At 48.1% G+C, this 144179-nt stretch overlaps 2 protein-coding genes across 3 annotated transcripts; both read right to left on the bottom strand.

The window, feature by feature from the left end:
* Positions 1-5584: 5584 nt before the first annotated feature.
* Positions 5585-38757, bottom strand: LOC140132378 (cytochrome P450 2C20-like). The gene is made up of 10 exons (XM_072151068.1): positions 38641-38757; positions 34091-34274; positions 31277-31439; positions 30697-30846; positions 28093-28253; positions 21522-21695; positions 13693-13834; positions 10641-10828; positions 6721-6862; positions 5585-6629 (listed from the first exon to the last, which is right to left on the bottom strand). The coding sequence occupies exons 2-10, from the start codon at positions 34271-34273 to the stop codon at positions 6430-6432; spliced, it is 1503 nt and encodes a 500-aa protein (XP_072007169.1). The 5' UTR covers position 34274; positions 38641-38757; the 3' UTR covers positions 5585-6429.
* A 32929-nt stretch (positions 38758-71686) lies between these two features.
* LOC140132377 (cytochrome P450 2C8-like) lies at positions 71687-138367 on the bottom strand. 2 transcript variants are annotated; one of them, XM_072151067.1, is made up of 10 exons: positions 138273-138367; positions 126440-126623; positions 110543-110705; positions 108187-108336; positions 93957-94117; positions 88857-88985; positions 86987-87128; positions 74092-74279; positions 73406-73547; positions 71687-73313 (listed from the first exon to the last, which is right to left on the bottom strand). In XM_072151067.1, exons 2-10 carry the CDS (start codon positions 126620-126622, stop codon positions 73114-73116), a joined length of 1458 nt encoding a protein of 485 aa, XP_072007168.1. In that variant the 5' UTR covers position 126623; positions 138273-138367; the 3' UTR covers positions 71687-73113. The 2 variants fall into 2 exon arrangements, with proteins under 2 accessions (XP_072007168.1, XP_072007167.1); XM_072151066.1 differs by having other exon boundaries at positions 88857-89030; positions 138273-138366.
* Positions 138368-144179: the final 5812 nt, after the last annotated feature.

Below are 144179 nucleotides of genomic sequence, written 5' to 3'. Positions count from 1 at the left end.
ATTTCTCAAATTGTACTTTTTGCTTCAATTTTCTGTCCATTAAGGGGGAGGGGGGGGGGGTGTCTTGCCTAAACTTCTCTGTTCTGATTCTCATGGCCACAGCCAACAACAGACCGTACATCCTCTGTGCCATAATGATGGGTCTATACAGTCCCCTCAAACCTCCTTTGTCCCCTCCTTCAGACCTTTATGGCTCTTCCAAGCTTCTGTGTCATCTCCATTAGACAATGTCCCCTCCGGGCCCCTCCATCCTCCTCTGGACCCCTCCTGTCCTCCTCCGGACCTCTCCATCCTCCTCCCGTCCTCCTCCGGACCTCTCCATCCTCCTCCCGTCCTCCTCCGGACCCCTCCATCCTCCTCCCGGCCTCCTCCGGACCCCTCCATCCTCCTCCCAGCCTCCTCCGGACCCCTCCTGTCTTCCTCCGGACCCCTCCTGTCCTACTCCGGACCCCTCCATCCTCCTCCGGACGCCTCCTGTCCTCTCCTGGACCCCTCCATCCTCCTCCCGTCCTCCTCCGGACCCCTCCATCCTCCTCCGGACCCCTCCATCCTCCTCCCGACCCCTCCCCCGGACCCCTCCATCCTCCTCCCGACCCCTCCCCCCGACCCCTCCATCCTCCTCCCGTCCTCCTCCGGACCCCTCCTGTCTTCCTCCGGACCCCTCCTGTCCTACTCCGGACCCCTCCATCCTCCTCCGGACGCCTCCTGTCCTCTCCTGGACCCCTCCATCCTCCTCCCGTCCTCCTCCGGACCCCTCCATCCTCCTCCGGACCCCTCCATCCTCCTCCCGACCCCTCCCCCGGACCCCTCCATCCTCCTCCCGACCCCTTCCCCCGACCCCTCCATCCTCCTCCCGTCCTCCTCCGGACCCCTCCCGTCCTCCTCTGGACCCATCCTGTCCTCCTCTGGATCCCTCCTGTCCTCCTCCGGACCCCTCCTGTCCTCCTCCGGACCCCTCCTGTCCTCCTCCGGACCCCTCCTGTCCTCCTCTGGACCCCTCCTGTCCTCCTCTGGACCCCTCCTGTCCTCCTCTGGACCCCTCCATCCTCCTCCGGACCCCTCCATCCTCCTCCGGACCCCTCCTGTCCTCCTCCGGACCCCTCCATCCTCCTCCGGACCCCTCCTGTCCTCCTCCGGACCCCTCCTGTCCTCCTCCGGAACCCTCCGTCCTCCTCCGGACCCCTCCTGTCCTCCTCCGGACCCCTCCTGTCCTCCTCTGGACCCCTCCTGTCCTCCTCTGGACCCCTCCTGTCCTTTTCCGGACCCCTCCTGTCCTCCTCCGGACTCCTCCTGTCCTCCTCCGGACCCCTCCATCCTCCTCCGGACCCCTCCTGTCCTCCTCCGGAACCCTCCGTCCTCCTCCGGACCCCTCCTGTCTTCCTCCGGACCCCTCCGTCCTCCTCCGGACCCCTCCTGTCCTCCTCCGGACCCCTCCTGTCCTCCTCTGGACCCCTCCATCCTCCTCCGGACCCCTCCTGTCCTCCTCCGGATCCCCCCTGTCCTCCTCCGGATCCCTCCTGTCCTCCTCTGGACCCCTCCATTCTCCTCCGGACCCCTCCATCCTTCTTCGGACCCCTGTACAGTTATAATGGTGCAATCATCCTGTTGTTTGTGCTTGTAGACGATATTTCCATAATTTACAACAAAATAATCACAATCCATTTTTTTTGGTAAAAAAAATATATAATTGTTTTATTTTTACTGATTATTTTCTTTTACCATTTATTTCTTGATTTATTATTTATGTAGTTACAACATCATCCACAGCACAGCGTACAGATCGTAAAAACCCCAGGAGCTCACAATCTAAAATTTCTATTATTCACCATCTATCACTTCCAAAATCCCTGAGCCCTAGACAAAGCGGGGACCCCAAAAAAACAATTTTATGAAAAGTCACAGTCAGTAAGAGGCTCCTTTAGTCCTGCACAATGATAACACGTTATAGTTACACCCAGTAGTAGGTAAGTATCTGTAATATGGGACTGTGGGATAATCTTATAGGAGAGAGACAGATGATTGGGAGATGGGATAGAAGATTGGGATAGAAGATAAATATGAAAGATGATAGAGATTTATAGATGCAGAAATATAAAGTAGATTATATATAGATAGATAAGAGGGATGACATTCGACCAAAGAGCAATACATACTTTGCCTACTAAAGTCCACATGCAGGGGGCCCCCTTTAACACAGGGGGCCCTGGGCAAATGCCCAGTTTGGTGCCAGCTACCACTGGATCTGCCCCTAGAGCTCACAATCTAATCTACCTAATGCAAACATTGGGCCAGATGTGTCCATGTTCTGCGCTCAAGTCTCTTTGTTGCACCAGAATTATCACAAGTTACATCCATCTGTGATGAGTTGAGTTTCTGTCTCTTATTAATCACTTTACTTTAGATGCAGTTTCGGCACAATGTTAGATTCGGGCTCTTACATGTGCTCCTCCTACAAGCTCCTCTCTGCTTCTCTCCCGCACCCAGCATGAGAATGACCCCCACAGCAGCACCCAGGTGTGTGACACCCTGCACCCAGTTACCTCCTCCGCAGTGGCTTCTCCTGGAGGGGATCCCCCAGTGCTGATCTCCTGCTGCCCCCTGTAATTCTAGCCAGTATCCTCCTCAGACACCAGTGTGGTCATCCTGCTACACAGGGCACTTCTCTGTCCTCTCTGCAGCTCCCACTAACTTCTCTTCTATCCTGCTACACGGGGACACTTCTCTGTCCTGTCTGCAGCTCCCACACACTTCTCTTCTATCCTGCTACACGGGGACACTTCTTTGTCCTGTCTGCAGCTCCCACTAACTGCTCTTCTATCCTGCTACACGGGGACACTTCTCTGTCCTGTCTGCAGCTCCACTCACTTCTCTTCTATCCTGCTACACGGGGACACTTCTCTGTACTGTCTGCAGCTCCACTCACTTCTCTTCTATCCTGCTACACGGGGACACTTCTTTGTCCTGTCTGCAGCTCCCACACACTTCTCTTCTATCCTGCTACAGGGGGACACTTCTCTGTCCTGTCTGCAGCTCCCACTAACTTCTCTTCTATCCTGCTACACGGGGACACTTCTCTATCCTGTCTGCAGCTCCCACTCACTTCTCTTCTATCCTGCTACATGGGACACTTCTCTGTCCTGTCTGCAGCTCCACTCACTTCTCTTCTATCCTGCTACACGGGGACACTTCTCTGTACTGCCTGCAGCTCTACTCACTTCTCTTCTATCCTGCTACACGGGGACACTTCTCTGTCCTGTCTGCAGCTCCCACACACTTCACTTCTATCCTGCTACACGGGGACACATCTCCGTCCTGTCTGCAGCTCCTCCATACACTTCTCTTCTATCCTGATACACAGGGCACTTCTCTGTCCTGTCTGCAGCTCCACTCACTTCTCTTCTATCCTGCTACAAGGGGCACTTCTCTGTCCTGTCTGCAGCTCCCACTAACTTTTCTTCTGTCCTTCTACACAAGACACTTCTCTGTACTATCTGCAGCTCCACTCACTTCTCTTCTATCCTGCTACACAGGGACACTTCTCTGTCCTTTCTGCAGCTCCACTCACTTCTTTTCTATCCTGCTACATGGGGACACTTCTCTGTCCTGTCTGAAGCTCCGCTCACTTCTCTTCTATCCTGCTACACGGGGACACTTCTCTGTCCTGTCTGCAGCTTCACTCACTTCTTTTCTATCCTGCTACACGGGGACACTTCTCTGTACTGTCTGCAGCTCCACTCACTTCTCTTCTCTCCTGCTACACAGGGCACTTCTCTGTCCTGTCTGCGGCTCCACTCACTTCTCTTCTATCCCGCTACACGGGACACTTCTCTGTCCTGTCTGCAGCTCCACTCACTTCTCTTCTATCCTGCTACACGGGACACTTCTCTATACTGTCTGCAGCTCCCACTCACTTCTCTTCTATCCTGCTACATGGGACACTTCTCTGTACTGTCTGCAGCTTCCACACACTTCTCTTCTATCCTGCTACAAGGGACACTTCTCTGTCCTGTCTGCGGCTCCACTCACTTCTCTTCTATCCTGCTACACGGGACACTTCTCTGTCCTGTCTGTGGCTCCACTCACTTCTCTTCTATCCTGCTACACGGGACACTTCTCAGTCCTGTCTGCGACTCCACTCACTTCTCTTCTATCCTGCTACACGGGACACTTCTCTGTCCTGTCTGCAGCTCCACTCACTTCTCTTCTATCCTGCTACACGGGACACTTCTCTGTCCTGTCTGTGGCTCCACTCACTTCTCTTATTTCCTACTACACAAGACACTTCTCTGTACTTTCTGCAGCTCCATTCACTTCTCTTCTATCCTGCTACACGGGGACACTTCTCTGTACTGTCTGCAGCTCCACTCACTTCTATCCTACTACATGGGACACTTCTCTATACTGTCTGCAGCTCCACTCACTTCTCTTCTATCCTGCTACACGGGGACACTTCTCTATACTGTCTGCAGCTCCACTCACTTCTCTTCTATCCTGCTACACGGGGACACTTCTCTATACTGTCTGCAGCTCCACTCACTTCTCTTCTATCCTGCTACACGGGGACACTTCTCTGTACTGTCTGCAGCTCCACTCACTTCACTTCTCTCCTGCTCTGAGCTGAGGCTTTTGCAGATTGTTTGTAAATAGAAGGTCATGACCTGTAAACAAAGGCTGCAAGTTATGTTTGAAGTTACTGCTGAGCTCTGCTGTTGGGGATAAGCTGCTCTGCAGTAGAGATCAGTTCTTTGCTTCTCAGTTTATGCCACCTTCGGAATGGAGTGTTTTGGTGCCTAAATTACCCCTAAATGAACAAGTTGCTAATGATGAATAATTATTAGGTGCAGCAAAACTTGGGTATTTTTGCTGTGTGGCTAGTTTGGTGTTTGGTCGCAAAATTGATGCAAAAACAGTGATACATCTGGCCCAATGTATTACTCCCATCTTCCCTGACCAAAAAAGCTCACAATCTAATCTTTCTTCTATCACTTTCTGTACACCTTCTATCACTGCCAACATCTCTGACAAGAGAAATTACAATAGTAAGGGTTTGCGGCCTCACTTTCGTCAGACTTCCCGACGTTTTAATGTCGTGATATTTAACAGGCGATTGTGTTGCACGCGATCGGATTGTGGCGCAGCTGCACTGCTTTCATGCAATAGAAATGGGGAGGGCGGGGCGTGCCATTGGACAATGCACTTACATGCACCAGGAAGAAGAAGGTGTACTCCGGGGACCTGAGCGGGGAAGTGACACATGCAGGATATCGGGCGCAGGATCTTAGTGACTCCCCGCACAGCACATTATACACGGACAATGCACTTACATGCACCAGGAAGAAGAAGGTGAACTCCAGGGACCTGAGCGGGGAAGAGACACATGCAGGATATCGGGCGCAGGATCTCAGTGACTCCCCGCACAGCGCATTATACACGGACAATGCACTTACATGCACCAGGAAGAAGAAGGTGAACTCCGGGGACCTGAGCGGGGAAGCGACACATGCAGGATATCGGGCGCAGGATCTTAGTGACTCCCCGCACAGCGCATTATACATGGACAATGCACTTACATGCACCAGGAAGAAGAAGGTGAACTCCGGGGACCTGAGCGGGGAAGCGACACATGCAGGATATTGGGCATACGCTCTTAGTGACTCCACGAACAGCGCATTATACCAGGACAATGCACTTACATGCACCAGGAAGAAGAAAGTGAACTCTCGGGACCTGAGCGGGGAAGTGACACATGCAGGATATCAGGCGCAGGATCTTAGTGACTCCCCGCACAGCGCATTATACACGGACAATGCACTTATTTGCACCAGGAAGAAGAAGGTGAACTCCGGGGACCTGAGCGGGGAAGCGACACATGCAGGATATCGGGCGTAGGATCTTAGTGACTCCCCGCACAGCGCATTATACACAGGACAATGCACTTACATGCACCAGGAAGAAGAAGGTGAACTCCGGGGACCTGAGCGGGGAAGCGACACATGCAGGATATCGGGCGCATGATCTTAATGAATCGTGGCACAGTGCATTGTCGTCGGATGGGTAAGTAGCTGTGCCCCAATGTATCAACATCCCTGACTCCTATGAGCTCACAATTAGAGATGAGGGGACCTGATGTTTCCGTTCGGTTTTGGTCCGTGTAACCTGGACCTATTTTCAGATTGGTGGCCGAACAGCCAATCCATAAAATTAAACCCCTTGGTCAATCGTAGCCATAACTACTGGCTAGTGACGTCAATTTGCTGGATTGTCTGTCTGGCCGGCAATATGACACAGTTGCGTGGGCTGAGCCCAAGAGAGAAACATCGGGGCCACTCATCTCTACTCCCAGTTTAATTTCCCTATCACATGCAATGTATCACTCCCATCATCCCTGACCCCAGAATCTCTAAAACAGAGTCCTCACTCCTCCTCCGGTCAGGCTGTAGAGGACCCGGGCCGAGGTTTGGCACAGATTTGGGAGAAAAACAAAGCTTTGAACTTGTTCTGCTTCAGCTTCCTGCAGTCCTGGCGTTCGGTCCCCGAGGGGAGGGTGAAGGTGAATTTTTGGAGCAGAGCGCAGAAGAGCAGGAAGAGCTCCATACGGGCCAGGTTCTCTCCAGCACAGATCCGCTTCCCTGGTAGAGAAGGTATAAAGCTGGTTATTACTGTAGTGTAATATGTTATTACAGCCCGGTACCCGCCCCACCCCCAGAGTGAGCGACTCACCTGCAGAAAACGCCATGAATGCCGGACGCAGCCGGAACTGACCCTTGTCATCCAGGAAGTGTCCAGGGTTGAAATCTTCTGGGGTCTCCCATTGGGTGGGATCCGACAGTACAGAGGAGATAAACGGGATCACTGTTGTCCCCTATAAACAGAAAAGATTCCTATAGAAGGAAGTGGCCACCATCTCTAAATGACTTTAAGGGGAGGAGACAAAGTGTGGAAGTCTAACCACGTTCTATCAATGAGTTTAGGAGGAGACACTAACAGGGTTGTGTCCATCTACTGATAAGCCTAAGAAGAGGAGACACAATATGAAAGTCTAACAAGACATTATATGGGGTTGTGTACATCTATGATTGAGTCTAGGAGAAGACATGTGGGAACAATTATAACAAGTTTATATCAAAAGATGAGTACTATATGGTCCATAAAGTCTAAGGGTAGTTTCACATTGGTGTTGGTGCTCAGCTTCCGCTGTTGTGTCTCCGTTTTGCCTCTGCAAAACAAACCTGAAGGTTTAACATTGCTTTAAAAACATCCCACCTGGTTTCTCAGCCCCATCAGTGAAAAAAAACAGACGTTTCATCACTCAGACATCTTTTTTGAGCACCCATAGACTTCTACGGGCTTCCGTGATCCACATCCGTGAAAAAATAGGACATGTTTCATCTTTTTTATTCCACGGTCAACAGTTCGATTAAAAAAATAAGCCAATGTGAAAACACCCATAGAAAACATTGGCTTTGTGGTGTCTATCTAAGCATCTAAGTGGGTTATGTGGCAATGAGTCTACCAAGGTTCTGTCTATGAATGGTAGTGTCTTGGAGGAGGCCCTATATGGACATGTGTCTGAAGGGTTACTTCTAACTATGCATTCAAGAAGAGGAGGAGACAGTAATTAGGTCTAATTGAGGCCCCTTCCACACTCACGTTGCATTTCACGTCAGAGTTTGATCAGGGTGCGATCAGGGTTTGGTCAGTGAAAAACGCGCATTTTGCATCAGAGTGCAATCAGTTTTCAGTCAGAGTTTGTTCAGTGTCTCAGTTTTTCACGCGCGTTTTTGATGCAATTGCAATGCAATTTCAATGCGTTTTTCACGCGCAGAAAATGCGCGTGAAATGGACATAGGACTGAGCTCTATCTTTTCTATGGCAATTGATGCGTGAAAAACGCATTGCACTTGCATTTCACTTGCAAGTGTCTCAGAGTGCAATGCGTTTTTGATGCATCTCCATAGACTTGTATGGTGCGTTTTTGATGCATCTCCATAGACTTGTATGGTGCGTTTTTCACGCACCATACAAAAAACGCACGTGTGTGCGTGACAAAAAATGCAAGTCTGAAAAGACCCATTGGTTACAATGGGTCAGAGTGAAATGCAAGTTCTGCGCGTCAAAAGCACGCGCAGAAAACGCGCGTGAAAAACGCAAGTGTGAAAGGGGCCTAAGTCTTACATGATCATGCCTATGAATGAGTCAAGAAGGAGGAGGCCATATATGGAGATGAGTATTACAGAGTTCTGTAGAGTCTGATGTGTTTTTTATTTGGACATGAGTCTAACAGCATTATGTCCATCAATGACCTATCAGAATCTAGCAGGGGACACTATATGGAAACAAATCAAATGGTGACATCTTCATCCATTTAGAGGGACGGCTTGGCAGCTGGACTAATTATCTCTGTGTAAATGAAGGATTAATACTAATGCAACACCCCTGCCGGTGCAAAGGGTTAGGTAGTTGTTGCAAAACTTATCCCTCTCTGTGTCCGAAAATGCTTGGTGAGCCTGATCACTTAATCAGTTTCCATGCTGCGGTATCCATCATGGAAATCTAGTATGCAGCTGTAAGTCTCCGACTGGGAGGCAAGGGTTAATCTCATTGTCCAATTGTATGCTCTGTGTTACTGGGATGGTAGGAGCAAGCTGGTTAGACAAGAGAGCTGCCAGCTCACAAGGGGAGGTTATAAAGCCCCCGGTGGCTGGAAAGTTCCAAGTCTTTTTTTGGTCTTTGACCAGGAGGTCAGTCCAGAAAGTCATCACAGTAAACAGAGGTGCCTGAGACGAGCTGCCCTGACACATTGCCCTGTGAGAAGACTAGATCCAACGCAGAGCTCCACTACAAGGACTCCAACACTCCTAGCCCAGCCTGAAGCTATTCACCAGGCTGTGTGCACACCTTCCTGAGGACCTAAGCTCCAACCAGCTACCTCCATCCAGCTACCTCCATCCAGCTACCTCCATCCAGCTACCTCCATCCAGCTACCTCCATCCAGCTACCTCCATTCAGCTACCTCCATCCAGCTACCTCCTGTTCAGCTACCTCCATCCAGCTACCTCCATTCAGCTACCTCCATCCAGCTACCTCCATCCAGCTACCTCCATCCAGCTACCTCCATCCAGCTACCTCCATCCAGCTACCTCCATTCAGCTACCTCCATCCAGCTACCTCCATTCAGCTACCTCCATCCAGCTACCTCCATTCAGCTACCTCCATCCAGCTACCTCCATCCAGCTACCTCCATTCAGCTACCTCCATCCAGCTACCTCCATTCAGCTACCTCCATCCAGCTACCTCCATTCAGCTACCTCCATTCAGCTACCTCCATTCAGCTACCTCCATTCAGCTACCTCCATCCAGCTACCTCCATTCAGCTACCTCCATCCAGCTACCTCCATCCAGCTACCTCCATTCAGCTACCTCCATTCAGCTACCTCCATTCAGCTACCTCCATTCAGCTACCTCCATCCAGCTACCTCCATTCAGCTATCTCCATTCAGCTACCTCCATCCAGCTACCTCCATTCAGCTACCTCCATTCAGCTACCTCCATCCAGCTACCTCCATTCAGCTACCTCCATCCAGCTACCTCCATCCAGCTACCTCCATTCAGCTACCTCCATCCAGCTACCTCCATTCAGCTACCTCCATCCAGCTACCTCCATCCAGCTACCTCCATTCAGCTACCGCCATCCAGCTACCTCCATTCAGCTACCTCCATCCAGCTACCTCCATCCAGCTACCTCCATTCAGCTACCTCCATCCAGCTACCTCCATTCAGCTACCTCCATCCAGCTACCTCCATTCAGCTACCTCCATCCAGCTACCTCCATCCAGCTACCTCCATTCAGCTACCTCCATCCAGCTACCTCCATTCAGCTACCTCCATCCAGCTACCTCCATTCAGCTACCTCCATCCAGCTACCTCTATTCAGCTACCTCCATTCAGCTACCTCCATTCAGCTACCTCCATCCAGCTACCTCCATTCAGCTACTTCCATTCAGCTACCTCCATCCAGCTACCTCTATTCAGCTACCTCCATTCAGCTACCTCCATTCAGCTACCTCCATCCAGCTACCTCCATTCAGCTACCTCCATTCAGCTACCTCCATCCAGCTACTTCCATTCAGCTACCTCCATCCAGCTACCTCCATTCAGCTACCTCCATCCAGCTACCTCCATTCAGCTACCTCCATTCAGCTACCTCCATCCAGCTACCTCCATTCAGCTACCTCCATTCAGCTACCTCCATCCAGCTACCTCCATTCAGCTACCTCCATTTAGCTGAAGTTTTGCTTCTGTTATGGCCGTTGCCTGTTGCCAATAAAGAACTGTAAGTTATTCTTCATCAACGTGCCTCTGAGTGATCCCAGGATCAGGCTGTTCACCACCAAGGGTGCCCCATTCTTCATCACCAGGGACCCCAATCTACCTACCGGCGTTGCCGAGGGAGACTCTTTCTCTGTCAGCTTCACCCTCTATTTTCTTGCACACACCACCTGCTCAAGACCAGCCAGGCTGTGGACGAGGCCCCACTCCTGATACCAAGCACCATGATCATCAACCCCAATGATGAGTGAAGGTGTTATGGGCTCCCCAATTGATTCAACAAACTGGTCAGTGCCAGACAGGTTCTATACCTTGGGGATGGTGTATCCTCGAAACTGCGTATCCTTGGTCACTGCATGGTAGTGAGCCACCGGTGCCAGGTCCAGGACCCTCTGCACCTCATGAACAACGGCATTGGTGTAAGGCATCTGTGCTCTGTCCATAATCCCAGGAGGCCGCTGCGACCCCGTCACCTCATCAATCTCCTGCTGGACTTTCACTGTAATAATGAGAGGAGGTCAATATACATCAACCAGGTGACATCATAGAGAAGAAGGTCTACACAGTCCTGCTCAAATGATGGAATAGGGGTATACAAGGGGCTGCTCACATCAGGGAGAAGGGGTCTACAAGGGCCTACTCATATCATGGAGAGGGGATCTACAAGGGGCTGCTCACATCTTGGAGAGGGGTATACAAAGCCAATCACCGATACATCCTCTACATCTAGAGGAGAGGGGGTTCTACCATCACCATAGACAGGGACATCCTCTACACCTAGAGGAGAGGAGGTTCTACCATCACCATAGACAGGAGGCATCCTCTACATCTAGAAGAGAGGAGGTTCTACCATCACCATAGACAGGGGGGGGATTCTCTACACCTAGAGGAGAGGAGGTTCTACCATCACCATAGACAGGGGACATCCTCTACACCTAGAGGAGAGGCGATTCTGCCATCACCATAGACAAGGGACATCCTCTACACCTAGAGGAGAGGAGGTTCTACCATCACCATAGACATGCGGCATCCTCCACATCTATTGGAGAGGAGGTTCTAAAATTACCACAGGCAGGGACATCCTTTACACCTAGAGGAGAGGAGGTTCTATCATCACCATAGACAAGGGGCATCCTCTACACCTAGAGGAAAGGAGGTTCTATCATCACCATAGACATGGGACATCCTCTACACCTAGAGGAAAGGAGGTTCTATCATCACCATAGACAGGGAGCATCCTGTACACCTAGAGGAGAGGAGGTTCTACCATCATCATAGACAGGGGCATCCTCTACACCTAGAGGAGAGGAGGTTCTACCATCACCATAGACAGGGGGCATCCTCTACACCTAGAGGAGAGGAGGATCTACCATCACCATAGACAGGGAGCATCCTGTACACCTAGAGGAGAGGAGGTTCTACCATCACCATAGACAGGAGACATCCTCTACACCAAGAGGAGAGGTGGTTCTACCATCACCATAGACAGGGGGCATCCTCTACACCTAGAGGAGAGGAGGTACTACCATCACCATAGACAGTGGGTATCCTCTACACCTAGAGGCGAGGAGGTTCTACCATCACCATAGACAGGGGGCATCCTCTATACCTAGAGGAGAGTAGGTTCTACCATCACCATAGACAGGGGACATCCTCTACACCTAGAGGAGTGGAGGTTCTACCATCACCATAGACAGGGGGCATCCTCTATACCTAGAGGAGAGTAGGTTCTACCATCACCATAGACAGGGGGCATCCTATACACCTAGAGGAGAGGAAGTTCTACCATCACCATAGACAGGGGACATCCTCTACACCTAGAGGAGAGGAGGATCTACCATCACCATAGACAGGGAGCATCCTGTACACCTAGAGGAGAGGAGGTTCTACCATCACCATAGACAGGGGACATCCTCTACACCAAGAGGAGAGGTGGTTCTACCATCACCATAGACAGGGGGCATCCTCTACACCTAGAGGCGAGGAGGTTCTACCATCACCATAGACAGGGGGCATCCTCTATACCTAGAGGAGAGTAGGTTCTACCATCACCATAGACAGGGGACATCCTCTACACCTAGAGGAGTGGAGGTTCTACCATCACCATAGACAGGGGGCATCCTCTATACCTAGAGGAGAGGGAGTTCTACCATCTCCATAGACAGGGGGCATCCTCTACACCTAGAGGAGAGGAGGTTCTACCATCACCATAGACAGGGGGCATCCTATACACCTAGAGGAGAGGAAGTTCTACCATCACCATCGACAGGGGACATCCTCTACACCTAGAGGAGAGGAGGATCTACCATCACCATAGACAGGGGGCATCCTCTACACCTAGAGGAGAGGAGGATCTACCATCAACATAGACAGGGAGTATCCTCTATACCTAGAGAGGAGAGGAGGTTCTACCATCACCATAGACAGGGGACATCCTATACACCTAGAGGAGAGGAGGTTCTATCATCAGCATAGACAGGGGGCATCCTCTACACCTAGAGGAGAGGAGGTTCTACCATCACCATAGACAGGGGGCATCGTCTACACCTAGAGGAGAGGTGATTCTACCATCACCATAGACATGGGGTATCCTCTGAACCTAAAGGAGAGGAGATTCTACCATCACCATAGACAGAGGGTATCCTTTACACCTAGAGGAGAGGTGGTTCTACCACCAAATTCTGCACATAAAGGGGGTCCGGTGCTGATTCGGACTGTGCAACACATTTATAACTGCAACTCCGCAGAATTGTGTCACACACTCTGTGTTAAAGGTGCGCCAGAAAAAAATTGTGCCCACTTCTTGAAAAGTGCAGGGGGCACCAGATTCATAAAGACCCCATGCCAGTTTTGAAGAATCTGGAGTCCCCTGAACACTACACAGGAACCTGCACGTAGTACAGACTGCACTGGTACTGATAAATGGATGACAGAACTGGTTACATCAAGAGGAGGGAAAGAATATTTTAGGATGGGGTGGTGCTAACAATGTGACAGGCGAGACGCTGAGGTAATTATGATATAGTATGTAGTACGGTGATTTCTTAGTGAGGTCAAGATTACCTTGTCTGGTGATGTCATAGTGAGGTCAGGATTGTCTTGTCTGGTGATGTCATAGTGAGGTCAGGATTGTCTTGTCTGGTGATGTCATAGTGAGGTCAGGATTGTCTTGTCTGGTGATGTCATAGTGAGGTCAGGATTGTCTTGTCTGGTGATGTCATAGTGAGGTCAGGATTATCTTGTCTGGTGATGTCATAGTGAGGTCAGGATTATCTTGTCTGGTGATGTCATAGTGAGGTCAGGCTTGTCTTGTCTGATGATGTCACACGTACACATATGTTCATATATTACACACTTCCTTACCCTGCACATCGGGGTAGTTGCTTATTAAATTCAGTGCGAAATTCAGAGTGGAGGTTGTGGTCTCAGTCCCAGCAGCGAGGAGGGCGATGAGGGTCATCAGGAGACTGGTTTCACTGAAATTATTGCCCGTCGGCGATTTTTCCTGGGAAAGGAGATTTGTATTATTAGACCCAGTATGAAAAAAGTAACTAAAACCCCCAATATCCACCAATCTACAGTATGAGTGCAACATCCCACCCAGATGGGTTATGTTACAAAAGTGTGAACCTTTAATATCTTCTGGATAAAGGAGAAGTCGGGCCCACTAATCCTGCAATCTGGTTCTATAGGACAGTGCCGTTAAGAAGGAAAGTTCTAGATCCGTCTTTTGACTACAGACTCTAAGGGTTGCCCCAGGGAGAACCAGTACATCAGCCTCTCCCTCATCTAATTTCTTGCACACACCACCCGCTGGAGACCTGCCAGGCTATGTGACAGCCCTCCATTCCCCATACCAAGCACCGTGACACTAGCGTACCTAGGCCGCAACCGCGAGCCACTCCGGTATTCTGGGCCCCAGCTGCCTCCAGGCCCCAAGAAAAGGCTTGGCCCCGGTGGGGGATGTTGCAAGTGGCGTCACGAACAGGATCTCTACTTCTGTGCCTTATACTGGCACTATAGACTGTCCTTTATTGAAAAACTACTGTGCTGCCTAACCCTGCTGCCATCTGGGTTTAGGCCCAAGTGATTTTGTGCTTTTCAACATTGACTTTGTTATACTGCTGCTACGTGCTGTCAAGGGAAGGTTAACCAGGGAGGTTAACCGCTGCAACAGAACTTTACCAGCTCTGCTACATCCTGAAGCATTTAGCTCAAGAGGTTGTGGCGCAGCAAGTAGCTCCAGCCTGCCAAAACCTTCACTGGCGGGAACTCCAGGAGACCCGCTGAACTCCGCCCCCTGCGCGTGTGGCACGAAGTCCCGTAGAGAAGGAGCCGGAGCGATCACAGCCCGGTAACGAAGAGGGTTAATCAGCCATTTTGTATTTCGGCGCAGGCGGTGCCTGAATCTGCCAGCAGACTTCACCAACCTAGCCTAATCATGTCAACCCAAGATGAAGACACTGAACTTGAGCAACTCCTGTCACCCGGACCCTCCTCAGGGTATCGGAGCATGCTAAATCCGCCAGAGCGTCCATTTGGTCCTATTGCAGCTAATGCCACCACCATTATGCCCCTGAGCAGAAAGTAGGCATCCTAACCGCGCAGTTAAAGGGACGCGCTCTCCGGGAAGTCAAGTCCTGGCCCCGAGCGGAACGCCAGAATGTAGCCCAAATCCTCAGTAGGCTGCGCACTACCTTTGAAAAATGTACTGCCTCTGAGCTGAAACAGAAGTTCTTTGGAAAAAGACAGAAGCCCCAAGAATCCCTCAGAGACTTTGCCCTCTCCCTACAGGAGACATGGAAGGCTATCACCCACCTTGACCCTCAAGAGGCTTAAAATTCCAACCAAACCCTTTGGGAACAATTCATTAATGGGCTTCTGGATAAAAATCACAAATGTCAGTTAAAAATACTGTCTCTTCAACATGCCCAAGCTTCTTTTCTTGAGTTCAAGGAGATTGCCATTGATATCCTGGGAGAAGGCCAAGCTGCCGAACCACAGGAGGAGTCAGAACCTCTGTATCTGGAAGATACTGCTCTGGCCTTTCCTCTAGCGCAACCAGCAACTCCGCCTCCCGTGTCTGAAGAAGTCGCTATCCTAGCAGAGCAGGTCACCACCCTGGCAGACACAATGAGCAAACTGCTCGAGCGGATGGCTCAGCTGGAAGTGGCTGCTCCCTCCAAGAAGGAGAAGCTGCCTGATAGCTCCTTACAGCCAGCTACTCCCCGAGACTCCCGGGCCAATCAATGCCCAGCCATGGCGAAATCTCTGGACACCTGGAGCCAAAGAGAACCAAGACTGCGGTGCAATTACTGCCATAGATATGGGCATGAAGAGAATGAGTGTCGTCAGTTAAACGACAAACCCTTGAAGCTACGGGACGACCTCCAAGGGAAGAATTTTTAAGTCCTAGAGACTCTAACTGGATGCCAAGGTTCGTGGGGACTTGCCCCATGGTTCATGTGACCATAAATGGAGTAACCCTACCGGCCTTAATAGACACCGGCTCTGAAGTGACCACCATCCGCAGTGCCATCTTTGAGAAGTGCCGAAAAGGAGCATCCCTGTCGCAGCCTCCCAAGGCTTATCTGAATATAAATGCTACTAATGGGAAGACTGTACCCATCTGCGGCTACTGGGAACCCACACTCACCATCGGACACACCGAGTTAACCAGACAGGGCGTAGTGGTTACACAAGTGCCTGAAGACGGTAACTTCTCCCTGATACTGGGTACCAATGTCCTCCGCAACTGCTACCCTGAAGTGCTGAAGGCATTCCACAACTCCGGATCAAGGATCCACAACCTGTCTGCATTCAACCTGGGACTGAGATGTTGGTATGGTGCCGAGCCTGTATGGGCGTTCAAGGTTAAGACTACCAGGCTATGGTAGACCCAGAGAAGGTTGCAGCTGTCCATGACTGGCCTACCCGTCCACCATCCGGGACATCAAAAGCTTCCTGGGATTTGCCAGCTATTACAGGCGATTCATCCCAAAGTTTGCCCAGTTGGCTGCTCCCCTACAAGAACTTCTAAGGGGACTGCCTAAGGACGGCCAACGGTCTTGAGCACCCATCGAATGGACAGCAGAACGAGAAGCGGCCTTGCAAAGGCTGACTGAGCCTCCGGTGTTAGGATACCAAGATTACAATCTATCCTTCATACTCTACACCGATGCCAGCAAGCAGGGACTGGGAGCTGTGCTATCCCAGCTTCCGAATGGTACTGAAAGGGTCATAGGCTCCGCCAGCCGTTCCCTCCGAGAACCGGAACAGAACGGAATTACAGCTTGTTCAAGTTGGAGTTTCTGGTGTTAGTCTAGGCTGTGACGAATAAGTTCATGGACTACCTGGCTGCCTCCTCCTTCACAGACAACAACCCCTTAGCGCATCTGAACACCGCCCGGCTTGGAGCGCTGGAACAGCGGTGGGCCTACAGACTAGCGAACTTCAATTTTACCATCAAGTACCCGGCTGGCAAAACCAATGACAACGCCAATGCTTTGTCCCGACTCCCTGACCAGTGGGAAGGACTCTCCACGGATGCTCAGTGAGAAGATGTGGAGATGCCAGCGTTCTATGCCCGGTTTATGCGACAAGATGCCCAGAGAGTTTACTCTTTACCCTCGGAAGCAGTGCCTGCTACCCCACAGGAAGAGTCTGCGCCACCGGCAGAGAAATACCTCTGGATAAGTCTTCAGGCTGATAGCAGCGCCATAGGAGAAGTGATGGACAATCTCTCTAGTGGGCGAGTGCCTGAAAGAATCCGTCGGAGAATAGCTGACAGAGAACTGTCTCAATTGTGGAGCCAGAGGAAGACTCTGAGTATGCATCAGGGCCTGCTGAAAAGGAGAACTCTAAATCCTATCACCTATGACCGGCTGTACCAGATTGTGATTCCCCGGAGGGATGCCAAGATAGTGCTAGATATGTATCACGACCAGTCTGGACACTTTGGCACTCTGAAGACTGAAGCTACCCTCCGGAAGCGCTTCTACTGGGTGAACATGAAGCCCGACATCGAGGCCTGGTGCTGGGAATATCCAGCCTGCGCCATCGCTCGAGGAGAGCGACACAATCAAAGGGCCCCTCTACATCCCATTGTGAGCCAGCGCCCTCTGGAGATCCTGGCTCTGAATCATGTGAAGTTGGAGCCCTGCAGATCTGGTCACACATATGCCCTGACAATAATCGACCACTACACCAAGTTTGTGGTCGCAGTACCGCAGCGGCCCTGTGGAAGAGCTTCATCCTCCCTTATGGTTGTCCGGATAAAATCCTTACGGTTCAGGGAACTGCATTTGAGTCACAAGTGTTCCAGGAGCTGTGTACCCTCTATGGCTGCAAGAAGCTGAGGACCACAGCCTACCATCCTCAGGGAAATGGACTCTGTGAGAAAATGAACCAGACTCTCATCAACATGCTGAGGACCCTGACCCCTGCAAAAAGGGCTGAGTGGCCGAAATTACTACTGGAGTTAGTATACCTGTACAATAATACCACCCATTGTTCCACAGGATACACTCCGTACTACCTGATGTTTGGAAGACATGGACATCTCCTTGCCGATATGGCCTTGGACATGGAATCCCCTGACTCCCAATCTCTACTCCCTCAGACTGGGAGATTGGGTCCAGGAACACCAGAGGCATCTGGTGGATGCCAGAGAAATTGTGGACCTTCGGGTGGAGGAAGCCCAAGACAAACAAAAAAGAGACTTTGACCGCAATGCCTGCGCTGAACCTCTTGTCCCCAGAGAACGAGTGTGGCTGCGAAACAACCATCCAACCAGTAAGTTAGATGGGCGTTGGGAGCGTGAGCCATACCTAGTTAGGGACAGTCTCTCCCCTGAAGTCTACGAGATTTCAAGAGGTGACCGTCCACCACTCTGGGTACACAGGAACCGGCTTAAGAGATGTCTTCGTCCCTTTGCCCCTGTGTCAAGTCCGCTGGCACTTACTTCCAGTCCAACATCCTCTTTGTGTTCACCTACCGTCAGTTTCTTAGAACTTGTGACTGTGCCTCAATTTTGTGTAGTTGTTTCCACCCCAGTGAGAGATACTCCGGAGAGGCCATCATTCCCATCGCAGTCTCCCATACTGCTGCCTGTGGAGGATGACCCAGCTCCAGAACCTGTGGCCACTGTTGCATCTGAGGCACCTGCGACCCCAGCTCCAGTGCCCGAGTCAGTGGATGATGACGAGGAGGTTGTACTTTTCTCCCAACAGGGACTCCGGAGGTCCCAGCTGGAAACAAAGGGGAAAGCTCCTGCATACCTGCAGGAGTACCACCTGCCTCGCCGCAGAGGTCAGAGGGCCAAGATGGTGCGCTTCTCTGAACGTGAGGTACTCACAGCTACTTCAGATAACTCAGATACAGAGTAACCCCTGATGGGCTCCCCTTAACAGGTACTGAACTGTGTATATATTGTATATTTTTTCTGTTACTCCCAGTTGGGCTGAGCGCCCACATCTACCTCATAGAGCCAGAGACTTTCCTGAGACTCTTTCCCCTATTTAGTTACTACAGTCAAGAGACTTTCCTTGAACTGCTCATCATTGCTATATGCTATGTTAGCATCAACCTCTGCTGACACAGAGATCTCTACAAAGGATTCTGTCCCTCCATCTCTGGAGGAGACCCTTCATCTGCACTTTTCCCACATCAAGGGCTGTGCCCAGAAGATGGACTTTGTTTCAAAAGCCTTCTGAGAGACTTTTGCTAGTTACTACAGAGGAAAATATGCTCTTGTGATATTTTGCACTTAATGCCTTCTCTTTTCAGGTTTGGACATTTTGCCTGCATGATTTATGCCTTTTTCTCTACAGAAAAATGGACATTCTTGCTATTGCTACTGTGATACCAGTAAAGTTTCATGTAACGTTTGTAACGTTAAAGGTTCAAGTAATTTACCCATTGGGCTGTTTAAAGCCAATGTGTGTTTGAAACATGTTTGCACAACTGTCAATGCCATTTTGTCAGTAAGTTTGCACTTAACCATTTTATAGGCTTTGCAGGATTGTAGTGAGACTGTGTAGGACCGTCTTTGTATTCAAATCCTGATCGCAGGCTTACGTCTAGAACCCAAGCTCGGTACTTGTGTGGCTTCTGTAAACTGCGGGTCCTTAGCGGACTGGTGGTGTTCATCCAGAAACACCTAGATGTCATACACTCAGGGTAAGACCGTCAGACAGCAGGTAAAGTGTACTGTATGTATAGCATGTACTTAAATGTATTACTATTTGTCGCCAAGGAAGAAGAGTTTTCGAACAAATAATCAGGCCTTGGTGCAAGTAGTGGATTACAGGACATGACACCACACCTTTCCCACATACAGTTGGTTTAAGGGCGTTAACTACCAACTCACGTTCATTGCATTTTTGTACCTAGTCCAACACCAACCCAGGTGCCTGTCTCCAGGACCATGGGCGGTTTGTCCCCTACACTGTACATAGCCAGCACTTCCCTGAAAGTGCAACCTATTCCATCTACACCCCTACCGGCTGTAACACAAATTGACCCTCTGGAGGCCATCTGCTGCTGGACAGCGTTGGTTTTCTTCTCCCCATCTGGTCCATAGCTGAGCCGTGGGCGGCTCTTTCAATTTCCCAGGGGATATGCAACACCCCTGCCAATGCAAGGCAGAGGAGTTGTTGCGAATAAGCCCCTAATATGTGTGTTCCCCTAGTAGAGAGTCTGATCAGCTCCTCTGCAGGACACTATACATATGCTTAGGTAATATTGCAGCGGTAGATACTGCCTGGATAGGCAAAGGGTTAATGTTATTTAATGTTATCATCCAATGATGTTCCCCTATTGTAACTGTAGTGTGATTGGAGAGTGGGATCACCTGACCAGGGATTAACAAACACCCTTAGTCAGTGGAGGAGTCAGAACAGAGTGAATGAGGAGAGGAGAGTCCCAGAACTCCTGAGAGGAGGAGGGCAGAGCTCTGTGTAGAGAGCACACCTGCTACTAGCCAAGAGTGAGAGACCTGGTGTCAGTCCACCTTCAGGTCTGATACTGAACAATACCGAGGATTAAAGCTGCAGCTTCCAGCATTGGACACAGCTACATCCTAGTCTGCCCCTGCATCCAGGCTGGTGACACAACTCCCGAGGTTCCTCTCCACAATCACTCCAGTACTGCACTTGTACAGAATCGTTTGGCGTGTTGTTACCGTTGGTTCGAATAAAGAACTGCAAGTTACTTTAATGCACAACATTGCTTCCATCTGGTCCCTGCTACGGCTGTATCACCATCAAGGCCGCCCCATCCATCCACCAGGGACACATACCACAGATTCCAAGGGATGCCCCAGGGAGAACCAGTACCACAACTTCTCCCTCATCTAATTTCTTGTACACACCACCTGCTGGAGACCTGCCAGGCTGTGGGACAGCCCTTCGGTCCCCATACCAAGCACCGTGACACTGGCGTGCCTAGGCCGCAACGGCCAGCCCTCCGGTATTCTGGGCCCCAGCTGCCTCCGGGCCCCAAGAAAAGGCCCTGGTGAGGGATGTTGCATATTGAAGCCAGAAGAGTATTGAGTTGGATCATTAGGTTCTGCTCAATTAGAAGGGCCAGACTTCCCATCCCTACAAGACAAGCAGGATGTAACACATTATTATATTCTGACCCTACGACCATGCCAGGAAGGGGTTTCCCTCTGAAGAGAGACAGCAGCTGCAGGCTACTCCCTCAAGAAGACAGAAAGACTGACTGGACCAAGAGTCTTCCAAGGAGCTTCCTTTTATAAACTAGATGCTCACTGCGAGGTAGTCCGTATTTACCAACCAATGGGCACCTCAGGCCTTCTAACACTCGGGCACAGAATATGACGGATCTTGTAGCAAATAAAGCAAAGAGAGGGAAGCACAGGACAAGAAATAAAGGAAGACTTCTGGTGGAAATAGATAATTTTCCTAGAATTATTGTACAAAGCTGCACACACTCCATTAGCCAGACAGGAAGCCAACTGGAGTGTTTTTGATTCGTAATGCCCAGTCCAGTGGCCATTACAGGCAGGGGGCGGGGCTGTGACTACCTCTCACACATGATATACAGGCAAGGGGCGGGGCTGTGACTACCTGTCACACAGGATATACAGGCAGGGGGCAGGGCCATATCTTTGTCAAACAGCATATACACAACATTTAGAAAGTCTTTCTGCTCCTCTATGTCTGTACCTCTTTTATCTTTATCAAGAAGTAGTCAATAAAGTCTCGGGGGGCTTTGGGGTTCAGGCTCCTTTTGTGGTTCTCAATGTATATTTTGACAAACTCTTTCAGCTGAGAACTTTCTTTGAAGATTTTCTCCTTGAGGATCGGGACATTCAGGAGAAGTGGGAAAGTATTACCGAGCTGCGGGAAGAGAAACTGGTGAAAGACTCCAAAAATATCAGGGAAGCCAAATATGGGCACTGACCTGTCCCCCAAGTGTCAGCGTGTCCCTGTCCTGTCCTGCCCCCCCAAGTGTCAGCGTGTCCCTGTCCTGTCCCCCCAAGTGTCAGCGTGTCCCTGTCCTGTGCCCCAAGTGTCAGCGTGTCCCTGTCCTGTGCCCCAAGTGTCAGCGTGTCCCTGTCCTGTGCCCCAAGTGTCAGCGTGTCCCTGTCCTGTCCCCCAAGTGTCAGCGTGTCCCTGTCCTGTCCCCCAAGTGTCAGCGTGTCCCTGTCCCCCCAAGTATCAGCGTGTCCCTGTCCCGTCCCCCAAGTGTCAGCGTGTCCCTGTCCTGTCCCCCCAAGTGTCAGCGTTTCCCTGTCCTGTCCCCCAAGTGTCAGCGTGTCCCTGTCCTGTCCCCCAAGTGTCAGCGTGTCTCTGTCCTGTCCCCCAAGTGTCAGCGTGTCCCTGTCCTGTCCCCCCAAGTGTCAGCATGTCCCTGTCCTGTCCCCCAAGTGTCAGCGTGTCCCTGTCCTGTCCCCCAAGTGTCAGCGTGTCCCTGTCCCCCCAAGTGTCAGCGTGTCCCTGTCCTGTCCCCCCAAGTGTCAACGTGTCCCTGTCCTGTCCCCCAAGTGTCAGCGTGTCCCTGTCCTGTCCCCCCCAAGTGTCAGTATGTCCCTGTCCTGTCCCCCAAGTGTCAGCGTGTCCCTGTCCTGTCCCCCCAAGTGTCAGCGTGTCCCTGTCCTGTCCCCCCAAGTGTCAGCGTGTCCCTGTCCTGTCCCCCAAGTGTCAGCGTGTCCCTGTCCTGTACCCCAAGTGTCAGCGTGTCCCTGTCCTGTCCCCCAAGTGTCAGCGTGTCCCTGTCCTGTACCCCAAGTGTCAGCGTGTCCCTGTCCTGTCCCCCAAGTGTTAGCGTGTCCCTGTCCTGTCCCCCAAGTGTCAGCGTGTCCCTGTCCTGTCCCCCAAGTGTCAGCGTGTCCCTGTCCTGTCCCCCCAAGTGTCAGCTTGTCCCTGTCCTGTCCCCTCCAAGTGTCAGCGTGTCCCTGTCCTGTCCCCCCAAGTGTCAGCGTGTCCCTGTCCTGTCCCCCAAGTGTCAGCGTGTCCCTGTCCTGTCCCCCCAAGTGTCGGCGTGTCCCTGTCCTGTCCCCCAAGTGTCAGCGTGTCCCTGTCCTGTCCCCCCAAGTGTCAGCGTGTCCCTGTCCTGTCCCCCAAAGTGTCAGCGTGTCCCTGTCCTGTCCCCCCAAGTGTCAGCGTGTCCCTGTCCTGTCCCCCAAGTGTCAGCGTGTCCCTGTCCTGTCCCCCCAAGTGTCAGCGTGTCCCCGTCCTGTCCCCTCAAGTGTCAGCGTGTCCCTGTCCTGTAACCCCCAAGTGTCAGCGTGTCCCTGTCCTGTCCCCCAAGTGTCAGCGTGTCCCTGTCCTGTCCTCCAAGTGTCAGCGTGTCCCTGTCCTGTCCCCCCAAGTGTCAGCGTGTCCCTGTCCTGTCCCCAAGTGTCAGCGTGTCCCTGCCTGGTCCCCCCAAGTAATAGTTATTTATAGGGTTACACGGCGCTCATTGGAAGTAAAGAAGAATGGTATTAGGAGGGGACTCGGTTGGAAATATTTCTATTTCTACAGAGACGTGTTGTCTGGAGCTGCTGCGTCCTCTGGCTTGCAGGAAGAGATCCTGATGTTACAGAGAGTTGTGAGGTAGATAACCAGTGGTTGGTCGCGCTGCTTTTTACCAGGATTTTGTGTAGTAATGGTTTAGTGCAGGGGTCCCCAAACTTTTTATGTAGGGGGCCGTTCACTGTTCCCCTCAGACCGTTGGAGGGCCGGACTTAAGTTTAAAAATAAATAGCGGTACATGTGACTGTATCCGTAATACACTGGGCCCCCCTCAATTAATTATTTAATATACTGCACTCCCTTATGAACCATTTTATATATTGGCCCCATTAATTAATTAATATACTGGGACCTCTCTCCATTAATTATTGAATATGCCTCCCCCCCCATTAATTACTAGACTGCCCCTCATATTAATTATTTCCTATGCTGCTTCTATCTTCTTGCCGCATCATGACGTCATCGCGCGGCTGTGCAGCCTAGTTCATGGAGCGATGTGCGCCAGGGTTGTATTACTGGCACATCGCTCCAGTAATAGTGCTCGAGCGGCCGTCCGGACGGAGGCTCCTTCCCGACTGCCGAAGGCCGCGAGGTCCCGCTGCTGGCGCTCCAAATGTCGGGGGCAGAATCGAAACGGTCCACAGGCCGCATGTGGCCCGTGGGCCGTAGTTTGGGGAACCCTGGATTAGTGTATACATAACAACAGATGTTACATAATAAAGAACATTTATTGTATATAAAAGCCGTATAGTTTAACACATTTGGCTCGCTGCTGCTGACCGGAGCAGATAAACCTTCCATCACCGCAGGTTCTCCGACAATCAGATACCTGCCAACTGGCCCTCATCTCAGCTTCAGCGTATAAAACAGTCTTTCTTCCCAAAAAGAGATCCATATATGATTTCTGACACACAGAAAGAATCCTGTGGACCTGAAGAAGGGGTAAATCCACCCGAAACGCGTCATCCAACTTTATACTGCTGATCCCTTAAACTGTTCTGCTTTTATATGCAATAAATGTTCTTTATTATGAAACATCTGTTGTTATGTATACACTAATCCATTACTACACAAAATCCTGGTAAAAAGCAGCGCGACCAACCACTGGTTATCTACCTTACAACTCTCTGTATGTATGTATGTGTGTATATATGGTGTGTATAGACTGTATGTATGTGTGTGTATATATGGTGTGTATAGACTGTATGTATGTGTGTATATATGGTGTGTATAGACTGTATGTATGTGTGTGTATATATGGTGTGTATAAACTGTATGTATGTGTGTATATATGGTGTGTATAAACTGTATGTATGTGTGTATATATGGTGTGTATAGACTGTATGTATGTGTGTATGTATGGTGTGTATAGTCTGTATTTATGTGTGTATGGTGCCTCTATTCGGTATGTGTGTATATATGGTGTGTATAACTGTATGTATGTGTGTATATATGGTGTGTATAGACTGTATGTATGTATGTGTGTATATATGGTGCGAATAGACTGTATGTATGTGTGTATATAGGGTGTGTATACACTGTATGTATGTGTGTATGTATGGTGTGTATAGACTGTATGTATGTGTGTATATATGGTGTGTATACACTGTATGTATGTGTGTATGTATGGTGTGTATAGACTGTATGTATGTGTGTATATATGGTGTGTATAGACTGTATGTGTGTATGTATGGTATGTATAGACTGTATGTATGTGTGTATGGTGCCTCTATTCTGTATGTGTGTATATATGGTGTGTACAACTGTATGCATGTGTGTATATATGGTGTGTATAGACTGTATGTATGTGTGTATATATGGTGTGTATAGACTGTATGTATGTGTGTATGTATGGTGTGTATAGTCTGTATTTATGTGTGTATGGTGCCTCTATTCGGTATGTGTGTATATATGGTGTGTATAACTGTATGTATGTGTGTATATATGGTGTGTATAGACTGTATGTATGTATGTGTGTATATATGGTGTGTATAGACTGTATGTATGTATGTGTGTATATATGGTGTGTATAGACTGTATGTATGTGTGTATGTATGGTGTGTATAGTCTGTATTTATGTGTGTATGGTGCCTCTATTCGGTATGTGTGTATATATGGTGTGTACAACTGTATGCATGTGTGTATATATGGTGTGTATAGACTGTATGTATGTGTGTATATATGGTGTGTATAAACTGTATGTATGTGTGTGTATATATGGTGTGTATAAACTGTATGTATGTGTGTATATATGGTGTGTATAAACTGTATGTATGTGTGTATATATGGTGTGTATAGACTGTATGTATGTGTGTATGTATGGTGTGTATAGTCTGTATTTATGTGTGTATGGTGCCTCTATTCGGTATGTGTGTATATATGGTGTGTACAACTGTATGCATGTGTGTTTATATGGTGTGTATAGACTGTATGTATGTGTGTATATATGGTGTGTATAGACTGTATGTATGTGTGTATGTATGGTGTGTATAGTCTGTATTTATGTGTGTATGGTGCCTCTATTCGGTATGTGTGTATATATGGTGTGTATAACTGTATGTATGTGTGTATATATGGTGTGTATAGACTGTATGTATGTATGTGTGTATATATGGTGCGAATAGACTGTATGTATGTGTGTATATAGGGTGTGTATACACTGTATGTATGTGTGTATGTATGGTGTGTATAGACTGTATGTATGTGTGTATATATGGTGTGTATACACTGTATGTATGTGTGTATGTATGGTGTGTATAGACTGTATGTATGTGTGTATATATGGTGTGTATAGACTGTATGTGTGTATGTATGGTATGTATAGACTGTATGTATGTGTGTATGGTGCCTCTATTCTGTATGTGTGTATATATGGTGTGTACAACTGTATGCATGTGTGTATATATGGTGTGTATAGACTGTATGTATGTGTGTATATATGGTGTGTATAGACTGTATGTATGTGTGTATGTATGGTGTGTATAGTCTGTATTTATGTGTGTATGGTGCCTCTATTCGGTATGTGTGTATATATGGTGTGTATAACTGTATGTATGTGTGTATATATGGTGTGTATAGACTGTATGTATGTATGTGTGTATATATGGTGTGTATAGACTGTATGTATGTATGTGTGTATATATGGTGTGTATAGACTGTATGTATGTGTGTATGTATGGTGTGTATAGTCTGTATTTATGTGTGTATGGTGCCTCTATTCGGTATGTGTGTATATATGGTGTGTACAACTGTATGCATGTGTGTATATATGGTGTGTATAGACTGTATGTATGTGTGTATATATGGTGTGTATAAACTGTATGTATGTGTGTGTATATATGGTGTGTATAAACTGTATGTATGTGTGTATATATGGTGTGTATAAACTGTATGTATGTGTGTATATATGGTGTGTATAGACTGTATGTATGTGTGTATGTATGGTGTGTATAGTCTGTATTTATGTGTGTATGGTGCCTCTATTCGGTATGTGTGTATATATGGTGTGTACAACTGTATGCATGTGTGTTTATATGGTGTGTATAGACTGTATGTATGTGTGTATATATGGTGTGTATAGACTGTATGTATGTGTGTGTATATATGGTGTGTATAAACTGTATGTATGTGTGTATATATGGTGTGTATAAACTGTATGTATGTGTGTATATATGGTGTGTATAGACTGTATGTATGTGTGTATGTATGGTGTGTATAGTCTGTATTTATGTGTGTATGGTGCCTCTATTCGGTATGTGTGTATATATGGTGTGTATAACTGTATGTATGTGTGTATATATGGTGTGTATAGACTGTATGTATGTATGTGTGTATATATGGTGCGAATAGACTGTATGTATGTGTGTATATAGGGTGTGTATACACTGTATGTATGTGTGTATGTATGGTGTGTATAGACTGTATGTATGTGTGTATATATGGTGTGTATACACTGTATGTATGTGTGTATGTATGGTGTGTATAGACTGTATGTATGTGTGTATATATGGTGTGTATAGACTGTATGTGTGTATGTATGGTATGTATAGACTGTATGTATGTGTGTATGGTGCCTCTATTCTGTATGTGTGTATATATGGTGTGTACAACTGTATGCATGTGTGTATATATGGTGTGTATAGACTGTATGTATGTATGTGTGTATATATGGTGCGTATAGACTGTATGTATGTGTGTATATATGGTGTGTATACACTGTATGTATGTGTGTATGTATGGTGTGTATAGACTGTATGTATGTATGTGTGTATATATGGTGTGTATAGACTGTATGAATGTGTGTATATATGGTGTGTATAGACTGTATGTATGTGTGTATGTATGGTGTGTATAGACTGTATGTATGTGTGTGTATGGTGCCTCTATTCTGTATGTGTGTATATATGGTGTGTATAACTGTATGTATGTGTATATATGGTGTGCATAGACTGCATGTATGTATGTGTGTATATATGGTGTGTATAGACTGTATGTAGGTGTGTCTATGGTGCCTATATACTGTATGTGTTTCTATGTATTTATACTGTATATATGTGTATGATGCCTATGATATTTTGTATGAGTGGATAATTATATGCATGTATGTATTAGTGTATGAATGTATGTATGAGTGTACTCATGTGTAAGGCCATAAATATGTGCGTATGAGTGTGGGTATATAAATATATAAATGTGTGTGGTGCAGCCTCTCTTAGTTACCCCCGTGGCCCTGGATGTTATTTGAGGTGGGATCTGCCATTAGGGGGGAGTCCTGTACCTCATGTAGGGGGGAGTGCGTGTTGAAGATAAACCTCCTTGTGGTAATGATCAGCTCCTGTAACTTTGGGTCATTGTATTCAAAGTGCTCCCCCAGAAGAGCGCAGCTGGTGATGTTCCCCACCGCGCAGCCCAGGACGTTCAGGGGGTTGAATGGTTTTCCTAAGACGAGAAAGTAATTGTTACTTAGATGTAATGCCTAAGGACGGCGAGTGTGGTCAATTGTGGTGTGAGGGGTATATATGATATATGTGTGGTTACAGTATGGTCACGTGTGGTGTGAGGGGTATATATGATATATGTGGAGGCACAGTGTGGTCAGTTGCGGTGTGAGGGATATATATGATATATGTGGAGGCACAGTGTGGTCAATTGTGGCGTGAGGGGTATAAATGATATGTGGGGGCGCAGTGTGGTCAGTTGTGGTATGAGGGGTATATATGATATATGTGGGGGCACAGTGTTGTCACTTGTGGTGTGAGGGGTATATATGATATATGTGGGGGCACAGTGTGGTCAGTTGTGGTGTGAGGGGTATATATGATATATGTGGGGTACAGTGTGGTCAGTTGTGGTGTGAGGGGTATATATATATGATACATGTGGGGGCACAGTGTGGTCAGTTGTGGTGTGAGGGGTATATATGATATATCTGGGGGCACAGTGTGGTCAGTTGTGGTGTGAGGGTTATATGATATATGTGGGGCACAGTGTGGTCAATTGTGGTGTGAGGGCTATATATGATATATTTGGGGGCACAGTGTGGTCATTTGTGCTGTGAGGGGTATATATGATATATGTGGGGGTACAGTGTGGTCAGTTGTGGTGTGAGGGTTATATGATATATGTGGGGCACAGTGTGGTTATTTTTGTGGTGTGAGGGGTATATATGATATATGTTGGGGCACAGTGTGGTCAGTTGTGGTGTGAGGGGTATATATGATATATGTAGGGTACAGTGTGGTTAGTTGTGGTGTGAGGGGTATATATGATATATGTGAGGGCACAGTGTGGTCAGTTGTGGTGTGAGGGGTATATATGATATATGTGGCGGCACAGTGTGGTCAGTTGTGGTGTGAGGGGTATATATGATATATGTGAGGGCACGGTTTGGTCAGTTGTGGTGTGAGGGGTATATATGATATATGTGTGGGCACAGTGTGGTCAGTTGTGGTGTGAGGGGTGTATATGATATATGTGAGGGGCACAGTGTGGTCAGTTGTGGTGTGAGGGGTATATATGATATATGTGGGGGTACAGTGTGGTCAGTTGTGGTGTGAGGGGTATATATGATATATGTGGGGGCACAGTGTGGTCAGTTGTGGTGTGAGGGATATATATGATATATGTGGGGGCACAGTGTGGTTAGTTGTGGTGTGAGGGGTATATATGATATATGTGAGGGCACGGTTTGGTCAGTTGTGGTGTGAGGGGTATATATGATATATGTGTGGGCACAGTGTGGTCAGTTGTGGTGTGAGGGGTGTATATGATATATGTGGGGGTACAGAGTGGTCAGTTTTAGTTTGAGGGGCATATATATGTTTTATGAGGGGAGCAGAGTGTGGTCAGTTGTGGGGTGTAAAGTATATATTTTTTAGAAGCACAGTGTTGTTATCCAGGACATAATATACTGTAAGTGGTGCAGAAGCTGAAGATATCTGGGTAATTAATGAGACATTACAAGTCTTTTTCCTGATGGTCACCTGTAAGATGCTTGACTTTCATCCTGTGTCTGCTCAGTCCATCTATTACAACAAAGTTTCCCCTTCCAGGAAGGAGGGGGAAAAAATATTTGTGGGCCCCGTTAATGTATATTCTGATGGTGGCTGGGTAATTAAATACCTAATTCAAACTTCAAAAAGTCGCACGGCCAGCGACCACTAATACCCTTTAGCCACCAGGATTGGGTAATAAAACTCAACTTTTATTGGATATTAAATTAAGACTTCATAGATAACGAAAACTCATTTAAAATTTGCAGACAGGCAATAGAGGGAAGGGTTAATGGGGTGGAATACTACTCAGGCGCTTCATTAAGCTGTGATAGAAGGTATCTCATCTTTCTAGAGGGAGATTGATCAGCTTCTCATTTAAAGATGTGCCGCTCAACCAAGCCCACCCTTGGTTGAGCGGAGCGGTGGGCTTGGTTGAGCGCCACGTTTAAGTTTTAACTAAGCAGCAGTCAATATATAGGATAGGGCAATTCATAAATATACAGTCTAGTGAGGGTTAACTAGAGGAATTGAGGTGCCTGGAATGGGACAACCGGTTATACAGGAATCGACTAGGTGGCCTAGTTTTCGTTATCTATGAAGTCTTAATTTAATATCCAATAAAAGTTGAGTTTTATTACCCAATCCTGGTGGCTAAAGGGTATTAGTGGTCGCTGGCCGTGCGACTTTTTGAAGTTTGCTCAGTCCATCTCTCCCAGGCGTCGGCTTACGTCATAGTCCACTACCCCTGGAGTCTGATACTGATATTTATTTTCTGCAGTCTCTGGGTCCTCCCTGGACCCTTCTCCTGTGTCTGAGCTCCTGTGAGGCTGTGACTGCCCATAATCTGTATAGACTATAACCTGGGCTGCCCAGCGGGGGGCGCTCACCTCCCATCTGTGTCACCGCTTTGATCAGGTGCTTTGATTCCTCCAGGACTTGTCTCTCCATGGACGACTTCCCCATCCCAAAATTCCTCAGAGAGGACATGGTGAACCTGCGGAGCTGACGCCATCGCTCTCCATCGATGCTGGGGAAACCTGCAGATTAGACGACACCATAATCATCACAAGGGGGAGACAGTCTACGAGAGTACACATCACTGCAGTCTATGAGAGTGCAGATCACTACAGTCTATGAGAGTGCACATCACCACAGTCTATGAGAGTGCAGATCACTACAGTCTATGAGAGTGCACATCACTACAGTCTACAAGAGTGCACATCACTACAGTCTATGAGAGTGCACATCACTACAGTCTATGAGAGTGCACATCACTACTGTCTATGAGAGTGCACATCACTACAGTCTATGAGAGTGCACATCACTACAGTCTATGAGAGTGTCCCAACCACTGCAGTCTATGAGAGTGCATCTATACAGGGAGGGACAAGGATGTAAGTGTCTGTGCTGCTCCTCAGGGGCGGGGCAATGTAATGTCAAGGCTCTTAAAGTGACAGTCCTCCTTACTGTATCCTTCAGAGTAGAAATCAATGACCGGAGAGAAGGGGCGGCCACTAAACTCCTCAGCATGTTGGAGCAGAGCGTCCTTCACTGCCTCGTAACCACAGACGACCACAATGGGATCGGTCAGCTTCCAGACGGTGAACACCGGGCCGTACCTCCTGCTGAGCTACAGGGGAACACAAGGAGAGGTCAAAGCCACGCTCCGAGAGAGACCCCAGCCCACACAGTATTAGCACTCTCCATACACTCTATCTGCTGGTTGGCAGTTTATCACCACTAGAAGGCGCTATTATAGTATATTATATTGGATCACTCATCATTATTTCGGCACCGTGGCATCACTTTCTCAGGTCCGGTCTTTGCACTGTACTTGGCTCCATGTAGTAGTGTCATTAGAGCAGCAGCAGTATTACCTGAGCATTATGATGTTATAGAATGTTCTATGGAAATGTAGCACTATGTGGCAGTATTATGGGCGGCAGATTTTTGGGGCACTTATATGGCACTTTGTTATCTTATGGGCACTGTCACGCAGTCCGCACACCGGAGTCCAAACCCGGGGTGCACCTACTCTATGGAATCCCACAATGTAGCTATTAAGCTGCGTCCACCCGTTCTGCACCCAGCCAATCCAGTCACTGCCACCACCCACCACCCACCACCCACGTGCTACTTATACTAAGGCCGTAGGCACCTCCTCCACACAGACAATGCACTGGTGATAATTCTCACAGAGCATGCAATCGATTACTACATTTACTATGTGAAATGACCTGGTAACACATTGGGGCAGATTTACTTACCCGGTCCAGTCGCGATCCAGCGGCACGTTCTCCTGCGAGGATTCGGGTTGTGCCTGGATTCACTAAGGTTGTGCGCCCGATGTCGCTGCTGTGCCGAGGTCCGCCTATCCTATTCCGGGTGCATGTAAGTGCGTGTCAAGCGACCCTTTTTTTTAAAATACAACAGTTTTTCCGAATCCGTTGGGTTTTCCGACTGACATGCCCCCTGATTTCCGTCACGTGCATGCCGGTACCGATGTGCCACAATCCGATTGTGTGCGCCAAAAACCTGGGGCAATTCAGGGAAAAACGGCACAAATCGGTAATATTTGGGAAACCCGACAAAAAATAGCGATTCGGGCCCTTAGTAAATGACCCCCATTCTCTTCGGAAACTCAGATTCTTTAAGGCTACGAGCAGAGGCTTATTAAAGGTAACACTTTAATAGACATAAAATATAGAGTACGTTAAAAATCGAACTTGTCAGATTACAATAAAAGAAAATGGAGTCATAGGAACAGATATGGGAAAAAGGAAACAATATTCCCCTTACTATCAGATAGCGAGTAGATAATTAGCCGTAGGACACAGCACGGAGACATCCAGTCTCCTAATGTATAGAGTCCTCAGATCTGAACAAGACCATGTGGCCGTTTCACTAATTTAAAGGGAACCTGTCACCAGGGACCTCATTTTCACCTAAGACAGGTTACAGAAGCCCATTACAGCTGCAGTGCATATCTGCCTCTCTGCCTTCTCTAAGCATTTGCATTACCGAATAATTGTGTGTAATAACTTACCTTGTACCCTGCCAGAATCCTCTGTGTAGTCCCAGGGGTTGGGCTTTGGTTTGGATGCATTTCAAAAAACAACATGTGGCTTGTCTGTGCTGCAGACTCCTCAGCTCTCAGCCCCCACCTTTGAGCTCCTGCACAGCTCCTGCTCCTTCACAGAGGTCACAGCCTGGTGAGATGACATCAGTGGGAGAGGAGCTGTACAGGAGCACAAAGGTGGGGGCTAAAATCCGAGGTGTAACACAGGACAAGTCACATGTTTTTTGAAATGCATCCAAGCCAAAATCCAGCCCCTGGGACTACACAGAGGATTCTGTCAGGATGCAAGGTAAGTTATAACACACAATTATACAGTAAGACAAATGCTTAGAGAAAGCAGAGAAGCAGATGTGCACTGCGGCTGTAATGAGCTTCTGCAACCTGTCTTAGGTGAAAATGAGGTCCCTGGTGACAGGTTCCCTTTAAAGCCAGTGGGTTTTGACCCCCAACCCTGGCTGATGTCACTGTGAGGGGGAGTTTTTCTATCCCCCTCCCATCAGAGAGGTACTGCCAGAGTTTCGGGTTCTATTAAAACTCCATAACTTTTGATTGGAAGAGCCAATCACAATGGTACCGCGCTACCTTTCACCCCACACCAAACTTGGGGTGTCTAGGCCTAACCTTAGGGATGTTCTGCCATTGGCTGGGTTCCCCTGCAGCTAAGCTTTTGATACTCGGGCCATGAGGGTATCTAGATCCTATAACTCTCCCCTGTAACTGGGGACCCATAATTATGAATTATGCCCTATTGGTCATCAAGGAACCCCTGAGGTGTTGGCTCCAGTTCCAGCCATCCCATTCCTTCCTGCCAGTTCTATACGGAATTAACATTTTGCTCGTCTAATAATACATTTAATAAGATGCAATGAAAAGAGAAAAAAACACAAATGTACAGGCACAGTATGGCGGTATGTATAGATCAGGCACAGTATGGCGGTATGTATAGATCAGGCACAGTATGGCGGTATATATAGATCAGGCACTGTATGGCGGTATGTATAGATCGGGCACAGTATGGCGGTATGTATAGATCGGGCAGAGTATGGTGGTATGTATAGATCAGGCACAGTATGGCGGTATGTATAGATCAGGCACAGTATGGCGGTATGTATAGATCAGGCACAGTATGGCGGTATGTATAGATCAGGCACAGTATGGCGGTATGCAACAACATATATTAATTCAGAGGATGAGTCACTTACCTCCGGGAAGTATGTACAGGCAGCGCGGTCTCCTATATATTTGGGGGTCCCCAGGAGGGGCAGTGGGGCAGGACCCGGGGGCAGAAACTTATATTTCTTCTGCTTCCTCCAGAAAGTGAGAAGGAAGAGGAGGGAGAGGAGGAAGGAGACGACCACCGAGAAGACGGGGAGGACACTCATCATCCTGGAGAGAGGAGGAGGCAACATTGTATCAGCTCTGCAGAACATCGCACCCTCTACATACTGATACATAGTAATAATATCCTGCAGAACATCGCTCCCTCTACATACTGATACATAGTAATAATATCCTGCAGAACATCGCTCCCTCTACATACTGATACATAGTAATCATATCCTGCAGAACATCGCTCCCTCTACATCAGGGGTCTCAAACTCAATTTACCTGGGGGCCGCTGGAGGTAGATTCTGGGTAAGGCTGGGCCGCATCAAGTTTTACACACAAAATGCACTTACAAAATATCATTATTCAGATTCAAATGTCATGGCGTCTCCCAGCGCAAGGAAAGCCCCGAGCTGGGAGACGTGTTTTTTCTCTATGAACGTGTCCTGTGCACCGAGGGGTCCCAAGCTCCTACCGCACTGAGCCCAGTCAGGGACACTCCATCCCCCCCTCCCCCCCGGTACTTGCCTCCCATCAAAGAAGATGAAGTCGCCGCTCTGACCTGCACCAAGGGCGTTCAGAGCGGCGACTTCATCTTCTTCAAGTACCGGAGGGAAGGGGATTAACCGGTTACGGGCCCTTTCCTGTTTTTTCATGTCCATTTTTCACTCCCCACCTTCAAAAATCTATAACTTTTTTATTTTTACACGTAAAGAGCTGTGTGAGGGCTTGTTTTCTGCGTAATAAATTGCACTTCATAGTGATGGTATTAAATATTCCATGCCATGTACTCGGAAGCGGGAAAAAAATTCCAAATGCAATGAAAATGCATTTGCGCCATTTTCTTGTGGGCTTGGATATTACGTCTTTCACTGAGCGCCCCAAATGACATGTCTACTTTATTCTTTGGGTCGGTACGATTAAGGGGATACCAAATTTGTATAGGTTTTATAATGTTTTCATACATTTACAAAAATTAAAACCTGTACAAAAATAATTTTTTTGATTTTGCCAACTTCTGGCGCTAATAACTTTTTTATACTTTGGTGTACGGAGCTGTGGGTGGTGTCATTTTTTGCGAAATATGACAATATTTTCAATTATATCATTTTTAGGACTGTACGACCTTTTGATCACTTTTTATAGATTTTTTTATATTTTTCAAAATGGCAAAAAAGTGCCATTTTCGACTTTGGGCGCTATTTTCCGTAACGGGGTTAAACACATTGTAAAAAACGTTATCATATTTTGATAGATCAGGCATTTTCGGACGCGTCGATACCTGATGTGTTTATGATTTTTACTGTTTATTTATATTTATGTCAGTTCTAGGGAAAGGGGGGTGATTTGAAATTTAATGTTTTTTTATTATAATTTTTTTTTAAAAAACTTTTTTTTATTTTTATTTATACTATTTTTCAGACTCCCTAGGGTACTTTAACCCTAGGTTGTCTGATCGATCCTATCATATATTGCCATACTACAGTATGGCAATATATGGGGATTTTCCTCCTCATTCATTACAATGTGCTATCAGCACATTGTAATGAAGGGGTTAAAACGAAATAGCCTCGGGTCTACGGAAGACCGGGGGAGCGGCGATCCCAGGTAAGATGGCGGCGCCCATGCGCCGCTATCTTTTTGAGGCTGCAGGCAGCTTTGCCGGCAGCCATCGCTGTGAAAGCACCCGCGATCGGTGCTAGCAATATGCAGCAAAGACTTACCGGCTATGGAGAGAGCTCAGCCCGTGAGCCCTCTCCATGCAGCGCGACCCGACCGCCGCCGTGAATACACGGCGGGCGGTGCTTTTCCAGGTGGGGGCCGCAAAATGTTGTCCCGCGGGCCGCAGTTGGCCCGCGGGCCGCGAGTTTGAGACCCCTGCTCTACATAGTGATACATAGTAATAATATCCTGCAGAACATCACTCCCTCTATATACTGATACATTGTAATAATATCCTGCAGAATATCACTCCCTCTACATACTGATACATAGTAATAATATCCTGCAGAACATCAATCCCTCTACATACTGATACATAGTAATAATATCCTGCAGAACATCGCTCCCTCTACATACTGATACATAGTAATAATATCCTGCAGAACATCGCTCCCTCTACATACTGATACATAGTAATCATATCCTGCAGAACATCGCTCCCTCTACATACTGATACTGATGTGTCACTTCCCCGTTCAGGTCCCTGGAGTTCACCTTCTTCTTTCTGGTGCATGTAAGTGCTTGGTCTTGCAACACAATTTGAAAGTTAAATCCTGCACTCAGCACAAATTAGTCGGATTGTCCGACGTCCCGTCCTCCGCAGTGTCTGCGCCAGTTTGGTGTTGCAGCTGCTCTGTGCCCAACATTTATTACTGACTGCGCCACAATTCCGCAGCATCAACAAAGTGCAACAAAAATACAATGGTGCCACTTCCCGAGCAGCAGGGGGCGCCAGATTCATGATAATAAATGTGGCCACTGACTAGTTTCCATATGTATCAAGGTACAAGAGGCCCCAGACTGCTGACTGTTTCCTGGAAAGTAGAACCTGGATCTCTGGTCTTAGAATATTTCTATCACTTAATGTAACATCGGGGGTTAAACAATGTCCGTCCGTTCCGCACATGCAGGAGCAGCTCGCACACGTCTTTGTCTGATGTTGGATATTTCATAGACATTTCCCCTTCTCATTAGTTACCGGAATATCTTGGATCCAGCAACAATCCGAAGTGTCCAGCAATTTCTACACCTCCTCTCTGGGCGCAGAGGGTGCGTGTGCGCCAGCGTCCGGGGTGCGAGGACAACAGCTCATGGATATTAGAGGTGATACAATGTATAGTTGAGAGTTTTGGGAGGTTATAACTACAGAGAAGGGGAACGTATATGAAATATCCACGGGTGACGTCTCCAGCTGCACTGAGTGATAGAGAAGACGGAATATTCCGACACCAGAGATCCGGGAAACAGTCAGCAGTCTGGAGCTTCTTGTACCTTGATACATATGAAAACTATAAACTCGATGACATTGGGACACGACATCTACACGTCACCCGCTGAATACAGGGTTAGCTTGACCCCCGAGTCAGCGGTGCAGTCCTGGGGGTCCCGGCACCCACTACTATCCAATCACATCCATTAGATTGTTCCGGAGTCGCTCCCACTCACTTCTCTTGAGGCTTTAGAGAGCTGCAGACTATTGCTCCCTCTGCCTCCTGACAGATACATAATGAGGTTGTCTTGCAGGTTATTGCACCACTGTCATGTCTGGAGATCTGCAGAAGATTCCCCCTGCCTGATACATTGGGGGTCATTTACTAAGGGCCGGATTCGTGGTTTCCCGACGTGTTGCCCGAATATTTCCGATTTGCACTGATTTTCCCTGTATTGCCGCAGGATTTTGGCACGCGCGATCGGATTGTGAACTCCGGCGGACCTCATCGCAGCAGCGCCACCTGGTGGACGTCAGAGAAACTGGCTTAGTGAATCCCAGGAGGACCCGAATCCACCACAGAGAACGCGCCCTTGGATCGCGAATGGACCGGGTAAGTAAATCTGCCCCAATGTATTGTGCCCTGCAGATTATTACACCACTTACAGCGCAGACAACAGCTGTAAAAATCTCCTCTGTTGTGGATTGTAGGCTGATGGATATTACCTACAGCGACACATTGTAACAAACATTCAGCTGTAAATCAAACCAGTGAGCAATGACCCTGTAGAACGTCCATACAGGGAGTCTGCAGAACATCGCATCAGATTGTGTCACACTCTGTCTCCGCCCGTGATTCTGTATGAGACATTGCACTGACTCATTGGGGCACATTTACTAAGGGTCCGAATTCCGCCGGGTTTCCCGAATTTTTCCGATTTGCACAGAATTGCCCCGGGATTTTGGCGCACGCAATCGGCTTTCATGCGACAAAAATCGGGGAGTGTGGACGTTGGAAAACCCGACGGATTCGGAAAAACTGTGGACTTAAAAAGAAAATTGTGTCGCAAAAATAGCACTCACATACACCGAGACGGAGGAGGTGAACTCCAGCGGACTTCAGTGCAGCAGCGACACCTGGTGGACATCGGGTGCACGACCTTAGTGAATCCCGGCAGAACCCGAATCCTCCTCGGAGAATGCGCCACTGGATCGCAACTGGACCGGGTAAGTAAATGACCCCCATTGTAACGACTGTGCTGTCTGCTACCCAGAAACAACTGCTGAGGAGCCGGACCTAATGACAAACCGGACAGAGGATGAAAGGGCAGAGACCCCCGTCCTCCCATGTATCAGCCCCGGCTGTGATAACCCCCCATCATTATCTGCCCCCCCATCATTATCTGCCCCCCCATCATTATCTGCCCCCCCATCATTATCTGCCCCCCCATCATTACCTGCCCCCCATCATTACCTGCCCCTCGTACTTCTCACCTGTGACTGCGCTGTGATGTCTCCGCACTCAGGATCCTCTGTTTATACACAAAAGACTTTACTGGATCCAGGTGAAAGTTTCCGCATTTTTATATCCTGAGTCGGGCAAAGCTCAAACATTTACAGCCAACACCGAGACACCACCTCCAACCTACTGCTCTCTGTTATCAGCCATTACATCCCGGGGAGAGGAGACTGTAAAGGGGAGGGGGGACAATCTATTACTCTCTGTTATCAGCCATTACATCCCGGGGAGAGGAGACTGTACAGGGGGGGGGGGATACAATCTATTACTCTCTGTTATCAGCCATTACATCCCGGGGAGAGGAGACTGTACAGGGGGATACAATCTATTACTCTCTGTTATCAGCCATTACACCCCGGGGAGAGGAGACTGTACAGGGGGGATACAATCTATTACTCTCTGTTATCAGCCATTACATCCCGGGGAGAGGAGACTGTACAGGGGGGGATACAATCTATTACTCTCTGTTATCAGCCATTACATCCCGGGGAGAGGAGACTGTACAGGGGGGGATACAATCTATTACTCTCTGTTATCAGCCATTACACCCCGGGGAGAGGAGACTGTACAGGGGGATACAATCTATTACTCTCTGTTATCAGCCATTACATCCCGGGGAGAGGAGACTGTACAGGGGGGATACAATCTATTACTCTCTGTTATCAGCCATTACATCCCGGGGAGAGGAGACTGTAAAGGGGAGGGGGGACAATCTATTACTCTCTGTTATCAGCCATTACATCCCGGGGAGAGGAGACTGTACAGGGGGGGGTACAATCTATTACTCTCTGTTATCAGCCATTTCAAGCCACTCAGAGACTGCACTCAGTACTATGTGCAGTGTGCGAACTATGTGCAGGGGGTGTACTATGTGCAGGGTGTGTACTATGTGCAGGTGTGTACTATGTGCAGGGTGTGTGTACTATGTGCAGGGTGTGTACTATGTGCAGGGTGTGTACTATGTGCAGGGTGTGTACTATGTGCAGGGGGTGTACTATGTGCAGGGTGTACTATGTGCAGGGTGTGTGTACTATGTGCAGGGTGTGTACTATGTGCAGGGTGTGTACTATGTGCAGGGGGTGTACTATGTGCAGGGTGTACTATGTGCAGGGGGTGTACTATGTGCAGGGGGTGTACTATGTGCAGGGTGTACTATGTGCAGGGTGTGTACTATGTGCAGGGGGTGTGTACTATGTGCAGGGTGTGTACTATGTGCAGGGTGTACTATGTGCAGTTTGTGTACTAAGTGCAGGGTGTGAACTATGTGCAGGGTATACTATGTGCAGGGTGAACTATGTGCAGGGTGTACTATGTGCAGTGTGTGTACTATGTGCAGTGTGTGTACTATGCATGGGGGGTATACTATGTGAAGGGTGTGTACTATGCAGGGGGGTATACTATGTTCAGGGTGTACTATGTGCAGTGTGTACTATGTGCAGTGTGTACTATGTGCAGGGTGTGTACTATTTGCAGTGTGTACTATATGCAGTGTGTGTACTATGGGCAGTGTGTACTATGTGCAGGGTGTGTACTATGTTCAGGGTGTACTATGTGCAGTGTGTACTATGTGCAGTGTGTACTATGTGCTGGGGGTGTACCATGTGCAGTGTGTACTATGTGCAGTGTGTACTATGTGCAGGGTGTGTACTATGTGCAGTGTGTGTACTATGTGCAGGGTGTGTTCTATGTGCAGGGGGTGTGCTATGTGCAGGGTGTGTGCTATGTGCAGTGTGTGTATTATGTGCAGGGGGTGTACTATGTGCAGGGGTGTACTATGTGCAGGGGGTGTACCATGGGCTGGGGTGTACTATGTGCTGGGTGTACTATGTGCAGGGTGTGTACTATGTGCAGGGTGTAAGATGTGCTGGGGGTGTGCTATGTGCAGGGTGTGTGCTATGTGCAGTGTGTGTGCTATGTGCAGGGTCCTGTGTAGTATGTGCAGGGTGTGTACTATGTGCAGTGTGTACTATGTGCTGGGGGTGTACCATGTGCAGTGTGTACTATGTGCAGTGTGTACTATGTGCAGGGTGTGTACTATGTGCAGTGTGTGTACTATGTGCAGGGTGTGTTCTATGTGCAGGGGGTGTGCTATGTGCAGGGTGTGTGCTATGTGCAGTGTGTGTACTATGTGCAGGGGGTGTACTATGTGCAGGGGTGTACTATGTGCAGGGGGTGTACCATGGGCTGGGGTGTACTATGTGCTGGGTGTACTATGTGCAGGGTGTGTACTATGTGCAGGGTGTAAGATGTGCTGGGGGTGTGCTATGTGCAGGGTGTGTGCTATGTGCAGTGTGTGTGCTATGTGCAGTGTGTGTGCTATGTGCAGGGTCCTGTGTAGTATGTGCAGGGTGTGTACTATGTGCAGTGTGTAAGATGTGCTGGGGGTGTACTATGTGCAGGGTGTGTACTATGTGCAGTATGTACTATGTGCAGTGTGTACTATGTGCAGGGGGTGTACTATGTGCAGGGGGTGCACTATGTGCAGGGTGTACTATGTGCAGGGAGTGTGTGTACCATGTGCAGTGTGTGTACTATGTGCAGGGTGTACTATGTGCAGGGAGTGTACTATGTGCAGGGGGTGTACTATGTGCAGGGTGTACTATGTGCAGGGTGTACTATGTGCAGTCTGTACTATGTGCAGGGTGTGTACTATGTGCAGGGTGTACTATGTGCAGTGTGTACTATGTGCAGTGTGTACTATGTGCAATGTCCTGTGTAACGTGCAGGGGGCCCCAGATACAGGATTTCCTGCACCCGTTCTTCAAGAATCTGGCGTTTCCCTGCACTGTTCCGACAGAGGGCACTAACTTTTTTTTTGGTGCCCCTTTGACATGGTGCGGTGTGACACAATTCTGTCGGGCATTCCATGATAAATCTGGCGCACGGTCCGACAGATCACCAGACGCCCCCATAATCTGTGTCACATGTGCAAGACAAGTGCAGCCGCACCACAAAAGGGTCACGTGGGACACAGATGTGGTGCGGACACGACCTAAATACCTGTGGAAGCAGTTTCAACTAGAAAGGACATGCAAAGTCCGACAGAAAACTGGTGCAGGGCCCTCAGTAAATGAGCCCCAATGGGCCCGATTACTGAATACTGCCGCCCAGTCTCCATGCGTCCGGCGCCCCCTGCCATCTTTTTTTGGTGCATCTTTAATAACCAGAGAACAACACACACTAAGCACTCGCCTCTTTATGTGCACATTTGTTTCTTTCTTGTCGGACACAAAGCGACACAAAACTGGCGCAGACACTTTATAACGACATGTACAGGATGCAAAGACGTTCTGTCCAGCGCACAGACAGAATAATATACTGGGCCACGTGTAACCACACGCAGAGAGCGATGACCCCTAACCCAGCACACAGGCCGTAACCTGCACTGTCACTCCCAAACATAGCAACGGACCCGGCACCCGGCACGTCCCCACCCGCAGCCGCTCCCAGCCTCAGGCTCTTTCTATATATCAAACAGTTTGATGTACGACCCAATAAACTCAGAATTTCTCATAAACTGAATCATGTGACCTTGTTTTCCTTGTTTTTATAGTCTCAGGGACGCAGTTATGAGATGCTGGGAGCCGGGTCACTGACCTGACAGGCACCGGCCTGCGGACCCTGCGCTGGTGGTGCCAATGACCTGCGGATGAAGGCCGGGATATGGCGTAGACATAAGAGTGCAGGTCACCCCCAGCGTCACATCTGCTCCCCCCGTGTCTCACACTGCACATCATGGGGGACATTTATTATCCACCTTCAGATGGCGGAGTTTCTTTTCCCTCGCTGCGCCTGTTGTGCCTTAATTTTTCGCTGCTTCTGAATCGGACACTTTTGCTGCGCATCTTGTTTTCTGACTCATTTATTGGTGCAGAATAAGAGCAGCTAAAAGCTCATCGACAGAGATGTAATTCTCCTCCATGAAGGGGAGACACAGCCCTAAACCTTTCTGTTCATGTCCCAAATCATTCATCCCTTGCGCCACAAACCTAAATCCCACTGAAAATTATATTCCGCCTCTAGCATCACCCTGCACCCAAATTGTATAAATGCCTCCCCGGATCTCTGATTGCTGAATGAACTTTCATCTGTATAAAATCAGGGCAACAATAGGACCTAAAAATAAAGCTGTAGCACCTTCCAAACACAGATTAAGAGCTGCACATAAGAACGGTCCCGGATGGATCCACCAAACATCCAACATTCAGATTTTCAAGGTTTTCTTAATCTGACCGGAGCTCACAGTTGTTGTAATCTTCTATTCCAATGAATATATATATATATACATACGATTTCCTTCAGCCCATGAAGATATTTTCAGACTAAAGATTTCATTGGGAATAAGCCACTGTTCAGACACAAAACCGCTGCAGTTCAGCTTTGCTGTTTAGGGGAAATAAGTATGGACATAGTGTAGACGGTTTCACAAGTAAAAACTCTTTATTCCTGGTTCTACTCACATAAAATCAGATAAAAATGTGCATATAGATAATCCACGAGGACACCAGACAAGGCCCGAACCAGGGTTTCGCCTATCAGCTTCTTCTTCACTGCACAGTGACACAAATCAGGGGACGATCCGACGGATTCGGACAACGGCCTAATTAGTGCAGCACTAATAGCTGATCTCCGCGCCATAATAGTGGAGGTTTAAGGAGTTAGTGGTAGACTTACTATTCAGTGTATGTCTTCTTCTTCTCCTCCATCCATAACCCCTTTTAAATGTGCCCTATGGAATTCCCGCTCTCTGTGGAATAAATAAGAATCGGTTTATGACCTCTTCTAAGGCCTTTGACCTTCTGGCAATCACTGAGACTTGGATCCAGCACTGACACTGCTTCCTCCACCGCTTTGTCCACTGGTGGCTTATACTTCTCACAGCTCCAAACCTGACAATAGGTCTAAAAATCAGATTAATCTTTATTGAATTTTCCATTTTATAACAATACAAATATAAAAACACCAACTAGGGTAGATATCTCCCATCCCATCTTCCCAAAAATTGCCCCCCACTGACCCAGTTCCGGCCCATAGTAGCACACTAAATACATAAAATCCTAGAATGGGCCTTGTCTGTCAAGCTTGGGTCGGCATATCAACTCTTCCTCCATTCTTCACTAATCACTCATACTCCGACACTCATGCCTCCCAGTCTGATCCCATCTCTCCATAGTTTTTGTGATGCCAGACCCCGTGTGTTCATGCACACACCCCACCCCATTCTCAAATTTGCCTTATTTCCTCCTTCTCCTGTCCCAACGCTGACTTTCTTATCTTCAAATTTATGTTCATAACCTATAACTCTGCTCTAATTCCTTCCGTGTCACCCCCTCATCCTCATAGACTGTAAGCTCTTGTGTCACTCCCTCATCCTCATAGACTGTAAGCTCTTGTGTCATCCCCCTCATCCTCATAGACTGTAAGCTCTTGTGTCCCCCCTCATCCTCATAGACTGTAAGCTCTTGTGCCCCCCCCCCTAATCCTCATAGACTGTAAGCTCTTGTGTCATCCCCCTCATCCTCATAGACTGTAAGCTCTTGTGTCCCCCCCCTAATCCTCATAGACTGTAAGCTCTTGTGTCCCCCCTCATCCTCATAGACTGTAAGCTCTTGTGTCCCCCCCCTAATCCTCATAGACTGTAAGCTCTTGTGTCCCCCCCCTAATCCTCATAGACTGTAAGCTCTTGTGTCACCTCCTCATCCTCATAGACTGTAAGCTTTTGTGTCCCCCTCATACTCATAGACTGTACGCTCTTGTGTCACTCCCTCATCCTCATAGACTGTAAGCTCTTGTGTCACTCCCTCATCCTCATAGACTGTAAGCTCTTGTGTCACTCCCTCATCCTCATAGACTGTAAGCTCTTGTGTCACCCCCTCATCCTCATAGACTGTAAGCTCTTGTGCCCTCCTCATCCTCATAGACTGTAAGCTCTTGTGTCACTCCCTCATCCTCATAGACTGTAAGCTCTTGTGTCCCCCTCATCCTCATATACTGTAAGCTCTTGTGTCCCCCCTCATCCTCATAGACTGTAAGCTCTTGTGTCACCTCCTCATCCTCATAGACTGTAAGCTCTTGTGTCCCCCCTCATCCTCATAGACTGTAAGCTCTTGTGCCCCCCCTCATCCTCATAGACTGTAAGCTCTTGTGTCCCCCCTCATCCTCATAGACTGTAAGCTCTTGTGTCACCCCTCATCCTCATAGACTGTAAGCTCTTGTGTCACCCCTCATCCTCATAGACTGTAAGCTCTTGTGTCACCCCTCATCCTCATAGACTGTAAGCTCTTGTGTCCTCCCCCTCATCCTCATAGACTGTAAGCTCTTGTGTCCCCCCCCCCATCCTCATAGACTGTAAGCTCTTGTGTCACCCCCTCATCCTCATAGACTGTAAGCTCTTGTGTCACCCCCTCATCCTCATAGACTGTAAGCTCTTGTGTCACTCCCTCATACTCATAGACTGTAAGCTCTTGTGTCACCCCTCATACTCATAGACTGTAAGCTCTTGTGTCACTCCCTCATACTCATAGACTGTAAGCTCTTGTGTCACCCCTCATCCTCATAGACTGTAAGCTCTTGTGTCCCCCCTCATCCTCATAGACTGTAAGCTCTTGTGTCACCCTCTCATCCTCATAGACTGTAAGCTCTTGTGTCACTCCCTCATACTCATAGACTGTAAGCTCTTGTGTCACCTCCTCATCCTCATAGACTGTAAGCTCTTGTGTCACCCCCTCATCCTCATAGACTGTAAGCTCTTGTGTCCTCCCCTCATCCCCATAGACTGTAAGCTCTTGTGTCACCCCTCATCCTCATAGACTGTAAGCTCTTGTGTCACTCCCTCATACTCATAGACTGTAAGCTCTTGTGATCAGGCCCCTCCCTCCTATGACTGTTTGTACTCTGTATTGTAATATTATATTTGTAAATGTCCCCTATGATTTGTAAAACTACGGAATATGATGGTGATATATAAATAAATATTATTAATATTATCCTCTAGTTGTCAGCGTGGATCCTCTCACTCCTAGTTGTCAGCGTGGATCCTAGTTGTCCGTGTAGATCCTCTCACTGCTAGTTGTCAGTGTGAATCCTCTCACTCCTAGTTGTCAGTGTGGATCCTCTCACTCCTAGTTGTCAGCGTGGATCCTAGTTGTCAGTGTGGATCCTGTCACTCCTAGTTGTCAGTGTGGATCCTCTCCCTCCTAGTTGTCAGTGTGGATCCTCTCCCTCCTAGTTGTCAGTGTGAATCCTCTCACTCCTAGTTGTCAGTGTGGATCCTCTCACTCCTAGTTGTCAGCGTGGATCCTAGTTGTCAGTGTGGATCCTGTCACTCCTAGTTGTCAGTGTGGATCCTCTCACTCCTAGTTGTCAGTGTGGATCCTCTCCCTCCTAGTTGTCAGTGTGGATCCTCTCACTCCTAGTTGTCAGTGTGGATCCTCTCACACCTAGTTGTCAGTGCGGATCCTCTCACTCCTAGTTGTCAGTGCGGATCCTCTCACTCCTAGTTGTCAGTGCGGATCCTCTCACTCCTAGTTGTCAGTGTGGATTCTCTCACTCCTAGTTGTCAGTGTGGATCCTCTCACTCCTAGTTGTCAGTGCGGATCCTCTCACTCCTAGTTGTCAGTGCGGATCCTCTCACTCCTAGTTGTCAGTGCGGATCTTCTCACTCCTAGTTGTCAGTGTGGATCCTCTCACTCCTAGTTGTCAGTGTGGATCCTCTCACTCCTAGTTGTCAGTGTGGATCCTAGTTGTCCGTGTAGATCCTCTCACTGCTAGTTGTCAGTGTGAATCCTCTCACTCCTAGTTGTCAGTGTGGATCCTCTCACTCCTAGTTGTCAGCGTGGATCCTAGTTGTCAGTGTGGATCCTCTCACTCCTAGTTGTCAGTGTGGATCCTCTCACACCTAGTTGTCAGTGCGGATCCTCTCACTCCTAGTTGTCAGTGCGGATCCTCTCACTCCTAGTTGTCAGTGCGGATCCTCTCACTCCTAGTTGTCAGTGTGGATTCTCTCACTCCTAGTTGTCAGTGTGGATCCTCTCACTCCTAGTTGTCAGTGCGGATCCTCTCACTCCTAGTTGTCAGTGCGGATCCTCTCACTCCTAGTTGTCAGTGCGGATCTTCTCACTCCTAGTTGTCAGTGTGGATCCTCTCACTCCTAGTTGTCAGTGTGGATTCTCTCACTCCTAGTTGTCAGTGTGGATCCTCTCACTCCTAGTTGTCAGCGTGGATCCTAGTTGTCCGTGTAGATCCTCTCACTGCTAGTTGTCAGTGTGGATCCTCTCACTCCTAGTTGTCAGCGTGGATCCTAGTTGTCAGTGTGGATCCTCTCACTCCTAGTTGTCAGTGTGGATCCTCTCACACCTAGTTGTCAGTGCGGATCCTCTCACTCCTAGTTGTCAGTGCGGATCCTCTCACTCCTAGTTGTCAGTGCGGATCCTCTCACTCCTAGTTGTCAGTGTGGATTCTCTCACTCCTAGTTGTCAGTGTGGATCCTCTCACTCCTAGTTGTCAGTGCGGATCCTCTCACTCCTAGTTGTCAGTGCGGATCCTCTCACTCCTAGTTGTCAGTGTGGATCCTCTCACACCTAGTTGTCAGCGTGGATCCTAGTTGTCCGTGTAGATCCTCTCACTGCTAGTTGTCAGTGTGAATCCTCTCACTCCTAGTTGTCAGTGTGGATCCTCTCACTCCTAGTTGTCAGCGTGGATCCTAGTTGTCAGTGCGGATCCTCTCACTCCTAGTTGTCAGTGTGGATCCTCTCACTCCTAGTTGTCAGTGTGGATCCTCTCACTCCTAGTTGTCAGTGTGGATCCTCTCACTCCTAGTTGTCAGTGTGGATCCTCTCACTCCTAGATGTCAGTGCGGATCCTCTCACTCCTAGTTGTCAGTGTGGATTCTCTCACTCCTAGTTGTCAGTGTGGATCCTCTCACTCCTAGTTGTCAGTGCGGATCCTCTCACTCCTAGTTGTCAGTGCGGATCCTCTCACTCCTAGTTGTCAGTGCGGATCTTCTCACTCCTAGTTGTCAGTGTGGATCCTCTCACTCCTAGTTGTCAGTGTGGATTCTCTCACTCCTAGTTGTCAGTGTGGATCCTCTCACTCCTAGTTGTCAGCGTGGATCCTAGTTGTCCGTGTAGATCCTCTCACTGCTAGTTGTCAGTGTGAATCCTCTCACTCCTAGTTGTCAGTGTGGATCCTCTCACTCCTAGTTGTCAGCGTGGATCCTAGTTGTCAGTGTGGATCCTCTCACTCCTAGTTGTCAGTGTGGATCCTCTCACTCCTAGTTGTCAGTACGGATCCTCTCACTCCTAGTTGTCAGTGCGGATCCTCTCACTCCTAGTTGTCAGTGCGGATCTTCTCACTCCTAGTTGTCAGTGTGGATTCTCTCACTCCTAGTTGTCAGTGTGGATCCTCTCACTCCTAGTTGTCAGTGTGGATCCTCTCACTCCTAGTTGTCAGTGTGGATCCTCTCACTCCTAGTTGTCAGTGTGGATCCTCTCACTCCTAGTTGTCAGTGTGGATCCTCTCACTCCTAGTTGTCAGTGTGGATCCTCTCACTCCTAGTTGTCAGCGTGGATCCTCTCACTCCTAGTTGTCAGTGTGGATCCTCTCACTCCTAGTTGTCAGTGTGGATCCTCTCACTCCTAGTTGTCAGTGTGGATCCTCTCACTCCTAGTTGTCAGCGCGGATCCTCTCACTCCTAGTTGTCAGTGTGGATCCTCCCACTCCTAGGTGTCAGGGTGGATCCTCTCACTCCTAGTTGTCAGTGTGGATCCTCTCACTCCTAGTTGTCAGCGTAGATCCTCTCACTCCTAGTTGTCAGTGTGGATCCTCTCACTCCTAGTTGTCATTGTGGATCCTCTCACTCCTAGTTGTCAGTGTGGATCCTCTCACTCCTAGTTGTCAGTGTGGATCCTCTCACTCCTAGTTGTCAGTGTGGATCCTCTCACTCCTAGTTGTCAGTGTGGATACTCTCACTCCTAGTTGTCAAAAGATACAAGCCATGCTAGGGGTTATATACAGGGGAGGATACAAGCCATGTGAGTGTTATATACAGGAGAGGATACAAGCCATGTGAGGAGTTATATACAGGAGAGGATACAAGCCATGTGAGGGGTTATATACAGGAGAATACACAAGTCATGTGAGGGGTTATATACAGGAGAATACACAAGTCATGTGAGGGGGTATATACAGGAGAGGATACAAGCCATGTGATGGGGTTATATACAGGAGAGGATACAAGCCATGTGAGGGGGTTATATACAGGAAAGGATACAAGCCATGTGATGGGGTTATATACAGGAGAGGATACAAGCTATGTGAGAGGTTATATACAGGAGAGGACACAAGCCATGTGAGGGGTTGTATACAGGAGAGGATACAAGCCATGTGAGGGGTTGTATACAGGAGAGGATACAAGCCATGTGAGGGGGGTACATACAGGAGAGGATACAAGCCATGTGAGGGGTTATATACAGGAGAGGATACAAGCCATGTGAGGGGTTGTATACAGGAGAGGATACAAGCCATGTGAGGGGGTTATATACAGGAGAGGATACAAGCCATGTGAGGGGTTGTATACAGGAGAGGATACAAGCCATGTGAGGGGTTGTATACAGGAGAGGATACAAGCCATGTGAGGGGGGTACATACAGGAGAGGATACAAGCCATGTGAGGGGTTATATACAGGGGAGGATACAAGCCATGTGAGGGTTATATACAGGAGAGGATATAAGCCATGTGAGGGGTTATATACAGGGGAGGATAGAAGCCATGTGAGTGGTTATATACAAGAGAGGATACAAGCCATGTGAGGGGGTATATACAGGAGAGGATACAAGCCATGTGAGGGTTATATTCAGGAGAGGATACAAGCCATGTGAGGGGTTATATGCAGGAGAGGATACAAGCCATGTGAGGGGGTTATATACAGGAGAGGATACAAGCTATGTGAGGGTTATATACAGGAGAGGATACAAGCCACGTGAGAGGTTATATACAGGAGAGGATACAAGCCTCGTGAGGGGTTATATACAGGAGAGGATACAAGCCATGTGAGGGGTTATATACAGAAGAGGATACAAGCCATGTGAGGGGGTATATACAGGAGAGGATACAAGCCATGTGAGGGTTATATTCAGGAGAGGATACAAGCCATGTGAGGGGTTATATACAAGGGAGGATACAAGACATGTGAGGGGGTATATACAGGAGAGGATACAAGCCATGTGAGGGTTATATTCAGGAGAGGATACAAGCCATGTGAGGGGTTATATACAAGGGAGGATACAAGCCATGTGAGGGGTTATATACAGGAGAGGATACAAGCCATGTGAGGGGTTATATACAGGAGAGGATACAAGCCATGTGAGGGTTATATACAGGAGAGGATACAAGCCACGTGAGAGGTTATATACAGGAGAGGATACAAGCCTCGTGAGGGGTTATATACAGGAGAGGATACAAGCCACGTGAGGGGTTATATACAGGAGAGGATACAAGCCATGTGAGGGGTTATATACAGGAGAGGAAACAAGCCATGTGAGGGTGTTATATACAGGAGAGGATACAAGCCATGTTAGGGGGTTATATACAGGAGAGGACACAAGTCATGTGAGGGTTTTATACAGGAGAGGATACATGCCATGTGAGGGGTTATATACAGGAAAGGACATAAGCCATGTGAGGGGGTTATATGCAGGAGAGGATACAAGCCATGTGAGGGGTTATATACAGAAGAGGACACAAGCCATGTGAGGGGTTATATACAGGAGAGGATACAAGCCATGTGAGGGGGTTATATACAGATGAGGACATAAGCCATGTGAGGGGTTATATACAGGAGAGGATACAGGCCATGCGAGGGGTTATATACAGGAGAGGATACAAGCCATGTGAGGGGTTATATACAGGAGAGGACACAAAGCCATGTGAGGGGGTTATATACAGGAGAGGATACAAGCCATGTGAGGGGTTACATACAGGAGAGGATATAAGCCATGTGAGTGGTTATATACAGGAGAGGATACAAGCCATGTGAGGGTTATATACAGAAGACGACACAATCCATGTGAGGGGTTATATACAGGAGAGTTTACAAGCCATGTGAGGGGGGTATATACAGGAGAGGACACAAGCCATGTGAGGGGGTTATATACAGGAGAGGATACAAGCCATGTGAGGGGTTATATACAGGACAGGACACAAGTCATGTGAGGGGTTATATACAGGAGAGTTTACAAGCCATGTGAGGGGGTTATATACAGGAGAGGATACAAGCCATATGAGGGGTTATATACAGTCTTTGGGGGAGTAATAAATATGGATACAATCCATGTGAGGGGTTATATACAGGAGAGGACACAAGCCATGTGAGGGGTTATATACAGGAGTGGACACAAGCCATGTGAGGGGGTTATATACAGGAGAGGATACAAGCCATGTGAGGGGGTTATATACAGGAGAGGACACAAGCCATGTGAGGGGTTATATACAGGAAAGGGTACAAGACATGTGAGGGTTATATACAGGAGAGGATACAAGCCATGTGAGGGGTTATATACAGGAGAGGACACAAGCCATGTGAGGGGGTTATATATAGGAGAGGACACAAGCCATGTGAGGGGTTATATACAGGAGTGGACACAAGCCATGTGAGGGGGTTATATACAGGAGAGGATACAAGCCAAGTGAGGGGTTATATACAGGAAAGGATACAAGACATGTGAGGGTTATATACAGGAGAGGATACAAGCCATGTGAGGGGTTATATACAGGAGAGGATACAAGCCATGTGAGAGGTTATATACTGGAGAGGACACGAGCCATGTGAGGGGTTATATACAGGAAAGGATACAAGACATGTGAGGGTTATATACAGAAGAGGATACAAGCCATGTGAGAGGTTATATACTGGAGAGGACACTAGCCATGTGAGGGGTTATATACAGGAGAGGACACAAGCCATGTGAGGGGTTATATACAGGAGAGGACACAAGCCATGTGAGGGGTTATATACAGGAGAGGATACAAGCCATGTGAGAGGTTATATACTGGAGAGGACACGAGCCATGTGAGGGGTTATATACAGGAAAGGATACAAGACATGTGAGGGTTATATACAGAAGAGGATACAAGCCATGTGAGAGGTTATATACAGGAGAGGATACAAGCCATGTGAGAGGTTATATACTGGAGAGGACACTAGCCATGTGAGGGGTTATATACAGGAGAGGACACAAGCCATGTGAGGGGTTATATACAGGAGAGGACACAAGCCATGTGAGGGGTTATATACAGGAGAGGATACAAGGCATGTGAGGGGTAATAAAAAGGAGAGGACACAAGGCATGTGGGGGGTTATATACAGGAGAGGACACAAGCCATGTGAGGGGTTATATACAGGAGAGGACACAAGCCATGTGAGGGTTTATATACAGGAGAGGATCCAAACCATGTGAGGGGTTATACACAGGAGAGGATACAAGCCATGTGAGGGGTTATATACAGGAGAGTATACAAGCTATGTGAGAGGTTATATACTGGAGAGGACACAAGCCATGTGAGGGGTTATATACAGGAGAGGACACAAGCCATGTGAGGGGGTTATATACAGGAGAGGACACAAGCCATGTGAGGGGTTATATACAGGAGAGGATACAAGCCATGTGAGGGGTTATATACAGGAGAGGACACATGCCATGTGAGGGTTTATATACAGGAGAGGATCCAAACCATGTGAGGGGGTTATATACAGGAGAGGATACAAGCCATGTGAGGGGTTATATACAGGAGAGGATACAAGCCATGGGAGGAGTTATATACAGGAGAGGATACAAGCCATGTGAGGGGGTTATATACAGGAGAGGATACAAGCCATGTGAGGGGTTATATACAGGAGAGGATACAAGCCATGTGAGGGGTTATATACAGGAGAGGATTCAAGCCATGTGAGGGGTTATATACAGGAGAGGATACAAGCCATGTGAGAGGTTATATACTGGAGAGGACACAAGCCATGTGAGGGGTTATATACAGGAAAGGATACTAGACATGTGAGGGTTATATACAGGAGAGGACACATGCCATGTGAGGGTTTATATACAGGAGATGATACAAGCCATGTGAGGAGTTATATATCGGAGAGGATACAAGCCATGTGAGGGGTTATATACAGGAGAGGATACAAGCCATGTGAGGGGGTTATATACAGGAGAGGATACAAGCCATGTGAGGGGGTTATATACAGAAGAGGATACAAGCCATGTGAGGGGGTTATATACAGGAGAGGATACAAGCCATGTGAGGGGGTTATATATGGGAGAGGATACAAGCCATGTGAGGGGTTATATACAGGAGAGGATACAAGCCATGTGAGGGGGTTATATATGGGAGAGGATACAAGCCATGTGAGGGGTTATGTACAGGAGAGTTTACAAGCCATGTGAGGGGTTTAAATTCAGGAGATGATACAAGCCATGTGAGGGGGTTATATACAGGAGAGGACACAAGCCATGTGAGGGGTTATATACAGTCTTTGGGGGAGTAATATATATGGATACAAGCCATGTGAGGGGTTATATACAGGAGAGGACACAAGCCATGTGAGGGGTTATATACAGGAGTAGACACAAGCCATGTGAAGGGGTTATATACAGGAGAGGATACAAGCCATGGGAGGAGTTATATACAGGAGAGGATACAAGCCATGTGAGGGGTTATATACAGGAGAGGATTCAAGCCATGTGAGGGGTTATATATCGGAGAGGATACAAACCATGTGAGGGGTTATATACAGGAGAGGATACAAGCCATGTGAGGGGTTATATATCGGAGAGGATACAAGCCATGTGAGGGGTTATATACAGGAGTGGATACAAGCCATGTGAGGAGTTATATACAGGAGAGGATACAAGCCATGTGAGGGGGTTATATATGGGAGAGGATTAGAGATGAGCGAGCACTAAAATGCTCGGGTACTCGTTATTCGAGACGAACTTTTCCCGATGCTCGAGTGCTCGTTTCGAGTAACGAGCCCCATTGAAGTCAATGGGAGACTCGAGCATTTTTCAAGGCGACCAAGGCTCTGCACAGGGAAGCTTGGCCAAACACCTGGGAACCTCAGAAAAGGATGGAAACACCACGGAAATGGACAGGAAACAGCAGGAGCAGCATGCATGGATGCCTCTGAGGCTGCTTAAATGCACCATTATGCCAAAATTATGGCCAACAGCATGGCCATGACAGAGTGACAGAATGAGGCTAGATAGCATCTAAAACATCCAATAATTGACCCTGACACTATAGGGGACGGCATGCAGAGGCAGCGGCAGCAGCGGAAGGCTAGAGAGTGGCATGGCGACATACCCTAAATGGACTCAGGCTTCAAACCAATGGGTAGCAGAGAGGAACCAAAGGAGGTGAGCAAGAAGCGCTCAAATAATATTGGTACATGATAAAAGTTTGCCAGTATATTTTGTGGATTACACAGCAGGGTGGCGACAAAGTTAACATGGAAGCCATGAAAACAATCCAAAATTCTGCCTGACACAGCTCGTTTGATAAGGGGACGATGTATGGAGGCAGTGAACTAGTAGTAGATTAAAGGTGCTGCAGTTAAAACTATGTTAGTTGGTTCTTGGCATGGAGCTGGCGCTCCGCTGCCAGGCGAGCTTTCGCCAATCCAAGCCCCTGTCTCTAGGCTACTCCCCAAACAGCACTTCTAAGAACCTTTTGTATAAGATCAAGTGTAGCAGCGTTCTTATAAGTTTAGTATATGGCGGGTGAGGGGAATGTAAACAGATGCGCAAGAAGCGCTGAAATAATATCCGTAAATGGTAAAAGTTTGCCAGTGTATTTTGTGGATAACACAGCAGGGTGGCGACAAAGTTAACAACTTTGATGTGGAATCCATGAAAACAACCCAAATTTCGGCCTGACAAACCTCGCTTGATAAAGGGACGATGTATGGAGGCAGCTATATGGACGACTTTTGGAAGTAGCAATGGAGACAACGTGTGGAGGCTGCTATGGAGACAATTCAATTTGGATAGTGCCTGTATGTGGCAGTCCAAAAAATTTTTCAAACCAGAGGAGCAGGTAGGTGGCCCTCCAGAAAAATGGAATAGATTGAGTGCCTGTATGTGGCAGTCCAAAAAAGTTTTTAAACCAGAGGAGCAGTTAGGTGGCCCTCCAGAAAAATGGAATAGATTGAGTGCCTGTATGTGGCAGTCCAAAAAAGTTTTTAAACCAGAGGAGCAGGTAGGTGGCCCTCCAGAAAAATTGAATAGATTGAGTGCCTGTATGTGGCAGTCCCAAAAAATTGTTTAAAACAGAGGACCGGAAAGGTGGCCCTCCAGAAAAATTGAATAGATTGAGTGCCTGTATGTGGCACTCCCAAAAATTGTTTAAAACAGAGGACCGTGTCGGTGGCCCTCCAGAAAAATTAAATGCATAAAGTACTATACCTAGAGCCAGTGGGCCCTGTCAAAAAACAGCCAGTTTCCTCTGCTTTACTGTAGAAAGAGGAGGAGAAGGAGGAAAATGAGGAGGAGGAGGAGTGGATAAATTATTCAGGTTGAGCTTCCTTCACCTGCTGGAGATTTGAAATTAGGAGAAATCCATGCTTTATTCATCTTGATAAGCGTCAGCCTGTCAGCGCTGTCAGTCGACAGGCGTGTACGCTTATCGGTGATGATGCCACCAGCTGCACTGAAAACCCGCTCTGACAAGACGCTAGCGGCAGGGCAGGCAAGAACCTCCAAGGCGTAGAGCGCCAGTTCGTGCCACATGTCCAGCTTTGAAACCCAGTAGTTGTAGGGAGCTGTGTGATCATTTAGGACGATGGTATGGTCAGCTACGTACTCCCTCACCATCTTTCTGTAAAGATCAGCCCTACTCTGCCGAGACTGGGGACAGGTGACAGTGTCTTGCTGGGGTGACATAAAGCTGGCAAAAGCCTTGTAAAGCGTACCCTTGCCAGTGCTGGACAAGCTGCCTGCTCGCCTACTCTCCCTCGCTACTTGTCCCGCAGAACTACGCACTCTGCCGCTAGCGCTGTCAGAAGGGAAATACTGTTTCAGCTTGTGCACCAGGGCCTGCTGGTATTCATGCATTCTCACACTCCTTTCCTCTCCAGGGATGAGAGTGGAAAGATTTTGCTTGTACCGTGGGTCCAGGAGAGTGAACACCCAGTAATCGGTGCTGGAATAAATTCTTTGAACGCGAGGGTCACGGGATAGGCAGCCTAGCATGAAATCTGCCATATGCGCCAGAGTACCAACGCGTAAGAATTCACTCCCCTCACTGGCCTGACTGTCCATTTCCTCCTCCTCCAACTCCTCCAACTCCTCTTCTTCTGCCCATACACGCTCAACAGTGTAGGACTCAACAATGGTCCCCTCTTGTGTCTCGCCAACATTCTCCTCCTCTTCCTCCTCATCCTCCTCCACCTCCACCTCCTCCGATATGCGCTGAGAAACAGACCTAAGGGTGCTTTGGCTATCAACAAGGGAATCTTCTTCCCCCGTCTCTTGTGAGGAGCGCAAAGCTTCCGACTTCATGCTGACCAGAGAGTTTTTCAACAGGCCAAGCAGCGGGATGGTGAGGCTGATGATGGCGGCATCGCCACTGACCATCTGTGTTGACTCCTCAAAGTTACTCAGCACCTGACAGATATCAGACATCCACGTCCACTCCTCATTGTAGACTTGAGGAAGCTGACTGACCTGACTACCAGTTCTGGTGGAAGTTGACATCTGGCAGTCTACAATCGCTCAGCGCTGCTGGTAAACTCTGGATAACATGGTCAGTGTTGAATTCCACCTCGTGGGCACGTCGCACAACAGTCGGTGAGCGGGCAGTTGGAGGCGGCGCTGCGCTGCCCTGAGAGTGGCAGCATCTGTGCTGGACTTCCTGAAATGCGCACAGATGCGGCGCACCTTCGTGAGCAAATCAGACAGATTGGGGTATGTCTTGAGGAAACGCTGAACTATCAGATTTAACACATGGGCCAGGCATGGCACATGTGTCAGTCTGCCGAGTTGCAGAGCCGCCACCAGGTTACGGCCGTTGTCACACACAACCATGCCTGGCTTCAGGTTCAGCGGTGCCAGCCACAGATCAGTCTGCGCCGTGATGCCCTGTAATAGTTCTTGGGCGGTGTGCCTTTTATCGCCTAGGCTCAGCAGTTTGAGCACCGCCTGCTGTCGCTTAGCGACGGCACTGCTGCTGTGCCTAGAGCTACCGACTGATGGCGCCATGCCCACGGATGGTCGTTCGGAGGAGGAGGTGGAGGAGGGGTGGGAGGAGGAGGAGGCATAGTAGGCCTCAAACACCTGGACCGAGGTAGGCCCCGCAATCCTCGGCGTCGGCAGTATATGACCAGCCGCAGGGTCACACTCGGTCCCAGCCTCCACCAAGTTAACCCAATGTGCCGTCAGAGATATATAGTGGCCCTGCCCGGCAGCACTCGTCCACGTGTCCGTGGTCAGGTGGACCTTGTCAGAAACGGCGTTGGTCAGGGCACGGATTATGTTGTCTGACACGTGCTGGTGCAGGGCTGGGACGGCACATCGGGAAAAGTAGTGGCGGCTGGGGACCGAATACCGAGGGGCGGCCGCCGCCATGAGGCTGCGAAAGGCCTCGGTCTCTACTAGCCTATAGGGCAGCATCTCCAGGCTTAGCAATCTGGAAATGTGCACATTAAGGGCTTGGGCGTGCGGGTGGGTTGCACTATATTTGCGTTTCCGCTCCAGCGTCTGGGGTATGGAGAGCTGAACGCTGGTGGATGCTGTGGAGGATCGTGGAGGTGACGATGGGGTTTTTGTGGCAGGGTCCTGGGCAGGGGGCTGACTATCAGCTGACACAGGGGAAGGAGCAGTGGTGTGCACGGCCGGAGGTGAACGCGCTTGTTGCCACTGAGTGGGATGTTTAGCATTCATATGCCTGCGCATACTGGTGGTAGTTAAGCTAGTAGTGGTGGAACCCCTGCTGAGCCTGGTTTGGCAAATGTGGCACACCACAGTCCGTCGGTCATCCGGTGTTTCCTTAAAGAACCTCCAGACTTCTGAAAATCTAGCCCTCGCCGCAGGAGCCCTCGCCACGGGAGCTTCACTAGTTGACACATTTGGCGCTGATGCACCAGCTCTGGCCCTGCCTCTCCGTCTGGCCCCACCACTGCCTCTTCCAACCTGTTCTGGTCGAGGACTCTCCTCCGTCTCAGAAGCACTGTGTTCACCCGGCCTCTCAACCCAGCTTGGGTCTGTCACCTCATCATCCTCCGATCCCTCAGTCTGCTCCCCCCTCGGACTTCCTGCCCTGACAACAACTTCCCCACTGTCTGACAACCGTGTCTCCTCATCGTCGGACACCTCTTTACACACTTCCACTACGTCAAGAAGGTCATCATCACCCACAGACTGTGACTGGTGGAAAACCTGGGCATCGGAAAATTGCTCATCAGCAACCGGACAAGTGGTTTGTGACTGTGGGAAGGGTCCAGAAAACAGTTCCTCAGAGTATGCCGGTTCAAATGGCAAATTTTGCTGGGAGGGGGCAGACTGGGGGGGAGGAGGCTGAGGTGCAGGAGCTGGAGGAGTGCCGATTTCGGTGACATGGGTGGACTGCGTGGAAGACTGACTGGTGGACAAATTGCTCGAAGCATTGTCGGCAATCCACGACATCACCTGTTCGCACTGTTCTGGCCTCAACAGTGCTCTACCACGAGTCCCAGTAACTTCAGACATGAACCTAGGGAGTGTAGCTCTGCGGCGTTCCCCTGCTCCCTCATAAGCAGGTGGTGTCTCACCCCGCCCAGGACCACGGCCTCTGACCCCTGCAGTAGTTGGACGCCCACGTCCCCGCCCTCGTCCTCTACCCCTAGCCCTCGGGTTAAACATTTTGAAAATGAGAGTTATAACTTGTATTTTTTTTTTTACTTTTTTTTTTTTTTTTTTGTGTTTTTTAGTTTTTAAAACCAAACGATGCTATCCTATTGCTATGGCTATTTTCTAGCCAAGTATTACAGCACACTACTATGCCAGATGAGATGACGCTGAGTTATGAAAAAAATAAACGTAAAATAAAAAAGGAAATGGCAGACTGTGCCTAGTTGAAATACAACCCCGGGCCCTAATAAATTTTCCCACTTCGGTCTTTGCGATGGATATGTGCGTCACTAAAACACAGTGGTCGCAAGTCTGACTCCAAATTGCTCCCAATTTGATAGTAGATGCACTGCAGCAAGTACAGCCACCAGCAGATCAACCAGAAATCAAATATATATAACGCTACTGCAGGCGTAATTAAGACGTTTGTATTCTCCTATGGCTATTTTCTAGCCAAGTATTACAGCACACTGCTATGCCAGATGAGATGACGCTGAGTTATGAAAAAAATAAACGTAAAATAAAAAGAAACTGGCAGACTGTGCCTAATTCTACTCAAACCCCTAATAAATTTTCCCACTTTGGTGTTTGAGGTGGATAAGTGTGTCACTAAGAGCTAAACACAACGGTAGCAAGTCCCCCTGCTAATTCCTCACAATATGGTACTAGCTGCAAATAAAAAAAAAAAAAAATTATAACGTTATTGTAGCCCTAAGAAGGGCTGTTGGGTTCTTTAAGAATCACTCCTGCCTAACAGTAAGCTAATAGAACACCCTAACGCTTTCCCTGAGCAGCAGCAGCTCTCTCCCTAGCGGCATCCAGACACAGAATGATCCGAGCAGCGCGGGCAGCGGCTAGTCTATCCCAGGGTCACCTGATCTGGCCAGCCAACCACTGCTATCTACGTGTAAGGGTACCACGTCATGCTGGGTGGAGTGCAGAGTCTCCTGGCTTGTGATTGGCTCTGTTTCTGGCCGCCAAAAAGCAAAATGGCGGGAGCTGCCATTTTCTCGAGCGGGCGAAATACTCGTCCGAGCAACGAGCAGTTACGAGTACGCTAATGCTCGATCGAGCATCAAGCTCGGACGAGTATGTTCGCTCATCTCTAGAGAGGATACAAGCCATGTGAGGGGTTATATACAGGACAGGACACAAGCCATGTGAGGGGTTATATACAGGACAGGACACAAGCCATGTGAGGGGTTATATACAGTCTTTGGGGGAGTAATATATATGGATACAAGCCATGTGAGGGGTTATATACAGGAGAGGACACAAGCCCTGTGAGGGGTTATATACAGGAGTAGACACAAGCCATGTGAGGGGGTTATATACAGGAGAGGATACAAGCCATGTGAGGGGGTTATATACAGGAGAGGACACAAGCCATGTGAGGGGTTATATACAGTCTTTGGGGGAGTAATATATATGGACACAAGCCATGTGAGGGGTTATATACAGGAGAGGACACAAGCCATGTGAGGGGTTATATACAGGAAAGGATACAAGACAAGTGAGGGTTATATACAGGAGAGGACACAAGCCATGTGAGGGGTTATATACAGTAGAGGATCCAAACCATGTGAGAGGTTATATACAGGAGAGGATACAAGCCATGTGAGAGGTTATTTACTGGAGAGGACACAAGCTATGTGAGGGGTTATATACAGGAAAGGATACAAGACATGTGAGGGTTATATACAGGAGAGGATTCAAGCCATGTGAGGGGTTATATACAGGAGAGGATACAAGCCATGTGAGAGGTTATATACTGGAGAGGACACAAGCCATGTGAGGGGTTATATACAGGAGAGGACACAAGCCATGTGAGGGGGTTATATACAGGAGAGGACACAAGCCATGCGAGGGGTTATATACAGGAGAGGACACAAGCCATGTGAGGGGTTATATACAGGAGAGGATACAAGCCATGTGAGGGGTTATATACAGGAGAGGACACAAGCCATGTGAGCGGTTATATACAGGAGAGGATCCAAACCATGTGAGGGGTTATATACAGGAGAGGATACAAGCCATGTGAGGGGTTATATACAGGAGAGGATACAAGCCATGGGAGGAGTTATATACCGGAGAGGATATAAGCCATGTGAGGGGGTTATATACAGGAGAGGATACAAGCCATGTGAGGGGTTATATGCAGGAGAGGATTCAAGCCATGTGAGGGGTTATATACAGGAGAGGATACAAGCCATGTAAGGGGTTATATATCGGAGAGGATACAAGCCATGTGAGGGGTTATATACAGTAGAGGATACAAGCCATGTGAGGGTGTTATATACAGGAGAGAATAGAAGCCATGTGAGGGGGTTATATACGGGAGAGGATACAAGCCATGTGAGGGGTTATATACAGGACAGGACACAAGCCATGTGAGGGGTTATATACGGGAGAGTTTACAAGCCATGTGAGGGGGTTAAATACAGGAGAGGATACAAGCCATGTGAGGGGGTTATATACAGGAGAGGACACAAGCCATGTGAGGGGTTATATACAGTCTTTGGGGGAGTAATATATATGGATACAAGCCATGTGAGGGGTTATATACAGGAGTGGACACAAGCCCTGTGAGGGGTTATATACAGGAGAGGATACAAGCTATGTGAGAGGTTATATACAGGAGAGGATACAAGCCATGTGAGGGGGTTATATACAGGAGAGGACACAAGCCATGTGAGGGGTTATATAAAGTCTTTGGGGGAGTAATATATATGGACACAAGCCATGTGAGGGGTTATATACAGGAGAGGACACAAGCCATGTGAGGGGTTATATATAGGAAAGGATACAAGACATGTGAGGGTAATATACAGGAGAGGATACAAGCCATGTGAGAGGTTATATACTGGAGAGGACACAAGCCATGTGAGGGGTTATATACGGGAGAGGACACAAGCCATGTGAGGGGTTATATACAGGAAAGGATACTAGACATGTGAGGGTTATATACAGGAGAGGATACAAGCCATGTGAGAGGTTATATACAGGAGAGGATACAAGCCATGTGAGAGGTTATATACTGGAGAGGACACAAGCCATGTGAGGGGTTATATACAGGAGAGGACACAAGCCATGTGAGGGGGTTATATATAGGAGAGGACACAAGCCATGTGAGGGGTTATATACAGGAGTGGACACAAGCCCTGTGAGGGGGTTATATACAGGAGAGGACACAAGCCATGTGAGGGGGTTATATATAGGAGAGGACACAAGCCATGTGAGGGGTTATATACAGGAGTGGACACAAGCCATGTGAGGGGGTTATATACAGGAGAGGATACAAGCCATGTGAGGGGGTTATATACAGGAGAGTACACAAGCCATGTTAGGGGTTATATACAGGAAAGGATACAAGACATGTGAGGGTTATATACAGGAGAGGATACAAGCCATGTGAGGGGTTATATACAGGAGAGGATACAAGCCATGTGAGAGGTTATATACTGGAGAGGACACGAGCCATGTGAGGGGTTATATACAGGAAAGGATACAAGACATGTGAGGGTTATATACAGAAGAGGATACAAGCCATGTGAGAGGTTATATACAGGAGAGGATACAAGCCATGTGAGAGGTTATATACTGGAGAGGACACTAGCCATGTGAGGGTTTATATACAGGAGAGGATCCAAACCATGTGAGGGTTTATATACAGGAGAGGATCCAAACCATGTGAGGGGTTATACACAGGAGAGGATACAAGCCATGTGAGGGGTTATATACAGGAGAGGATACAAGCCATGTGAGAGGTTATATACTGGAGAGGACACAAGCCATGTGAGGGGTTATATACAGGAGAGGACACAAGCCATGTGAGGGGGTTATATACAGGAGAGGACACAAGCCATGTGAGGGGTTATATACAGGAGAGGATACAAGCCATGTGAGGGGTTATATACAGGAGAGGACACATGCTATGTGAGGGGTTATATACAGGAAAGGATACAAGACATGTGAGGGTTATATACAGAAGAGGATACAAGCCATGTGAGAGGTTATATACAGGAGAGGATACAAGCCATGTGAGAGGTTATATACTGGAGAGGACACATGCCATGTGAGGGGTTATATACTGGAGAGGACACAAGCCATGTGAGGGGTTATATACAGGAGAGGACACAAGCCATGTGAGGGGGTTATATACAGGAGAGGACACAAGCCATGTGAGGGGTTATATACAGGAGAGGATACAAGCCATGTGAGGGGTTATATACAGGAGAGGACACATGCCATGTGAGGGTTTATATACAGGAGAGGATCCAAACCATGTGAGGGGGTTATATACAGGAGAGGATACAAGCCATGTGAGGGGTTATATACAGGAGAGGATACAAGCCATGGGAGGAGTTATATACAGGAGAGGATACAAGCCATGTGAGGGGTTATATACAGGAGAGGATTCAAGCCATGTGAGGGGTTATATACAGGAGAGGATACAAGCCTTGTGAGGGGTTATATATCGGAGAGGATACAAGCCATGTGAGGGGTTATATACAGGAGAGGATACAAGCCATGTGAGGGGGTTATATATGGGAGAGTATACAAGCCATGTGAGGGGTTATATACAGGACAGGACACAAGCCATGTGAGGGGTTATGTACAGGAGAGTTTACAAGCCATGTGAGGGGTTTAAATACAGGAGATGATACAAGCCATGTGAGGGGGTTATATACAGGAGAGGACACAAGCCATGTGAGGGGTTATATACAGTCTTTGGGGGAGTAATATATATGAATACAAGTGCAACACCCTCGCCGATGCAATGGCGAGGTAGTGTTTGCGAATACGTCCCACCTGCATGTAATCACCTTACACTACATGGTCCTGATAGGACATAGCGGTATTGCAGTGGTGAATCCTGCCTGGCAAGGCAGAGGTTAAGTATTTTGTATGATGCAAGATGCTGTTGTCCAATGATATGTGTTACATCCTGTGCTCTGTAAGCTGAGATGTGATTGGAGGAGCAGCCACCACCTGACCAAAGGGAGGTAATAAAACCCCCTGGCCAGGAATGTTCTGGGTCTTTCCAGAGATCTTTTCAGAGAGATTCTGTTGTAGGAGAATCAGTGAGTGAGTGAGTAATCTCAGTCTAGCCCATACCAGAGCAGGAAGAGCCTAGCCCCTGCCTCTGAAGAGTGGAGCATTAGACTAGAGTTAGTGTAGTGAGGAAAAGGGGTATCATTTTACCTTTGAAGGTGATACCTGAAGCCCTACAGGACAAGCTGAAGCTTCCTACCAGGACACAGCTGCCTCCCAGCCTGCCCTCTACTTCCAGGCTGGTGAACTATCTCCTGAGGCTCCCTCCAACTCACATCTCGGCACCCTACCTACCTGTTAAAGGCACGTTTGCTGCGGTTCCTGCGGTTCAAATAAAGAACTGTAAGTTGTTTTCTTCAACTTCTGTCTCCGTCTGGTCCCTGCTAATACGGCTGCCTTCATCACCGGCACCCTGTCCATCACCCAGAGACTCACACTCGGGACACTAAGGGGTTGCCCCAGGGAGATCCGCTATAGCAGCCGCTCCCTCATCATTTCTTGCCAACACCACCCTGCTGGAGACCTGCCAGGCTGTAGGACAGCCCTCCGGTTCCCCCGTACCAAGCACCGTGACAATAGCGTGCTTAGGCCGCAACCGCCAGCCACTCCGGTACAGCGGGCCCCGGCTGTCTCCAGGCCTCCCCTTTAAGGCTAGGCCCCGGTGGGGGATGTTGCACAAGCCATGTGAGGGGTTATATACAGGAGAGGACACAAGCCATGTGAGGGGTTATATACAGGAGTAGACACAAGCCATGTGAGGGGGTTATATACAGGAGAGGATACAAGCCATGGGAGGAGTTATATACAGGAGAGGATACAAGCCATGTGAGGGGTTATATACAGGAGAGGATTCAAGCCATGTGAGGGGTTATATACAGGAGAGGATACAAGCCATGTGAGGGGTTATATATCGGAGAGGATACAAGCCATGTAAGGGGTTATATACAGGAGTGGATACAAGCCATGTGAGGAGTTATATACAGGAGAGGATACAAGCCATGTGAGGGGGTTATATATGGGAGAGGAAACAAGCCATGTGAGGGGTTATATACAGGACAGGACACAAGCCATGTGAGGGGTTATATACAGGACAGGACACAAGCCATGTGAGGGGTTATGTACAGGAGAGTTTACAAGCCATGTGAGGGGTTTAAATACAGGAGAGGACACAAGCCATGTGAGGGGTTATATACAGTCTTTGGGGGAGTAATATATATGGATACAAGCCATGTGAGGGGTTATATACAGGAGAGGACACAAGCCCTGTGAGGGGTTATATACAGGAGTAGACACAAGCCATGTGAGGGGGTTATATACAGGAGAGGATACAAGCCATGTGAGGTGGTTATATACAGGAGAGGACACAAGCCATGTGAGGTGGTTATATACAGGAGAGGACACAAGCCATGTGAGGGGTTATATACAGTCTTTGGGGGAGTAATATATATGGACACAAGCCATGTGAGGGGTTATATACAGGAGAGGACACAAGCCATGTGAGGGGTTATATACAGGATAGGATACAAGACAAGTGAGGGTTATATACAGGAGAGGACACAAGCCATGTGAGGGGTTATATACAGGAGAGGATACAAGCCATGTGAGAGGTTTTATACTGGAGAGGACACAAGCTATGTGAGGGGTTATATACAGGAAAGGATACAAGACATGTGAGGGTTATATACAGGAGAGGATTCAAGCCATGTGAGGGGTTATATACAGGAGAGGATACAAGCCATGTGAGAGGTTATATACTGGAGAGGACACAAGCCATGTGAGGGGTTATATACAGGAGAGGACACAAGCCATGTGAGGGGGTTTTATACAGGAGAGGACACAAGCCATGCGAGGGGTTATATACAGGAGAGGACACAAGCCATGTGAGGGGTTATATACAGGAGAGGATACAAGCCATGTGAGGGGTTATATACAGGAGAGGACACAAGCCATGTGAGGGGTTATATACAGGAGAGGATCCAAACCATGTGAGGGGTTATATACAGGAGAGGATACAAGCCATGTGAGGGGTTATATACAGGAGAGGATTCAAGCCATGTGAGGGGTTATATACAGGAGAGGATACAAGCCATGTGAGGGGTTATATATCGGAGAGGATACAAGCCATGTGAGGGGTTATATACAGGAGAGGATACAAGCCATGTGAGGGTGTTATATACAGTAGAGGATACAAGCCATGTGAGGGGGTTATATACGGGAGAGGATACAAGCCATGTGAGGGGTTATATACAGGACAGGACACAAGCCATGTGAGGGGTTATATACAGGAGAGTTTACAAGCCATGTGAGGGGGTTAAATACAGGAGAGGATACAAGCCATGTGAGGGGGTTATATACAGGAGAGGACACAAGCCATGTGAGGGGTTATATACAGTCTTTGGGGGAGTAATATATATGGATACAAGCCATGTGAGGGGTTATATACAGGAGAGGACATAAGCCATGTGAGGGGTTATATACAGGAGTGGACACAAGCCATGTGAGGGGGTTATATACAGGAGAGGATACAAGCCATGTGAGGGGGTTATATACAGGAGAGGACACAAGCCATGTGAGGGGTTATATACAGTCTTTGGGGGAGTAATATATATGGACACAAGCCATGTGAGGGGTTATATACAGGAGAGGACACAAGCCATGTGAGGGGTTATATACAGGAAAGGATACAAGACATGTGAGGGTTATATACAGGAGAGGATACAAGCCATGTGAGAGGTTATATACTGGAGAGGACACAAGCCATGTGAGGGGTTATATACAGGAGAGGACACAAGCCATGTGAGGGGGTTATATACAGGAGAGGACACAAGCCATGTGAGGGGTTATATACAGGAGAGGACACAAGCCATGTGAGGGGTTATATACAGGAGAGGATACAAGCCATGTGAGGGGTTATATACAGGAGAGGATACAAGCCATGTGAGGGGTTATATACAGGAGAGGACACAAGCCATGTGAGGGGTTATATACAGGAGAGGATCCAAACCATGTGAGGGGTTATATACAGGAGAGGATACAAGCCATGTGAGGGGTTATATACAGGAAAGGATAGAAGCCATGGGAGGAGTTATATACAGGAGAGGATACAAGCCATGTGAGGGGTTATATACAGGAGAGGATTCAAGCCATGTGAGGGGTTATATACAGGAGAGGATACAAGTAATGTGAGGGGTTATATATCGGAGAGGATACAAGCCATGTGAGGGGTTATATACAGGAGAGGATACAAGCCATGTGAGGGTGTTATATACAGGAGAGGATACAAGCCATGTGAGGGGGTTATATACAGGAGAGGACACAAGCCATGTGAGGGGTTATATACAGGAGTGGATATAAGCCATGTGAGAGGATAAATACAGGAGAGGACACAAGCCATGTGAGGGGTTATATACAGGAGAGGACACAAGCCATTTGAGGGGATTATATATGCAGGAGAGGATACAGGCCATGTGAGGGGTTATATACAGGAGAGGACACTAGCCATGTGAGGGGGTTATATACAGGAGAGGACACAAGCCATGTGAGGGGTTATATACAGGAGAGGATACAAGCCATGTGAGTGGTTATATACAGGAGAGGATACAGGTCATGTGAGGGGTTATATACAGGAGAGGACATAAGCCATGTGAGGTGTTATATACAGGAGAGGACACAAGCCATGTGAGGGGGTTATATACAGGAGAGGATACAGGCCATGTGAGGGGTTATATACAGGAGAGGACATAAGCCATGTGAGGGGGTTATATACATGAGAGGATACAAGCCATGAGAGGGGTTATATACAGGAGAGGATACAAGCCATGTGAGGGGGTTATATACAGAAGAGGATACAAGCCATGTGAGGGGGTTATATACAGGAGAGTTTACAAGCCATGTGAGGGGGTTAAATACAGGAGTGGACACAAGCCATGTGAGGGGGTTATATACAGGAGAGGATACAAGCCATGTGAGGGGGTTATATACAGGAGAGGACACAAGCCATGTGAGGGGTTATATATAGGAGAGGACACAAGCCATGTGAGGGGTTATATACAGGAGAGGACACAAGCCATGTGAGCGGTTATATACAGAAAAGGATACAAGACATGTGAGGGGTTATATACAGGAGAGGATACAAGCCATGTGAGGAGTTATATAATGGAGAGGATACAAGCGATGTGAGTGGTTATATACAGGAGAGGACACAAGCCATGTGAGGGGTTATATACAGGAGAGGATACAAGCCATGTGAGGGGGTTATATACAGGAGAGGATACAAGCCATGTTATGTGTTATATATAGAGGAGAGGATACAAGCCATGTGAGGGGTTATATACAGGAGAGGATACAAGCGATGTGAGGGGTTATATACAGGAGAGGACACAAGCCATGTGAGGGGGTTATATACAGGAGAGAATACAAGCCATGTGTGGGGTTATATGCAGGAGAGGACACAAGCCATGTGAGGGGTTATATAATGGAGAGGATACAAGCGATGTGAGGGGTTATATACAGGAGAGGACACAAGCCATGTGAGGGGTTATATACAGGAAAGGATACAAGACATGTGAGGGGTTATATACAGGAAAGGATACAAGACATGTGAGGGGTTATATACAGGAGAGGATACAAGCCATGTGAGGAGTTATATAATGGAGAGGATACAAGCGATGTGAGGGGGTTATATACAGGAGAGGACACAAGCCATGTGAGGGGTTATATACAGGAGAGGATACAAGCCATGTGAGGGGGTTATATACAGGAGAGGATACAAGCCATGTTATGTGTTATATATAGAGGAGAGGATACAAGCCATGTGAGGGGTTATATACAGGAGAGGATACAAGCGATGTGAGGGGTTATATACAGGAGAGGACACAAGCCATGTGAGGGGGTTATATACAGGAGAGAATACAAGCCATGTGTGGGGTTATATGCAGGAGAGGACACAAGCCATGTGAGGGGTTATATAATGGAGAGGATACAAGCGATGTGAGGGGTTATATACAGGAGAGGACACAAGCCATGTGAGGGGTTATATACAGGAGAGGACACAAGCGATGTGAGGGGTTATATACAGGAGAGGACACAAGCCATGTGAGGGGTTATATACAGGAGAGGACACAAGCCATGTGAGGGGGTTATATACAGGAGAGGACACAAGCCTCGTGAGGGGTTATATACAGGAGAGGATACAAGCCATGTGAAAGGGTTATATACAGGAGAGGATACAAGCCATGTGAGGGGGTTATATACAAGAGAGGACACAAGCCACATGAGGGGGTTATATACAGGAGAGGATACAGGCCATGTGAAAGGGTTATATACAGGAGAGGATACAAGCCATGTCAGGGGGTTATATACAGGAGAGGATACAAGCCATGTGAGGGGTTATATACAGGAGAGGACACAAGCCATGTGAGGGGTTATATACAGGAGTGGATACAAGCCATGTGAGAGGTTATATACAGGAGAGGACACAAGCCATGTGAGGGGTTATATAATGGAGAGGATACAAGCGATGTGAGGGGTTATATACAGGAGAGGACACAAGCCATGTGAGGGATTATATACATGAGAGGACACAAGCCATGTGAGGGGGTTATATACAGGAGAGGACACAAGCCTCGTGAGGGGTTATATACAGGAGAGGATACAAGCCATGTGAAAGGGTTATATACAGGAGAGGATACAAGCCATGTGAGGGGGTTATATACAGGAGAGGATACAAGCCATGTGAGGGGTTATATACAGGAGAGGACACAAGCCATGTGAGGGGTTATATACAGGAGTGGATACAAGCCATGTGAGAGGTTATATACAGGAGAGGACACAAGCCATGTGAGGGGTTATATACAGGAGAGGATACAAGCCGTGTGAGGGGTTATATACAGGAGAGGATACAAGCCATGTTAGCGGTTATATACAGGTGAGGATACAGGCCATGTGAGGGGTTATATACAGGAGAGGACATAAGCCATGTGAGTGGTTATATACAGGAGAGGATACAGGCCATGTGAGGGGTTATATACAGGAGAGGATACAAGGCAAATGAGGGGTTATATACAGGAGAGGACACAAGCCATGTGAGGGGTTATATACAGGAGAGGATAAAAGCCATGTGAGGGGGTTATATACAGGAGTGGACATAAGCCATGTGAGTGGTTATATACAGGAGAGGATACAAGGCAAATGAGGGGTTATATACAGGAGAGGACACAAGACATGTGAGGGTTATATACAGGACAGGACACAAGCCATGTGAGGGGTTATATACAGGAGAGGATAAAAGCCATGTGAGGGGGTTATATACAGGAGTGGACACTACTTTTAATGTGGGATTTAACATGTTTCATTTTTAATGCATTTTGAAACTAATTACAACAGCTGAGGAGGTGATTTGTCTTATTTCATTACTGTTAACATTTGAATTTACACATGCGTTAATGCTGCGTTAATATTGCGTTTTGTAAACACAAATGTTAACAGTAATGAAATAAGGCAAATCACCTCCTCAGCTGTTGTAATTAGTTTCAAAATGCATTAAAAACGCAATTAAACCGCTATGTGTGACCTCATCCTTAGAAGTAACCAATTAAAAAAAAAATGCAAAAATTTAAGAGGTTACTGTGCAAAATGTTAAACATTTAAAGCATGTGAAATAATTCCAATTTACATGTTAAGATCGGGTCCATGCAAAAAAAACTTCCTTTGCACCTGCCCTCGACCAGGTGCAGATTTGCACCAAAAATAAGCAAAAAAAAGTGATACATAGTTTCCCAGATCTTCCGTGCGATTTTTCAATTAAGATGCACAAGGTGCAGACCAAGGCGTACTTGAAAAACGACAGGTGAAAAAAAGTCGCAAATATGTCACAAATATGACAAAAGTCGCAAAAATGTGACAATTTGACTAGGAGAAATAATGATAAATGTTCCCCTAAGTCTCTTCTTTTTAACTGTGTTGACACATTGGGGCAGATTTACTTACCCGGTCCATTCACGATCCAGCGGCGCGTTCTCTGTGGTGGATTCGGGTCCGGCCGGGATTCACTAAGGTAGTTCCTCTGACGTTCACCAGGTGGCGCTGCTGCGCTGAAGTTCCCCGGAATGCACTGAAGTTCACCGGCCTATTCCTAGTGAAGGTAAGTGCGAGTCCCGCGACACTTTTTCTTTTTTAAATGCTGGGTTTTTCCGAATCCGTCGGGTTTTCGTTCGGCCACGCCCCCCCGATTTCCGTCGCGTGCATGCCAGCGCCGATGCGCCACAATCCGATCGCGTGCACCAAAATCCCGGGGCAATACAGGGAAAATCGGCGCAAATCGGAAATATTCGGGTAACACGTCGGGAAAACGCGAATCGGGCCCTTAGATGAGCCCCCATTGGGGCTCATTTACTAAGGGCTCCGCGGCCACACTTTTTGTGACGAACTCCGCAGGGATTTTGGCACACGCAATCTGATTTGGGCGCCGGCTTTCATGCGACAGAAATCCGGGGGCGGGGCTGTCAGAATACCCGATGGTTTCGGAAAAACCACGGAATTTAAAAAAACGAATTGTGTCGCAAAATCTATCACTCACATGCACCAGGAATAGGTTGGTGAACTCCAGCGAACATCGGGCGCACGACCTTAGTGAATTGCCAGAAGACCCGAATCCTTGTGGGAGAACGCGCCGCTGGATCGCGACAGGACCGGGTAAGTAAATGACCCCCATTGTTTAAAATGTCAGAAAGTTTATGGTTATGGAGTGAACAATGAACCTGTGATTTGCTCGGCTACTCCTGTAACAATGAATACAGCTAAAGTACAACCTGTAATAATTATTATTTTTGGTGATTTCTCTGGGTTGATCCCTTGAAAGTTCTGGTTTTGTTAATGTAAGTTAGAAAACTTGAAATGGATTTTATAATCAATGCTGATTGGAGAAACGTGAACAAAATTCGGATTATTTCTAGATTTGTTTCAGGTTGGCGAGTTTTTCATATATTGAATATGTTCGAAAAAAACCCAACATATCTTTCCAGAAGTTGAAAACTAGTTGAATATGACACTTCCTGTCCAAGTAAGTTTTGATGAATTACATATAAGTGAAGACACTTTTACATTTTTAATAAATCTTATAGCGTTCTATAATTACAAATAGTTATACAGCTTTATGCAAGATTAGCCACTGTCATTTTTGTGCTTTAGGTTCTTCCTAGATGTTTTAACGTTAAAATTTATTTATTCAAGCAAAAAGTGATGGAAACTCGGTGCTTTGGGTTTCAGGTAAGTTATGACTATGACCTTGGGTAAATACGTGCTAAAATATGTTAGACTATAAATGGCTTACGTGTTATTCCTGTGTTAGTAACTTACAATATAAAAAACCCTTGTATATGGTCAAAATGGGCAGGGAATGGGAAAAGGTGCCGTGGTCATCGGCGAGGGGAGGGGGGCCCAGCCGGTCGCTGATTGGCTCACAGGTCTGCACAAGTGATCGGGGGTGTTCCCTTCTTCCCAGAGTTCTCTGCCTCATGTAACACGTTGTACTTGCACCCATTTTGCTAAAAAAGGGGGAAAAAAATTGTTCCCACGAATCACCGTAAACTTCGGATTTGTGCCAAATCAAAGTTTTCCTGAAATTCTAAACGAATTCCACTGGGTTAGAATCGATTCGCCCATCTCAAATTATAAACCACCACACGATTTGCTACAAAGCACGACATTTTGTCACACAGAATGGCACATTTTGTACTAGTTGTAGTTTTGTTGCACAGAATATTATTTTGTTATACAAATTTACAGTTTGAAGGAATAAGTGGAATATTGTAAAGACACGAACGCAAAAAAATCATTGTAAAAATAAAATTCTGTGTCACAGCATAAAAGTTAATTCTGTATCACAAAAAATGATTGTGTAAAAAAACTCGTGTTTTGTCCACATGACCTATTCTGTAAGCGCCAAATAAATTATGTTCACTAAAAGTATGTGAGAACTTCTGTGAAAATGTATTTTGTGTTCTGTAGGATGATTTGTGAACCCAAAATGATTCTGTGCTTACAAAATGGACTGTGCGCAAACATCGCCCCATAATACATCCCCAGCAAAGCGCACGGATCATAAAAACCCCAAGAGCTCACAATCTAAACATCTATCACCTCCAACATCCGTGACCCCAAGAGCTCACAATCTAGTTTCCCTATCACACACAATGTTCCACACTTACTAAATGTTCTGCTCCAGTATTGGGGTCTGTGCACATAGATACAAATTGCTCGCACGTGGATTTATGATGTTTGCACCAGTTTTGTGTTGCGGCTGCTCTGTGTTCGCTGTGACACAAAATTGTGCACCTAAATGTGCGTTCCGGTGAGGATTCGGCCACCACATTTATGTCGGACATTTCGCTATATCTGTGTCACACACCCATTAAACTGATAAGCGCTATCTGTACGTGCAGTTTGCTAATGTATCACTCCCATCACCCCTGAGTCCTCCGCTCCCTCATCTTGGGGCCTCGCTCCTCCTCCGGTCAGGCTGTGGAGGACCCGGGCCGAGGTTTGGCACAGATCTGGGAGAAAAACATGGCTTGGACCTTGTTCTGCTTCAGCTTCCTGCAGTCCTGACGTTCGGTCCCCGGGGGGAGGGTGAAGGAGAACTTCTGGAGCAGAGCACAGAGGAGCAGGAAGATCTGCATGCGGGCCATGGTCTCTCCAGCACAGACCCTCTTCCCTGGTAGAGAAGGTATAAAGCTGGTTATTACTGTAGTGTAATATGTTATTACAGCCCGGTACCCGACCCCTCCCCCATAGTGAGCGACTCACCTGCAGAAAACGCCATGAATGCCGGACGCGGCCGGAACTGACCCTTGTCATCCAGGAAGTGTCCAGGGTTGAAATCTTCTGGGGTCTCCCATTGGGTGGGATCAGACAGTACAGAGGACAGGAACGGGATCACTGTTATCCCCTACAATGATAAAAGAATTATATAGAAGGATCCTAAGTGGCCATCATCTCTGAATGAAGGGGAGGAGACATGGGGGGGGGGTCTAACCATGTTCTATCATTGAGTTTAGGAGGAGAAGGCACTAACAGGGTTGTGTCCGTCTATCGATGCGTCTAAGAAGAGGAGACACAATATGGAAGTCTAACAAGACACTATATGGGAAGAGTCTAAGAGGAGCCACTATATGTATATGAGTCTAACAGAATTGTGACCATCAATGACCTATCAGAGTCTAGGAGGAGACACTACATGGGAACAAGTCAATTGGTGAAATCTTTATCCATTTGGTGACAACTCGGGCTGCTGCAACAGGTTATCTCCTCTGTGTAAATGAAGGATTTAGACTAAAGATCAGAAAGATTTCCAAACAGCCATTATTCAATTTTTCATAGCTTAGGACCCCCAACCCCACAGTGTGTGTCCATCCACAATTATGAGTGAAGGTCTCATGGACTCCCCAAAACATTGATTAAACAGGCTGGTTGTTGCCAGGCAGGTTCTGTACCTTGGGGAGGGTGTATCCTCGAAACTGAGTGTCCTTGGTCACTGCATGGTAGTGAGCCACCGGTGCCAGGTCCAGGACCCTCTGCATCTCATGGATAACGGCATTGGTGTAAGGCATCTGTGCTCTGTCCATATACTCAGGAGGCCGCTGCGACCCCGTCACCTCATCAATCTCCTGCTGGACTTTCACTGTAATAATGAGAGGAGGTCAACATACATCAACCAGAGAAGGGTATCATAGAGAAGGGGTCTACAAGAGGTCTACACAGTCCTGCTCAAATCATGGAGAAGGGATCTACAGGGGCTACACTCATCATGAAGAAGGGGTCTACAAGGAGCTGCTCACATCATGGAGAAGGGGTCTACAAGGGGATGCTCACATCATGGAGAAGGGGTCTACAAGGGGATGCTCACATCATGGAGAAGGGGTCTACAAGGGGATGCTCACATCATGGAGAAGGGGTCTACAAGGAGCTGCTCACATCATGGAGAAGGGGTCTACAAGGGGATGCTCACATCATGGAGAAGGGGTCTACAAGGAGCTACTCACATCATGGAGAAGGGGTCTACAAGGGGCTGCTCACATCATGGAGAAGGGATCTACAAAGAGCTACTCAAAACATGGAGAAGGAGTCTACAAGGAGCTACTCACATCATGGAGAAGAGGTCTACAAGGGGCTTCTCACATCATGGAGAAGGGGTCTACAAGGGGATGCTCACATCATGGAGAAGGGGTCTACAAGGGGCTGCTCACATCATGGAGAAGAGGTCTACAAGGGGCTTCTCACATCATGGAGAAGGGGTCTACAAGGGGCTGCTCACATCCAGGAGAAGGGATCTACAAGGAGCTGCTCACATCATGGAGAAGGGGTCTGCAAGGAGCTGCTCACATCATGGAGAAGAGGTCTACAAGGAGCTACTCACATCATGGAGAAGGGATCTACAAGGTGCTGCTCACATCATGGATAAGGGGTCTACAAGGAGCTGCTCACATCATGGAGAAGAGGTCTACAAGGAGCTACTCATTTCATGGAGAAGGGGTCTACAGGGGGCTGCTCACATCATGGAGAAGAGGTCTACAAGGAGCTACTCATTTCATGGAGAAGGGGTCTACAGGGGGCTGCTCACATCATGGAGAAGAGGTCTACAAGGAGCTACTCACATCATGGAGAAGAGGTCTACAAGGAGCTACTCACATCATGGAGAAGGGGTCTACAAGGGGCTGCTCACATCATGGAGAAGGGGTCTACAAGGAGCTGCTCACATCATGGAGAAGGGGTCTACAAGGAGCTGCTCACATCATGGAGAAGAGGTCTACAAGGAGCTGCTCACATCATAGAGAAGGGGTCTACAAGGAGCTACTCACATCATGGAGAAGGGGTTTACAGGGAGCTGCTCACATCATGGAGAAGAGGTCTACAAGGAGCTGCTCACATCATAGAGAAGGGGTCTACAAGGAGCTACTCACATCATGGAGAAGGGGTCTACAAGGAGCTGCTCACATCATGGAGAAGGGGTCTACAAGGAGCTGCTCACATCATGGAGAAGGGGTCTACAAGGAGCTGCTCACATCATGGAGAAGGGGTCTACAAGGAGCTGCTCACATCATGGAGAAGGGTAGACATAATTAGTCTTTATTAATCATATACATTGACTAGAAAAAGATAAAAACGACTCATTAAAAGAGTGGTGGGCCACCACCTCTACCATGATCTTCGTAAAAAGATTCTTGGGGCAGAGGAGATTCCAAAGGGAAGGGCACAAAATTGGAAGTGGAGTGTTAGACCAGCTGAAGAAAGAAACAAGAACCTGAGGAATTTTTGAGAGGAAGGGTGAATGGGGACATAGTAGTAGGCGTCCTGAAGGTCTGTAGTGCACATAACAGACCTTACCGACTCCATCTGAAACTTCCTGTACATTATGAAGTTCTTGAGTAGCTTCAGGTTTATGATGTTACACTTGGAGATGTTTGGTTTCTTCACTTTGAATAAAGGAGAATAGAAGCTGCATCCTTCTTGGTCCTGAGGGACTGGAATTACCACACCAGAATGGACAAGAAAAGAAACCTTGTGCCAAATTAGCAGACGAGTTGAAAAAGAAGAAGAAAAAGTAGTAGGAGAAATATATCTTGTAACTTTGGCTTATGAAATCCAAGACCCAGGGATTTGATGTTATCGATGACCATGATCCTAGAATCTGAGGAGTCTTCTCCCCTGTCACGGGTGTCCCTGCGATCCAACTCTCTGATCATAGGCACACCCGTGCCCCTCTCTGTGGCGGTGCCCGTCCTGCCACTCACCTCTCCACTCTCCTGCTTCTGGGTCTGCTGGTCCGTGCACGTGTCCCCATTCCCCAGGGCGCGAACGCCGGCTCTTCAAGATTTAAAGGGCCAGCGCACCACTGATTGGCTCTGGTCACTTTCAGGTTTGCATTAAAACCAGCGGCTCCCATCTACCCCCGCCGGATTTTTTAGCTATACGACATAGAGAAAGCTTCCTTGCTTTTGCCGTACCTGTTCCCACTTCTGCGTTGATCTCCTGTTGTGACCCTGGACCCAGGGGTGCCGCTATGGGTAGGCAATGTGGGCATTGAAGAGAATAATTTTTTTCTAATGAATTTAGAATTGTGTTTCTAGGTGCCAGGGATCCAGAGATATTCAGGTTTAAAGTGAGAATTTCAGGTGCCATTGTTATCTATAGAAATCACCCCCAACAGCATTTTAACAGTTAATATCTCCATTTTCCTGACACTTAGAAACACAACAATTGACTCTCCTCTTTCATTGGAAAATAGAAGTGAGGTTCTATGTGTCACAGAGATACAGCCCCCTGAATTGTGCCCCCCCCCCCAGATTCTTAGCCATCAGGCTGCAGGGAGAATTTGCTGCACACAGGAGCTGCTGCACCTCACAGATAATGGAAATAGTCACTTTATATGTTACTACATTCTGATAAGGATAATATCAACTAATATTCATGTTTTTAACCCTCTCCTATCCAGAACTATCTAGGTTTTTTTTTAGAAAATTGACTGATATGATGAACATTCAATCCTATTTGCCTAATGTCGCTTTTATATATTAACCCCGCGACCCAGAACATGTCCATAAAGTTATATGTAACACTAACAACACGCACATGTTCTGGAATACAGTTTTTATTTCCCCCCATCCTCCATTACTTACACCAGGGGTCTCAAACTCAATTTACCTGGGGGCCGCTGGAGGTAGATTCTGGGTAAGGCTGGGCCGCATCAAGTTTTCCACACAAAATGCACTTACAAAAAAGCATTATTCAGATTCAAATGTCATGGCGTCTCCCAGCGCAAGGAAAGCCCCGAGCTGGGAGACGTGTTTTTTCTCTATGAACGTGTCCTGTGCACCGAGGGGTCCCAAGCTCCTACCGCACTGAGCCCAGTCAGGGACACTCCATCCCCACCTCCCCCCCGGTACTTGCCTCCCCGTGTCCCTCCCATCGAAGAAGATGAAGTCGCCGCTCTGACCTTCACCAAGTGCGTTCAGAGCGGCGACTTCATCTTCTTCAAGTACCGGAGGGAAGGGGATTAACCGGTTACTGGCCCTTTCCTGTTTTTTCATGTCCATTTTTCACTCCCCACCTTCAAAAATCTATAACTTTTTTATTTTTACACGTAAAGAGCTGTGTGACGGCTTGTTTTCTGCGTAACAAATTGCACTTCATAGTGATGGTATTTAATATTCCATGCCATGTACTTGGAAGCGGGAAAAAAATTCCAAATTCAATGAAAATGGTGAAAAAATGCATTTGCGCCATTTTCTTGTGGGCTTGGATATTACGTCTTTCACCAAGTGCCCCAAATGACATGTCTGCGTTATTCTTTGGGTCGGTGCGATTAAGGGGATACCAAATTTGTATAGGTTTTATAAGGTTTTTTACAAAAATTAAACCCTCCTGTACAAAACTTATTTTTTTGATTTTGCCAAATTCTGGCGCTAATAATTTTTTCATACTTTAGTGTACGGAGCTGTGGGTGGTGTATTTTTTTGCGAAATTTGATAATATTTTCAATGATATCATTTTTAGGACTGTACGACCTTTTGTACTGATCACTTTTTATAGATTTTTTATATTTTTCAAAATGGCGCTATTTTCCGTTACGGGGTTAAAAGCAGTGAAAAACCGTTATCATATTTTGATCGGGCATTTTCGGACGCGTCGATACCTGATGTGTTTATGATTTTTACTGTTTATTTATATTTATGTCAGTTCTAGGGAAAGGGGGGTGATTTGAAATTTTAGGTTTTTTTATTATCATTTTTTTTTTTTTTACTTTTTTGTATTTTTATTTATACTATTTTTCAGACTCCCTAGGGTACTTTAACCCTAGGTTGTCTGATCGATCCTATCATATATTGCCATACTACAGTATGGCAGTATATGGGGATTTTCCTACTCATTCATTACAATGTGCTATCAGCACATTGTAATGAAGGGGTTAAAACGAAATAGCCTCGGGTCTTCCGAAGACCCGAGGCTATGGAGACGGATCGCCGCCCCCCGATGACGTCAGGGGGAGCGTCGATCCCAGGTAAGATGGCGGCGCCCATGCGCCGCTATCTTTTTGAGGCTGCTGGCAGCTTTGCCGGCAGCTATCGCTGTGCAAACACCCGCGATCGGTGCTAGCACCGATCGCGGGTGTTACCGGTAAGCCTTTGCTGCAATATGCAGCAAAGACTTACCGGCTATAGAGAGGGCTCAGCCCGTGAGCCCTCTCCATGCAGCGTGACCCAACCGCCGCCGTGAATACACGGCGGGCGGTGCTTTTCCAGGTGGGGGCCGCAAAATATTGTCCCGCGGGCCACAGTTGGCCCGCGGGCCGCGAGTTTGAGACCCCTGACTTACACCGATGTTATGACGTTCTCCCTCTCATTTTTATGAAGCGCGGAGGGTTCTGTTATTGTGCGGATAATACAATGGTGACATCTAAACGTGACTTTTATTATCTCATTAGCTTGGGTTATGGATATATAGTTATTATTTGTGTTACAGGAGCAGACAATGATACATCTGTGTGACGCTCAGTGCAATTTTCCTGCAATAATAGTTTGGCGCCCCCTGTGGGTGTAACGTTCCCTTTGCTGCATATTTTGGTGAATATCCACATGTGGGGTCGGTATCATCTCCTCACATCTTACTGGTTTAGGAAAGTCTGTTTTCTTTATATAAGTATCTGGATATTTTAGAGGAAATTTAGAATTTCCATGCAATTTTTGCATTTTATTGCTGTTTGCTGCAAAGTTGCATGAAGGTGCTAGTGGGTATGAATAAAAAAAAGTTATTTTTGTTTACATGGTGATTTCTGGAAAAATTAGAATTTGACAGTGTAGGAGCTTTTTATTTTGTGTGTGATATATTTTTAAGCACATTTGTGGATAGCAACCAAATATGTCATGGTTTTTGTTTTAGCATTTTTGGGAGTGTAAATTCTTGATGTTGTGTATTGTGGTAGATATAAATCTACTCACTTTGTGTTATTATTTTAAAATCCCTATTTGTGCGTAAACCTCCACTTCGATGTGAGCTTTGTGTAAAAACGTACGTTATCAAGGCATTTTCAATGCACTTTTGTTACTTTTTGTAATTGTTGTGAATAATTTGTGTTTGTCACAAAGTTACATGAGGGTGGTCAAATGTTAATTGCCAAATGCATTGCCTGGTTGTCTGCTTTCAAAATTCTATCGGTTTTACGAGTGCCTTTACTTTTGATTCTGTTTTATTGCTATATTTTGCAGGTCTTGACTGTCTTAAAATTGGTAGCTGAAAAGCAGATATCGAGTTATTACAGTTTTAGTGATATTATGATGATTTATTTATGTGAACACATCACTATGGGACATTTATGAACTCTACACATGTCCATCTATTACATTTTGGAGATGTGAAGGTAAATATTTTCTGTTTGAAGAACATTTTTTTGCCATCAAAGTCAAATTTTAAGTATTTTTTATAAAATGTTTCAGTTTGAATCACAATTGCATGAAGGCGCCTCTGTCTATAAACTCTTTAATGCAATTTAGAAAGTGAGACAAGTGTCTGCTTTCAGAAAATATGCGGTTTGCTGAGGTTTACTTTAATTCTTTTTGCTTTAATTTTGATTTTATTTGTAAACGTCAAAATTCTAAAAATTGCTCTGGCCAATAACGCGTCAAAATATTCAGAAATACCTGGCGGTGAAAGGGTTCATACCCCTTGGCTGAATTCCTGCACAGAGCTTGCCAGATCAGTCCCTGTCCCCAATGGGGCTCACACCGTCCCTATGATTGTCCTGTGGATAATCCCTTTCGGTTCCAGAGACTGCTGCAGAGAGGCTTCTTAAGCAAATCCTCCTCTCCTGCTGGAGCAGGCTTCTTTTCTGTAACCAAGTAGGACGGCTCCCTCTGTCCTTGTATAGGCTATCGCGGCCTTAAGAACCGCTACCCCCTGCTGTTGATCACAGAGCTCTTTGACCATCTGCGCAGTTTTCCAAGGTGTTCTCCAAGTTGGATCTTCGCGGGGCCTACAATCCGCAATAGTGGCGAATGGAAGACAGCGTTTAACACTCGTGATGGACATTTCAAGGACCTTGTGATGCCATTTGGACTGTGCAATATCCCCGCTGTCTTCCAGGAGTTTGTTAATGACATCTTCAGGCATCTGCTGTATATGTGTGTCATGGTTTACCTAGACAACATCTTGGTGTTCTCTCCTGACCTCGAGACCCACCAGTCCCACGTACGGCAAGTTCTTGGTTGCCTCCGGGCCAACCGTGTCTACGCCAAGATGGATAAATGTCAGTATCACCATAGGAGCCTCCCTTTCCTCAGCTATATAATCTCCGACAAAGGTCTCCAGGTGGATCCTGCTAAACTGTCTGCAGTTCTACAGTGGCCATGCACAGAAGGTCTACGAGCCATACAAAGGTTCCTGGGTTTTGCGAACTATTATCGGCAGTTTATGTCGCATTTTTCTACTCTGGTGTCTCCCATCACCAAAAAGGGTGTCAATCCCCGTGCCTGGCCCTTGGCGGCTGAAGACGCCTTCTCAAGGTTGAAGTCTGCCTTTGCCTCAGCTCCAGTTCCCTCCAGGCCTAACACAGAGAAGCCCTTTTATCTTGAGGTGGATGCATCCTCTGTAGGTGCTAGGGCGGTGCTCACTCAGAAAGGGCCTAATGGCCGAACTCCAAGACTTTTTCTTCCGTATTCTATTGGAGATAGAGAACTGTTGGCCATCAAACTTGTTCTGGAGGAATGGCGATATCTACTGTAGGGATCTCTCCATCCGGTTTGTGTGCATACCGACCACAAGAACCTTCTGCATCTCCAGACTGCTCAGTGCCTTAATCCCAGGCAAGCGCGCTGGTTGCTGTTCTTCTCCCGCTTCAACCTGTTGATCCATTTCCGTCCAAGGCTGATGCTCGTGCCTCTGATGTAATTGGAGAAGAGTCGCTCCCGCAGCATATCATTTCTCCTTAACAACTAGTAGTCGCGTCTGGCTGGGCATCCCGGGGTGCAACGTTCTATGGCCCTCATCTCCCGCTACTACTGGTGGCCAGATCTGGTCAAAGACGTTCGGGAGTTTGTGGGATCCTGTTCCTCCTGTGCCCATAACAAGCCTTTATGCCAAAAAAACGTCTGGACTGTTACTTACGTTGCCGATACCCAATCGTCGGTGGTCTCACGTGGCTATGGACTTTGTCACTGATCTTCCTCTCGTCATCTGGGTGGTGACTGACCGGTTTTCCAAGATGTCCCATTTTGTTCCCCTTCCAGGTCTTCCATCTGCTCCACTGCTTTCCAGTTTCTTCTTTCAGCATATCTTCCGGTTGCATGGACTTCGGCAACACAACGTGTCCGACCGAGGGGTTCTGGCGTTCCTTGGCGTTCTGGCGTTCCTTGTGTAACAGCTGCAAGTTAATCTAGACTCTTCTTCTGCCTACCACCCACAGTCGAATGAACAGGTAGAAAGGGTGAATCAGACTTTGGGCTGTTACCTCCAACACTTTGTCTCTGCCCGTCAAGATAACTGGTCTGATCTGCTACCATGGACTGAGTTGTCCTATAATTCCCTGGACTCTGGGTCTGCTAGGGCAGCTCCTTTTTTTGTGGTTTACGGACGTATCCCTTATCCTCTGCTTCCTCTGTCCACTCCTTCGGATGCCTCTGTGGTAGAGAAACAGACCCGTCAGTCTCTCCTCCAGGCCACTGACCGCACCAAGACCCAGGCAGATAAGAAGCGTAGGTCTCCTCCTGTCTTCTCTCCGGGTGACAAGGTGTGGTTATACTCCAGATACGTCTGGCTGAAAATCCCCAGTTACAAGTTTGGTCCTCGCTTTCTTGGTCCGTTCGCATCCCGAACTCCTTCCATGTCTCCCTCTTGAAACCTGTTATTTTGAATCGCTTCTCTCAGAAATCTCTTCCTCCTGCTCCTGAGGCTGACTCCACTGATATCTACGAGGTTAAGGAGGTACTGGACATGAAGATATGAGACGTAGAGGTAAGCGGTTCTTCCTTGTAGACTGAGGGGGCCTGAGGAGAGATCCTGGGAGCCTGAAGAAAATATTCTGGCCTGAAATCTCCTCCAAAGATTTCATCAAAACAAGAAGAGGGGCTGGCCAAAGGGGGGGCTTCCGGGTCAGCTGTTCCATGCGTCCCCGCTCCCTAGGGCGGGCTCCCAAAGATTTAAAGGGCCAACGCACCACTGATTGGCGCTGGTCACTTTCGGGTTTGCATTTAAATCGGTGGCTCCCATCTACCCCCGCTGGATTCTTGAGTTATACGCCATAGAGAAAGCTTGCTTGCTGTAGCCATTCCTGTTTCCTGTTCCCACTACGTTGATCTCCTGTTGTGACCCCGGACCTGACCTTGTTTCTGCGTCTCTTCCACCTGCCCTGACTGTCCCCGACCTTGAGCCTGGGACTGAGTTTGTACCTCGACCTTGGCTGCAACTGTGGGCTAGTCACACCTGTGGAACCACGCCGCAGCAAGACCATCCCTCTTTGCGGCGGGCTCTGGTGAAGACCAGATGCCACTTAGATCCCGGTCCCAGGTGTCATCTCCCATGGTGGTCCAGGGGGTGCGCTGACCACAAGCCCTGACACCCCCACCCTGGCGTTACTGTTTCTTGCCTCTGTTGGATGAGCGTAAGGAGCCTTGGACTAGCTCCAGTGACCCTGTTTACCTTTGTCCTGTCTTGTGAGTATGCCTATTCTCCAGAAAGCCCCTTTTCGTCTCTGAAACTTTTTCTGAGATGGCATCGAGCTCCCGCCCAAACACGAATTTGACTGAGAATGGAACACTGCGTAGCCGGGTCCTTAGGCAGATGTCACCAACTCACTGTTTAAGCCAAAGCGCTCTTCGAGTATCATTGGTCTGCACCCCCTCTTTTGCCGAAAACCGTACTCCCTCTGGAAGGCTGTGGTAGATCTTAGCATGGTGTATCTTCTCAGATGAGGGTTTCCAATTTTTTGGGCTACTGAAGTATTGGTGAGGTTTGATTTTAACATAGATGTTTCCCAGACCCTTTCGAGAAGTGAATCTGACTTCTTGTCCATGGTATTGCAAAGTCTTCAAAGGAGAAGTCCGTCTTCTTCACCACCTTTGTAACCTGGACTTCCACCTTGGGACAGGAGTCCCAGAATTTGAATACCGCCTCATCAAAGATTCAAAAGAAAACGCACAGCAGAATTTCAAAACTATTTTACAGATTTAAAAGCAGAAAATAGTAATTTGTCGAATTTGAAGCATAAGGAGTTCTATAAAAATATTTTCAACTTAGCGAAGCAGGATTGAATTTCGGTGTGTTCGTGTGGTGAAGTGCATGTGATCCAATGCACTGGTCCAGCTACCAGGAAAGTATTCCAAAAATAAAAGAATATATATATGGGGTCCAGCTCTCATGAAAATAAACAAATAAAAAGGGTAACCCAGGAAAAGCACGATATGAGTAAGGACTAGAATTTTGTTAAGTTCGAAACCCGTCACCTTTTCCCCCCTACTTTTGTGTCAAAGATTAACCGGCTCCTGAACTTCTTTGAAATCTGAATCCTCTTCTCCGGCTCCTTCCACTCATAAGGGAATCATTTACATACGCGCTGGCGCTTGACTGTAAGGCCCTCAAAATCTTGTCTTCCCTTGGCATAGGGGGGACAACTCTCTAATTGCTTTTAAGAGGCTCTCTAGATCCTCCATCTGGAAGAGATGTCTGGAGTCAGAAACCGGCCCAGGTCATTGGTGTCTTCCATAGAACATCTTTTGAGAAGGTTGTAGTCTGTAAAAAGCAGCAGCCACTGAAGACATCACCTTTTCTTCTATAAATGATTTAAGTTTACCCATAAACACTGATTTTTCTTCCCTCATAATGTTATCTATATGTAATCTTTTGTTATCTTTATGTAAGATTTGCTTTTCTCATGTTTTTCGCCTTTACTAGCTTTCTCAGATTTATCCTCCTTTCCTTTCCCACTAGACCCTTCTTTTTCCTGGGGAAGAAAATTAGATACTAACTTCAGGTTCTAAAGGAAGATACCTTGAATTTACCACACAGCACCACTTAGATGACCGGACTGGTGGAGGTGGTCCAAGTCTCCCTCATCAGCCATCCTACAGTCTGGGACAGCCAGGAACATGGAATCCACATACAGAGACATCAAGTCAACGTGACTACCCCTCAAGATGGTTTAAATCTCCCTTGCACGTGGCACTAAGCAACGTTTCTACCCGCGGCACCATGACGTCCCTTCCAGGATCTGGCACCTGGAAATGTAGTCAGTTTTGTGCCGCATGACCATGCCGGAGCTGTAAGCCATGGGAAAGGCCGGCATCTGGACCTCTCTAGGAACAGGGAGAGCCTAGGCAGACCGAGGACCCGGTCTAGCAAGGAATCTGTCTCAAGGAGACAACCTGACCCCTGGTGAGTGCAGCTCTCCCCACTCCTGGAAGAGAGTGGAACTTCTCTAAGCCTGACCGCTGTAGGGACATGAAGAACACTGGCGGGAGGGAGCCTTTTAACCTCTCTTCTTCCTGTCCCTTCAGAGGTCAAGGGGCATCCTCCCGGTTGGGCTCTCATGGCGGGATGACATGGAAATGAAGAAATACACATTAACATGAGTGGGATCTGTGTGATGCAGGACAATCTACAGCAGTCGGGAGCTCGTTTATCAGTCACTACATCATTTACAACCAAAAATTATAGAAAGAAGTTTTGAAAGAAGTTATCATTTATCTCTACCCATGTTCTGACACGTAGTGGCCACGTAGAAAGATCTCACTTTACAGCCTACAGTCTAATGGCCCTCATTATACAGCATCTGAAATAACTTTAAGTGTGATGTCACTATAAGGGGGTGGGGTTATGTGGAGCGGGATCATGATGTCAGAATGAGAGCTGGTAACATCACCAGAAGGGTAAGAATATTTTAGGCAGTGGTGGTGCTATCATTGTGACAGACGAGGTGTTGAGGTCATTATGCTCTAAGATGGTCTTGGTGACTTCATAGTGAGGGCAGGATTGGCTCATCTTCTGAAGTCACAGGGAGGGATTTTACTGGTGATATCATAATAAGCATCGTCTTGCCTGGTGATGTCATAGTGAGGTCAGGATTGTCTTGTCTGGTGATGTCATAGTGAGGTCAGGATTGTCTTGTCTGGTGATGTCATAGTGAGGTCAGGATTGCCTTGTCTGGTGATGTCATAGTGAGGTCAGGATTGTCTTGTCTGGTGATGTCATAGTGAGGTCAGGATTGTCTTGTCTGGTGATGTCATAGTGAGGTCAGGATTGTCTTGTCTGGTGATGTCATAGTGAGGGCAGGATTGTCTTGTCTGGTGATGTCATAATGAGGTCATAATGAGGTCAGGATTGTCTTGTCTGGTGATGTCATAGTGAGGTCAGGATTGTCTTGTCTGGTGATGTCATAGTGAGGTCAGGATTGTCTTGTCTGGTGATGTCATAGTGAGGTCAGGATTGTCTTGTCTGGTGATGTCATAATGAGGTCATAGTGAGGTCAGGATTGTCTTGTGTGGTTATGTCATAGTGAGGTCAGGATTGTCTTGTGTGGTGATGTCATAGTGAGGCCAGGATTGTCTTGTGTGGTGATGTCATAGTGAGGTCAGGATTGTCTTGTGTGGTGATGTCATAGTGAGGTCAGAATTGTCTTGTGTGGTAAGGTCATAGTGAGGTCAGGATTGTCTTGTGTGGTAAGGTCATAGTGAGGTCAGGATTGTCTTGTCTGGTGATGTCATAGTGAGGTCAGGATTGTCTTGTGTGGTGATGTCACAGTGAGGTCAGGATTGTCTTGTCTGGTGATGTCATAGTGATGTCATAGTGAGGTCAGGATTGTCTTGTCTGGTGATGTCATAGTGAGGTCAGGATTGTCTTGTCTGGTGATGTCATAGTGAGGTCAGGATTGTCTTGTCTGGTGATGTCATAGTGAGGTCAGGATTGTCTTGTCTGGTGATGTCATAGTGAGGTCAGGATTGTCTTGTCTGGTGATGTCATAGTGAGGTCAGGATTGTCTTGTCTAGTGATGTCATAGTGAGGTCAGGATTGTCTTGTCTAGTGATGTCATAGTGAGGTCAGGATTGTCTTGTCTGGTGATGTCATAGTGAGGTCACGATTGTCTTGTCTGGTGATGTCATAGTGAGGTCAGGATTGTCTTGTCTGGTGATGTCATAGTGAGGTCAGGATTGTCTTGTCTGGTGATGTCATAGTGAGGTCAGGATTGTCTTGTCTGGTGATGTCATAGTGAGGTCAGGATTGCCTTGTCTGGTGATGTCATAGTGAGGTCAGGATTGTGTTGTCTGGTGATGTCATAGTGAGGTCAGGATTGTCTTGTCTGGTGATGTCACAGGTACATATCTTCTCATACACCACACACTTCCTTACCCTGCACATCGGGGTAATTGCTGATTAAATTTAGGGCAAAATTCAGAGTGATGCTTGTGGTCTCGATCCCAGTAGGGAGGAGGGCGATGAGGGACATTATGAGGCTGTTCTCACTGAAATTACTTCCTGAGTGCGATTCCTCCTGGGAAAGGAGATTTATATAATGAGATTCTGCATAACACAAAGTAACTACAAATATTAATATCCTCAAATCTACAGTATGATCCAAGTCACTCCCCTATCTGTGTGTGATAGACACCCCCCCACATCCTCATACATCAAGATCACCAGGATGTGACACATTGGGACTCATTTACTTTGGGTCCGCGGATCGCATTTTCGCAGGGTTTCCCGGGTTTTGCGCCGCATTTAACAAGGGATTTTGTCGTACGAGATCGAATTTTGGCGCATCGGCGCCGGCTTGCACACGACAAAAATCAGGGGCGTGGTCGTCAGACAACCCGACGGATTCGGACAACGCGCAAGACTTAACATTTAGAATTGTGTCACAAGACATGCACTTACAAGCATCGGGAAGAAGCAGGTGAACTCCGGGGGACCTCGGCGCGGAAGCGACGGATGCAGGAACTCGAGCGCACGATCTTCATGAATTGCGCCGGACTTCATCTTTGTCGGACCATCTGAATCGGGGATTGCGACAGGAACAGGTAAGTAAATTTGCCCCATTATTGTATCCTGACCCTGTGTATATCCTGTGACTGATAGACCATAGGTTATATACAATAACAACAGTTATGACTACCTATCACACATAATATACAGGCAGAGGCATAACCCCCAGCAATCCCGGATCTAAGGGGACAGTCCCGATCCTTTGGATGGCGACAGAGATGATTATGCAATGTCCTCCTACCTGGGCCTGACCTTTTGGTTTGGGGGCAGCTGCATTTCCCTGGTATTTGAGTGGCTGTCTTAACGTGGCCAAGTGCTATATGTGTCACAGTTAACTTGGACCAGAAAAACAGGTCTCATCCATGCCAGGCAGAACCAGCAAAGAAAATGAATACAAGAAGAGGGGCTGCAAATAAGATGGATGATTCCCCCCCAGGGCACACGCAATGTACATGTGGTGAAGTGATTCCATGAGGAGATGGTAGAGGGGAGGCCCATGATGTTAGTGGCAGCCAGGGATCACAATGGGGACACAAGTTAGGAACATCCATCTCACAGTCTGATTGTTCCAAGACTTCAACACAGCAACAATAACAGGCTGAGGTAGTAAGTCCCTGCCAGGTCCGAGGTAGCTGGTGGTTGGATGCAGTCTGGTTTAGGTCACAGCCCAGGTCCATTGGTTTAGGACTGGAGAAGGAGTTTGGCTGCTTTGGCAGCAGTTAAGAGTGGAGGCAGAGCTACAGGCCTGATGGAGGGTAAAACCTCGCAGGGGAGAAAGCTGTTCTGTAGCAAGCCCAGGCTTAGACTGACAAAAAAGGATAAGACTCGGAGAAGTCTCTGGAACTTCAGCCAGAGAGAGTATTAATAAACTTCCACTCTGGGAGGAGTTCCAGGCATCCAACTGATAGCAGAGCTCGGCTCCGATCAGGATTAGCATTGAAATACAATTTAATATTTACATTAAAAATATAAGAAATATATTTTGTTGATAAAAGATCACCTAAACTATAGAACAGAGACAGCTGTACTCTACTCAAGTAGTGGGGTCACATAAGGTGTAAAGTTTTGTAATGACTCTGACCAGCGGGCCATTACAATTACAGTGATAAATGCAGAGATGAAATCGTAGACAGAGGAGGGGGCGGGGCTCTGACTACCTGTCATACATGATATACAGGCATTCGTAGCTTTTACTACACAACATTTAGAAAGTCTTTCTACTCCTCTATGTCTGTACCTCTTTTATCTTTATCAAGAAGTAGTCAATGAAGTGTCGGGGTGCATTGGGGTTCAGGCTCCTTTTGTGGTTATCAATGTATATTTTGGTAAACGCTGCAAGTTCACAAACTTCCTTGGAGATTTTCTCCTTGAAAATCGGGACATTCAGGAGAAGTGGGAAAGTATTACCGAGCTGCGGGAAGAGAAACTGGTGAAAGACTCACAAAATATCGGAGACTTAGTGTATGAAGACGCTGCCTTATGCCTCAAGTGTCAGCGTGTCCCTGTCCTGTCCCCCCAAGTGTCAGCGTGTCCCTGTCCTGCACCCCAAGTGTCAGCGTGTCCCTGTCCTGTCACCCCAAGTGTCAGCGTGTCCCTGTCCTGCACCCCCAAGTGTCAGCGCGTCCCTGTCCTGTCCCCCAAGTGTCAGCGTGTCCCTGTCCTGTCACCCCAAGTGTCAGCGTGTCCCTGTCCTGTCCCCCAAGTGTCAGCGTGTCCCTGTCCTGTCCCCCAAGTCTCAGCGTGTCCTGTCCCCCCAAGTGTCAGCGTGTCCCTGTCCTGTCCCTTCAAGTGTCAGCGTGTCCCTGTCCTGTACCCCAAGTGTCAGCGTGTCCCTGTCCTGTCCCCCCAAGTGTCACCGCTGTTCCCCCTGTCCTGTCCCCCAAGTGACAGCGTGTCCCTGTCCTGTCCCCCAAGTGTCAGCGTGTCCCTGTCCTGTCCCCCAAGTGTCAGCGTGTCCCTGTCCTGTCCCCCAAGTGTCAGCGCGTCCCTGTCCTGTCCCCCAAGTGTCAGCGCGTCCCGGTCCTGTCCCCCAAGTGTCAGCGTGTCCCTGTCCTGTCCCCCAAGTGTCAGCGTGTCCCTGTCCTGTCCCCCCAAGTGTTAGCGTGTCCCTGTCCTGTCCCCCAAGTGTCAGCGTGTCCCTGTCCCCCAAGTGTCAGCGTGTCCCTGTCCTGTCCCCCCAAGTATCAGCGTGTCCCTGTCCTGTCCCCCAAGTGTCACCGCATCCCTGTCCTGTCCCCCAAGTGACAGCGTGTCCCTGTGTTGTCCCCCCAAGTGACAGCGTGTCCCTGTCCTGTCCCCCAAGTGTCACCGCATCCCTGTCCTGTCCCCCAAGTGTCAGCGTGTCCCTGTCCTGTCCCCCAAGTGTCAGTGTGTCCCTGTCCTGTCCCCCCAAGTGTCAGCGTGTCCCTGTCCTGTCCCCCAAGTGTCAGCGTGTCCCTGTCCTGCACCCCCAAGTGTCAGCGTGTCCCTGTCCTGTCCCCCAAGTGTCAGCGTGTCCCTGTCCTGTCCCCCAAGTGTCAGCGTGTCCCTGTCCTGTCCCCCAAGTGTCAGCGTGTCCCTGTCCTGTCCCCCAAGTGTCAGCGTGTCCCTGTCCTGTCCCCCCAAGTGTCAGCGTGTCCCTGTCCTGTCCCACCAAGTGTCAGCGTGTCCCTGTCCCCCCAAGTGTCAGCCTGTCCCTGTCCTGTCCCCCCAAGTGTCAGTGTGTCCCTGTCCTGTCCCACCAAGTGTCAGCGTGTCCCTGTCCTGTCCCCCCAAGTGTCAGCGTGTCCCTGTGTTGTCCCCCCTAGTGTCAGCGTGTCCCTCTCCTGTCCCCCCAAGTGTCAGCGTGTCCCTCTCCTGTCCCCCCAAGTGTCAGCGTGTCCCTTTCCTGTCCCCCAAGTGTCAGCGTGTCCCTGTCCTGTCCCCCAAGTGTCAGTGTGTCCCTGTCCTGTCCCCCCAAGTGTCAGCGTGTCCCTGTCCTGTCCCCCCAAGTGTCAACGTGTCCCTGTCCTGTCCCCCCAAGTGTCACCGTGTCCCTGTGTTGTCCCCCCAAGTGTCACTGTGTCCCTGTGTTGTCCCCCCAAGTGTCACTGTGTCCCTGTGTTGTCCCCCCAGGTGTCACCGTGTCCCTGTGTTGTCCCCCCAAGTGTCAGCGTGTCCCTGTGTTGTCCCCCCAAGTGTCAGCGTGTCCCTGTGTTGTCCCCCCAAGTGTCAGTGTGTCCCTGTCCTGTCCCCCAAGTGTAAGCGTGTCCCTGTCCTGTCCCCCCAAGTGTCACCGTGTCCCTGTGTTGTCCCCCCAAGTGTCAGCGTGTCCCTGTCCTGTCCCCCCAAGTGTCAACGTGTCCCTGTCCTGTCCCCCCAAGTGTCAGCGTGTCCCTGTCCTGTCCCCACAAGTGTCAGCGCGTCCCTGTCCTGTCCCCCCAAGTGTCACCGTGTCCCTGTCCTGTCCCCCCAAGTGTCAGCGTGTCCCTGTCCTGTCCCCCAAGTGTCAGCGTGTCCCTGTCCTGTCCCCCAAGTGTCAGCGTGTCCCTGTCCTGTCCCCCCAAGTGTCATTGTGTCCCTGTCCTGTCCCCCCAAGTGTAAGTGTGTCCCTGTCCCCCAAGTGTCATTGTGTCCCTGTCCTGTCCCCCCAAGTGTAAGTGTGTCCCTGTGTTGTCCCCCCAAGTATCAGCGTGTCCCTGTCCTGTCCCCCAAGTGTCAGCGTGTCCCTGTCCTGTCCCCCCAAGTGTCAGTGTGTCCCTGTCCTGTCCCCCCAAGTGTCAGCGTGTCCCTGTCCTGTCCCCCAAGTGTCAGCATGTCCCTGTGTTGTCCCCCCAAGTGTCACCGTGTCCCTGTCCCCCAAGTGTCAGCGTGTCCCTGTCCTGTCCCCCCAAGTGTCACCGTGTCCCTGTCCCCCAAGTGTCAGCGTGTCCCTGTGTTGTCCCCCCAAGTGTCACCGTGTCCCTGTCTTGTCCCCCAAGTGTCAGCGTGTCCCTGTCCTGTCCCCCCAAGTGTCACCATGTCCCTGTCCTGTCCCTCAAGTGTCAGCGTGTCCCTGTCCTGTCCCCCAAGTGTCAGCGTGTCCCTGTCCTGTCCCCCCAAGTGTCAGCGTGTCCCTGTCCTGTCCCCCCAAGTGTCAGCGTGTCCCTGTCCTGTCCCCAAGTATCAGCGTGTCCCTGTCCTGTCCCCCCAAGTGTCAGCGTGTCCCTGTCCTGTCCCCCCAAGTGTCAGCGTGTCCCTGTCCTGTCCCCCAAGTGTCAGCGTGTCCCTGTCCTGTCCCCCCAAGTGTCACCTTGTCCCTGTCCTGTCCCCCCAAGTGTCAGCGTGTCCCTGTCCTGTACCCCAAGTGTCAGCGTGTCCCTGTCCTGTCCCCCCAAGTGTCAGCGTGTCCCTGTCCCGTCCCGCAAGTGTCAGCGTGTCCCTGTCCTGTCCCCCCAAGTGTCAGCGTGTCCCTGTCCTGTCCCCCAAGTGTCAGCGTGTCCCTGTCCTGTCCCCCAAGTGTCAGAGTGTCCCTGTCCTGTCCCCCCAAGTGTCAGCGTGTCCCTGTCCTGTCCCCCCAAGTGTCAGCGTGTCCCTGTCCTGTCCCCAAGTGTCAGCGTGTCTCGGTCCTGTTCCCCCAAGTGTCAGCGTGTCCCTGTCCTGTCCCCCAAGTGTCAGCGTGTCCCTGTCCTGTCCCCAAGTGTCAGCGTGTCCCTGTCCTGTCCCCCCAAGTGTCAGCGTGTCCCAGTCCTGTCCCCCCAAGTGTCAGCGTGTCCCTGTCCCCCAAGTGTCAGAGTGTCCCTGTCCTGTCCCCCCAAGTGTCAGCGCGTCCCTGTCCTGTCCCCCAAGTGTCAGCGTGTCCCTATCCTGTCCCCCAAGTGTCAGCGTGTCCCTGTCCTGTCCCCCCAAGTGTCAGTGTGTCCCTATCCTGTCCCCCAAGTGTCAGCGTGTCCCTGTCCTGTCCCCCCAAGTGTCAGCGTGTCCCTGTGTTGTCTCCCCAAGTGTCAGCGTGTCCTGTCCTGTCCCCCAAGTGTCAGCGTGTCCCTGTGTTGTCTCCCCAAGTGTCAGCGTGTCCCTGTCCTGTCCCCATAGTGTCAGCGTGTCCCTGTCCTGTCCCCCCAAGTGTCAGCGTGTCCCTGTCCTGTCCCCCAAGTGTCAGCGTGTCCCTGTGTTGTCTCCCCAAGTGTCAGCGTGTCCCTGTCCTGTCCCCATAGTGTCAGTGTGTCCCTGTCCTGTCCCCCCAAGTGTCAGCGTGTCCCTGTCCTGTCCCCCAAGTGTCAGCGTGTCCCTGTCCTGTCCCCCAAGTGTCAGCATGTCCCTGTGTTGTCTCCCCAAGTGTCAGCGTGTCCCTGTCATGTCCCCCAAGTGTCAGCGTGTCCCTGTCCTGTCCCCCCAAGTGTCAGCGTGTTCCTGCCCTGTCCCCCAAGTGTCAGCGTGGCCCTGTCCTGTCCCCCAAGTGTCAGCGTGTCCCTGCCCTGTCCCCCAAGTGTCAGCGTGGCCCTGTCCTGTCCCCCAAGTGTCAGCGTGGCCCTGTCCTGTCCCCCAAGTGTCAGCGTGTCCCTGTCCCCCAAGTGTCAGAGTGTCCCTGTCCTGTCCCCCAAGTGTCAGCATGTCCCGGTCCCCCAAGTGTCAGCATGTCCCTGTCCTGTCCCCCCAAGTGTCAGCGTGTCCCTGTCCTGTCCCCCCAAGTGTCAGCGTGGGAATCTCTAAGGTCCTCCCGTCTGCTGCTTCTATGTTTATGGTATCCGCTACTGGGCTCCGTGGTGTGTATATGGTGTATAGACTATATGTATGTGTATATATGGTGTGTATATGGTGTATAGACTATATGTATGTGTATATATGGTGTGTATATGGTGTATAGACTATATGTTTGTATATATATGGTGTGTATATGGTGTATAGACTATATGTATGTATATATATGGTGTGTATATGGTGTATAGACTATATGTATGTGTATATATGGTGTGTATATGGTGTATAGACTATATGTATGTATATATATGGTGTACAGACTATATGTATGTATATATGGTGTGTATATGGTGTATAGACTATATGTATGTGTATATATGGTGTGTATATGGTGTATAGACTATATGTATGTATATATATGGTGTGTATATGGTGTATAGACTATATGTATGTGTATATATGGTGCGTATATTATGTATGGGTTTATATGATGCATATGATACACTGTATGTATAATTATATGTATATCAGTGTATGAGTGTAGATCTGTATATAGATGTCCGTTTATATCAGTGTATGGATGTATATTTTGTATGATTTGTGTTAGGGTGTAATGGGGCGCAGCCGCTCCTAGTTACCCCCCTGCCCTGGATAATGAGGCGTGGTCCCAGGTGGGACCTTCCATTATTGGGGGGTCCTGTACCTCGTATAGGTAGGAGTGTGTTTTCATGCTGAACCTCCTTGAAGTTTCGAACAGCTCCTGTAACTTTGGGTCGTTGTAGTTGAAACGCTCCCCTAGGAGAGCGCAGCTCATGATGTTCCCCACCGCGTAGCCCAGGACCTCCATGGGGTTAAATGGTTTTCCTACAATAACAAAAGTAATTGTTATTTTATCCATTTCATGGAGATACAAGGGGAGGTGGAGGAGGCTGGAGGTGCAGGGTCCTGGTAACTGGAGACCAGATAAGAGGCAGTTGTGGTGTGGGGGGTATATATGATATATGGGGGCACAGTGTGGTCAGTTGTGGTGTGAGGGGTATATATGATATATGGGGGCACAGTGTGGTCAGTTGTGGTGTGAGGGGTATATATGATATATGTGGGGGTACAGTGTGGTCAGTTGTGGTGTGAGGGGTATATATGATATATGTGGGGACACAGTGTGGTCATTTGTGGTGTGAGGGGTATATATGATATATGTGGGGTACAGTGTGGTCAGTTGTGGTGTGAGGGGTATATATGATATATGTGGGGGCACAGTGTGGTCAGTTGTGGTGTGAGGAGTATATATGATATATGTGGGCACAGTGTGGTCAGTTGTGGTGTGAGGGGTATATATGATATATGTGGGGGTACAGTGTGGTCAGTTGTGGTGTGAGGGGTATATATGATATATGTGGGCACAGTGTGGTCAGTTGTGGTGTGAGGGGTATATATGATATATGTGGGGGTACAGTGTGGTCAGTTGTGGTGTGAGGGGTATATATGATATATGTGGAGGCACAGTGTGGTCAGTTGTGGTGTGAGGGGTATATATGATATATATGGGGGCACAGTGTGGTCAGTTGTGGTGTGAGGGTTATATATGATATATATGGGGGCACACTGTGGTCAGTTGTGGTGTGAGGGGTATATATGATATATATGGGAGCACAGTGTGGTCAGTTGTGGTGTGAGGGATATATATGATATATGTGGGGGCATAGTGTGGTCAGTTGTGGTGTGAGGGGTATAAATGATATATGTGGGGGCACAGTGTGGTCAGTTGTGGTGTGAGAGGTAATATGATATATGTGAGGGGCACAGTGTGGTCAGTTGTGGTATGAGGGGTATATATGATATATGTGGATGCATAGTGTGGACAGTTGTGGTGTGAGGGGTATATATGATATATGTGGGGGCACAGTGAGGTCAGTTGTGGTGTGAGGGGTATATATGATATATGTGGGGGTACAGTGTGGTCAGTTGTGGTGGGGGATTTTTAGGATATATGTGAGGGGCACAGTGTGGTCAGTTGTGGTGTGAGGGGTATATATGATATATGTGAGGGCACAGTGTGGTCAGTTATGGTGTGAGGGGTATATATGATATATGTGGGGGCACAGTGTGGTCAGTTGTGGTGTGAGGGGTATATTTGATATATGTGGGGGCACAGTGTGGTCAGTTGTGGTGTGTGGGGTATATATGATATATGTGGGGGCACATTGTGGTCAGTTGTGGTGTGAGGGGTATATATGTGGGGGCACAGTGTGGTCAGTTATGGTGTGTGGGGTATATATGATATATGTGGGCACAGTGTGGTCGGTTGTGGTGTGAGGGTATATATGATGTATTTGAGGGCACATTGTGGTCAGTTGTGGTGTGAGGGGTATATATGATATATGTCGGGGCACAGTGTGGTCAGTTGTGGTGTGAGGGGTATATATGATATATGTGGGGGCACAGTGTGGTCAGTTGTGGTGTGAGGGGTATATATGATATATGTGGGGGCACAGTGTGGTCAGTTGTGGTGTGAGGGGTATATATGATATATGTGGGGTACAGTGTGGTCAGTTGTGGTGTGAGGGGTATATATGATATATGTGGGCACAGTGTGGTCAGTTGTGGTGTGAGGGGTATATATGATATATGTGGGCACAGTGTGGTCAGTTGTGGTGTGAGAGGTATATATGATGCATGTGGGGGCACAGTGTGGTCAGTTGTGTGAGGGTTATATATGATATATGTGGGGGCACAGTGTTGTCAGTTGTGGTGTGACGGTTATATATGATATATGTGAGGAGCATATTGTGATCAGTTGTGGTATGAGGGGTATATATAATATATGTGGGGGCACAGTGTGGTCAGTTGTGGTGTGAGGGTATATATGATATATGTGGGGGCACAGTGTGGTCAGTTGTGGTGTGTGGGGTATATATGATATATGTGGGGGTACAGTGTGGTCAGTTGTAGCGTGAGGGGCATATATGATATATGTGGGGGTACAGTGTGGTCAGTTGTGGTGGGGTTTTTTTAGGATATATGTGAGGGGCACAGTGTGGTCAGTTGTGTGTGGGGTATATATAATATATGTGGGGGCATAGTGTGGTCAGTTGTGGTGTGAGGGCTATATATGATATAGGTGGGGGTACAGTATGGTCAGTTGTGGTGGGGGTTTTTTAGGATACATATGAGGGGCATTGTGTGGTCAGTTGTGGTATGAGGGGTGTATTTGAGATATGTGGGTGCATAGTGTGGTCAGTTGTGGTGTGAGGAGTGTATGTGATATATGTGGGGTACAGTGTGATCAGTTGTGGTGTGAGGGGTATATATATGATATATGTGGGGGTACAGTGTGATCAGCTGTGGTGTGAGGGGTATATATGATATATGTGGGGGGTACAGTGTAGTCAGTTGTGATGTGAGGGGTATATATGCTATATGTTGAGGCACAGTGTGGTCATTTGTGGTGTGAGGGGTAAATATGATATATGTGAGGGGCACAGTGTGGTCAGTTGTGGTGTGAGTGGTATATATATGATATATGTGGGAGTACAGTGTGGTCAGTTGTGGTGTGAGTGGTATATATGATACATGTGGGGGCACAGTGTTGTCAGTTGTGATGTGAGGGGTATATATGATATATGTGGGGGCACAGTGTGGTCAGTTGTGGTGTGTGGGGTATATATGATATATGTGGGGGCACATTGTGGTCAGTTGTGGTGTGAAGGGTATATATGATATATGTGGGGACACAGTGTGGTCAGTTGTGGTGTGAGGGGTATATATGATATATGTGGGGACACAGTGTGATCAGTTGTGGTGTGAGGGTATATATGATGTATTTGAGGGCACAGTGTGGTCAGTTGTGGTGTGAGGGGTATATATGATATATGTGGGGTACAGTGTGGTCAGTTGTGGTGTGAGGGGTATATATGATATATGTGGGCACAGTGTGGTCAGTTGTGGTGTGAGGGGTATATATGATATATGTGGGGGCACAGTGTGGTCAGTTGTGGTGTGAGGGGTATATATGATATATGAGGGGGCAAAGTATGGTCAGTTGTGGTGTGTGGGGTATATATGATATATGTGGGGTACAGTGTGGTCAGTTGTGGTGTGAGGGGTATATATGATATATGTGGGCACAGTGTGGTCAGTTGTGGTGTGAGGGGTATATATGATATATGTGGGGGCACAGTGTGGTCAGTTGTGGTGTGAGGGGTATATATGATATATGTGTGCACAGTGTGGTCAGTTGTGGTGTGAGGGGTATATATGATGCATGTGGAGGCACAGTGTGGTCAGTTGTGTGAGGGTTATATATGATATATGTGGGGGCACAGTGTGGTTAGTTGTGGTGTGACGGTTATATATGATATATGTGAGGAGCATATTGTGATCAGTTGTGGTATGAGGGGTATATATGATATATGTGGGGGCACAGTGTGGTCAGTTGTGGTGTAAGGGTATATATGATATATGTGGGGGCACAGTGTGGTCAGTTGTGGTGTGTGGGGTATATATGATATATGTGGGGGTACAGTGTGGTCAGTTGTAGCGTGAGAGGTATATATGATATATGTGGGGGTACAGTGTGGTCAGTTGTGGTGGGGGTTTTTTAGGATATATGTGAGGGGCGCAGTGTGGTCAGTTGTGTGTGGGGTATATATAATATATGTGGGGGCATAGTGTGGTCAGTTGTGGTGTGAGGGGTATATATAATATATGTGGGGGTACAGTGTGGTCAGTTGTAGCGTGAGGGCTATATATGATATATGTGGGGGTACAGTATGGTCAGTTGTGATGTGAGGGGTATATATGATATATGTGGGGGCACAGTGTGGTCAGTTGTGGTGTGTGGGGTATATATGATATATGTGGGGGCACATTGTGGTCAGTTGTGGTGTGAAGGGTATATATGATATATGTGGGGACACAGTGTGGTCAGTTGTGGTGTGAGGGGTATATATGATATATGTGGGGACACAGTGTGATCAGTTGTGGTGTGAGGGTATATATGATGTATTTGAGGGCACAGTGTGGTCAGTTGTGGTGTGAGGGGTATATATGATATATGTGGGGGCACAGTGTGGTCAGTTGTGGTGTGAGGGGTATATATGATATATGTGGGGGCACAGTGTGGTCAGTTGCGGTGTGAGGGGTATATATGATATATGTGGGCACAGTGTGGTCAGTTGTGGTGTGAGGGGTATATATGATATATGTGGGGGCACAGTGTGGTCAGTTGTGGTGTGAGGGGTATATATGATATATGAGGGGGCAAAGTATGGTCAGTTGTGGTGTGTGGGGCATATATGATATATGTGGGGTACAGTGTGGTCAGTTGTGGTGTGAGGGGTATATATGATATATGTGGGCACAGTGTGGTCAGTTGTGGTGTGAGGGGTATATATGATATATGTGGGGGCACAGAGTGGTCAGTTGTGGTGTGAGGGGTATATATGATATATGTGTGCACAGTGTGGTCAGTTGTGGTGTGAGGGGTATATATGATGCATGTGGGGGCACAGTGTGGTCAGTTGTGTGAGGGTTATATATGATATATGTGGGGGCACAGTGTGGTTAGTTGTGGTGTGACGGTTATATATGATATATGTAAGGAGCATATTGTGATCAGTTGTGGTATGAGGGGTATATATGATATATGTGGGGGCACAGTGTGGTCAGTTGTGGTGTAAGGGTATATATGATATATGTGGGGGCACAGTGTGGTCAGTTGTGGTGTGTGGGGTATATATGATATATGTGGGGGTACAGTGTGGTCAGTTGTAGCGTGAGAGGTATATATGATATATGTGGGGGTACAGTGTGGTCAGTTGTGGTGGGGGTTTTTTAGGATATATGTGAGGGGCGCAGTGTGGTCAGTTGTGTGTGGGGTATATATAATATATGTGGGGGCATAGTGTGGTCAGTTGTGGTGTGAGGGGTATATATAATATATGTGGGGGTACAGTGTGGTCAGTTGTAGCGTGAGGGCTATATATGATATATGTGGGGGTACAGTATGGTCAGTTGTGGTGGGGGTTTTTTAGGATATATGTGAGGGGAACAGTGTGGTCAGTTGTGGTATGAGGGGTATATATGATATATGTGGGGGCACAGTGTGGTCAGTTGTGGTGGGGGTTTTTTAGGATATATGTGAGGGGCACAGTGTGGTCAGTTGTGGTATGAGGAGTGTATGTGATATATGTGGGGTACAGTGTGGTCAGTTGTGGTGTGAGGGGTATATATGATATATATGGGGGCACAGTGTGGTCAGTTGTGGTGTGAGGGGTATAGATGATGCATGTGGGTGCACAGTGTGGTCAGTTGTGGTATGAGGGGTATATATGATATATGTGAGGGCACAGTGTGGTCAGTTGTGGTGGGGGTTTTTTAGGATATATGTGAGGGGCACAGTGTGGTCAGTTGTGGTATGAGGAGTGTATGTGATATATGTGGGGTACAGTGTGATCAGTTGTGGTGTGAGGGGTATATATGATATATGTGGGGGTACAGTGTGATCAGCTGTGGTGTGAGGGGTATATATGATATATGTGGGGGGTACAGTGTAGTCAGTTGTGATGTGAGGGGTAAATATGATATATGTGGGGGCACAGTGTGGTCAGGTGTGGTGTGAGGGGTATATATGATATATGTTGAGGCACAGTGTGGTCAATTGTGGTGTGAGGGGTATATATGATATATGTGGGAGCACAGTGAGGTCAGTTGTGGTGTGAGGGGTATATATGATATATGTGGGAGTACAGTGTGGTCAGTTGTGGTGTGAGGGGTATATACGATATATGTGGGGGTACAGTGTGGTTAGTTGTGGTGTGAGTGGTATATATGATATATGTGGGGGCACAGTGTGGTCAGTTGTTGTGTGAGGGGTATATATGATATATGTGGGGGGCACAGTGTGGTCAGTTGTGGTGTGAGGGGTATATATGATATATGTGGGGGCACAGTGTGGCCAGTTGTGGTGTGAGGGTTATATATGATATATGTGGGGGCACAGTGTGGACAGTTGTGGTGTGAGGGGTATATATGATATATGTGGGGGCACAGTGTGGTCAGTTGTGGTGTGAGGGGTATATATGATATATGTGGGGGCACAGTGTTGTCAGTTGTGATGTGAGGGGTATATATGATATATGTGGGGGCACAGTGTGGTCAGTTGTGGTGTGAGGGGTATATATGATATATGTGGGGGCACATTGTGGTCAGTTGTGGTGTGAAGGGTATATATGATATATGTGGGGTCACAGTGTGGTCAGTTGTGGTGTGAGGGGTATATATGATATATGTGGGGACACAGTGTGGTCAGTTGTGGTGTGAGGGTATATATGATGTATTTGAGGGCACAGTGTGGTCAGTTGTGGTGTGAGGGGTATATATGATATATGTGGGGTACAGTGTGGTCAGTTGTGGTGTGAGGGGTATATATGATATATGTGGGCACAGTGTGGTCAGTTGTGGTGTGAGGGGTATATATGATATATGTGGGGGCACAGTGTGGTCAGTTGTGGTGTGAGGGGTATATATGATATATGAGGGGGCAAAGTATGGTCAGTTGTGGTGTGTGGGGTATATATGATATATGTGGGGTACAGTGTGGTCAGTTGTGGTGTGAGGGGTATATATGATGTATGTGGGGGCACAGTGTGCTCAGTTATGGTGTGTGGGGTATATATGATATATGTGGGCACAGTGTGGTCAGTTGTGGTGTGAGGGGTATATATGATATATGTGGGGGCACAGTGTGGTCAGTTATGGTGTGTGGGGTATATATGATATAAGTGGGGGTACAGTGTGGTCTGTTGTGGTGTGAGGGGTATACATGATATATGTTGGGGGCACAGTGTGGTCACTTGTGGTGTGAGGATATATATGATAGATGGGGGTACAGTGTGGTCAGTTGTGGTGTGAGGGGGTATATATATAATGTATGTGGGGGCACAGTGTGGTCAGTTGTGGTGTGAGGGGTATATATGATATATGGGGGGTACAGTGTGGACAGTTGTGGTGTGAGGGTTATATGATATATGTGGGGGCACAGTGTGGTCAGTTGTGGTGTGAGGGGTATATATGATATATGTGGGGGCACAGTGTGGTCAGTTGTGGTGTGAGGGGTATATATGATATATGTGGGGGTACAGTGTGGTCAGTTGTGGTGTGAGGGTTATATGATATATGTGGGGGCACAGTGTGGTCAGTTGTGGTGTGAGGGGTATATATGATATATGTGGGGGCACAGTGTGGTCAGTTGTGGTGTGAGGGATATATATGATATATGTGGGGGCACAGTGTGGACAGTTGTGGTGTGAGGGGTATATATGATATATGGGGGGTACAGTGTGGACAGTTGTGGTGTGAGGGTTATATGATATATGTGGGGGCACAGTGTGGTCAGTTGTGGTGTGAGGGGTATATATGATATATGTGGGGGCACAGTGTGGTCAGTTGTGGTGTGAGGGGTATATATGATATATGTGGGGGCACAGTGTGGTCAGTTGTGATGTGAGGGTTATATGATATATGTGGGGGCACAGTGTGGTCAGTTGTGGTGTGAGGGGTATATACGATATGTGTGGGGGCACAGTGTGGTCAGTTGTGGTGTGAGGGGTATATATGAGGAAGAGAGGAAAAAATTGTGAGGGATTTGTCTAGAGCCAGGCGCCAAAAGTATGCACAAAATGGGGGAGAGAGATAATGGAGTGGAGTTGCAGCGTCAGACCCCGGGGCTGGATGTGTATCCAGATGTGTTGTGTAGAAATAGAGAAAAAACGGGGTCAAAGAGTTAGACGCGCTACATCCGAGGTGTATTATTGATTATTTTTATTGGAAATGTGACTACGCGTTTTAACGCCGTAATGGCGTCTTCATCAGGTCAAACACTGTGGGGTTGCATAGTAAAGAACATAAAATATCATAGTTAGTAGTTAATAGTTACTAGGTTAGTAAACATAAACATAGACATAAACATAAAATGCGAATTTAAAACACAAAATGAATGTAAAAGGGTTAAAACAAGAGTTAAAGCCAGGGTTAGGATGAAGGAGGTGTGTATGTGTAAAATGTAAAATGTAAACCGGGAGTCTAGTTTGAGATTGGGCAGGTATTTGGTCAAATAGTTCGTTAGTAAAGAGCATAATGGTAATAGTAGTAAATATAAATATATGAACAAATAGATAAATATATGAGATAGATGAGCTAAAGAAGGGTAAATTAAATGGTTGGTGATGAATGAATAGGTGAACATATGGATATATATATATATATATAGATAGGTATATGGTAATATAATCGGTGTGTATAGAGGAAAATACCTGCAGTGAGTCCTGCGGTGTCTTAAGGCAAATGCTGTGCTGCCTAAAGGTCCAATTCTGAGGAATGTAATGCAGAATGAGATCGGGGTGAAAAATGATAGCGGTGGGGTCAGATGGAGGATAGAGCTAAGAGCTTACTTACCGCTGCGTTCAGTGTGGCGGGGAAGAGGGCTGCGTGCTGTCACCGGCGCGGGATGGACTGAATACGCCCCGGGAAGACACGCGGTTTTTTATTGATTGGTAGGCGGCTGGATCAGGGAGATGTAGGGGCAATGCGCCTGCGCGGGTTACGGAGCGGAGATGTGAAATGGGTACGAGGTGAGTACATGCCGGTGGGGTGATGAGATTGTGTGGTTACAGATTCTGTAATGAAATCGTGTGTGTAATGGGTACTGAATGTGTGTGTATAAATGAGGATGAAATGGAGATGGGATGGGGTTAAATTAAATGGAGATGTGAGAAAAGTTATTATTGGGGATTGATAGAAATGAAGAAATAATAATAAATGAAGATAGGATAAATAGATGAGAGTCTTGGCAGACTTGGGTGTATGAGTGGATGAGCATAAATGGATAAATGGATATAATATAGGCTACATGAGTGGATTAATTAACCAAAAATTAAATACAGAGTTAAATGCATAGATGGATAATTAAGTAAATAAATAAATATATAAATAAATATACATAAAAACATATATATATATATATAAACATGTAAATATATAAATATAAACAATTGGATGGTTGGTTAGATAAATAATTAGATAGTTAAGTACAGGATACAAGAGTGGACAAAGTAATAAATTGAATTAGTATAATGGAGGCATTAAAAATGACAAAAATGAGCCGAGACAATACAGATAGTTCTTAATAAAGATTAAAAATTAGAAATTAGATTAAAAAGTCATTGTTCGTTGGTTAATTAATTAGTTGATTGATTAGAGTCTTGTTAGGGGGTAGTCAGAGGAGGTCCGTAGTGGAATCCAGAGGAAGGGGAGGTGTGAATATGGGGTTAGAATGATGTTTCCATCTATGCATTTAACTCTGTATTTAATTTTTGGTTAATTAATCCACTCATGTAGCCTATATTATATCCATTTATCCATTTATGCTCATCCACTCATACACCCAAGTCTGCCAAGACTCTCATCTATTTATCATATCTTCATTTATTATTATTTCTTCATTTCTATCAATCCCCAATAATAACTTTTCTCACATCTCCATTTAATTTAACCCCATCCCATCTCCATTTCATCCTCATTTATACACACACATTCAGTACCCGTTACACACACGATTTCATTACAGAATCTGTAACCACACAATCTCATCACCCCACCGGCATGTACTCACCTCGTACCCATTTCACATCTCCGCTCCGTAACCCGCGCAGGCGCATTGCCCCCACATCTCCCTGATCCAGCCGCCTACCAATCAATAAAAAACCGCGTGTCTTCCCGGGGCGTATTCAGTCCATCCCGCGCCGGTGACAGCACGCAGCCCTCTTCCCCGCCACACTGAACGCAGCGGTAAGTAAGCTCTTAGCTCTATCCTCCATCTGACCCCACCGCTATCATTTTTCACCCCGATCTCATTCTGCATTACATTCCTCAGAATTGGACCTTTAGGCAGCACAGCATTTGCCTTAAGACACCGCAGGACTCACTGCAGGTATTTTCCTCTATACACACCGATTATATTACCATATACCTATCTATATATATATATATATCCATATGTTCACCTATTCATTCATCACCAACCATTTAATTTACCCTTCTTTAGCTCATCTATCTCATATATTTATCTATTTGTTCATATATTTATATTTACTACTATTACCATTATGCTCTTTACTAACGAACTATTTGACCAAATACCTGCCCAATCTCAAACTAGACTCCCGGTTTACATTTTACATTTTACACATACACACCTCCTTCATCCTAACCCTGGCTTTAACTCTTGTTTTAACCCTTTTACATTTATTTTGTGTTTTAAATTCGCATTTTATGTTTATGTCTATGTTTATGTTTACTAACCTAGTAACTATTAACTACTAACTATGATATTTTATGTTCTTTACTATGCAACCCCACAGTGTTTGACCTGATGAAGACGCCATTACGGCGTTGAAATGAGGGGTATATATGATATATATGGGGGTACAGTGTGGTCAGTTGTGGTGTGAGGGGTATATATGATATATATGGGGGCACAGTGTGGTCAGTTGTGGTGTGAGGGGTATATATGATATATGGGGGGCACAGTGTGGTCAGTTGTGGTGTGAGGGGTATATATGATATATATGGGGGTACAGTGTGATCAGTTGTGGTGTGAGGGGTATATATGATATAAGTGGAGGCACAGTGTGGTCAGTTGTGGTGTGAGGGGTATATATGATATATGGGGGGCACAGTGTGGTCAGTTGTGGTGTGAGGGGTATATATGATATATGTGGGGGCACAGTGTGGTCAGTTGTGGTGTGAGGGGTATATATGATATATGTGGGGGCACAGTGTGGTCTGATGTGGTGTGAGGAGTATATATGATATATGTGGGGGCACAGTGTGGTCAGTTGTGGTGTGAGGGGTATATATGATATATGTGGGGGCACAGTGTGGTCAGTTGTGGTGTGAGGGGTATATATGATATATGTGGGGGACACAGTGTAGTCAGTTGTGGTGTGAGGGGTATATATGATATATGTGGGGGGCACAGTGTGGTCAGTTGTGGTGTGAGGGGTATATATGATATATGTGGGGGCACAGTGTGGTCAGTTGTGGTGTGAGGGGTATATATGATATATGTGGGGGCACAGTGTGGTCTGTTGTGGTGTGAGGGGTATATATGATATAAGTGGAGGCACAGTGTGGTCAGTTGTGGTGTGAGGGGTATATATGATATATGTGGGGGCACAGTGTGGTCAGTTGTGGTGTGAGGGGTATATATGATATATGTGGGGGCACAGTGTGGTCAGTTGTGGTGTGAGGGGTATATATGATATATGTGGGGGCACAGTGTGGTCTGTTGTGGTGTGAGGGGTATATATGATATAAGTGGAGGCACAGTGTGGTCAGTTGTGGTGTGAGGGGTATATATGATATATGTGGGGGCACAGTGTGGTCAGTTGTGGTGTGAGGGGTATATATGATATATGTGGGGGCACAGTGTGGTCAGTTGTGGTGTGAGGGGTATATATGATATATGTGGGGGCACAGTGTGGTCAGTTGTGGTGTGAGGGGTATATATGATATATATGGGGGCACAGTGTGGTCAGTTGTGGTGTGAGGGGTATATATGATATAAGTGGAGGCACAGTGTGGTCAGTTGTGGTGTGAGGGGTATATATGATATATGTGGGGGCACAGTGTGGTCAGTTGTGGTGTGAGGGGTATGTATGATATATGTGGGGGCACAGTGTGGTCAGTTGTGGTGTGAGGGGTATATATGATATATGTGGGGGCACAGTGTGGTCAGTTGTGGTGTGAGGGGTATATATGATATATGTGGGGGCACAGTGTGGTCTGTTGTGGTGTGAGGGGTATATATGATATAAGTGGAGGCACAGTGTGGTCAGTTGTGGTGTGAGGGGTATATATGATATATGTGGGGGCACAGTGTGGTCAGTTGTGGTGTGAGGGGTATATATGATATATGTGGGGGCACAGTGTGGTCAGTTGTGGTGTGAGGGGTATATATGATATAAGTGGAGGCACAGTGTGGTCAGTTGTGGTGTGAGGGGTATATATGATATATGTGGGGGCACAGTGTGGTCAGTTGTGGTGTGAGGGGTATATATGATATATGTGGGGGCACAGTGTGGTCAGTTGTGGTGTGAGCGGTATATATGATATATGTGAGGGCACAGTGTGATCAGGTGTAGTGTGAGGGGTATATATGATATATGTGGGGGCACAGTGTGGCCAGTTGTGGTGTGAGCGGTATATATGATATATGTGGGGGCACAGTGTGGTCAGTTGTGGTGTGAGGGGTATATATGATATATGTGGGGGCACAGTGTGGTCAGTTGTGGTGTGAGGGGTATATATGATATATGTGGGGGCACAGTGTGGTCAGTTGTGGTGTGAGGGGTATATATGATATATGTGGGGGCACAGTGTGGTCAGTTGTGGTGTGAGGGGTATATATGATATATGTGGGGGCACAGTGTGGTCAGTTGTGGTGTGAGGGGTATATATGATATATGTGGGGGCACAGTGTGGTCAGTTGTGGTGTGAGGGGTATATATGATATATATGGGGGCACAGTGTGGTCAGTTGTGGTGTGAGGGGTATATATGATATATGTGGGGGCACAGTGTGGTCAGTTGTGGTGTGAGGGTTATATGATATATGTGGGGGCACAGTGTGGTCAGTTGTGGTGTGAGGGGTATATATGATATATGTGGGGGCACAGTGTGGTCAGTTGTGGTGTGAGGGGTATATATGATATATGTGGGGGCACAGTGTGGTCAGTTGTGGTGTGAGCGGTATATATGATATATGTGGGGGCACAGTGTGGTCAGTTGTGGTGTGAGGGGTATATATGATATATGTGGGGGCACAGTGTGGTCAGTTGTGGTGTGAGGGGTATATATGATATATATGGGGGCACAGTGTGGTCAGTTGTGGTGTGAGGGGTATATATGATATATGTGGGGGCACAGTGTGGTCAGTTGTGGTGTGAGGGGTATATATGATATATGTGGGGGCACATTGTGGTCAGTTGTGGTGTGAGGGGTATATATGATATATGGGGGGCACAGTGTGGTCAGTTGTGGTGTGAGGGGTATATATGATATATGTGGGAGTACAGTGTGGTCAGTTGTGGTGTGAGGGGTATATATGATATGTGTGGGGGCACAGTGTGGTCAGTTGTGGTGTGAGCGGTATATATGATATATGTGAGGGCACAGTGTGATCAGGTGTAGTGTGAGGGGTATATATGATATATGTGGGGGCACAGTGTGGCCAGTTGTGGTGTGAGCGGTATATATGATATATGTGGGGGCACAGTGTGGTCAGTTGTGGTGACTTGTATGAAATATGTTGGTACAATGTTGTTTCATGGGTGGAGGACGTCTCCTCTGCCTTCTGAACATGTTTCTTAGCAGAATGGGAGAGGGAGAAACTCCAGCTGCAGCGTTGCAATGATTACCCATGGAGATTCTCTGCATTATCCCGTCCTCTCTTGCCTCTGTATTTTTTTGGGTTGATGGCCTTCTTAGGGTATTTGAATGAGTTTGTGATGTTGTAAAGATGTAACATTCTACAAATCACAGACTAGGAACAAGCAGCTTCTCTCGCTGTGGATGACGGGGTCCCTCCTTTGGCCTTCATATGGACAACCTGCTGCCGGAGGGTTCAGTCACTTTTAGTTACTTCGGGTTTGTCAGATGAGTAAGGAAATAAGCAGCAGGTGCCAGATTAACACCAATAACTTTTTAACGCAATTATTTCATTCACATTTTTATTCACTGCTTTAGAATATATAGAATTTATGAAATAATCTTAAAATACTGAGATATTATTTATTATAGGACATAATGAGACTGTGACTGCCCATAATCTCTATAGACTATAACCCGGGCTGCCCAGCGGGGGGCGCTCACCTCCCATCTGTGTCACCGCTTTGATCAGGTGCTTTGATTCCTCCAGGATTTGTCTCTCCATGGACGTCTTCCCCATCCCAACATTCCTCAGAGCGGACATGGTGAACCTGCGGAGCTGACGCCATCGCTCTCCATCGATGCTGGGGAAACCTGCAGATCAGACAACACCATAATCATCACATGGGGGCAGTCTACGAGAGTGCACATCACTACAGTCTACGAGAGTGCACATCACTACAGTCTACGAGAGAGCACATTACTGCAGTCTATGAGAGTGCACATCACTGCAGTCTATGAGAGTGCACATCACTACAGTCTATGAGAGTGCACATCACTACAGTCTATGAGAGTGCACATCGCGACAGTCTATGAGAGTGCACATCACTACAGTCTATGAGAGAGCACATCACTACAGTCTATGAGAGAGCACATCACTGCAGTCTATGAGAGAGCACATCACTGCAGTCTATGAGAGAGCACATCACTGCAGTGTATGAGAGTGCACATCACTACAGTCTATGAGAGAGCACATCACTACAGTCTATGAGAGTGCACATCACTACAGTCTATGAGAGTGCACATCACTGCAGTCTATGAGAGTGCACATCACTACAGTCTATGAGAGAGCACATCACTACAGTCTATGAGAGAGCACATCACTACAGTCTATGAGAGTGCACATCACCACAGTCTATGAGAGTGCACATCACTGCAGTCTATGAGAGAGCACATCACTGCAGTCTATGAGAGAGCACATCACTACAGTCTATGAGAGTGCACATCACTACAGTCTATGAGAGTGCACATCACTACAGTCTATGAGAGTGCACATCACTACAGTCTATGAGAGTGCACATCACTACAGTCTATGAGAGTGCACATCACTACAGTCTATTAGAGTGCACATCACTGCAGTCTATGAGAGTGCACATCACTACAGTCTATGAGAGTGCACATCACTACAGTCTATGAGAGTGCGCATCACTACAGTCTATGAGAGTGCGCATCACTACAGTCTATGAGAGTGCACATCACCACAGTCTATGAGAGTGCACATCACTGCAGTCTATGAGAGTGCACATCACCACAGTCTATGAGAGTGCACATCACTACAGTCTATGAGAGTGCACATCACTACAGTCTATGAGAGTGCACATCACTACAGTCTATGAGAGTGCACATCACTGCAGTCTATGAGAGTGCACATCACTACAGTCTATGAGAGTGCACATCACCACAGTCTATGAGAGTGCACATCACTGCAGTCTATGAGAGTGCACATCACCACAGTCTATGAGAGTGCACATCACTACAGTCTACGAGAGTGCACATCACTACAGTCTATGAGAGTGCACATCACTGCAGTCTATGAGAGTGCACATCACTACAGTCTATGAGAGTGCACATCACCACAGTCTATGAGAGTGCACATCACTGCAGTCTATGAGAGTGCACATCACCACAGTCTATGAGAGTGCACATCACTACAGTCTATGAGAGTGCACATCACTGCAGTCTATGAGAGTGCACATCACTACAGTCTATGAGAGTGCACATCACCACAGTCTATGAGAGTGCACATCACTGCAGTCTATGAGAGTGCACATCACCACAGTCTATGAGAGTGCACATCACTACAGTCTACGAGAGTGCACATCACTACAGTCTATGAGAGTGCACATCACTGCAGTCTATGAGAGTGCACATCACTACAGTCTATGAGAGTGCACATCACTGCAGTCTATAAGAGAGCACATCACTACAGTCTATGAGAGTGCACATCACCACAGTCTATGAGAGTGCGCATCACTACAGTCTACGAGAGTGCAGATCACTACAGTCTATGAGAGTGCACATCACTACAGTCTATGAGAGTGCACATCACTACAGTCTATGAGAGTGCACATCACTACAGTCTATGAGAGTGCACATCACCACAGTCTATGAGAGTGCACATCACTACAGTCTATGAGAGTGCACATCACTACAGTCTATGAGAGTGCACATCACTACAGTCTATGAGAGTGCACATCACCACAGTCTATGAGAGTGCACATTACTACAGTCTATGAGAGTGCACATCACTACAGTCTATGAGAGTGCACAGCACCACAGTCTATGAGAGTGCACATCACTACAGTCTATGAGAGTGCACATCACTACAGTCTATGAGAGTGCACATCACTACAGTCTATGAGAGAGCACATCACTACAGTCTATGAGAGTGCACATCACTACAGTCTATGAGAGTGCACATCACTACAGTCTATGAGCATCAACACACTGAGGGACAAGGATGTAGGTGACTGCACTGCTCTTCAGGGGCGGGACAAAGATAAGAGATACGCCTCCTTACAGAATCCTTTGTCGTAGAGTTTTGCGATGGCGGATATGGGGCGGCCGCTGAACTCCTCAGCATGTTGGAGCAGAGCGTCCTTCACTGCCTCGTAACCACAGATGACCACGATGGGATTGGTCAGCTTCCACACGGTGAACACCGGGCCGTACTTCCTGCTGAGCTACAGGGGGACACAAGGAGGGGTTATAGCATCACTATATACATGTGCCCCAGAGCAGCGCTCTGAGAGAGACCCCAGCCCGCACACTACACCATGAGCACTCACCATGTAACTATCGCAAACTGCCAACACGGCTATAAAATTACAGACAGTCCCCTCTATAAGGGACATATAATACCGCCACATGGTGACCAGTACCAGTACAACAAGATAAATACCATTCACTGATAATAAACAGAACATTATAGAAAGACCAACATCACCAATAATATCACTAAGCAGGAGCAGATACAGTGAGAAATACTACCACCATACAGTGAGGAATACTACCGCCATACAGTGAGGAATAATACCGCCATACAGTGAGGAATACTACCGCCATATAGTCAGGGACAATTCCGCCATACAGTGAGGAATACTACCGCCATACAGTGAGGAATAATACCACCATACAGTGAGGAATACTACCGCCATACAGTGAGGAATAATACCGCCATACAGTGAGGAATACTAGCGCCATATAGTCAGGGACAATTCCGCCATACAGTGAGGAATATTACCGCCATACAGTGAGGAATATTACCACCATACAGTGAGGAATATTACCACCATACAGTGAGGAATATTACTGCCATAGAGTGAGGAATAATACCGCCATACAGTGAGGAATAATACCGCCATACAGTGAGGAATATTACCACCATACAGTGAGGAATATTACCACCATACAGTGAGGAATACTACCGCCATACAGTGAGGAATAATACCGCCATACAGTGAGGAATATTACCGCCATACAGTGAGGAATATTATCGCCATGCAGTGAGGAATATTACTGCCATACAGTGAGGAACACTACCCCCATACAGGGAGGAATACTACCGCCATACAGTGAGGAATATTACCGCCATACAGTGAGGAATATTACCACCATACAGTGAGGAATACTACCGCCATACAGTGAGGAATAATACCGCCATACAGTGAGGAATATTACCGCCATACAGTGAGAAATACTACCACCATACAGTGAGGAATAATACTGTCATACAGTGAGGAATATTACCCCCATACAGTGAGGAATACTACCGCCATACAGTGAGGAATATTACCCCCATACAGTGAGGAATATTACCGCCATACAGTGAGGAATATTACCACCATACAGTGAGGAATACTACCGCCATACAGTGAGGAATAATACCGCCATACAGTGAGGAATATTACCGCCATACAGTGAGGAATATTACCGCCATACAGTGAGGAATAATATCGCCATACAGTGAGGAATAATACCGCCATACAGTGAGGAACATTACCGCCATACAGTGAGGAATATTACCGCCATACAGTGAGGAACATTACCGTCATACAGTGAGGAATAATACCGCCATACAGTGAGGAACACTACCGCCATACAGTGAGGAATAATACCGCCATACAGTGAGGAATACTACCGCCATACAGTGAGGAATACTACCGCCATACAGTGAGGAATAATACCGCCATATAGTGAGGAATACTACCGCCATACAGTGAGGAATATTACTGCCATAGAGTGAGGAATATTACCACCATACAGTGTGGAATATTACTGCCATACAGTGAGGAATACTACCGCCATACAGTGAGGAATATTACCGTCATACAGTGAGGAATAATACCGCCATATAGTGAGGGACAATTCCGCCATACAGTGAGGAATACTACCGCCATACAGTGAGGAATAATACCGCCATATAGTGAGGAATACTACCACCATACAGTGAGGAATAATACCGCCATACAGTGAGGAATATTACCGCCATACAGTGAGGAATATTACTGCCATACAGTGTGGAATATTACTGTCATACAGTGAGGAATACTACCGCCATACAGTGAGGAATACTACCGCCATACAGTGAGGAATAATACCGCCATACAGTGAGGAATATTACCGTCATACAGTGAGGAATAATACAGCCATACAGTGAGGAATATTACCGCCATACAGTGAGGAATAATACAGCCATACAGTGAGGAATAATACCGCCATACAGTGAGGAATATTACCGTCATACAGTGAGGAATAATACAGCCATACAGTGAGGAATATTACCACCATACAGTGAGGAATATTACCGCCATACAGTGAGGAATATTACCGCCATACAGTGACAATAGTCCTGAGCAGAAGGGGGGGGGGACTATTGTGCTTTAGCTGCTCCTGGACCAAATATTGCAAGTAGCAAGGACAATATAACAATATGGAGGATTGGGGAATCCAGTTTGGCCGGGGGTGTGCAGGACAAAGTGTGTTTATTGGGGTGGAGGGTGTGAGTTACAAGGAGCCAGGCAGGTGAATTTCGGATCACTCTACCACACATGACATATGTCTGTGGCCACATATATACAAATATACTTCCCCTAATCCGGAGCTCTGGACACCTGTGCCAGGATGTCAGTGAGGGCAACGCAGTGCACCCTTACCCTACACTTATCTGTACTCAGCAGCTCCTGCCCTCCTCCTCCTCCTCCTGAGTAACTGCACTTATCTGTACTCCGCAGCTCCTGCCCTCCTCCTCCCTCCTCCTGAGTGACTGCACTTATCTGTACTCAGCAGCTCCTGCCCTCCTCCTCCCTCCTCCTGAGTGACTGCACTTATCTGTACTCAGCAGCTCCTGCCCTCCTCCTCCCTCCTCCTGAGTGACTGCACTTATCTGTACTCCGCAGCTCCTGCCCTCCTCCTCCTCCTCCTGATTGACTGCACTTATCTGTACTCAGCAGCTCCTGCCCTCCTCCTCCCTCCTCCTGAGTGACTGCACTTATCTGTACTCCGCAGCTCCTGCCCTCCTCCTCCTCCTCCTGATTGACTGCACTTATCTGTACTCAGCAGCTCCCGCCCTCCTCCTCCTCCTCCTGAGTGACTGCACTTATCTGTACTCAGCAGCTCCCGCCCTCCTCCTCCTCCTCCTGAGTGACTACACTTATCTGTACTCAGCAGCTCCTCCCTCCTCCTCCTCCTCCTGAGTGACTGCACTTATCTGTACTCAGCAGCTCCTCCCTCCTCCTCCTCCTCCTGATTGACTGCACTTATCTGTACTCAGCAGCTCCTGCTCTCCTCCTCCTCCTCCTGAGTGACTGCTATCTGTACTCAGCAGCCCCTGCCCTCCTCCTCCTGAGTGACAGCACTTATCTGTACTCAGCAGCTCCCGCCCTCCTCCTCCTCCTCCTGAGTGACTACACTTATCTGTACTCAGCAGCTCCTCCCTCCTCCTCCTGAGTGACTGCACTTATCTGTACTCTGCAGCTCCTGCCCTCCTCCTCCCTTTTCCTGAGTCACTGCACTTATCTGTACTCAGCAGCTCCTGCCCTCCTCCTCCTCCTTAGTGACTGCACTTATCTGTACTCAGCAGCTCCTCCCTCCTCCTGAGTGACTGCACTTATCTGTACTCAGCAGCTCCCGCCCTCCTCCTCCTCCTCCTGAGTGACTACACTTATCTGTACTCAGCAGCTCCCGCCCTCCTCCTCCTCCTGAGTGACAGCACTTATCTGTACTCAGCAGCTCCCGCCCTCCTCCTCCTCCTCCTGAGTGACTGTACTTATCTGTACTCAGCAGCTCCCGCCCTCCTCCTCCTCCTGAGTGACTGCACTTATCTGTACTCAGCAGCTCCCACCCTCCTCCTGAGTGACTACACTTATCTGTACTCAGCAGCTCCTCCCTCCTCCTCCTCCTCCTGAGTGACTGCACTTATCTGTACTCAGCAGCTCTCCCTCCTCCTCCTCCTCCTGATTGACTGCACTTATCTGTACTCAGCAGCTCCTGCTCTCCTCCTCCTCCTACTGAGTGACTGCTATCTGTACTCAGCAGCCCCTGCCCTCCTCCTCCTGAGTGACAGCACTTATCTGTACTCAGCAGCTCCCGCCCTCCTCCTCCTGAGTGACTGCACTTATCTGTACTCAGCAGCTCCTCCCTCCTCATCCTCCTCCTGAGTGACTGCACTTATCTGTACTCAGCAGCTCCTGCCCTCCTCCTCCTTCCGAGTGACTGCACTTATCTGTACTCAGCAGCTCCTCTCTCCTCATCCTCCTCCTGAGTGACTGCACTTATCTGTACTCAGCAGCTCCTCCCTCCTCATCCTCCTCCTGAGTGACTGCACTTATCTGTACTCAGCATGTCCTGCCCTCCTCCTCCTCCTTAGTGACTGCACTTATCTGTACTCAGCAGCTCCCGCCCTCCTCCTGAGTGACTGCACTTATCTGTACTCAGCAGCTCCCGCCCTCCTCCTGAGTGACAGCACTTATCTGTACTCAGCAGCTCCCGCCCTCCTCCTCCTCCTCCTGAGTGACTACACTTATCTGTACTCAGGAGCTCCCGCCCTCCTCCTCCTCCTCCTGAGTGACAACACTTATCTGTACTCAGCAGCTCCCGCCCTCCTCCTCCTCCTCCTGAGTGACTGCACTTATCTGTACTCAGCAGCTCCTGCCCTCCTCCTCCTCCTCCTCCTGAGTGACTGCACTTATCTGTACTCAGCAGCTCCCGCCCTCCTCCTGAATGACTGCACTTATGTGTACTCAGCAGCTCTTGCCCTCCTCCTCCTCATGAGTGACTGTACTTATCTGTACTCAGCAGCTCCTGCCCTCCTCCTCCTGGGTGACTGCACTTATCTGTACTCAGCAGCTCCTGCCCTCCTCCTCCCTCCTCCTGAGTGACTGCACTTATCTGTACTCAGCGGCTCCTGCCCTCCTCCTCCCTCCTCCTGAGTGACTGCACTTATCTGTACTCAGCAGCTCCTCCCTCCTCCTCCTGAGTGACTGCACTTATCTGTACTCTGCAGCTCCTGCCCTCCTCCTCCCTCTTCCTGAGTGACTGCACTTATCTGTACTCAGCAGCTCCTGCCCTCCTCCTCCTCCTCCTGAGTGACTGCACTTATCTGTACTCAGCAGCTCCTCCCTCCTCCTCCTCCTCCTCCTGAGTGACTGCACTTATCTGTACTCAGCAGCTCCTGCTCTCCTCCTCCCTCCTCCTGAGTGACTGCACTAATCTGTACTCTGCAGCTCCTGCCCTCCTCCTCCTTCTGAGTGACTGCACTTATCTGTACTCAGCAGCTCCTGCCCTCCTCCCTCCTCCTGAGTCACTGCACTCATCTGTACTCAGCAGCTCCTGCCCTCCTCCTCCCTCCTCCTGAGTGACTGCACTTATCTGTACTCAGCGGCTCCTGCCCTCCTCCTCCCTCCTCCTGAGTGACTGCACTTATCTGTACTCAGCAGCTCCTGCCCTCCTCCTCCTCCTCCTGAGTGACTGCATTTATCTGTACTCAGCAGCTCCTCCCTCCTACTCCTCCTCCTGAATGACTGCACTTATCTGTATTCAGCAGCTCCTGCCCTCCTCCTCCCTCCTCCTCCTGAGTGACTGCACTTATCTGTACTCTGCAGCTCCTGCCCTCCTCCTCCTTCAGAGTGACTGCACTTATCTGTACTCAGCAGCTCCTGCCCTCCTCCTCCTCCTGAGTGACTGCACTTATCTGTACTCAGCAGCTCCTGCCCTCCTCCTGCCTCTTCCTGAGTGACTGCACTTATCTGTACTCAGCAGCTCCTGCCCTCCTCCTCCTCCTCCTGAGTGACTGCACTTATCTGTACTCAGCAGCTCCTCCCTCCTACTCCTCCTCCTGAGTGACTGCACTTATCTGTACTCAGCAGCTCCTGCCCTCCTCCTCCTCCTGAGTGACTGCACTTATCTGTACTCAGCAGCTCCTGCCCTCCTCCTCCTCCTGGGTAACTGCACTTATCTGTACTCAGCTGCTCCTGCCCTCCTCCTCCCTCCTCCTGAGTGACTGCACTTATCTGTACTCAGCGGCTCCTGCCCTCCTCCTCCCTCCTCCTGAGTGACTGCACTTATCTGTACTCAGCAGCTCCTGCCCTCCTCCTGCCTCTTCCTGAGTGACTGCACATATCTGTACTCAGCAGCTCCTCCCTCCTCCTCCTCCTCCTACTGAGTGACTGCACTTATCTGTACTCAGCAGCTCCTGTCCTCCTCCTCCCTCCTCCTCCTGAGTGACTGCACTTATCTGTACTCTGCAACTCCTGCCCTCCTCCTCCTTCAGAGTGACTGCACTTATCTGTACTCAGCAGCTCCTGCCCTCCTCCTCCTCCTGATTGACTGCACTTATCTGTACTCAGCAGCTCCTGCCCTCCTCCTCCTCCTGGGTAACTGCACTTATCTGTACTCAGCAGCTCCTGCCCTCCTCCTCCTCCTGAGTGACTGCACTTATCTGTACTCAGCAGCTCCTCCCTCCTCCTCCCTCCTCCTGAGTGACTGCGCTTATTTGTACTCATCAGCTCCTGCTCTCCTCCTCCTCCTGAGTGACTGCACTTATCTGTACTCAGCAGCTCCTGCCGTCCTCCTCCTCCTGAGTGACTGCACTTATCTGTACTTAGCAGCTCCTGCCCTCCTCCTCCTTTGTCCTGAGTGATTGCACTTATCTGTACTCAGCAGCTCCTGCCCTCCTCCTCCCTCTTCCTGAGTGACTGCACTTATCTGTGCTCAGAAGCTCCTGCCCTCCTCCTCCTCCTCCTGAGTGACTGCACTTATCTGTACTCAGCAGCTCCTGCTCTCCTACTCCTGAGTGACTGCACTTATCTGTACTCAGCAGCTCCTGCCCTCCTCCTCCTCCTGAGTAACTGCACTTATCTGTACTCAGAAGCTCCTGCCCTCCTCCTCCTCCTGAGTAACTGCACTTATCTGTACTCAGCATCTCCTGCCTTCCTCCTCCTCCTGAGTGACTGCACTTATCTGTACTCAGCAGCTCCTGCCCTCCTCCTCCTCCTGAGTAACTGCACTTATCTGTACTCAGCAGCTCCTGCCCTCCTCCTCCCTCCACCTGAGTGACTACACTTATCTGTACTCCGTAGCTCCTGCCCTCCTCCTCCCTCCTCCTGAGTGACTGCACTTATCTGTACTTATCAGCTCCTGCTCTCCTCCTCCTCCTTAGTGACTACACTTATCTGTACTCAGCATCTCCTGCCCTCCTCCTCCTCCTGAGTGACTGCACTTATCTGTACTCAGAAGCTCCCGCCCTCCTCCTCCTCCTTCTCCTCCTGAGTGACTGCACTTATCTGTACTCAGCAGCTCCTGCCCTCCTCCTCCTCCTGAGTGACTGCACTTATCTGTACTCAGCAGCTCCTGCCCTCCTCCTCCTCCTGAGTGACTGCACTTATCTGTACTCAGAAGCTCCTGCCCTTCCCCTCCTCCTGAGTGACTGCACTTATCTGTTCTCAGCAGCTCCTGCCCTCCTCCTCCTGAGTGACTGCACTTATCTGTACTCAGCAGCTCCCACCCTCCTCCTCCTCCTCCTGAGTGACTGCACTTATCTGTACTCCGCAGCTCCTGCCCTCCTCCTCCCTCCTCCTGAGTGACTGCACTTATCTGTACTTATCAGCTCCTGCTCTCCTCCTCCTCCTGAGTGACTGCACTTATCTGTACTCAGCATCTCCTGCCCTCCTCCTCCTCCTGAGTAACTGCACTTATCTGTACTCAGCAGCTCCTGCCCTCCTCCTCCCTCCATCTGAGTGACTACACTTATCTGTACTCCGCAGCTCCTGCCCTCCTCCTCCCTCCTCCTGAGTGACTGCACTTATCTGTACTTATCAGCTCCTGCTCTCCTCCTCCTCCTGAGTGACTGCACTTATCTGTACTCAGCATCTCCTGCCCTCCTCCTCCTCCTGAGTGACTGCACTTATCTGTACTCAGAAGCTCCCGCCCTCCTCCTCCTCCTCCTGAGTGACTGCACTTATCTGTACTCAGCAGCTCCTGCCCTCCTCCTCCTCCTGAGTGACTGCACTTATCTGTACTCAGCAGCTCCTGCCCTCCTCCTCCTCCTGAGTGACTGCACTTATCTGTACTCAGCAGCTCCTGCCCTCCTCCTCCTCCTGAGAGACTGCACTTATCTGTACTCAGCAGCTCCTGCCCTTCCCCTCCTCCTGAGTGACTGCACTTATCTGTACTCAGCAGCTCCTGCCCTCCTCCTCCTGAGTGACTGCACTTATCTGTACTCAGCAGCTCCCACCCTCCTCCTCCCTCCTCCTGAGTGACTGCACTTATCTGTACTCAGCAGCTCCTGCCCTTCTCCTCCCTCCTCCTGAGTGACTGCACTTATTTGTACTCAGTAGCTCCTGCCCTCCTCCTCCTCCTGAGTGACTGCACTTATCTGTACTCAGCAGCTCCTGCCCTCCTCCTCCTCCTCCTGAGTGACTGCACTTATCTGTACTCAGCAGCGTCTGTCCTCCTCCTCCTGAGTGACTGTACTTATCTGTACTCAGCAGCTCCTGCCCTCCTCCTCCTCCTGAGTGACTGCACTTATCTGTACTCAGCAGCTCCTGCCCTCCTCCTCCCTCCTCCTCCTGCGTGACTGCACTTATCTGTACTCAGCGGCTCCTGCCCTCCTCCTCCCTCCTCCTGAGTGACTGCACTTATCTGTACTCAGCAGCGTCTGCCCTCCTCCTCCTGAGTGACTGCACTTATCTGTACTCAGCAGCTCCTGCCCTCCTCCTCCTGAGTGACTGAACTCTCTGTACTCAGCAGCTCCCACCCTCCTCCTCCCTCCTCCTCCTGAGTGACTGCACTTATCTGTACTCAGCGGCTCCTGCCCTCCTCCTCCCTCCTCCTGAGTGACTGCACTTATCTGTACTCAGCAGCTCCTACCCTCCTCCTCCTGAGTGACTGTACTTATCTGTACTCAGCAGCTCCTGCCCTCCTCCTCCTCCTGAGTGACTGCACTTATCTGTACTCAGCAGCTCCTGCCCTCCTCCTCCTCCTCCTGAGTGACTGCACTTATCTGTACTCAGCAGCTCCTGCCCTCCTCCTCCTCCTCCTGAGTAACTGCACTTATCTATACTCAGCAGCTCCTGCCCTCCTCCTCCTCCTGAGTAACTGCACTTATCTATACTCAGCAGGTCCTCCCTCCTCCTCCTCCTCCTGAGTGACTGCACTTATCTGTACCCAGCAGCTCCTGCCCTCCTCCTTCCTCCTCCTGAGTGACTGCACTTATCTGTACCCAGCAGCTCCTGCCCTCCTCCTCCCTCCTCCTGAGTGACTGCACTTATCTGTACCCAGCAGCTCCTGCCCTCCTCCTCCCTCCTCCTGAGTGACTGCACTTATCTGTACTCAGCAGCTCCTGCCCTCCTCCTCCTCCTGAGTGACTGCACTTATCTGTACTCAGCATCTCCTGCCCTCCTCCTCCTCCTGAGTGACTGCACTTATCTGTACTTAGCAGCTCCTGCCCTCCCCCTCCCTCCTCCTGAGTGACTGCACTTATCTGTACTCAGCAGCTCCTGCCCTCCTCCTCCTCCTGAGTGACTGCACTTATCTGTACCCAGCAGCTCCTGCCCTCCTCCTCCTGAGTGACTGCACTTATCTGTACTCAGCAGCTCCTGCCCTCCTTCTCCTCCTCCTCCTGAGTGACTGCACTTATCTGTACCCAGCAGCTCCTGCCCTCCTCCTCCTCCTCCTGAGTGACTGCACTTATCTGTACTTAGCAGCTCCTGCCCTCCTCCTCCCTAGTCCTGAGTGATTGCACTTATCTGTACTCAGCAGATCCTGTCCTCCTCCTCCTCCTCCTGAGTGACTGCACTTATCTGTACTCAGCAGCTTCTGCCCTCCTCCTCCTCCTCCTGAGTGACTGCACTTATCTGTACTCAGCAGCTCCTGTCCTCCTCCTCCTCCTCCTGAGTGACTGCACTTATCTGTACTCAGCAGCTCCCACCCTCCTCCTCCTCCTCCTGAGTGACTGCACTTATCTGTACTCAGCAGCTCCTGCCCTCCTCCTCCTCCTGAGTGACTGCACTTATCTGTACTCAGCAGCTCCTGCCCTTCCCCTCCTCCTGAGTGACTGCACTTATCTGTTCTCAGCAGCTCCTGCCCTCCTCCTCCTGAGTGACTGCACTTATCTGTACTCAGCAGCTCCCACCCTCCTCCTCCTCCTCCTGAGTGACTGCACTTATCTGTACTCCGCAGCTCCTGCCCTCCTCCTCCCTCCTCCTGAGTGACTGCACTTATCTGTACTTATCAGCTCCTGCTCTCCTCCTCCTCCTGAGTGACTGCACTTATCTGTACTCAGCATCTCCTGCCCTCCTCCTCCTCCTGAGTAACTGCACTTATCTGTACTCAGCAGCTCCTGCCCTCCTCCTCCCTCCACCTGAGTGACTACACTTATCTGTACTCCGCAGCTCCTGCCCTCCTCCTCCCTCCTCCTGAGTGACTGCACTTATCTGTACTTATCAGCTCCTGCTCTCCTCCTCCTCCTGAGTGACTGCACTTATCTGTACTCAGCATCTCCTGCCCTCCTCCTCCTCCTGAGTGACTGCACTTATCTGTACTCAGAAGCTCCCGCCCTCCTCCTCCTCCTTCTGAGTGACTGCACTTATCTGTACTCAGCAGCTACTGCCCTCCTCCTCCTCCTGAGTGACTGCACTTATCTGTACTCAGCAGCTCCTGCCCTCCTCCTCCTCCTGAGTGACTGCACTTATCTGTACTCAGCAGCTCCTGCCCTCCTCCTCCTCCTGAGAGACTGCACTTATCTGTACTCAGCAGCTCCTGCCCTTCCCCTCCTCCTGAGTGACTGCACTTATCTGTACTCAGCAGCTCCTGCCCTCCTCCTCCTGAGTGACTGCACTTATCTGTACTCAGCAGCTCCCACCCTCCTCCTCCCTCCTCCTGAGTGACTGCACTTATCTGTACTCAGCAGCTCCTGCCCTTCTCCTCCCTCCTCCTGAGTGACTGCACTTATTTGTACTCAGTAGCTCCTGCCCTCCTCCTCCTCCTGAGTGACTGCACTTATCTGTACTCAGCAGCTCCTGCCCTCCTCCTCCTCCTCCTGAGTGACTGCACTTATCTGTACTCAGCAGCGTCTGTCCTCCTCCTCCTGAGTGACTGTACTTATCTGTACTCAGCAGCTCCTGCCCTCCTCCTCCTCCTGAGTGACTGCACTTATCTGTACTCAGCAGCTCCTGCCCTCCTCCTCCCTCCTCCTCCTGAGTGACTGCACTTATCTGTACTCAGCGGCTCCTGCCCTCCTCCTCCCTCCTCCTGAGTGACTGCACTTATCTGTACTCAGCAGCTCCTGCCCTCCTCCTCCTGAGTGACTGTACTTATCTGTACTCAGCAGCTCCTGCCCTCCTCCTCCTCCTGAGTGACTGCACTTATCTGTACTCAGCAGCTCCTGCCCTCCTCCTCCTCCTCCTGAGTGACTGCACTTATCTGTACTCAGCAGCTCCTGCCCTCCTCCTCCTCCTCCTGAGTAACTGCACTTATCTATACTCAGCAGCTCCTGCCCTCCTCCTCCTCCTGAGTAACTGCACTTATCTATACTCAGCAGGTCCTCCCTCCTCCTCCTCCTCCTGAGTGACTGCACTTATCTGTACCCAGCAGCTCCTGCCCTCCTCCTCCCTCCTCCTGAGTGACTGCACTTATCTGTACTCAGCAGCTCCTGCCCTCCTCCTCCTCCTCCTGAGTGACTGCACTTATCTGTACTCAGCAGCTCCTGCCCTCCTCCTCCTCCTCCTGAGTGACTGCACTTATCTGTACCCAGCAGCTCCTGCCCTCCTCCTCCCTCCTCCTGAGTGACTGCACTTATCTGTACTCAGCAGCTCCTGTCCTCCCCCTCCTCCTCCTCCTGAGTGACTGCACTTATCTGTACCCAGCAGCTCCTGCCCTCCTCCTCCTGAGTGACTGCACTTATCTGTACTCAGCAGCTCCTGCCCTCCTTCTCCTCCTCCTCCTGAGTGACTGCACTTATCTGTACCCAGCAGCTCCTGCCCTCCTCCTCCTCCTCCTGAGTGACTGCACTTATCTGTACTTAGCAGCTCCTGCCCTCCTCCTCCCTAGTCCTGAGTGATTGCACTTATCTGTACTCAGCAGATCCTGTCCTCCTCCTCCTCCTCCTCCTGAGTGACTGCACTTATCTGTACTCAGCATCTCCTGCCCTCCTCCTCCTCCTGAGTGACTGCACTTATCTGTACTCAGCAGCTCCTGCCCTCCTCCTCTTCCTCCTGAGTGACTGCACTTATCTGTACTCAGCAGCTCCTGCCCTCCTCCTCCTCCTGAGTGACTGCACTTATCTGTACTGAGCAGCTCCTGCCCTCCTCCTCTTCCTCCTGAGTGACTGCACTTATCTGTACTCAGCAGCTCCTGCCCTCCTCCTCCTCCTGAGTGACTACACTTATCTGTACTCAGCAGCTCCTGCCCTCCTCCTCTTCCTCCTGAGTGACTGCACTTATCTGTACTCAGCAGCTCCTGCCCTCCTCCTCCTCCTGAGTGACTGCACTTATCTGTACTCAGCAGCTCCTGCCCTCCCCCTCCTCCTCCTGAGTGACTGCACTTATCTGTACTCAGCAGCTCCTGTCCTCCTCCTCCTCCTCCTGAGTGACTGCACTTATCTGTACTCAGCAGCTCCTGCCCTCCTCCTCCTCCTCCTGAGTGACTGCACTTATCTGTACTGAGCAGCTCCTCCCTCCTCCTCCTCCTGAGTGACTTCACTTATCTGTACTCAGCAGCTCCTGCCCTCCTCCTCCTCCTGAGTGACTGCACTTATCTGTACTGAGCAGCTCCTGCACTCCTCCTCCTCCTGAGTGACTGCACTTATCTGTACTGAGCAGCTCCTCTCTCCTCCTCCTCCTCCTGAGTGACTGCACTTATCTGTACTCAGCAGCTCCTGCCCTCCTCCTCCTCCTGAGTGACTGCACTTATCTGTACTCAGCAGCTCCTGCCCTCCTCCTCCTCCTGAGTGACTGCACTTATCTGTACTCAGCAGCTCCTGCCCTCCTCCTCCTCCTACTGAGTGACTGCACTTATCTGTACTGAGCAGCTCCTGCCCTCCTCCTCCTCCTGAGTGACTGCACTTATCTGTACTCAGCAGCTCCTCTCTCCTCCTCCTCCTGAGTGACTGCACTTATCTGTACTCAGCAGCTCCTGCCCTCCTCCTCCTCCTGAGTGACAGCAATTATCTGTACTCAGCAGCTCCTGCCCTCCTCCTCCTCCTCCTGAGTGACTGCACTTATCTGTACTCAGCAGCTCCTGCCCTCCTCCTCCTCCTCCTGAGTGACTGCACTTATCTGTACTCAGCAGCTCCTGCTCTCCTCCTCCTCCTCCTCCTGAGTGACTGCACTTATCTGTACTCAGCAGCTCCTCCTCCTCCCTCCTCCTAAGTGACTGCTCTTATGTGTACTCAGCAGCTCCTGCCCTCCTCCTCCTCCTGAGTGACAGCAATTATCTGTACTCAGCAGCTCCTGTCCTCCTCCTCCTCCTCCTGAGTGACTGCACTTATCTGTACTCAGCAGCTCCTGCTCTCCTCCTCCTCCTCCTCCTGAGTGACTGCACTTATCTGTACTCAGCAGCTCCTCCTCCTCCCTCCTCCTAAGTGACTGCTCTTATGTGTACTCAGCAGCTCCTGTCCTCCTCCACCTGAGTGACTGCACTTATCTGTACTCAGCAGCTCCTCTCTCCTCCTCCTCCTCCACCTGAGTGACTGCACTTATCTGTACTCAGCAGCTCCTCTCTCCTCCTCCTGAGTGACTGCACTTGTGCTCACGGCTGCTGAGCTCTGGCCTCTGCCTCACTCTCCCGGGTTCCTATAAGGCAGCACTAGTGAGAACAGAGCAGGTCATATAGCAGCCTATGGTGTGATAGATCACTGGTGCTCTTGGGGAGCGGCAGCTTTTCCTGCCTGGCCGGAGCTCCAGTGCTGAATGTAGAGAAGGCAGAGGAGATGGAGACCACAGAGAAGCCTCTGCGTGCCACAACATTGTCCATGCATATCTTTACCGACATAGACCAGTGTTCAGACTGGTGCACAGAAAACCAACACAAGTATGAGACAGGGAAAGCAAGATCACACCGGGAGAGACAAACAACAGGTACAGACCCACCAGTGTCTACCAAATAACTCCACAGATGGAAGATACAACACAGAGGGGGTCATTTACTAAGGGCCCGATTCGCGTTTTCCCGATGTGTTACCCGAATATTTCCGATTTGCACCGATATTTCCTGAATTGCCCTGCGATTTTGGCGCACGCGATTGGATTGTGGCGCTTCGACGCCGGCATGCACGCGACGGAAAGCGGGGGCCGTGGCCGAACGAAAACCCGACGGATTTGGAAAAAACGCTGCATTTTAATTAAAAAAACTGTCGCTGGACTCGCGCTTACCTTCACCAGGAATAGGATCGTGAACTCCGGCGGGCCTCGGCGGACTTCAGCACAGCGACACCTGGTGGACGTCGGAGGAAATGCCTTAGTGAATCACTGGAAGACCCGAATCCACCGCAGAGAACGCGCCGCTGGATCGCGAATGGACCGGGTAAGTAAATCTGCCTCAATGTCTCCATTATCCCCTACTTAGACGACCTCTTTATAGTAGGGAAGGACAAGCCACATCTAATATACCCTCTGCCCGGAACATTGTTGTGTTATGGGCACAGTATGGCGGTATGTATAGATGAGGCACAGGATGGCGGTATGTATAGATCAGGCACAGTATGGCGGTATATATAGATCAGGCACAGTATGGCGGTATGTATAGATCAGGCACAGTATGGCGGTATATATAGATCAGGCACAGTATGGCGGTATGTATAGATCAGGCACAGTATAGCGGTATGTACAGATCAGGCACAGTATCGTGGTATGTATAGATCAGGCACAGTATCGTGGTATGTATAGATCAGGCACGGCATGGCGGTATGTATAGATCAGGCACGGCATGGCGGTATGTATAGATCAGGCACGGTATAGCGGTATGTATAGATCAGGCACGGTATGGCGGTATGTATAGATCAGGCACAGTATGGCAGTATGTATAGATCAGGCACAGTATAGCGGTATGTATAGATCAGGCACTGTATGGCGGTATGTATAGATCGGGCACAGTATGGCGGTATGTATAGATCGGGCACAGTATGGCGGTATGTATAGATCGGGCAGAGTATGGCGGTATGTATAGATCGGGCAGAGTATGGCGGTATGTATAGATCAGGCACAGTATGGCGGTATGTATAGATCAGGCACAGTATAGCGGTATGTATAGATCAGGCACAGTATGGCGGTATGTATAGATCAGGCACTGTATGGCGGTATGTATAGATCAGGCACGGCATGGCGGTATGTATAAATCAGGCACGGTATAGCGGTATGTATAGATCAGACACGGTATGGCGGTATGTATAGATCAGGCACAGTATGGCAGTATGTATAGATCAGGCACAGTATAGCGGTATGTATAGATCAGGCACTGTATGGCGGTATGTATAGATCGGGCACAGTATGGCGGTATGTATAGATCGGGCACAGTATGGCGGTATGTATAGATCGGGCAGAGTATGGTGGTATGTATAGATCAGGCACAGTATGGCGGTATGTATAGATTAGGCACAGTATAGGGGTATGTATAGATCAGGCACAGTATGGCGGTATGTATAGATCAGGCACGGTATGGCGGTATGTACAGATCAGGCACAGTATGGCGGTATGTATAGATGAGGCACAGTATGGCGGTATGTACAGATCAGGCACAGTATAGCGGTATGTATAGATCAGGCACAGTATCGTGGTATGTATAGATCAGGCACAGTATAGCGGTATGTATAGATCAGGCACAGTATGGCGGTATGTATAGATCAGGCACTGTATGGCGGTATGTGTAGATCAGGCAGGTGCCATATACCACCATATAATAATAATTCAGAGGATGAGTCACTTACCTCCGGGAAGTATTTACAGGCAGCGTGTTCTCCCATATATTTGGGGGTCCCCAGGAGGGGCAGCGGGGCAGGACCCGGGGGCAGAAACTTATATTTCTTCTGCTTCCTCCAGAAAGTGAGAAGGAAGAGGAGGGAGAGGAGGAAGGAGACGACCACCGAGAAGACGAGGAGGACACTCATCATCCTGGAGAGAGGAGGAGGCAACATTGTATCATCTCTGCAGAACATCGCACCCTCTACATACTGATACATAGTAATAATATCCTGCAGAACATCACTCCCTCTACATACTGATACATAGTAATAATATCCTGCAGAACATCACTCCCTCTACATACTGATACATAGTAATAATATCCTGCAGAACATCACTGCCTCTACATACTGATACATAGTAATAATATCCTGCAGAACATCGCTCCCTCTACATACTGATACATAGTAATAATATCGCAGAACATCGCTTCCTCTACATACTGATACATAGTAATAATATCCTGCAGAACATCACTTCCTCTACATACTGATACATGGTAATAATATCCTGCAGAACATCACTCCCTCTACATACTGATACATAGTAATAATATCCTGCAGAACATCGCTCCCTCTACATACTGATACATAGTAATAATATCCTGCAGAACATCGCTCCCTCTACATACTGATACATAGTAATAATATCCTGCAGAACATCACTCCCTCTACATACTGATACATAGTAATCATATCCTGCAGAACATCGGTCCCTCTACATACTGATACATAGTAATAATATCGCAGAACATCGCTCCCTCTACATACTGATACATAGTAATAATATCCTGCAGAACATCACTCCCTCTATATACTGATACATAGTAATAATATACTGCAGAACATCGCTCCCTCTACATACTGATACATAGTAATCATATCCTGCAGAACATCGCTCCCTCTACATACTGATACATAGTAATAATATCCTGCAGAACATCACTTCCTCTACATACTGATACATAGTAATAATATCCTGCAGAACATCACTCCCTCTACATACTGATACATAGTAATAATATCCTGCAGAACATCACTCCCTCTATATACTGATACATAGTAATAATATACTGCAGAACATCGCTCCCTCTACATACTGATACATAGTAATCATATCCTGCAGAACATCGCTCCCTCTACATACTGATACATAGTAATAATATCCTGCAGAACATCACTTCCTCTACATACTGATACATAGTAATAATATCCTGCAGAACATCGCTCCCTCTACATACTGATACATAGTAATAATATCCTGCAGAACATCGCTCCCTCTACATACTGATACATAGTAATAATATCCTGCAGAACATCACTCCCTCTACATACTGATACATAGTAATCATATCCTGCAGAACATCGCTCCCTCTACATACTGATACATAGTAATAATATCGCAGAACATCGCTCCCTCTACATACTGATACATAGTAATAATATCCTGCAGAACATCACTTCCTCTACATACTGATACATAGTAATAATATCCTGCAGAACATCACTCCCTCTACATACTGATACATAGTAATAATATCCTGCAGAACATCACTTCCTCTACATACTGATACATAGTAATCATATCCTGCAGAACATCACTCCCTCTACATACTGATACATAGTAATAATGTTCTGCAGATTATTACACCACTGACCTTGCTGCAGAGCTGCAGAACATTGCTCCCTGTACAAAGTGATACATATGCAACACCCCTGCCAACACATAGGCAAGGTGGTAGTGAACAGTGCCCTCTCCATTTCAGGAGCTATTAGGGAGACTGATCACCTCTCTAGGAAGTCTCTAGGTATTGGAGAGATTGCAGCTGTAGCCACTGCCTGGTAAGGCAAGAGTTAACAATATCTAATGTTATTGTCCAATGATGTTCTTGTAAAGGAGGCTGGAAGCTGGTTGGAGAAGTGCCACCACCTGACCCCCAGCCTCAGTTTAATTGGCCTAATTGCACTAGGTTGTTTATGAACACAGAAGGTGGCCGTGCTTCAAAGGTCCTCTGCAGCCAAATCTTCTGCATGCATCTCCCTTCCCCCCAATTCTCAAACAAAGAGCCATAAAAACTCTTAAACCAATAGGTTGAATAGGGACAGTTGTGGAGTTATGGACCATCTCACCAGAAGAACAAATATATTTTTGGATTGGTTATTTTCAGGAGATCACATTAGTCCCATTCCCGGGACTCTAGCACCCTTGGGTCCAGAGATATCAATATTTCTGAATAGGACCACAGCAAATGGGTCAGGTTTGGTAACAATGCGATCCAGGGATTCACCCGGATCCAATGATATCAGAACCTGGACCCTATGACTTCCCCTTGAAAAGCTTATGGCTTCTCCAGGGCTCTGGTTGTAATACCAGGTAGGAGGGACCCATGACTCCTCCTGTTGGATGGGCAGAGGTGTGACTGCTCCTGATATAATCAGGCGACTCTAAGGCCACACTGGGGGACATTTACTATGGTGTTTCCGCCAGTTTTGTGGCGCTCTCACCACATCTTCTGCTCTCAGACCTATTTATTAGCTGTCGGGGACCGAAAAAATGACTTTTTCCGTCTGCTCCGACTCTTCTCCGAAAAGGGGCGTGGCTTTGGCGGAGTGGAAACTCAGACAGAATTAACATGTGTCACAGCCATTTTTGGGCGCTGTAAACTGGCGGAAAGTAGACCAAAAGAAAACTGGTCTAGCAGGGACTGTTGGACATATTTCTGGTGCTCGGGACAGATTTTGGTCGAAAATGGTCTCGGCGCCAGAATTGTCTCTGCACAGCTCCACAATATTACATGTGTGTCTTCTTTCCGAGAGCAGGTCGGTAACAAAGCCAATGCAGACACCGACACTTTAAGTAAATGTCCCCCATAGTCTTTTGTCTGGGAACCATTGTAACATCAAGAGCAGACAAGGATCTTAAGGTGTGGACTAACAACTCTGTGTAACTGTATATATCTCTACTGTATATATTGTTTTGTCTAGTGTGCCCATAAGGAAAATATAAAATCTAATCTGTGTTGCTCTTTTATCTCGATCCATGAATCCCCATGTCTGAGTCTCGCTTATGTACATGCTACTGTGTTGGTTCCTCACCCTATATAATCCCGTTACGGACCCGTCTTATATTAACCCCTTAAGGACGCAGCCTGTTTGCAGGTTAAGGCTCGCAACTTTTTTTTTTAAATTTGACCAGTGTCTCTTCCTGTGGTAATAACTTTTGAGCACTGTTACTTATCAAAGCGATTCTGAGATTGTTCTTTCCCCACGTGTTGTGCTTCATTTTAGTGGTAAATTTTGGCTGATAAGTTTTGCGTTTATTTACAAAAAAAAGAAAAAAATGATGAATTTTTAGAAAAATTTGCCATTTTCGAAATTCAAAATCACCGCGTTTTCAGGCAGATCGATTTACCACCTAAATAACTTGCAGAATAACATTTTCCATTTGTCTACTTTACATTTTCATAATTTTTGAAATGTTTGGATAATTTATTTTGACGTCACGCGGCCTACAAATCGAATAGCGATTTTCCGTATTTTCGGAATTGACTATTTTGGGGATAAATACTGTTTGAAATCAAATTTTACATATTTAGCAACAAAACCCCCTATATAACCAACCCATTTTCAAATCTGCACCCCTCAAACTATCAGAAACAGCATTTACAAAGATTGTTAACCCCTTGAGATCTTCATAGTAATTGAATCAAAATGGCGGTGAAATTTAGAATGGTCAAATTTTGTCGGTTATACGTTCATTTAGCCCTAAAATTAACACATTTCCAAAAGATAAAAAGAGAAAACCCACCATACAATTTGTTCTACAATTTCTCCTGAGTGCAGCGACCCCCCACATGTGGACATTACTTGTGTTATGGGGGCACAGCGAGGCGCAGAAGGGAAGGAGCACCCTGCAGCTGCCAGGATTTTAGTTTTCTGGTTGCCCCCTTTTGAAGGCTATAAAATTTTCGCTTTTCCGTTATTTGGGCCATGTGACGGCATTTTTTTTGCGGGACGAGATGCTTTTTCCAGTGTTACTATTTTGGGGTTGGTATCACCTATTGTTGAAAATTTTGGAACTTTTTTTGAGGTCATGAGTAGAAAAGCATCAATTCTGTACTGGATTTTTTACTTTTTTTTTTTTCGTGTTCACCGTATAGCCTAATAATCCTGTTATCTTTATTCTATGGGTCGATACGATTACGGGGATACCAGACATGAATATTTTTTCTTATGTTTTACTAAATTTGCCAAATAAAACCCTAATGTGGGGAAAAATCTATCATTTTTGCATCGCTGTCTTCCAAGTGGCATAACATTGTTACGTTTTTGGCTACAGAGCTGGTTGATGGCTTGTTTTTTGCGGGACATGTTGTTCTTTGCAACAATATCATTCTGGAGTACATATGTTTTGTTGATCACTTTTTATTGCATTTTTAGTGAGATATAATAGGTAAAAATCATATTTTTTGGTGGGTTTTTGACGTTTTTTTTTACGGCGTTCACCATATGGGTTCAATAGTTATTTAGTTTTATTCTATGGATTGTTACGGACGCGGTGATACTATATATGTGGGGTTTGTGTTATGATTTAGACTTTTTTGAGCGTTATATGTCTCTTTATATGTTTTGGGGCTTATGGGCATTTTTAGTGATTTATAAAGTAATTTTTTATTGAAAAACATTTTTTTTACATTTTTTTACATGATCCACCATGGGATATGAACAAGCAATCATCTGATTGCTTGTTCTTGATAATACTCTGCAATACTAATGTATTGCAGGGTATTATCAGTGCCAGCCTATGCAGATGCATAGGCTGACACTTTGCCTTTAAGATGACGTCACAGACGCCATCTTAAAGGTAAACCCTCCAGGCTTCTCTGGGGTCCCGATCGGACCCCAGAGGAGCCAAAACAGCGATCGGCCCCCCCGAAAACGGTGCGGGGGGGGGGGGGGCGATCGTGGGGTAAAGACCCCCAGAAGGCATGTTAAATGCCGCGGTCGCGTTGAACGCGGCATTTAACGGGTTAAACACCCGCGATCGGAGCCCACTCCGACCGCGGGTGTTAGCCGCGGATGTCAGCGGTAGATTACCGCTGAAATCCCGCGGCTAACGATGCCGGTTCGGCTGCTATGCAGCGCTGAACCGGCATCGTCTCTGCGCCGTAGCTGTACTGCGCTGAGCGCTAATCGCGGGACTCAGCGCAGTACAGCTACGGCGCAGAGCGCTAAGGGGTTAAAGGAGAACTGGTGGCAGCTTCTCATGGTTGATAAGATTCTGTCTCACTGAGGTTAGTGAGAGGGATCTTATAGCCATTCAGGGCTGTGATTTATTGTTGTGCCATATCCGGAGGTTGTGTGGACAACTTTAAATCAGTCCTGCGCCTCTCAGAACCCGTGCATTCTGGGAGTGTCTATAAAAGGTGAACTAAGTGACCTTGCGTACCCTGCAGGGGTCGGAAACGTTGCAGTTTCCTTCACAACCTCTGGTGGGAGGGAGAAGCGATGGGAGGGTCAGAGTAGGAGACTCCATCTTGGAGCACATGTCAGCTCCAGAGAGCAAAACATGTCAGTGCTGCACCAGCCAGTGTCCTAATACCAGGAACCACAGGTGCCTCAAGCGATTGCTTAGCATCCAGGGCAAGTCAGGAGACTTAAGCCCAGAGCTGAGATCCACCACCAGGACTCAGCTCCATCTCTACCAGCCCAGCCTGAAGCTATCACCAGGCTGTGTGTAACCTTCCTGTGGACCGGCTCTCCATGACTCTTCCAGCTTGAGAATCTGCTGTTATCGTGTTTGGCCGTTGCCTGCTCTTGAATGAGGAATTGTAAGTTGTTTTGCTCAATGTTGCCTCCGTCTGATCCCTGGATACAGCTGTCTACCACCACCGGCTTCCCATCCATCACCCAGGGACTCATCCAACAGACACCTCAGGGGTTGCCCCAGGGAGAACCAGAACATCAGCCTCTCCCTCCATATTTCTTGCACACACCTGTAGGACAGCCCTCCGGTCCCTATACCAAGCATCGCCAGCCACTCTGGTATTCTGGGCCCCGGCTGTCTCCAGGCCCCAAGAAAAGGCTAGTCCCTGGGGGTATGTTGAACATATTAACCCTTTACTGACACGTGACATAATAGTACGTCACATGAGGGTGCATGGAGAGGGCTCACCGGCTGAGCCCTCTCCATAGCCGATAAGTCTTTGCTGCAAAAAATTCGAATTCAAAAATTCAAATCACCCCCCTTTCCTCGAACTGATGTAAATATAAATAAACAGTAAAAATTCTAAACACATTGGGGGTCATTTACTAAGGGCCCGAATCATGTTTTTCCGTCGGGTTTCCCGAATGTTACCGATTTGTGGCGTTTTTCCATGAATTACCCCAGGTTTTTGACGCATGCGATCGGATTGTGGCACATCGGCGCCAGCATGCATGCGACGAAAATCGGGGGGCGTGGCCATAAGAAAACGCGACGGATTCTGAAAAACCGCCGTATTTTTTTTTTTAAAAGTGTCGCTTGACAAACACTTACCTGCACCCAGGATAGCTTGGTGAACTCCAATGAACTCTGACGGACTTCAGCGCAGCGGCGACACCTGGTGGACATCCAGCACACGACCTTAGTGAATAGCCGGAAGACACGAATCCTCCACAGAGAACGCGCCGCTGGATCGCGACAGGACCGGGTAAGTAAATCTGCCCCATTGGGTGCGCAAATTGCATTACCGTTGGACTTCCAGACATTTTTGGGATTTGCGACGCTGGGACAGCTATGTAGAAGGGGATTGTGTCGCACGCGATCGGATTTTGGCGCAGCAGTGTCGGCTTTCATGCGGCAGGAATCCGGGGCCGGTAGTCCGAAGTTCTGACTGATTCGGACTGAGCGCGGAATTTAACTTTCAAATTGTGCACGATCTTAGTGAATCGCGGCAAAGTGTATTATCGTCGGACAATGCTCAGGAACTCCTCTGGACAGGTAAGTAAATTAAGCCATTAAGTATCGCCGCGTCCGAAAATTCCTGATCTATCAAAATATAATAACGGTTTTTTCACTGCGTTTAACCCCGTAACGGAAAATAGCACCAAAATCGAAAATGGCACTATTTTGCCATTTTAAAAAATATAAAAATTCTATAAAAAGTGATTAAAAGGTCGTACAGTCCTAAAAATGGAAGCATTGAAAACGTCATCAAAAGTCACATAAAATGACCCCACCCACAGCGCCGTGCACTAAAGTGTGAAAAAGTTATCAGCGCCAGAAGATGGCAAAATAATTTTTATTTTTTTTGTACCGGAGGTTTAAATTTTTGTAAATGTATTTTTACATTATAAAACCTGTACAAATGTGTTATCGCCGTGATCGCGCCGACCCAAAGAATAAAGTAGACCTGTCATTTGGGGCGCACAGTGAAAGCTGTAATGTCCAAGCCCACAAGAATACGGCGCAAATGCGTTTTTTCACCAATTTGACTACATTTGGATTTTTTTTCCCCACTTCCCAGTACAAGGCATGGAAAAATAAACACCATCACTATAAAGTGCAATTTGATACGCAGAAAACAAGCCATCACACAGCTCTGTATATGGAAACATAAAAAAGTTATAGGTTTTTGAAGGTGGGGAGTGAAAAATGAAAACGCAAAATTGAATAGGGGCTGCGGCGGGAAGGGGTTAATAATATCCTGCAGATTTTTAAACACTGGCATCTTTAGAAAGCTGCAGGCTATTGCTTCCTCAGGTAGAGCCCCAGAAACAAAACAACCCAGACAGAGACCCCGGGGGCAGAGACAAACCAGACAGAGACCCCGGGACAGAGACAAACCAGACAGAGACCCCGGGGACAGATACAAACCAGACAGAGACCCCGGGACAGAGACAAACCAGACAGATATCCTGGGACAGAGACAAACCAGACAGAGACAAACCAGACAGAGACCCCGGGGGCAGAGACAAACCAGACAGAGACCCCGGGACAGAGACAAACCAGACAGAGACCCCGGGGACAGATACAAACCAGACAGAGACCCCGGGACAGAGACAAACCAGACAGAGACCCCAGGACAGAGACAAACCAGACAGATATCCTGGGACAGAGACAAACCAGACAGAGACCCCGGGGGCAGAGACTAACCAGACAGAGACCCCGGGACAGAGACAAACCAGACAGATATCCTGGGACAGAGACAAACCAGACAGAGACAAACCAGACAGAGACCCCAGGACAGAGACAAACCAGACAGATATCCTGGGACAGAGACAAACCAGACAGAGACCCCGGGGGCAGAGACTAACCAGACAGAGACCCCGGGACAGAGACAAACCAGACAGATATCCTGGGACAGAGACAAACCAGACAGAGACCCCAGGACAGAGACAAACCAGACAGAAACCCTGGGGGCAGAGATAAACCAGAAAGAGAGCCGGGGACAGAGACAAATCAGAGACCCCAGGACATAGACAAACCAGACACAGAACTCGGGACAGAGATAAACCAGACAGAGACCCCTGGACAGAGACAAAACAGACAGAGACCCCGGGACAGAGATAAACAACACAGAGATCCCAGGACAGAGACAAAGCAGACAGATACCCCCGGGCAGAGACAAACCATACAGAGACCCCAGAACAGAGAAAAACCATACAGAGACCCCAGGACAGAGATAAACCAGACAGAGACCCCGGGACAGAGACAAACCAGACAGAGACCCCGGGACAGAGACAAACCAGACAGATATCCTGGGACAGAGATAAACCAGACAGAGACCCCTGGACAGAGACAAAACAGACAGAGACCCCGGGACAGAGATAAACAACACAGAGACCCCAGGACAGAGACAAAGCAGACAGATACCCCCGGGCAGAGACAAACCATACAGAGACCCCAGAACAGAGAAAAACCATACAGAGACCCCAGGACAGAGATAAACCAGACAGAGACCCCGGGACAGAGACAAACCAGACAGAGACCCCGGGGACAGATACAAACCAGACAGAGACCCCGGGACAGAGACAAACCAGACAGAGACCCCGGGACAGAGACAAACCAGACAGAGACCCCGGGGGCAGAGACTAACCAGACAGAGACCCCGGGACAGAGACAAACCAGACAGATATCCTGGGACAGAGACAAACCAGACAGAGACCCCAGGACAGAGACAAACCAGACAGAAACCTTGGGGGCAGAGATAAACCAGAAAGAGAGCCGGGGACAGAGACAAATCAGAGACCCCAGGACAGAGACAAACCAGACAGAGAACTCGGGACAGAGATAAACCAGACAGAGACCCCTGGACAGAGACAAAACAGACTGAGACCCCGGGACAGAGATAAACAACACAGAGACCCCAGGACAGAGACAAACCAGACGGAGAGCTGGGGACAGAGACCCCAGGACAGAGACAAAGCAGACAGATACCCCCGGGCAGAGACAAACCATACAGAGACCCCAGAACAGAGAAAAACCATACAGAGACCCCAGGACAGAGACAAACCAGACAGAGACCCTGGGGCAGAGACAAACCAGACAGAGACCCCGGGGGCAGAGACTAACCAGACAGAGACCCCGGGACAGAGACAAACCAGACAGATATCCTGGTACAGAGACAAACCAGACAGAGACCCCAGGACAGAGTCAAACCAGACAGAAACCCTGGGGGCAGAGATAAACCAGAAAGAGAGCCGGGGACAGAGACAAATCAGAGACCCCAGGACAGAGACAAACCAGACAGAGAACTCGGGACAGAGATAAACCAGACAGAGACCCCTGGACAGAGACAAAACAGACAGAGACCCCGGGACAGAGATAAACAACACAGAGACCCCAGGACAGAGACAAAGCAGACAGATACCCCCGGGCAGAGACAAACCATACAGAGACCCCAGAACAGAGAAAAACCATACAGAGACCCCAGGACAGAGATAAACCAGACAGAGACCCCGGGACAGAGACAAACCAGACAGAGACCCCGGGACAGAGACAAACCAGACAGAGACCCGGGACAGAGACAAACCAGACAGATATCCTGGGACAGAGACAAGCCAGACAGAGACCCCGGGGGCAGAGACTAACCAGACAGAGACCCCGGGACAGAGACAAACCAGACAGATATCCTGGGACAGAGACAAGCCAGACAGAATCCCTGGGGGCAGAGACAAACCAGACAGAGAGCCGGGGACAGAGACAAACCAGACAGAGAGCCGGGGACAGAGACAAACCAGAGACCCCAGGACAGAGACCCCAGGACAGAGACAAACCAGACAGAGACCTCTGGACAGAGACAAACCAGACAGAGACCCCGGGACAAAGACAAACCAGACAGAGAGCCCAGGACAGTGACAAACCAGACAGAGACCCCGGGACAAAGACAAACCAGCCAGAGACCCCGGGACAGAGACAAACCAGACAGATATCCTGGGACAGAGACAAACCAGACAGAGACCCCAGGACAGAGACAAACCAGACAGAAACCTTGGGGGCAGAGATAAACCAGAAAGAGAGCCGGAGACAGAGACAAATCAGAGACCCCAGGACAGAGACAAACCAGACAGAGAACTCGGGACAGAGATAAACCAGACAGAGACCCCTGGACAGAGACAAAACAGACTGAGACCCCGGGACAGAGATAAACAACACAGAGACCCCAGGACAGAGACAAACCAGACGGAGAGCTGGGGACAGAGACCCCTGGACAGAGACAAAGCAGACAGATACCCCCGGGCAGAGACAAACCATACAGAGACCCCAGAACAGAGAAAAACCATACAGAGACCCCAGGACAGAGACAAACCAGACAGAGACCCTGGGACAGAGACAAACCAGACAGAGACCCCGGGACAGAGACAAACCAGACAGAGACCTCCAGACAGAGACCCCGGGGCTGAGACAAACCAGACAGAGACCCCGGGACAGAGACAAACCAGACAGAGACCCTGGGACAGAGACAAACCAGACAGAGACCCTGGGACAGAGACAAACCAGCCAGAGAGCCGGGACAAAGACAAACCAGACAGAGACCCCGGGACAGAGACAAACCAGACAGACCCCAGGACAGAGACAAACCAGACAGAGACCCGGAGACAGAGACAAACCAGACAGAGAGCCCGGGACAAAGACAAACCAGACAGAGAGCCGGGGACAGAGACAAGCCAGACAGAAACCCTGGGGGCAGAGACAAACCAGACAGAGAGCCGGGGACAGAGACAAACCAGAGACCCCAGGACAGAGACAAACCAGACAGAGACCTCTGGACAGAGACAAACCAGACAGAGACCCCGGGACAAAGACAAACCAGACAGAGAGCCCAGGACAGTGACAAACCAGACAGAGACCCGGGGACAGAGACAAGCCAGACAGAAACCCTGGGGGCAGAGACAAACCTGCCAGAGACCCCGGGACAGAGACAAACCAGACAGAGACCCCGGTGACAGAGACAAACCAGAGACCCCAGGACAGAGACAAACCAGACAGAGACCCCTGGACAAAGACAAACCAGACAGAGACCTCAGGACAGAGAAAAACCAGACAGAGACCCCTGGACAGAGACAATCCAGACAGAGACCCTGGGACAGAGACAAACCAAACAGAGACCCTGGGACAGAGACAAACCAGACAGAGACAAACCAGACAGAGACAAACCAGGCAGAGACCCCGGGACAGAGACAAACCAGACAGAGACCCCGGGACAGAGACAGAGTAGACTTTGGAAGCAGATGTTTAATATTCCATCCTGTCCTCCCATATATCAGACCCCGCTGTGATCTACCCCCATTATTACCTACCCCTCGTACCACTCACCTGTGACTGCGATGCAGATGCCTCGTCACTCAGGATCCTCCTTTTTATACACATAAGTCACATTACCAGGACACCACCTCCAATCTACTGCTCTCTGGATTGGAGACTGTAAAGGGGGAGGGATAAAATCTATTACTCTCTGTTATCAGCCATTACATCCCTGGGAGAGGGAAGACATTGGTTCTTGTCATCCATCCCCTGCATATTATACCCTTGTGTCCTACATCCTCCTCCTATTGTGGCCTCCATATTAGTAATAATAATCTTTATTTATATAGCGCCATCATATTCCGTAGCATTTTAGAAATCATAGAGAACAAAAACAAATAAAATAAGACATTGCAGAGTAATAACAGTCATACGGAACAATGAGCCCCCTCATATTGTGACTCCTCGTCCTCCATCCTCTTCATATTGTGGTCTCCTGTCCTCCATCCTCCTACATATTGGTGGCCTCTCGTCCTCCATCCATATTGTTGCCCCTGTGCTTTATTCTCCCCATATTGTAGCTGCCTGTCTACCATCTCCCTCATATTGTGGCCTCCTGACCTCATACTTTAGCCTCATGTCCTCCATCTCCCTCCTGTTGCTGTATTAAATAAAAAAGAACAAAAACATTTTTTACTTACCTTTCCTCATTCCCCTTAGCAGTCCTGCTTGCTCTTCTCCTGGGGCTCTAAAGATGACTCCATTGAGGGGGCAAGGCCGGCTAAGGGCTGGAGCTACCTCCACATGTCTGCTGAAGAGAAGCAGATATGAGCGGAGGTAGCAGAGAGCTGATGCTGTCTCCTTCCACTCTCGATGCCTCGGCTGCTCTGCAGCTGTAATGTACTAGACCGGGACGCGGGACAATCAGGAACGATCTCCCAACTGCCCAGGATGGTGGGACAGCACAGAAAAACCATGAATGTTGGGAGCTATTAACAATAAAACCTCTCCCAGAAAAAGCTAATCTGGTGACTGCATTGATGAATTTATGGAAAATTACGGCTCCTGGAAGCTGGAGCATAAAGTTACAAACAAAAAATGCACGGTCAGGATACGTTCACATGTTCAGTTTTTCAGATGCAGTTTCTCTAAATGAAATGTTCTCTCCTTTAATAATTCACACCTGATTTTGGCTTCAAAAACTGCATCTGAACAACTGAACGTGTGAACGCACCCCCAAGGGGTTAAGAAGATTTTCTGATTCTATGTAGATGTAAGAGCCGAGGGCCGGGCCTACAGGAGGAGCACGAGGCCTCACAGACAAACATTGCTTTATATTCCCAGGATAATGTTTACTGAGTAACGAGGAGAGACCTGGGGAAATGTGCCACAAGGAAAGTACCGGGTATTACACGAACCAGCGCCATCCCCCGACACCACAGTTACTGGAACCGGTCATAGACACAGGTCCTTTAAGAACCCGTCTTTCCAGGATCCCTTGTTGGGGGGCCCTAAGTATTGCACTGTACTATTTGTAATCCGGATAAATGCCTTCTTCCCCTTAGACCATATAAGTCCCTTGTATACAGAAACTTGTATATCACCACGTGGTGTACATAGATGCAACCAAGCTGTACTCACATGTCCTTAAAGGGAACCTGTCACCAGGGACATCATTGTCACTATAGACAGGTTACAGAAGCCCATTACTCCTGCAGTGCACAGATGTCTTTCTGCTTTCGCTTGGCATTTACAGTACAATATAATTGTGTGTTAAAACTTACATTGTACCCTGACAAAATCTTCTGTGTAGTCCCAGGGGTTGGGCTTTGGTTTGGATACATTTCAAAAAACAACATGTGACTATTGGGGGCACAATATGAAGGGACATAATGTTAATGTGAGGGGGAGATGAGAGGTGCAATATCAGGGACAGCTAGGGGACACGATGTCTGGGGAATATAATAGTAGGGAGTCACAATGTAAAGGGTCTGGTGGCGGCCCCCACTCAATGTAGCTTTCATACACGTCCTCTTGCTCACTATTCACTATTCCCCCAGAAATACATCAATATACAGCTGCCAACTCCCCAGTAATGCATCTATATACAGCCACCAACCCCCCAGTAATACATCTATATACAGCCACCAACCCTCCCCAGAAAAACCTCTATATACAAAAGCCTCACAAGCAGTAATGCATCTATATACAGCCACCAACCCCCCAGTAATACATCTATATACAGCCACCAACCCTCCCCAGTAATATATCTATATACAGCTGCCAACTCCCCAGTAATACATCTGTATACAGCCACCAACCCTCCCCAGTTAAACCTCTATTTACAGACGCCACACAGGCAGTAATGCATCTATATACAGACGCCAACCCCCCAGAAATATATCTATATATAGCCACCTCATTGCCTATATACAGCCGCAAACTCCCCAGTATTACATATATTTACAGCCGCCAACCTCCAGAAATACATCTATATACAGCCCCCCATTAATACATCTATATAAAGCTGCCTCACCCCCTGTAATATATCTATATACAGTCGCCAACCCCCCAGTAATCTACCTATATACAGCCGCCAACATCACTAGTAATTCATTTATATCCAGCCACCCCACCAGTAATAAATATATGCACAGCTGCCAACCCCCAGTAATACATCTATTTAAAGCCGCCTTACGCCCCCTTTAATACATCTATAAATAGCCCCCTCACCCTCAGTAATTCATCTATATACTGCTGCCAACCCCCCCGTAAGTAATCTATATACAGCAGCCATAAAACATCTACATATACAACCGCCAACCCCCTGGCAATACATCTATATAAAGCTGCCAACCTCCCCAGTAATACATCTACATACAGCTGCCTCACCCCCTGTAATATATCTATAAACAGCCGCCAACCCGCCAGTAATACATCTATAAATAGCCAACCCCCCAACTAATACATCTGTATACAGCTGCCAATCCCCCAGTAATACATCTATATACAGCCACCAACCCCCAGTAATACATCTATATACAGCTTCCAACCCCCCCAAGTAATACATCTATATATAGCTGCCAACCCCCCTTATTACATCTGTATACAGCCACATCCTCCAGTAATACATCTATATACACAGCCTCCCCCCAATAAATCTTTATATACAGCCCCCAGTAATTTATCTATCTACAGCTGCCTCACTACCAGTAATACATCTATATACAGCTATCAACTTCCCAGTAATACATCTATATACAGCTATCAACCCCACCAGTAATAAATAAAATATACAGCCGCCTTCTCCCCAGTAATACATATACATATAGCCACCAATACACCCAGTTACACATCTATATATAGCTGCCTCACCCGCCGTAACACATCTGTATACAGCCATCATCCCACAAGTAATACATCTACATACAGCCTTCTCACCCCCATAATATCTCAATATACCGCAGGCTCCTACCGCATAATACATCTATATACAGCTGCATCATCCCCCCAGTAATACATCTATATACAGCTGCATCTACCCCCCATTAATACATCTATATACAGCCACCTCCCCCCAGTAATACCTTAATATACAGCTGCCAACCCCCAGGTAATACTTCTATATACAGCCGCCTCTATATAGTATCTATATACAGCTGCCCCACCCTGTAATACATCTATATACAGTCGCTAACCCCCGAAATACATCTATATACAGAGGCCTCCCCCCTCAGTAATACATCTAAATACAGCCGCCAACCTCCATACACATGTATACAGACACAAACCCTGTAGTAGTTAGACGTGACAGCTTCTCTACTTCCTTCACTGTGAAGAGGCTCCGTTCCTTCCCGTGACATCATACCTTCCAGGAGCAACTCCATTGTAGACACAACCATAGTAGCAGGGATCAGTCTGGGAGGTGTGTTAGCTTTGTTGTCACTGAGAGTTGACTGTCTTTACTTGAGAGCATCGCTCCAGCCAGAGACAGTCAGCTCGCCAGGGACTGGGAAGCATGCGTGCGCCAGCCGTCCAGCACAGGAACCGCTATATGTACCGGACCCGATATCCTATCTTCAGTGATGGGCATCAGGACTGTAATCCCAGGCACTGCCAGGCTTGTAGAGCCCAAAATGTGCCAGTAATTACCTGTATTAAGATTTTATAACCTAGAAACAATGGGGGTCATTTACTAAGGGCCCGATTCGCGTTTTTTGCGACGGGTTAACCAAATTTTTCCATTTTGTGCCGATTTTCCCTGTATTGCCCTGGGATTTTCGGCGCGCGCGATCGGATTGTCGTGCATCGGCGCCGCCATGCATGCGACGGAAATGGGGGGGGGGGCCCTAAAAAAAACCTGATGCATTCAGAAAGAACGCCGCATTTAAAAAAAAAAAGTGTCGCTCGACACGCGCTTACCTTCATCCACGATGGCTCGGTGAACTTCAGTGCATTCCGATGCTCTTCAGGACAGCAGCGACACCTGGTGGACGTCGGAGGAACTGCCTTAGTGAATCCCGAACGGACCCGAATCCACCGCAGAGAACGTGCCGCTGGATCGCGAATGGACCGGGTAAGTAAATCTGCCCCAATATTCACATTTTAATACATTAACCTGTTCCCGCTAAATGACATATTATTACTGCATGGGGATGTGAGGATAGCCCTCCTTGTCATAATAGTACGTCATGGACCTGATGCTGATTCAGTTCAACGCCGGAGCTGAGCTGACATCAAGAAGCGCAGGTTATCAGCAGTAGCTTACAGCTGACACCCCAAAGCAATACCCCAATTAATACCACAGTAAGCAGGATCTCAGCCTTCTATGGATTTCTCTGCGCTGTCTTTGGGGGCTCTGATCGTTGATACAGCAATCCAGATCAGGTCCCCAGGACTGTCCACAGGCAATGCGTGTCAGATCCTGTCTGTTACAGGATTTTACAGTCACAGTGTCAGCCTCTGCATGACTGAGCTAATACATCAGTATTGCAGGGTATTATTATGTACAGGCAATCACATGGTAATAGAAAAGTAAACATAAAAAAATTAAAATTAAAAAATAAACAAATACATTGATAAAAAATACCTATAATCCCTATTAACATACAAAATGACATATAATGATGAAAAAAAAGTTAAAATCATAACACAAATACCCACATACAGCATCACCGCGTCCATAACGAACCATAAAATAAATAAAAATAAATCATTATTGAGACAGCACAATAAACACAGTTAAAAAGGGTAAAAAACACTCAAAAAACAAGCCATCAACCAGCTCCATAGACGGATATATGAAGCTAAAAGATCCTGCCAGAGGGGGCGCACACCAGTATGTCAGTGCTTGGTTTACAAACCTTCATCCTGGTGGTAGATGTCCTTTAAAGTGTTTGTACCGGCTTTACCAGGAAGGTCTTCCAGATGGACAATGACCTGAAGCTACTTCCAAACTGCTTAAACAGCGACTGAACGTAACAGAGTCCATGTATTGGAGCCAACAGAAAGTCCTGATCTCAGTCCTATTGAAAATGTATGGGCAAAGCTGAAAACTAGCCTTGGAAGAGTGGCGTTATCTTCTGGAGGGAGCTTATCATCCAGTGATTATCTATACTGATCACAAGAACCTCGTGTACCTCCCGAATACTCAGCGGCTCAACCCACAACATGCTCGTTGGTCCCTCTTCTTCTCCCGCTTCAATTTCCTAATAAATTTTCGTCCTGCGGAGAAGAATGTTAAGGCCAATGCCCTCTCTCGTGCCTCACATGTCATTTGGGAAGATCCTGCTCCTTGACACAATGGGGCAGATTTACTTACCCGGTCCTGTCGCAATCCCGCAGTGCATTGTCTGACGAGGACTCGGGTCTGCCGCGATTCACTAAGCTTGTGCGTCTGAGTTCCTGCATGTCTTGCTGCTGCGCTGAGGTACGCCGGAGTTCAGCTGCTTCTTCCTGGTGCATGTGAGTGCTTGATCT

This window comes from Engystomops pustulosus, chromosome 5 (genome assembly GCF_040894005.1).
Source record: "Engystomops pustulosus chromosome 5, aEngPut4.maternal, whole genome shotgun sequence".
Classification (NCBI taxonomy): domain Eukaryota; kingdom Metazoa; phylum Chordata; class Amphibia; order Anura; family Leptodactylidae; genus Engystomops; species Engystomops pustulosus.
This window is presented reverse-complemented; position numbering and strand designations above follow the sequence as displayed.

What these genes read in the sequence shown, in the direction of transcription:
- LOC140132378 (XM_072151068.1), bottom strand. Translation starts at nt 34,273, where the DNA reads ATGATGAGTGTCCTCCCCGTCTTCTCGGTGGTCGTCTCCTTCCTCCTC. An exon ending in CGCACTCCCCCCTACATGAG is followed by an intron (nt 21,696 to 28,092) that starts GTACAGGACTCC and finishes CTCTTCCCGCAG; the next exon opens with CTCGGTAATACTTTCCCACT. An exon ending in ATTCATGGCGTTTTCTGCAG is followed by an intron (nt 6,630 to 6,720) that starts GTGAGTCGCTCA and finishes CTTCTCTACCAG; the next exon opens with GGAAGCGGATCTGTGCTGGA.
- LOC140132377 (XM_072151066.1), bottom strand. Translation starts at nt 126,622, where the DNA reads ATGATGAGTGTCCTCCTCGTCTTCTCGGTGGTCGTCTCCTTCCTCCTC. An exon ending in ACTCTACGACAAAGGATTCT is followed by an intron (nt 108,337 to 110,542) that starts GTAAGGAGGCGT and finishes TCTGATCTGCAG; the next exon opens with GTTTCCCCAGCATCGATGGA. An exon ending in ATTCATGGCGTTTTCTGCAG is followed by an intron (nt 73,314 to 73,405) that starts GTGAGTCGCTCA and finishes CTTCTCTACCAG; the next exon opens with GGAAGAGGGTCTGTGCTGGA.